Source organism: Ochotona curzoniae, unplaced genomic scaffold (assembly GCF_017591425.1).
Source record: "Ochotona curzoniae isolate NIBS_2020 unplaced genomic scaffold, NIBS_Ocur_1.0 patch374, whole genome shotgun sequence".
NCBI lineage: Eukaryota > Metazoa > Chordata > Mammalia > Lagomorpha > Ochotonidae > Ochotona > Ochotona curzoniae.
Genome location: NW_024466944.1, coordinates 110332 through 254510, shown reverse-complemented (window position 1 = coordinate 254510; position 144179 = coordinate 110332). Strand labels below are relative to the sequence as shown.

At 37.4% G+C, this 144179-nt stretch overlaps 4 protein-coding genes across 9 annotated transcripts; all 4 read left to right on the top strand.

Annotated features, from left to right (window-relative positions):
- Window positions 1–31481: 31481 nt before the first annotated feature.
- Window positions 31482–97156, top strand: LOC121167472 (prostaglandin-E(2) 9-reductase-like). Of its 5 annotated transcripts, none has more exons than XM_040996896.1 (9): window positions 31482–31613; window positions 33854–34021; window positions 34498–34614; window positions 35509–35586; window positions 36281–36403; window positions 38609–38718; window positions 92960–93125; window positions 94986–95068; window positions 96917–97156. In XM_040996896.1, exons 1-9 carry the CDS (start codon window positions 31527–31529, stop codon window positions 96957–96959), a joined length of 975 nt encoding a protein of 324 aa, XP_040852830.1. In that variant the 5' UTR covers window positions 31482–31526; the 3' UTR covers window positions 96960–97156. The 5 variants fall into 5 exon arrangements, with proteins under 5 accessions (XP_040852830.1, XP_040852831.1, XP_040852829.1 ...); XM_040996897.1 differs by lacking the exons at window positions 92960–93125; window positions 94986–95068; window positions 96917–97156 and adding exons at window positions 39526–39691; window positions 41575–41648; window positions 42970–43197; XM_040996895.1 differs by lacking the exons at window positions 92960–93125; window positions 94986–95068; window positions 96917–97156 and adding exons at window positions 39526–39691; window positions 41575–41657; window positions 42994–43197.
- LOC121167482 (prostaglandin-E(2) 9-reductase-like) lies at window positions 65206–77153 on the top strand. Of its 2 annotated transcripts, XM_040996921.1 has the most exons (10): window positions 65206–65289; window positions 67216–67383; window positions 69942–70062; window positions 70276–70296; window positions 70807–70859; window positions 71133–71255; window positions 73277–73386; window positions 73653–73818; window positions 75868–75950; window positions 76648–77153. In XM_040996921.1, exons 1-10 carry the CDS (start codon window positions 65206–65208, stop codon window positions 76688–76690), a joined length of 972 nt encoding a protein of 323 aa, XP_040852855.1. In that variant the 3' UTR covers window positions 76691–77153. The 2 variants fall into 2 exon arrangements, with proteins under 2 accessions (XP_040852855.1, XP_040852854.1); XM_040996920.1 differs by lacking the exon at window positions 70276–70296 and having other exon boundaries at window positions 69942–70058; window positions 70782–70859.
- An 11807-nt stretch (window positions 97157–108963) lies between the features above and the next one.
- LOC121167479 (prostaglandin-E(2) 9-reductase-like) lies at window positions 108964–122663 on the top strand. Its single transcript, XM_040996917.1, has 9 exons — window positions 108964–109126; window positions 111805–111972; window positions 113936–114052; window positions 114815–114892; window positions 115616–115738; window positions 116313–116422; window positions 116700–116865; window positions 120227–120309; window positions 122418–122663. The coding sequence occupies exons 1-9, from the start codon at window positions 109043–109045 to the stop codon at window positions 122458–122460; spliced, it is 972 nt and encodes a 323-aa protein (XP_040852851.1). The 5' UTR covers window positions 108964–109042; the 3' UTR covers window positions 122461–122663.
- A 7862-nt stretch (window positions 122664–130525) lies between these two features.
- Window positions 130526–143730, top strand: LOC121167476 (prostaglandin-E(2) 9-reductase-like). The gene is made up of 9 exons (XM_040996912.1): window positions 130526–130644; window positions 134672–134839; window positions 135891–136007; window positions 136816–136893; window positions 137298–137420; window positions 140082–140191; window positions 140477–140642; window positions 141682–141764; window positions 143572–143730. The coding sequence occupies exons 1-9, from the start codon at window positions 130561–130563 to the stop codon at window positions 143612–143614; spliced, it is 972 nt and encodes a 323-aa protein (XP_040852846.1). The 5' UTR covers window positions 130526–130560; the 3' UTR covers window positions 143615–143730.
- The last annotated feature ends 449 nt before the right edge of the window (window positions 143731–144179 follow it).

Sequence of the window (144179 nt, the reverse complement as noted above, 5' to 3'; positions counted from 1 at the left end):
CATTCTCACCAACGTAAGTCAGAGTTCACTATCAGAGAGGACACACCTTTGCTATCCTTTGTTCTACAAATATTCTACAAATACTTCCTGCTTTAGTATTCTAGAATGTGATCACTTATGTAGATGGCCTTTCTCCCCTCATTTTAGTGCTGCTGGACATCAGAGTCACACATTTTGTATAAAGATTAATACAGAGGCATTTTTCACTTTTCCTTATTTTGTTGGAAATGCTTCAACAGACCTGCTTTCTAGATTAGACATTTTTAATTTGACTTTAGTTAGGTTATTGTTAATGCTTTACGTTTTAAAACTTGACGTGTTGAGTATAGCGTTTCCAATATTTCTTTTATGGTATTTTTTATTTTTTGTGTTCTGTGGAATTTCTAAACCATATCAAATATTTCCTGTTTCTTTTTTTTTTTAATTTATTAATTTATTTTTTTTTATTGTTGTTTACATTGTATTATGTAGTACAGTTTTATAGGCGCTGGGGATCCCCCCCACCCCTCCCATACCCCTCCCCCCATGGTGGATTCCTCCACCTTGTTGCATAACCATAGTTCAAGTTCAGTTGAGATTCATTGCTTGCAAACACATGCCTAGCATAAAGTTCAGCGTCTTATTGTCCAGATAAGTTCAGTGGCCTCTTGGGGAGACCTTCTATGGTCTGAAGATAGGTCTAACAGAGTAAAGATCCAGTCAGTTAAAAGCCCCAACAAGGCCTCAGTATCAATATACAACATTATGGAATTAATTGACATAGTATTGGGTAAACAATATGTTAAAAATAATGCAAGTTCCATTTTTCGAAACATCTGGGTTGGGACAGTATCAATGACAGGTTCAAAAATAACAAACAACCAAACAAAAAATTACAGGTTAAATCAAGGCAAACATGTGGTATCTAATCTTTTGGGATTTACTCATTTCCCTTAGCATTATAGTTTCCAGTTGTGCCCATTTAGCCACAAAGAACTGCATTTTGTTTTTTTTAATAGCTGAGTAGTATTCCATGGAGTAGATGAACCAAAGCTTTCTTATCCAATCTTCTGCTGATGGGCATTTCGGTTGCTTCCATGTTTTTGCAATTACTGATTGTGCTGCAATGAACATAGGGATGCATGTTGGTTTGTCGTAAAACAGGTGTTTTGGATATATTTCTAGGAGTGCTATTGCTGGGTCATATGGTATGCAGATTTTGAGTTGTTTGAGTGTTCTCCGGACTGATTTCCATAAAGGCTGTACCAATTTGCAGCTCCACCAGCAGTGGAGTAGGGTTCCCTTTTCCCCGCATCCTCGCCAGCAAGTGTCGTTGGTGTTCTTGTTTATGTGGGCCAATCTTACTGGTGTTAGGTGGTACCTCATCGATGTTTTAATTTGGATTTCCCTTATTGCTAGGGAGCTGGAACATTTTTTCATATGTTTGTTTGCCATTTGGACTTGTTCCTTTGTGAAATGTTTGCCATTTCCGTGCCCATTTCTTGAGTGGCTTGTTTGTTTTGGTTTTTTGGTTGTTTTGAAGTTCTTTGTATATCCTGGAAATTAGCCCCCTATCGCCTATATCGTGTGCAAAGATCTTCTCCCACTTGTGGGTTGCTTTTTTACTTTGTTGATTGTTTCCCTTGCTGTACAGAAGCTTCTTAGTTTGATGAGGTCCCATTTGTTTATTCTGTTCTCAACTGCTATTGCTTTTGGTGTCCTTCTTAGAAAGTCGGTACCTACTCCTAGGTCTTGCAGGGTATTTCCTACATTTTCTTGCAAGAGTTTGAAGGTTTCTGGATGTAGGTTTAGGTCTTTTATCCATGTAGATTGGATCTTAGTGTATGGTGATAGATGTGGGTCTATCTTTTTGTTTCTACAGGCTATCAGCCAGTTGTCCCAACAACATTTACTAAAGAGTCCTTCCCACTTGCTTAAGCTGTCAAATATTTCCTGTTTCAATGTAACTTTTACTAACTTTAAAGTCACTATTTGAATTCTATTTCTGCATTTTATCAATATCCCCTTCTTTATTGTCCATTATTAATACATTACTTTGTATTGCCCCATTGAAACTCATTGTGAGATTCTACTCAAATTCAGGAATCTGTTCCCCTGTAGTCAGATTGGACAAATATATTAAAATACAGCTTTATTTTTCATTTGTTTGTTAAAGATTCACTTATCTTTGTTTTAAAGACACGTGCACTCAGGGAGAAATAGAATCTTTTAACCACTATCCAAATGGTCGCAATGGCCTTAGCTGAGTCCATGTGAAGCCTTGAATCAGTATCCTCCTGTGGATCTCCCACGTAGTTGCCAAGGGCCCAGCTGGCACAGCACACCACCAGAGAACTGGGCTTGGGGATGTAGATGAGGGATGTAGGCAAGGATTGCTCAAGTAAGTGAGTCTGGAGATGTGTGGGAAGGAGGACTGCTGAGGCAGAACCTGACAATGAGGAGTGACTTCTGCAGACTTCCACCAATCTGGCTACTGACTTACAGGTAAATGAGGGGCTGAGACTGGGTGGTTTAGAGGAGGAAAACCAGAGGACCTTTTGGGGCCAAACCAATATACCCATCCACATGGGAGACCTGAGCTGGGATTGTTGGTATCAACCACCACCTACTGGCACACACAGAAACTACAGCTTACCCAGCAGTGAGTGTCAGGGCAGAGGGTATGGACCACGTTAGGCTGGGCCATGACACTAACCACCTCACAAAAGAGGGTCTGGGAGCACATTCTGTGGGGGATTTATTGTATTGACCCTTTGGTACTGCCATACCAACTGGTTTGCTCAAGGGCTGGAATGTTGATGGACTGAGATAGGCATGACTATGAAACTCAACAAAGCTCATGGGTACCGGAGTTGTGAACAGGCTGGCCTGGCCCAGGTTTTAACACTCACAAACATATACTACAATTGGATGTAAGGCAAGCAAGACAACACAATTCACCAGCACACACAAAAGCTGAGACTGGGAGACAGACTGACAGGTAAGAACCTAGTGCCCACTGGAACATATGAGATCTGGACCTGGAAATGGACATGGTGGGGGAACTTGTGGAATTCACCTGGGAGGTGGCATATATTGCTCCTGCTGGTTAATAACTGAGTCAGTGCTGGGTAGGGCTGCTCCTATGGTTGGCAACTGTGTGGGTTTTTTTCTGGGGATGGGTGGACTGGGCAGGGCCAGGCCAAACCATTGTACACTGGCATGTGTAGGAGCCAGGATGGGGTGTAAGTCACACCAAAATAGGCTAGGCTATCATATCTATCATTTTTTATGAAATCCAGGGATGAGGGAAGGCCAGGCAGGGCTAAATTGCAGCAACCACCAGCAAGAGTTGGGACTAGGGGCAGAGCAGGCCAGGCCATGCTGCGGCATCTGACAGCAAAGGCCAAGATTAGGGATGGGTTATGCCTGGCTGGGTCAGAGCAACCACTGGTATGTGCAAAATCTGTAGCTGAGAACCAGCTTGGTTAGGGAGCTAAGGGGGCACCCCTGCTGGGCTGTGGTTCCGACTGTGAGAGAGCCAAACGGGAATGGTGAACTGGCTAGACAAGGCTGCAGTATGCCTTGGCATGAGTGTGGATCGGTTTCAATGTGCCAGATTTTGCTAGGCCCCAGCACCTAATGGTACTCACAAGAGCCAGAGTGGATATAGGATAGCCTAGATTAAGTCTCTGCATTTGCTGAACCGTGTGAGAGCTGCGTTTGAGGGTGGGCCAGGCATGATGAGGTTTCTCTGGGGACTAGCCCCCCTACTTGGATTAATGGACTCAGAACTCCAACCATGGAGAAAATTACAAATTTATGATCTGACTGGAATGCATGTATCAGAACTGAATCTCCACAGTTGCTGAGCCCTGTGCAGTGTAGTGCTTGCCTAGGTGTTTAAGGGGGACATACGATCCGGTCATTGAGGCTTTCATAGGACGTCTAGTAATATGGAGGGCAGAACAAATTGGACAGCTCTCCCAGACAAGCTTTGACAGTGAGTATCTGTGTGAATTGAGACTAAGGTAGACTATGTCAGTCTATGGACTTTGTAAGGATTTCCTCAGTCTTGGAGCTACAACATCAATAGCACCTCAGACGTATCCTAACCACTTCAGTATCAAAACCACTTAAGCAATAGCCTCGGAAACCTCTCCACTTTGGGGACCCTGAGATTCTAAATGGTGGCCTTCCCCCATTCTTGGATATTAATGTGGCTGGGCTGCTGGGAGTGGCCCTGTCCCTTTCTCTCCCCACATTATCCAGATACAGGAATAAAAAAGAGGATTTCAGCCAGCTGTCTCATCCACTTTTCCCTATTACTTGACCCTGAATCCCTAACATGGATGTTGGTCACAGATGGAATTAGAGCACTAAGAACTGGTGTTGCCCAGACCTCTGTGGATCTGACTTTCCAATAAAAATAAAATCCATCTTTAAAAAAATGAAAAGAATAATGAAATGCTAATATGTACAATGAAAGCTCTGAAATTGACCATCATTAGGCTATGTTAAATAAGCCATGAAAAGAAAGAATATATCACAAATTTTCTGTCATTTTTGAAAGTTATTAATATATAAATATATATTATATTGAAATTGGTATGGAGCAGTTATTATTTGGCATGTGTTTATTTATAAATAGTCTGTACAATAGATTAAGGCCTTCCATAAAAAATATTTATTCTTTCCTCATCTTATGAGCTTTGTCATAAATCCCACACTATAGGACAAAAATGTAATGACACTGTTTGTTCTCAAAAATATCATGAATATATAGACATATATATAATATTTACAAATAGTGCAAACATGGCAGAATTTTAAAAACTGTTAAATCCAAGTTCATTAATGCTTCTTTACATTTTCCTTGTCATTTGAAATATACTAAAATGTGAAAAGAAATTAAAAAAAATAGGAACTACTTTTACCACATACAAATTTAGTTCAAAATGCATCAAAGACCCAAAAAACATGAGATTCACAGTTTATCCCAGCTGTCAGCAACTGCCTAGGTTGCATTGTACCTAGGCAAATTTTTCAATGCTGGGAGAAAAACAGCTAATAGTTGGTGTGTCTCCTGGGCTTGGTAAATACCAAATTTGTTTTAACAATACCAGTTTACCAGTACAGTTGCCTATCCTACATTTTTTTAAGCTATGTGGAGGTTAGACACCTGCACGCCATAGCCCTCTTCCCTGTACTTTTTCACCTTCTATATAAGTATTAATTTCATCATCTGCTAAAATCCAAAGGCAACGGGTTGTTACTTGAAATCTTCTCATGCAAAATTGTCTTCGATCTTTGAGTGCTTGCAGAAATGAACTTAACACTGCTAAATATGTGAATTGTTTTGTATTTCTGGCCATAGGCTTTTATGACCTCCCTTCCTCAAAATTGTTACAGTTCTTAGAAAACAAACACTTCACTTACATGTGGAAAAGACATAAAGCCTAATGTCAGAGGCCTTGAAGTTAGTAAACTTAAAAATTTACTAGTAGAAATATTTTTTTGGGGGAAACGTAATAGAAGAATGAGTGTTATCTCAATTTAGATGTATCATTATAAATAATGGGCTCACATAGAAAAGAAATACCCCAACACTCAAAGGGCTTTATGTAATTTATCTGTTTCAGATATATTGTAAGGAGTAGATAAAACAGCCCTTTTCTGGCACAGTATTTTACTTCATGAAGTATTATTATTATCATTATCATTACTATTATTATTTAGAGTCCTATGACATTACCAGTCTATTAAATAATAAGGATAGAAAGCAGTATGTATGAGAAACTACTAAAAATGTGTAACTTGAAACATTCATAGGCAGAAATAATTATGAACTCCATATGGAATTCTTTTTTTGAGCCTTCAAAGTTGGTAATCAAAATTTTGAAATTCCCTCATTCCTTTCCATTTTGTTTGTTACAGTAAGTATTCAAATTTATCACTTTTTGTTTTGAATAGTTACGAAATAGAGATAAGCAAATTACCCAAGAAATATTTGGACAACCAACTATCTTATCAGTGACATTCTTTCTATTTCCTTGTTTAATGTTTATGCTTTATCATGGGTTAATAATTTAAAAAGTAAAAATAATCATATCAAATTGCAAGGTGCAGCCTATGATCCCTGAATGCTCTACACACTTTGTTCACAAGCAGACAAAGTAAATTTGTTTTATTGAAAACTTTGATCTAAGAAATCAGTGGTATTGCTTTGCAATGTTGAAAGGGGCGGCTAAGAATTACTAATTCTGCATGTTTCATATGTGAAGTTCCAGTCAAAACAATATCAGGCAATTTCTGTTATGTTTGCATTTATCATAAAGTTATGCTCGGCAATGTAAGTCAGAGTTCAATACCAGATGACAAAAAATTATTAACTTTTCTCTAAACATATCCACAGAAACCATGTTTTCTTTTTTTAATGTTCCAGAAAAATGTTCATTCAAAGTACACATTTTTCTCATTTTAGTGCTACTGGCCACTGTTTTACCCATTTGCCAAATTTCTTGATAAATATTACCATGGGAGCCTTTTTGCTGACTTCTACCATGAGCTGTTATTTTTTTTTTTAAGATTTATTCATTTTTATTGCAAAGTCAGTTTTACAGAAAGAAGGAGAGACAGAAAGGACAATCTTGTGTCTGATAATTCACTCTCCAAGCGGCTCAATGGCTGGAGCTGAGCCAATCCAAAGCCAGGAACCAGGAGCCTGTTTTGTGTCTCCCATGTGAGTGCACGGCCCCGAGGCTTTGAGCCGTCCTAGACTGCTTTCCTAGGCCATAAGCACAGAGCTGGGTGGAAAGCAGGGCCAGTAGGGTTAGAACCGGCTCCCAAATGGGATCCCAGCACTTTCAAGGCGAGGACTTTAGCGCTAGGTCATGGCGCCTGGACCCAGAAGCTGTTATTAATGAATGATAATGCAGGAACCGCTCAGATGATAATGTCTGGGAACCACTGTTCTGATTAGTCTATTACCTATTATAAAAATTTGTTATAGGATATGACTTCCTCTTTAAATGTTATCACTTAATAGATTATTCACAGAAAAAGAAATCTGGCTAACCAAGTAACCAAGTTACATTATCAGTTATGGAAAATTCCTTCTTGCCTCTTTTGTTTCTTTTCTATTTCCTTTAATTTTCACAATAACATGCCTTTAACTTACGTTATGATCACTGGCAAATGTACCCATAGCCACAACTTTCAACAGAGAGTAGAAAGATCACAGTGTCACACAGATACAGACAAGAACAACAATATAGTACTATGAAGACAATTTCATTCTTATACATTATCATATCCTACAATAACCACCACATATTGGAGAAAATTATATATATTTTTTCAGTTGGCTTATTTCACTGAATATAATGGCCTATGGCTACATTCAATTTGTTGCAAAAACAGGATTTTATTCTTTCTGTGCCCTAGTAAAATTTCCCATGTTTATTTCTGACATTTTCTTTATCTAAGCATCCTTACAAACAGACACAACAAAGGACTGCTTATGCGTTTCCATGCACCAGCTCTGGCAATGGACTCTACTGTTACACAAAATGTGTTCAACAGTAGTAGAGAACAAGTAGAAATCTGGCAGCAGTATGAGAACACGATAGCAAGAAAACAAACGTGTGAAGGGGCTCACCTTCAGAAGGGCTTGTATGCAAAAAAGTTCTGGCTTGTTCAGAATCTTCTCCAGCTGCCTGTAGTTGATGTTGGTTGCCCCATTGGCTTAGCATGTTTGCATTTTCCCATGGCCTGAAAGGAAACATTGTGAAGAAATACTTTCACAATTGTTTCAAGTTAATATGGATTCATGATAACACAATTAAAAAAAACAGTGCCAAGCTTTTGGTCACTAACTTACCAAAAGCAAAATAAATAAATATCAATAAAATAATAAAATAAAATAAAATAAATCTACAAAATAAAATAAAGTAAAATAAAAAACAAAAACCCTTTAAGAAAATAAGGGAAGACAATGGCAGAAAAAAATAATCTTGTGTCCTCCTTAAGATACCAGAGACAGCGTTGAATATGGAAAAATGAGATAGGTCTGAAACGACTGCGTATAGCTTTCTCTCTGTTACGTGCCAGAAATGCCATCCTCCCTCTCCCACCCAGATCACCAGCACTTGTCACTGACATAAATTTCTAGGTCCAAGATTACATATTCAAATTCAAGTATGAGTTCATGCTTCCACTTTTGTATTCTTCTGTAGGGTTTCCTGGGAGTACTCACCTCCCAAATGACATAGATATCCACTGTCAAATAGTACCTTTGCATGTTCATATTTTGAAATAAACTCCTCTCCACGCTGGAAAAGCAGCAGTTATTTTATGACTTCATCAAATTCAGATATCCACCCATGGAGAGACATTGAGCTATATTTATGGTTGGAACAAAAAGCTCTCACGAAATAAGTGTAAAAACCTTTCACATAATTAAATATGTTACACATACTGCATATGGATTTGTAAGGAATGTCACAATACAATGGACTTCCTTTCTTCTTTTATATGTACCAAATAATAAATAAATGCAATCCACCAGATCTTAATAGGATCAATAGAATTTTGTTAATTTGTATTTCTCTGTTATTTCCTCCAGAGGTATGGCTGTCATTCAGCAGAAAAGTAACTAGTTATGTGGCTTTGATCTCTATCAATACTGGGTTGTAATCTTGGCCCAAGCTGAACAGTCAATGTTTCCCATCTGCCCAAAGTTTTTTGAGTCATAGTAGGCTCTAGAATCACAATTGTTCAATCAAGGTTTAATTAGATGCAGAAAAATTTTCAAATATTAAAGACTATGAGAAAATAATTTCCTGTGGTCATAAATGCCTTGAATGAAAAGGCCCAAACACTTCCTAACCAGCTCCCTGTTATTATGACTGGGAAGCCAGAAGAAGATGATCTTGGACTGCTGTCACCAGTGTTGAGGACTCTGATAGAGTCCCTGGATCCTAAATTCAGTTTGTCCTTGTCCTAAACTTCACAGCAATTTGAGGAAAGTACAAGATGAAAGATTTGTCTTTCTGTCTTTATCTCCATCACACTGACTGAATGAAAGAAATCTTTCAAAAGAAAAACATGTGTATAAGTGCTATGTAACCATCCATTAAAATGATGGTATTGCTGGCAGCTAAAGTAAAATACTATTGATGATATTAGTTGCCTACCTTCAGAGCTAATGAGCAATGAATAGCGACCAACATAGACCAACTGAAGCATTTTCAATGACGTTCTCAAGGTTGGTTAGACAAGCTCTGATAATAGGAAAGTACACCAAAGCTGCAGAGTTAAGCATAGTCTGAGCAGCTGCACAGGTGTCTGGATCCCACAGTAGCTGTGTCAGCCCAGGCTTCCTGCTGGGGTTCCTGGCTCCCCATCTACCACTGCTAGGCAGTGGGGAGGCTGCCGGGCTTCTGCAAGCCCTAGGTCCAAGAATCTCCTCTCTCCACAGCGACCATCTTGGGGATGGCAGACAACTTTGGGTATGCTCAGGATCATGGCTCTGCCCACTACTGCCATGTTGGTGGGTGGAATTCAGGTAAGTTTGAACAGCGGGGTGGGTGTCTGGATCCCCTAGACATGTGAGGCTTTCTGCTGAAGATCCTTGCTCCCCATCCACTGCTGCTAGGCAGGGAGAGGGAACTGGGCTTTTGGGAAGCCAAAGCACCAACTGACACCAGGCTCCGCTCCCTGACCAGCCAGCAGTGAGCTCTGGGGTCTTGGGGGGTGTGGAATTACTGCCTAGGCACATCTATGGATAAGGCCACAGTACATGTAGGTGAGGGATGAATCCTGAGGGACACCCAACACATGGCTTCTGCACTTGCAGATAAGCAAGGGGACTGAGACCTAGTGGTTTGGATGGGAAAGATCTAAAGATATTTATGGGTCAGACTTAAGCACAAACCACGTGAAAGTCCTGAGTTAGGCTTGTTAGCATGGAACATGGTTAACTACCACATGCCAGCACACATGCAAGCTATGGCTAAGGGCCTGTTTGGCAGGACTGGATCCCAGTACCTAATAGCGAGTATTGAATCAGGAGATGGGTCACATTAGACTGGGCCATGACACCAACCAGCACACAAGAGAACCAGGTCTGGGGTTGGATTCTGTGGGAAATATGTGGGCCCAACCTTATTTAACCACAACTCCCACTGGTTAGCTTGAGGGTTGGAATGGTGGTGTGCTGAGCTAGGCATTACCATGAATGGAACTCAGCAATGCTCACTGGAGCTTGTAACAAGTGAGGCAGGTCCAAGCTGCAACACTCTAAAATAGGGTACAGGGTGGGCCAGGCTGTACCAGCTAATACAAAGGCTGAAACGGATGGGGCAGGTCATGTTGGGTAAGGGCCAAGAACCCGCTGGCATGCATGAGACCTAGTTCTGGAAGTGGGCCTAACAGGGGAACTTGGGCAACTCCCCTAGTGGGTCATAGCTTCTGCTGATGAGCTCATGGTCCAGGCCTAGGTGTTGGGCAGGCTGAGCAGGGTAGCTCCATCCATCAGCAAGTGTATGAGTTGGTTTTGGAAGGGGGCGAACTAGCAGGACAGAGCAAACCATAACCCATTGGCAAGTGCAGAAACTAGGATGTAGTAGAAGTCATGCTGGGCTAGGCTGCCGTACCTACTGGTTTGCATGAACCAAGGATGAGAGCAGAATGAGCAGAGCCAGTTTGCAGCACCTGCCAGCGAGAGTTGGGCCTGGGGCCAGCTGGGTCAGGCCAGACTGCAGCATCCAAAGGCAAAGGCCAAGACAGGGGAGGGGCTGTGCCAAGCTGGGTCAGAGCAACCACTGGCACTCGGGAGATCTGTGGCTGAGATCAGGCCTGGTTGGGGGGCTAGGGGAGCACTCTGGCTGAGTTGTGTGTTCGCACTGGCCAGAGAGGGGGCTACTGTCTCGTCTGGACATGAATCCTGTCTTACTCAGCATGGAAGTGGACTCTGTCTGGGGAGTAAAAACTGGGCTAGACTCCAGCACTCATCAGAGCTCATGAGAACCAGGATGAGTGTAGGATAGGTTGGGCTAGATTTCTGTCCCTGTTGAGCCATGTGTAAGCTGTGTCTGGGCATAGACCAGGCTTGGCTGGGCTGTTGCAACCAACAGTAAGAAGTGGAATGGGGGCCAGAAAGGAGAGGCCACTGTTCTGGCCAGGCCAGGAGATGGACTAAGTAAGGCTGGCCCATGGGCCCACTGGTGTGTGTGAGATTTTGCATTGGGAGAGGTTCTGAAGGAAGAACTTGGCAACTCTGGCAGGACACAGTTCCTGCATGTGAGCACATGAACAAAGAAAGGGAACAGCACAGACCAGGCCAGGTTATGGTATCCATGGGCATACCTTTGGCTCAGGTCTGGGGCAAGCCAGGCTGGGCCAGTTCATATTACCCTCTGGCAAATCTAAGAGTCAGAATGGTATGTGGGTCATGCCAGGTTGGGCTGCAATACCAGCCAGTCCACATTAAGACCGGAACCAGAACCTGACTATGCTGACTAGTCTGTAGTCTCCACTAGCATGAGCTGGAACTGGGGGCAGCTTAGGCTGGGCCAGGCTTCAACATCCACTGGTAAATGCTAAAGTGAGGCGGGCCATGCCAAACTGGGCTGCAGCACCAACCACACATGTGAGACCTGGGCGAGAGTGGGCAAACCCTGTAGGGGCATTACAAGGAGTTCCTGCTGGGCCACTATTCCCACTGGTGAGTGTGAGAGCTGGGATTGAGGCCATACCTGGCTGGGCAGGACTACAACATTGTTGGCCTGTATGTAAACTGGATTGGAGACAATCCAGTGTGGGGAGCCATGCAGTTGGGTCGGATGGCATGGGTATGTGATGAGCACCGCTCCTCAGTTAGCAAGGCTGCGAGGAGTTTCTAGCTGCGAGGCAAGGCCCAGCAGAATGTCTCTGGTCACCTCATTGCTGCCTCACCCATTGTATGGAACTCAATCACCTCTCTGATGTTTCATAGAATTCTTCTGAGGGTGTTGTTGTTGTTTTTCTGCTAATGTGAAGTGATTCCTGTAACTGGTATGACACCTCAAATTGATCTATCATGTTATGATAAAAACACCTATAGTAACGTAAGGCTATGACACACAGTTGAAAGTATACAATAGTACAATTGAGCCCACTATGTTTCCAAACATCCTGTTATGTGCCCACTTTTGTCCTAAAGTTTGCCCTAGTACAAGTAATGTTTTCCTTAAGAAATGGTTTGATAACATCTTGCAACAGATGGCAATCATGGAGGTACAAAGAGTTTGTTTACCATGCACCTCGAACTGTTACAACACATGATATGACACATTTTAGTTTCTTACCACAGAAAGCAAAAGTATATGGGGCATCTTTTATAAGGAAATAAATGTGAACCCCCTCAAAATGGTTTAAAATCTTTATCTTATATTGGCACTTATATTTAGGGAAAGAAAACAGTTTATATAGATGAAAGAAAGTTTCTTGTAAAGGCCCTCTGTTTGTAGATTGGCTGAGCTGCCTTGATCCCTTTCACTGCCCTTTAACAAAAGAATGAAAAACAATTGAATCAGCACTAGGTGAAGGTGATGGTAATTAATGCATGATTTGATTATAAGAATTAGCAAAGAATCTGTTATATACTTTTATAAAATCCTTTCATTTATGATCTTTTAATTCTGTACTCTTAATATTTTAGCAATATTAGTTTGATTGTGTTTAGTAAAAATTGATTTTGAGTATAAGTAAACTACTTGTCACTATGTAACTGCATGTGCTGCCAACCGTGGAGTTCCTGGCTTCAGCCAGGTGACTGCAGGTTTCAATGAGTAATGGTTTGTTGAAAATATTTTCCTTAGGATTGTTTTTTGTATTCTCTTAACCATGAAGTAAAAATGAAACAATTGGATATTGTGCAAAAGCTTGTGATGATTTGTGTATAAAGAAGGCAACTTTTCTGAGTTGTCCATTATGAGCATCAAGTCATAGTGGTCCGTGTCTTATCTCTTCCTATCATCTCGCCGATCCACGCATCCTTTGCAAGCTCTCAGTCAGCCGGAGCTGGTCCCCAGCAATCCAGGCTGGGTGGATTGTACCTACTGGTACATACATAAGCCAGAGGGGGTGAAGGTTGGTGGGTTTTGCCACAGCATCAGCTAGCAGACATTGGTACTGGAAGAAAACTATTGTACTTCACTGCAGTAACACATGGAGAGTACAAAATCTGGGAGTGGGAGTGGGCCCAGTAGGGAAAGAGTGGGCACCTCCTTCTTGGGTTGCCACTCTGACTGGTGAGCATGAGAACCAGGACTAGGACAGGCATGGCTAGACAGAGTGTGGCACCCACCAGCACATGTGTGGGCTGGATAGTGAGGCTGATTGGATTGAACTAGGCTTCAATGCCCATTGACACATAAAAGAGGTTAATGAGATATGGGATAGACAGAACCAATCTGCTGTACATATTGGCAAGCACGGGAACCAGGGTAGGTAGGAGGAGGGCCTGGTGGGGGTTATTGAAGGTTGCTCCGTTTAGACTTCAGCTCCCACAAGTTTGTGTGAGGGCTGAGTGTGCAGTAGGCAGGATCGGTCTGGACTGCAACACCCATTAGTTTGCGTAGAAGACAGGGCTGGAGACAACTGACCTAGCAATTGCAACTAACAGTGTATGCATAGGCCAATTTGGGCAACAGACTGTGCTGGACCCTGTATTCGGGAGGCACACCAAAGAATCAGGTCTGGGATCTCCTCAGATGAAGTTGGTGGAAACCCTGCAATTGAACCGCTGGATTCAGAACTGCAACCATGGAGGCAATTGTAGGTTCCATAGTCTGATCATGGAATGCATGTATCAGAACTGGATCTCCTCAGTAGCTTTGATGGAGCCATGGACAGCATATCCAAATGCACATGGAGGATATGGCAGTACATGGAGCCCGCAGAGGACAACTGGTACCATAGAAGAGAAGGAGGACAGAACAAATCTATCAACTACCCCAGCCACTTGTTCACAGGGAATGCCTGGGCAAAAAGAGACTCTAAGGTGGATTATGTCAGCCAGTGGAGTCTGGAGAGATTTCATCGTGATTGGAGTGGCGAGATTGGCAGCAATACAGAACTATTGAAGGAGCAGAACCCTCAGCATGTCCCACATCGGGGACCGTGGGATGGTTGGGAGGCTGGGTGTGGCTTCTCCCTTCATCTCTCTCCTAACCCAGACACAGGAAGGAAAAAGAGAATGTCAAAACAACGGTCTCACTCACTTTCCTCTAGCCCTTGACCCTTTACACCCTAATCAAATATGTAAAAATTATTAAAAATAAAATTTACACAATTAAAAAAAGTTGCCCTGATTAGAATAACCAAGTATCTTGATTTCCTTCTTTCAGTGCTGACACAGTTTTCTCTTGGTTAGAAGCTGACAAATGCTAAAGGAAAATACCCTTTTCACCTTGGATCTGCTGTGATCTCTCAAATGAAAGCAAACACTCATATATTTGTCGGCACAGCCAGTTTAACTACAGACACCATCCTTCTTAGTTACAAAATGGGAAAGCATGTAAGTTTTCTGAAGCCAACCAGGAGATATGCTTGAAAACAAACAGAAAACTAAATTTCAGCAGTAAAGATATATATCAATTTGCAAAGATTTGTATGACAAGTTAACTTTGTAGTTTAAGGGAATATCTTGGATTATTCCAAAATAGAGGCATTTAGTGTATTACATAAAATTATTGGCTTTGTCAAAGTAGATGATTTGAAACTGTATTTGTTAAAGATCAAGATGTGAAATCTAAGGGAATTTACTTATTTTTAATAATGCAGAGGCTGATCATTTAAAAAAATGATGATGAAGTAAATGTTACATCCATTTCCCTTTTCCTTACACCAATTCTCCACATTTCTTAAGTATGAAGGCAATCAGATTTGCCGCTACTCCTTCATTTCACTTTGTAAGGAAAATCAAATCCTTCTTATGTCATTAAAACTCTTTCAATGATTTGCTTAAGTCTTACACAAGAATCAAGTGAGAGTTCAAGGATGAAGAAAATTTCCTTTTTATACAATTAAGAGTTGCATCAGTGCACAAAATTTCCTCCACTCTGCTCATTTTCATTTTGTAGGACCATCTCTGCATTTCCTTTAGCATTTGTTATCAATGCTCAATAATTTAGCCCCATCCTTATTACATTCCAGTTCGCTTCTAAACTGATGTTATATTTTCCCAGAAAAATGTCATCATTTGGAGACTGATACATAGGAAAATTACTGTAGAGAAAGCAGGCCAACTGCAACAGGACACCAGGCAAAATGTTGAGCTGCAGCCTTCATGAGTCCAAACACTAATCCCTCCACCCAAGTGAAAAAACAGATGGAAACAGAATGCAAAATCAGTATTTAGTATAAGCAGATCAAGGGACTGTCATGAAGAACAAAGTGAAAATAACTTCAGTCTTATGTTTGGAATTGTTCTAGTCCAGTGAATGGGGAAAAAAAAAAAAACAGGTGAAACCTGTATAGTCACTCTGGAGCTGGCTGACTTCACAGTCTAGGTCACATTCCAAGTCTCTTTCTTTTGCTCGCTGAACCATAGAGCTAGTTTAATTGCCTCATCAAGTACTTAGCAGCCAAATCCAAGTGCTGGAATGAAGTGACCACAACTTAATGTCACATGCTGCCGTTTGGAATACATTGCCTTGCCAATGTGCTCTGGCCAAGCACATTCTGTTTCTTCTGGCTTTAAGGGGGTAAACAAATAACAGGAAATCTACACCCAAATTCCTGTATAATTTTAGTAACAAATTGGAGGAATCAATTTAAAGCAATATTACACATTTAAGAAGAAACTTTCACCTAGTTCACTTATTTTAAATAGTACTTTTAAGTCAATTTATTTTAAAAATGAAAATTTTAGTATGTTAATTATTAGAATAAATCATTTAACATTTATCTATTATGTTGCAATCCTTCAGACATCTAGTATCTTATTTTTTAATGTTTTATGATGAAGTCTGTTCTTGATAACACTTTATTTGATAAAATTATTTTTCTCACACTGTGTACACATACATGCAAAATAAAAACAATAATTATTGAACACTTGTTCATACATCAAAGCTCCAAAAAGTTTCAGAAGTTAAAGAAAAATCAGCATTTTTAACTTCCTATTTGGCAAACTATTTTCTTTAGTTCTGTCAACAATCCTGAACCATATACAGGAAAAACTGAAACATACCATACCACTAAGTGATGAGTAACTGTTATATAACATTTTTTGGCGTGTCCATGTAATATGCAACTAGGGGTTTGGAATTCATGACAACTTTCACTTGTTACCTTTTTTTTTTAATTTTATACATAATGCTTTTTTTTTTTTCTGTATAGATTGTGCTCTCCCAAAGTAGCAACCCTCTCTTTCTCTCTGATTTTGGGGTGACAATTATGCATGTACCTGCAGAACCTGAACAGAACTAAACACTTGTGACCATGAATAAAGCAGCAGAAATACCAGAAGCACGTACTGTGATTGTCCAGAGCGTCTGAATTCAGCATCTATGAGAGAGTCCTCTCAGCAGGCTTAAACTGCACCCAACATCAATTTCAGAAGCTAACAGATGTTTCTTCCTTTTTTACGTGAGTTTTTGCATGGACTTCAGGTGACTTTCACAGGTGATCGACTGAGGCCAGTCATGGGGGATGAATGCACGCATAATAGCAGTCGAACAGCATGGGTAGAATTAGGTTTATTAATTGTGCTGCAAGTGAGCAGTGAGCAGATCAGAGAGCAAGAAGTTAAGTGCTGCAGCTACAAGAGGTAATATCCAAGTTATCCTTGTAGCAATATGCTCTTCTTAGGATGAGTTTTCCCATGGTCTACCAGGTTTTCACAGCTGGGAAATTTATCGCACTGAGGATTGCATTTCTGGGGAATTCTGTCAGGTAGTGGGCATATGTAGTGGGCATAGGTAGTGGGCATAGCTAGTGGGAATAGGTAGTGGGCACACAGTTCAAAACAAAAATGTATAACAAAACCAACAACAACATAACAAATTGAGTTTGCATCTTAAAAGCAAGGCAAGCCCGTACTCTAAGAGTAACTGTGCTATAATTTGTTAACTGATTACTGATTTGTAACAAAAGTTGATTTATCATATTTGGGCAAGTCTCAAATTTAAGAAGCCATTCCAAAGCAAGCTTTGATTTTTTTTTTTGTTACTTTACTATCTAATCATTTGACATATCAGAGCATAACAAGTAATAGCAACTCAATTTATTCATTGTGAGGCTGGAAATTTTCAAAAATAAGCCTTCTTTACATGATTTTTAAACATGCCAATGTTTACAAGTATAGTGTGTTGTGACAAAGGCAGATTCTTGCTGAAATCATGGCATCTTAAACTTTGGAGATTTAGTAAGGCAGAAAGGAAACATTTTCATCTCCTTTTGGAACACTGAACTTCATCAAATATTGTAAACCACAGAGATTGAAGGAAAAAAAAATTCTGGAACTAGGAGATAAAGCAAGTGGATTCAGAATCTTCAATATTTTAAATAAAAGTCAATATCAATAAAAATAAATGTGATTAATTCATTTATTTTCATTCAATTTTTGCTTATCTCCATTAGCCATTTTGTTGATTTTTGTCTGTGTTTTCCCCTCAGAGTTCTGGAAATTCTTACCATTGATATTAAAACTCTCAAAAACCTGTTATTCTCCATGAGTATGGTTACAAACTATTTTCGAAAAAGAATCAGGACTGTAGATGACAACAAAACTTGAAATAGTCATGATTAAAATATAAACCTCAGCAACTGAGTAGGAAAGCCAATTACCTTCATTACATATAGCATTTAGAATACTCCCCCAAAAATTAAAAAAAAATTCTGATTCTTTTTGGCTTAGAACTTGCTTTAAGTTAGCAATTTTAACTGCTTCAGACACACTGTTCTTAGGCAATCAAACCTTTACGAAGACAGTAGTGAACACAAGAATTCACATGGTATGTGCCTATAAGAAATACCAAAGTGAAGGACAGGTCTGCTAAGATAGAACTGCTAAGGGTTCCATTGAAGAACCAGACCTGTCATTCTGGAAGTTGATATTGATATTAGATGCTTCTTTACCAAGTAACACAACATGACCTGACAAGCACACAACAAACATGTGTCCACTTCAGTGTCCTGCGCACACTACCAGCTTCAGCTAGGAGAAGGTCCAAGGTTTATCCCTCTTTAAGAATGGCTCTAATGCTGGATATCTCATCTTAGCCTAGAAGGAAGGGGCAGAAAGTTGTGGTCATTCTTGAAGGGTGAAGCGCTTAAACCCCAGGTAACATCAGACAGGCTAGAAATCCACAAAGGATGACGAGTAGACTTACATCCGTGATGAACTAAGGGGGAATGAGAGATCTGCAGTCCTTACCGCTGAGATCTGTGAGTTCTGAATGTCTGGGAGTGAGGGTTTGCAGGTTCCTCCAGGGATCTGCCTTGGCAAGACATGATCAGGTGTCCTTGTGTGGGGCACATTTTTCCCTAAGGAGCGGAGATAGGGAAGAAAGAAGGTACGAGAGAACCAGGAAACGAGCAGCGTGTCAGTTCACCTGCATCAGATGCTGTGCCTGATGTACCTCATGTTCCAGGCTTGTTCCCACTGATGAGAGGAAAACCCACTATAACCAAAATGTTACAGTCAGCAGCTGACTAGGGTTAATACCACAGATAGTGAAAGAATTCGCCAGAGAAATCAAACAGCATGAGCAGAGTGAGAATTTGTGAAAACACTGCAAGAAAGGGCAGGCAAACAGTCAGCCAGAGGCTGGGAGCTGCTAAGACGCAATCCAAAGTACGTATGTGTATGCTAGCAGTCCCTTGTTGGTTGGGGTGGATTTTCCTATGGCTCATCAGATTTTCCCAGCCATGAGATCTTCATTTTAAATGGAGCTGGGCATCCTGAACCCTCCTTAGCTTAGGGAACTGTGCAGTATACCAAGTGTTCTATGGCAATCTTTCATTTGAACTATATAAAGAATATTGTTCTAGTTCATAGGTCAATAAACGATAGAGACATTTGCTCCTTTAGACAATGAATTTACTCTCACTGGATACAGATTGGATAAATCCCAAGCAGATGATAAGAATACATATTTGTAGAGGAAAAACATGATTTAGCTTTTTTGTTTTGTTATAAGAATTGGAGGAAGTTTCTTTTAGATTATCCTAAAATTTCATGATTAAGGTTTTATGTTTTTTACTTCACAAAATTTCTTCAAAATGTATTATGCCATCTACAGGAAATTTGAGGCAAAACAAGAAACAGGCCATTATACTGATATTGAATTGTTCAGTATGAGATGGAGGAATCAATATCAACATTTCTTAATGTGAGGACCATTTTAGGAAACATTTTGGCAAAATCAAGTGTTTCAAAGTGTTTCATCATATAGACACAAGACAAAAGTTTGTAGAAAAAACTCACAATTCAGGAGAGCAGAAGGTTATTGGACTATAGGAATTAGCTAAGTTACAGTTGAAATATAGAATCAGTAAAGAAAATTTAACTAGGATAAAATAAACAAATACCCCTGATGAAAGTAAGCTTTCTAAAGTTACTGTATTAGATACTATATTAGATACTATATTAGAAATCATGGCTAACAAAATCATGCAATTTTTCTGCTGAACTTTTCAGTTAAGAGTTTCATGCCTTTAGCTCTATGTATAAATCTGATGTTTCTTTATTCTGTGCTATTTCATTACATGACATAAAGTAGTAAGACTCTTAGAAAAATTCAATAGTGATTTCCAGGTGAGGAAGATAACGGGGATTGCTATTCAATGAGTATATTCAATTATGCAATATGAAATGTTCTGAAGATGTATGGTAGACTTATAATAAACAATATTGTTCAATGTGCTGTTGAACAGTTGTTGTACAGTTAATGTTGCATAGATTAAATAGGTTATATTTTGCCACAATAATACAGAGTGAAAGGATGATGCAAGGAAGGCACGCAGGCAAGAAAATAAGGTAGCAAAAAAAGAAGGAAGGATGGGAATTGAGGAAGAAGAGGAAGTGGAGGGAAAGGTAGTTATGGTCAATAGCGGAAAAGTATGCTATACGTACTTTCTAATAGTATGCAGTGAATCCCTAGAAAGGGCTACCTGACAAAAATAATAACTTTCAAACTTACATTAGAGTTAAAAGTTATCTGACATATTGAGCAAGTTTCTCCCAATTGGTCAGCTGTTCCATGTTAGAGAAATTTTATGGCCTAGAATAACTGGGACTTCTAATAATCTGTAAGTGCGACTTCCAGGAGCATCCACATTTGATGCATCACTGGCACTAAACATTTAAACACACAGGTTTAGGATAAGTGAGCTAATAGAATTTTTAAAATGTTTATGACTCCAGCAATTTCAAAGTGACGTTATCTAATTGCGTAAAACCTTTGTCTTCTCTACATGTATGTTTTAATGACATAGCAAAGAATGATAGTCACAGGAATTTGAAGGGCACAGGGGAATGTTTGTAAGTAGTGTCATGAATTCTAAAAGTCTAAAGCGTATTTGCTCAGCATTTCAGCCCTGGATTTAGAAAGAATGTTGTTACTAGCCTTTATAACATAGCTGAGAAACAGGCACACCCTTGAGATGATGAAACACACACATAAAAAAAGGGTAGGTGACACAGGGCTGGCTGGTATTACCTAACAAATTGCATTCTTATGTTTTCTGTGAATTTTTCAAAGTTCTTTGAACTATTGGACCTTTTAGTTTTGAAATAGTACAAGACGTATTTTCAGCATAACTTGATATTTTCTAGATATTAAAGATATTTAGATAGATAAAATATGTAAATAAAGATTTTAACCCAAAAAGTTAGAAAACAGAATCCTTGCAAAGGTAATAGCAGCATAGTTAGTTAGTTTGACAATAGATAAGTACATTTCAGTATCTACCAAACACTTAATAAAAGATGACTTCATCACTAGTTGAATTACATTATTTATTATTCAATGCATTCTTACTATGTTGTTTAGACTGCATAATTTCACATTGCATATTTATTTTAATGTATGCATTGAATTTAGGCTGTCTGTTTTCTTGGAGTATGATTTTTCATGGCATTTTCTTAGAAACCCTGCATTTTAATGTTTAAAATTCACAAGAGATGTTTTTTCCTTTTCTTTTTTATTTTATTTGCTAACTATGTATTATAATTACTCAGAATTGTGTGAAATCTTTCCAATAAATCAATATGTTAGTAAGTTCAATGCTTAATAAACTATAGTGGACATTACAAAGAAAATAATTATTAAAAAAAGGATGTAATGTTATCTATCATGAGACATGCTTTTCTATGGAGGGAATCTATAATAAACCAATGTATACACAGAAAAAAATCCAAGAAATTGTCTCAGGATTTCCCAATATTCACATCCTTTAATTTAAAGTTTGATTGAGTCAGCTGAGAGATAACTGTAATTGTACATCATAGATAGAAATGTCTCAGATGACAGGCTTGATTTGAGAAGGTCTCTGATGGGACAAAGGTAAGCAGAAGAATCAAAACCCTAAGTTTAGTGACTGGAGCATGCGGAAAAATGAACGCAGACCAAATACAGAAATAATAAAAATTCAACAAATTCTTTTCTAGTGAATTCACACAAAGATCACTAAGTTCCTCAGAAATAAATTTTGTAAACTAACGGAAGTATTACCTACCAGCAATACTTATGAGAACTGGGATTGTGAGTAAGCTGGGATGGCCAAGGCTGCAACACATAGGAATCCCCAAGAATTGGGTTTGGGTGTGGACCAGAACACAGCATCCACCAGCACTCACAATGGCTGAGACTGGGGGTTGGACTATGTACCCACTGACGTGTGAGATCCAGGTCTGCTAGTGTGCCTTGTGGGGAAACTTGGGGAACCCATATATTAGGTTGTAGCTCCAGCTGGTGTGCACTGGAGTTGGGGCTGGGTTTGGGCTGGACCAGGCAAGGCTGCAACACTTATTGGCACATGTTCAGGCTTGCTCAGGGGTGGACAAGGCAAAGCTGGGCCAAATCATAGCACGCATTGGCATGAGTCGGAGCCAGGATGGGGAGCTAAGATCTGTGGCTGGGAGTGGGTCTAGTTGGGGAGGTAAGGGGACTGACTCCCTTGCCAGGCTGTGGTGCTCATTAGTGAGTTCAAGAGCTGGAAAGGGGAGAGCAGACTAGGCTGGACCTAGCTAAAGCATTTCTCAGTGAGTATGTGGGCTGGGCCTGGAGGTGTGCAGCATTCAGCTTATCACTAGAATCCACTTGTGTTCACAATGGCTGGAGTGGATCTGAGACAGGCTGGGCTGGGTTACATCACCCTCTGAAAGACATGAGAGCTGGATCTGGGGGGATGGGCAAGGTAGGTTTGGGCTGTAACACTCACCAATAAAAGACAAAAAAAGACAAAATGTTGGACAAGCCCTCTGTACCTGCTGGTGAATGCTGGGACAGGAGACTAGGCCAAGCACCCGCCAGTGCACATAAGATCTAGGTGGCCCAAAGGATCTTAGGTTAATGCAAGAGCCAGGCATCACAAACCAGGCAGGTTAAAGTACATTTTGTCATGCACATGGATCACATCTGGGGCAGGCTGAATTAAGCAGTTCACAGCACCTGCCAGAAAAGTATGAGAACTAAAACAGTACAGGTGAGGTTGGGTTGGGATATGGCACCCTCATTGAGGCTGAGACAGGGGGATAACCATGCTGGTCTAGGTTGTAGCACCTGCCAGCATGAACTGGAACTGGGGACAGGCTAAGTGGAGCCATGCTGCAGCACCTGCAGGTGAATGCCAAGGCAATACATGATGTCAAACCAGGCCACAGTACCCCCTGCACGTGCAAAACCCTAGATTGGTGGCAAGCTTAAAAGGGGACTTTGAGGGCTTGCTCCCCTGCTGGGCCATTGCTCCTGCTGGTGAGCATGAGCGGTGGACTGGGGGAGGACCAAACTGAGCGTGGTTCCAAAACCCATCAGCCTGCATGTTAGCTGGGTTTTGCAGACAGCATGGCTGGTCTAGGCCACCACATCAGCTGGCCTAGAATAAGCAAGAGCCAGAATAAGTGCCAGCTGATTTTGCTCTGTCACAGCATCCATTGGCAAGTACCAAAACTGGGTGCAAGTTGTGTTTTATTGGACCACAGTTCCACCTGGAAAGTACAAGATACAGGGCTAGGAGTGGACCTTGCAGGGAAACTCTGAGAAATCCTCTGAAGGGCTGCAGTTCTACCAGTGAGCATGAGAACCAGGGTTGTGGGTGGTTCTGACTGGACAAGGAGGCAGTACCTGCTGGCATATGTGCAGGTTGGATAGTAGGGTCAGTTGGTATGGGTTAGTTTGCAATACCCATGGGTATGTATGAAAGCTGGATGGAATGAGGGATGGATTGGACAACACTGCCCATACAGGCATGTGCAGGAACCAGAGCTGGGTGTGAACCTGGTGGGAGTCATTAGGGGTCACTCTGACTAGGTTAAAGTTCCTGCTGGAGTATGTAAGGGCTGAGTGTGGGATGAGCAGGATCAGGTTGGGCCTGGGCTGCATATGATCATGCATATGAAGGGCTTGTATATGATCATGAGACCGAAACCACCAGTATACTTGTAGGCTGATGTGAGTGACAGACTTAGCTGGACCAGACACTGGCTGGCGCACCCAGGACTCAGGCCTTGTATCACCTCAGGAAAGATTTCTTGGGGAATCCCAACCCCCAACTGTACTGCTAGACTCAGAATTCCAACCAAAGGGAAAATAAAAAACTTTTTGTCTGACCTTGGAATGCATGTATTGGGACTGGATCTCCCCAGTTCCTGATGCCTGTGCAGTGGACAGCATGCCCAGATGCATGTGTGAGACATGACACCAGCTCATGGAGGCCTGTGGAGGACATTGAGTATTGTGTCAGAGGATAGGGGGGCAGGGCAGAATAAATTGGGCAACTCCCCTGGCCAAACTTGACAGCAAATACCTATATGAATAGATTTTCTAAGGTGAACTACATCAGCCAGCTGACCTTGGAAAGATTCAATCAACCTTGGAACAATGAAACCAAGATTGTCTCAGAAGTATCAAAATCAGTTCATCAATACCCTCAGAACGCCTCCACATTAGGGATCCTAGGTTGGTGTTTAGTGGCTGCCCCCTATTCCTTGGTATTGATGTGGCTTTACTACTAGGAGCATCCAGTTCCCATATCTTCCTCCCTCCCACAGATACAGCAGGAAAAATAGAAGCAATTGTCTCATCTAATTTTCCCTATAGCTTGACCTTCCCAACTCCAATCAGTGCTCCGCATGGACATACATCCTTCTCAACCATGTAAACAACATCAAAATAAAATAAGACAACATTTTTTTAAAAGAGTGAAAATGAATGTTCTAAAGATTCAGAACAATAGATCAAACAATATATAGTAATAACTTCCTCCTGGAAGGGATAAGTAAACTAATTATAAGAACCAAAGGCGAGAATGCAAGACTGTACCCAGAGGCAGTGAGAACCAGGAAATTCTCTTGCATCAGGGGCGGTGGCGGTCGGTACCTTTTTCCATGTTTTATAAAATGTGGTGACGTTTCTAACCGGGAGAAGGTGAGTTGAAAGTTGCCATGGTGACCTCAGTGATACATTTTCTTCCTTCTGCAGTGACTTATTCAGTTCCACTGCTGTCCTCTCACAGTAATACTAGCTTCCTTAGTTTGTGTGAAAGTGAACGTATGTGTATATGTCTTGTGACACTCCACACAATAAAAAAAAAAATGCTGACAGTTAGGCTAAATCTCTGGAATCATTTCTGGGATGTGTTCATTACAGTTGGTTCTCAGAAAGATCTGGGTTCTTGAAAAGTCCCAGGAATGTGAGAGTACTTATCACAAGAAATTATCTCATTCCAGGATCAGATCTTGTTTTTCTTTGATACCTCGTGCAGAAGCTGATTACTACAAATTGGTTTCTGTACATGGAATTGGAAGGACCTGTTTGCCTGGTTTAGTTAATCTCTACTAGATAGGATATGGCTGTTTCTGACTGGACAGTATAGAGTGCACGATGCTTAAACTGTTTGGGTGTCAGTGTTTCACCCCACAATAGTTGACTGGATAATTTGTTTTGTGCACTAATGTAAGTGTGATTAATTAAATTATTTGCACAGTGTTCTAGTGCTCTTTGAGTTGACTGGATGATAATTAGTTAGATATCCCTGAACATGGCTGGTTGGGGTTGCTCCTCTCTTCCACTTGCAGTGGTACTGGACAGAACACAGGCCAGTGCTGGCTGGTGAATAAAGACTCCTGAGCTTCCAAGAGTCTGTCTCCAATGTATTTTGGGGATAGATGTAGTCAGCTCACATCAGTCTATCCAATAGACTGATGTCTCAGGGATAAAATCACTGGAGTCACAATCTTTCTATAATTTCCACAATTATAGTTTCCAATCTTTCAATAAGGGTCAATGTTTAAAATTTTTTTCAGGCCTGGCACAATAGCCTAGGTTAAGGTTAAGGTCCTCGCCTTATACACCTGGATCCCATATGGGCACCAGTTCTAATCCTGACAGCCATGCTTCCCATCCAGCTCCATGCTTGTGGTCTGGGAAAGCAGTGGAGGATGGCCCAAAGCTTTGGGACCCTGCACCTGTGTGGGAGACCTGGGAGAAGCTCCTGCCTCCTGGCTTTGGATTGGCTCAGCTGAAGTCATTGCAGACGCTTGGGAAGTGAATCATTGGATGGAAGATCTTCCTCTTTGTCTCTTCTCTTTGTATATCTGGCTTCCCAATAAAAATAAACAAATCTTACATTTTTTTTCAATAATCATTTTCTTAATTAACCTTATATGTGTTTCTGTGAGTGGTCTTAGAGAGCTAATTATTATTTAAAAAAAGTCTGATTGGGAAAGATTTAACCATGACTAAAATAAAATCAAGAAAATAGATTCTAATTTGAAGTCTAATTAAATCAATATAATATTTGAAAAATGTTATGTAACCCTTTACAATTATGTTTGAGAGATTATAAAGTTAATAATCATACAAATTTGATAATATCCTCTTTATCACTAAGAACATCAAAACATCTGTCATTTACAGTGGTGAACTGGTTGCCAGATTCTTCTTAATGGTGGAATACGTGGAATACTTTGTTAACTGAACTCCTCTCAAAGTTTTAGACATTAAGACAGGCGGTTTGACTATTGATTTCCCATTTTCCCCATGAAGATGAAAGAATTACAGTGTGTTTGGGCAAAGTGTTGCAGAGATTTCACTTGAAAGGATGGAGGTGACTTTAGTCTTGTCTTAATTACAAAAGAATTTTTATATGAAAAATTTCAACAGTAATGTTTACCTGAGATATTAAAGACAGAAACTTCCTGCCATGGCAGCAGGGGGATTTTTTTTTTCCAAAATTAATTTCCTTTTTTTTTTTAATTGTTGAGTTGGTGCTGGGATGTTCCTTCCCCTTCTCCCAACTTTGTTCCCCTCCTCTCGGTTTTCCCCTCCTGTTTCACAATGGATGTCTGGTGAATTTTCCCCAAGTCTATCATGCTGAGGTTGGAGTGTCTCCCATCCCTGGATGCTGATTGCTCCATATGAGTTCAGGCAGAATTTCAGAGTTCTGTTCTCTTGTCCCTGTTGAACTTTCACCGTATCATGCAGTATTTTTTGCTATTCAGACTTGTAGAAATACAGTTCTTCATTCTCTGAATGAGCGAAACAATTCTGAGTGTTAGGAATGTGTTTCAACAGCTGAATGCAAAATTTGGCTTGGATAATCCATTCGTTTTGCATTCACCAGAAGTCGGGTACCCTGGGATGCTTTCTGTTTCTCCTTCCTGTTTCTTCTCTGTGTGGGGATTTCCTGCAGCAACAGACAGAGTGCACTATGACCCATGGCACAGTCTCTGTGGTACTTTGCTTTGTTTTACTTTCTTCCTTTCTTGCTTTCTTGCTTTCTTGCTTTCTCTCTTACTTTCTTGCTTTCTTTTTCAGATGTCTTTATTTTTACTGGTCAGTCAAATTTTACAGAGATAAGAGACAGAGAGAAAGATCTACCCACTGCTTCACTCCCTAAATGGCTGCAATGCACAGAGCTGAACTGATCTGAAGCCAGAAGCCAGGAGTTTCTTCCTGGTTTCCCACACAGACATAGGGTCCCAAAGCTTTGGGCCATCCACCACTGCTTTCCCAGGCCAGGTGCAGGGAGTTGGTTAGGAAGGAAATGGGAACAGCTGGGACATGAACTGCTGCCTATGTGGGATCCTGTCACTTGGAAGGAAAAATCAACCAGTTGAGTCATTGTGCCAGGTCTTGTATATTGTCTTTTGAGCTCCAACATGTGTAAGGTTTCAAAAAGAAATAGTGATGTTCAGTTGAACTGTTTAGCGTTCAGAGTAGGTTTCAGTGTAGGGCACTGATAAACAGTCCTGCATGTGCAACTATTCAAAAAGGGACAGTGAGGTTCAGTGTAGGGTTCAGTGTAGAGCATCGTTAAACAGTTCTCTTGCAAGTACAAGGATTCAAAAAGAGGTAGTGAGGTTCAGATAAACTATTTAGGGTTCAATGTAGGGCATTGATAAATAGTTTACCTGCATGTGCAACTATTCAAAAAGGGTTAGTTAGGTTCAGATGAACTATTTAGGGTTCAGTGATGGGGTCAGTGTAGGGCACTAATAAACAGTTGTGCCGCATGTACAAGGGTTCAAAAAGAGATGGTGAAGTTCAGATGAACTATTCAGAGTTCAGTGTAGGGCATTAGTAAACAGTTGTCCTGTTTATCAATGCCAATCATCAAGAAGTAACAGCTAGTATGTTCCACTGTCAATTACATAATTAAAAACTTGGGCACTGTGAACAGCAAATTCTTTCTGTTTGGCTCAGTGATTTTGGGGACCTAAGAAAAGGCAGACCCCATCCCCTGGATGCAGAGAAATGATGGGAGCGTTATCTGAGTTGAAGGGAAGGAAAAAGCCGCTTTCATTCTGCCCTCTCTAACTTTGTTGGCAGAAGCCCTGTAATTATGGGAAACAAAAGACAAATTGTCTAACAAGGAAAGCTTACTAACTTGCTCTTAGTACATTCGCATAAGATGAGGAATCCAAAGGGATGACTAGAATTTAGGATTGACTTGCCTAACTTGGGGGAGAAAAAAGGAAGAAATAGGAAACACTTATGTGTAAGCAAAAGTGTTTTGGAAAGAGAAGTAGTTTCTCAGGGAGTGTGTGATGAGTTGGCGACATTCTCTGCTTTGGAGTGGTGCCAATTTTTCTTCTAGAAGATTCCACTTGCTATAAAGATAAGACTGAATTCCTCATGAGACTCAGCTTTTAGGAAGATAAAGAAATTTAGAAACTTTTTTAGCTCTGCATATTCCTTATATTAAAATGGCATTTCCCAGGTGAAATATCTTGATCTCTTTCAGAAGAAAATCCATTTCGTTGCTATAGCCAAGTTGACCACAAAACCCAGTATGTGTCAGACTTTCTTAACATACTACTAGCTTGTTTTCAAGGACAGACGGGGACTGTGTGTACTCTGGAGCTCCGTGAAGGAGAGTTCAGATAAAGTATTAGAACTATTTGTAGAGGTTGCTATGAAAACTTTCTTCAAGGGCATTGTTCCTTTACTTCACCTCTCCTTCTAACACTCTAGCTTACCAAATGTGACCATCTCAACTTGTTTCTACATTGCCAACTGGAACCTTCGTAAAGCATTGTTGACTAACTGTCACAGAAGTCTTTGCTGAAACCTCATGCGACTTGCTATGCTTACTTTGGATTGTACATTTATTTTTTTTCCGTTTGAGTGTTTAGTCAGTGAAAAGAGGCTTATCTAAGTATTGCTGAGGCTGGGATCTTGCTTGGGGGCTGTTGTGGGGGCCATTCTGCTAATCAAACAGAACTGATGTTTTTGAGGCACAGAAACTGGAGAAGTAAAGGGGAAGTACAATTTATAATACTAGAAGTAAAAGAACCTTAATTAAAAAATGTAAGGCAAGAGTGAATTATCTACCCAAAAATATCGGGTCAATTTAGGGCCACACTAATAAGTATCTTTTCTTCCTTCCCTTTCCTTTCATATCTCCAGCTACAGACAGCTGGACATGGAGAAAGGTTTAATAAGGACTGCTAATTAAAGAAAGTAGTTTAAAAATTCCTTTAGTATGAATGTGTATATGTGTAATAATATTATGTTTATCAAAATCTTTTCCTGTGAAAATGTAATGATTTGTACAGTCATTAGTTTTATTCGTTTATTATTGATTTTTTTTATCAATGGCTGGTGCTGGGATTGAATGAAACTAGGACCTGGCTCTCTGATACAGGATGACTTTTTTTTTTTTTAAAGATTTATTTTTATTATTTTGTTATTGGAAAGGCGGATGTACAGAGAGGAGAGACAGAGAGGAAGATCTTCCATCCGATGATTCACTCCCCAAGTGAGCGCAACGGGTCAATACTACGCCGATCCAAAGCCAGGAGCCTCTTCCGGGTCTCCCACACGGGTGCAGGTTCCCAAAGCTTTGGGACTGCTTTCCCAGGCCACAGGCAGGGAGCTGGAAGGGAAGCGGGGCTGCCGGGATTAGAACCGGCGCCCATATGGGATCCTGGGCTTGCAAGGCGAGGACCTTTAACCACTTGCGCCACCGCGCCGGGCCCCAGGATGACTTTTTTAACTGCTAGGCCAAACATCCATAAGCACTTTATATTTTAACTGTAAGCATTCTTAGAATCTATTGGTGAATGAGTATTGAATTGAATGAATAGTTGAATAGTCTCTAAAGGATAATTCTCTAAAAGAAAAATTCTGTGTCTCTTTATTTTTTTTTCTTAGAATTAGTTAACTGTGTTACTGAAGCTTAACATTAAAAAAATGCTATAGAACACCTTAAAACTTGGTTGGAAGAGAAGCTATGGGACTCCCAATCTGATAAACACACAATGTATATTGAGGCAATCACTGGCAGCTGGGAATTGGAAAGGAACTGTTTATTGCTAAGCTGGGAGCATAGGGGTCAAGCAGCTAATGTTTAATTTTCTGAACTCTCTAAGGGGTCGAAGAACAATCCCAACTGATTGGAGGAGTTAATATAGAACCTCTCAAACGGAATCTACTAAACTGACATGCAGAAAATTAATCACTGACATCAGTATAGAAGAAAAATGAGGCGTTTATTGAAAAACACACAGTGAGGAATTGAGTAGTTATTGCATAACTCCCTCCTTTCAAGTGCATTGTGGGTACAAGTCATTAAAGATTAAAGTGGGGGGCAGAGAGATGCATGTTCATTTTGTGTCCAAGTTCCTGGTTGGCCCTCGGTGTCTATGGCCTGCCTTCGGTGGGCCAGTAATAACATGTCTTTTTATGAATCTTGGAGAGGGTAAAGTGAGCTCCAGTCAAGTGGGTGGTAAAGGGCTACTATTAACCTACTTTTTGTACTGGATTTGGGCTTGCTGGTAAAGAAACCTCTTGCAATAAGACTGAAGATCATGCTGTCATCTGTTGGAATACAAAACGCCTCACAAATCCAGAGATCAGAATGTTCTAGGGCAATCTGTAACACTTGGCTTTAGTAAGGGGTTAAAAGATGAACTCTGAATGAAACTGTTACATATATCTTAACAATAGGATGCTAGAATCTCCCATTGTCCATACCTACGATGTCAGGATACATTTAAATAGCACAATGATGAACTTATGACTGCTAATGAAGGACTATGCTATTGCAATAATATAGGGGAAATCAGTCAGGGAAAGGGTTTGGGGAGAGGGAAGGGGAAATCCCAGAGCCTATGGAATGTATCATACGTTTATTTAATTAATTATTAAAAAATAAGGGTTTGATTAGCAATCACCCACTCTGAGTAACACTGAACTATGGGAGGGAGATTTAGGACATGATTAGCCTAGTATTTTATTATCTTTTCCTCAATAAGATAATAGTTGAAACAGAAGTGACTATGCAGAAAGTTGTCAATAATTTCAGACAACTTTTCCTTGCTAAAACAATCAAGGAAGTAATTTAGTTAGAATCAATGATTAACATGAGATACTGATACAGAAGTATAAGATAGTTTATATTATGGTGCTATACATGATAAGACAAAGAGTCAGGAATTTAACTGAAATCCTGTAGCAAAATAAATGCATGTAAACGGTTAGTCTAAACATAACTTTCAGTCTTGTAAAGTAAATATGCTCTGACTTTGAAGTCTGTAATGAAAACGTTTTGTTTAACTGATAAGAGTCGATAGTGAATAATTCTGAACATGAAATTCAAACCCCACTCACATTCACATTTCTATTTACATTTCCCTACAGAAATAACTGCAGGGACAACCACAGAAGCAACCACAAGAGAGCTAATGACTTGATCCCAGCTGGAATTTTCTGCTATTGTGATTGTGGCCCCACCCATCTTCTGCTGGGTACTAATAACAACACTGGAGGCTTGTTTCTGCTCGCCCCACAGAAGGACAGTAGCAGATCAGCTGGGTGTGGAGCAGGATGGATCCCAAACACAGTCACTCCGTGAAGCTGAACGATGGAAACTTCATGCCACGGCTTGGATTTGGTACTTTTGCTCCTTCCGAAGTAAGTGTTTCCTGGGGGGACTAAGGGAATGAATGTTTACAGCCCTGGAATGATTGTCAGCAGACAGGAACCTTCGCCTGTGGACAGTTTGTAGTTTGGAAAAAGTCATCTGGGTTTATGTTTTTGTTTCTAACATGCTTTTTTCTAGGTCACAGGGGTCTGTTTCTGCATTTACAAACAGGACATGCTGTTCCCTCTGGGAATTCAGAGGTGTAGAATTTTGTGTGTGGATTTATTATTATTGCCTATCATGTTAAATTTTTATCAGGAGTTTTAAGTATTGTGCATATATTGTATCAGTTAAGTCCTCAATAACTCACCCGGGTGAGCACTCACTGCCATTATTTGTTATGTTCCCAAAATCGGAAGTTCAAATTTGCCTTTCTGTGTGCTTCTGCTGCTGAGTCAGTCACTTGGCTCTGTTAGGAATTCTGAGAGTGAAAGAGCACAGGAAGTCTGCTTTAAGGCAGAAAGAGTTTTATTGTGTGTGTTGGGCCCGGAAGTTTCACAGAATTTCAAGCATCAAATGTTTTGTCATGGGACACTGTTATTCCAGATTTAGAAACAAAGACTTATGAGGCAAAAACAAATGAATCCGTTTAAAAGTCAGAACAGTGGAAAGAAAAGGAAGCATAGAGAGGGAGAAATGTACTCACTAGTTCACTGAGAGCTCCCAAAATGACTTTCTGCCAAAACAGAGCCAGCAAACTCAACCCATGACTTCTGTATTGGCGACAGGAAGCCAAGTATTTGGGCTATCCTTGTTACCTTCCAGGTGTATCAACAGAAACCTGGATCTTTTATAGAGGAGCAGATTGTTCTACTGTCAGGTATGAATTTAACTTAAGCCAGGCTTGAAATCAGGAACAGACATTTCTGTGACTTGGGATATCAATTCAAGTAGAAAGGTCGTGCTGAAGACAGAGGGACAGCATCTGTCTGTGCAGAGTGCAGAATTTAGGAGAGAAATTCCTGTGTTTCGCTGTAAGAACAGGGGGATTAATTTGGAGGCTCCTTTTAAAAAAATAACATGGAATTTTAGAGTCATTCATGATGTTTCCATTCCATTCAAATGCACAGATTATCTCAACGTCTTCTTAAAGGTTTGCTTTAGAGGAAAACAAAGAAAGACACAAAGGAAATCTTTTCATGACTTTTTATTTTTTCCTGAGCAAAATGGGAGAATACTAAGGCCAAATTAGAAAGGTTATCACTGAAGTCATGGCAAATGGTATTCAGGATGACGCACTGAGGATAGCAGCGAAAAACAAGTGGAGATCCTGAAAGGCATTTTGAAAAGTAAACAATAAGATTTTATTTACTTTTGCTTGTAGCATCCGTGTCGCGCTGACCTTAGAACTGAACCAGGGTGTTCTCAGTCAGCTTTGTCTTTCAGCTCCAGCAGTACCCTACCTGTGCTCCATGTTCCCTTCACAGGCCCCTGGCCTTGTCTTCAAAGGCAGCTTTCTAATGCATTTTTCTTTGCAGCCTCTTGCTTTGGCATCCTTTTTTACACCAAGTTTCTCAGATGGAAAATTGAGTAACTGTTTTCTCAGCTGCCTCTTACATATCTTTCCATTTTGAGACAGGTCATTTTTTTTTTTTTGCATCTTTTTTTTGCCATGAATTCCTATTGTTTTACTTATTTAATAGTTGTTTCCTTGTTTAATGACCATCTTTACAAAACCCCTCAGAAGAGAAGACAAGGTTTTTCTTTTGTTTATGGGTAAATCTGAAGCAATTCTGTGTCTAGCATATTGCTTAGCACATAGGAAGAACTCAATAAATGCATGTTGAATAAATGTTGAATGAGAACTTGAGGATTAAAGGATAGAGAAAAATCATGAACAACTTGAAGAATTCAGTTGGTTGGAACCTGGGAGGGATGTGTTTAAGAACTATTTCCACTATTCAGGCAATAACAGATGCTATAATATATATGAGTGCAAATGGGTCTTTCTAAGTTAACATTTTTTCCCCAAGTATATGATGCTTTTCTCTATCCCATTTTCTTATAATTGATTCTTGTTACTTGAAACTGCATTTTCTATCTTCTGTGGTGAAGCCTATTTCACCAAAGATAACATGGAAACCTTGTTGATGTTTCTAGAACACTGATTTGTTACTACCCTCAAACAAGGGTGGGGGAGGGGAGTCAGCATCAACAAATATGTCCGAGGAAGTGTAATTCTTCTACTGAATTGGGCTGCTCAACAGCTCTCCTTGTTTCTGTTTATTAGGTGCCAAAAAGCAAAGCATTCGAGTTCACCAAAGTGGCCATTGAGGCTGGTTTCCGTCACATAGATGCAGCATTCGTATATGAAAATGAGGAGCAGGTTGGGGCAGCTATTCGTGAGAAGATTGCTGATGGGACTGTGAAGAGAGAGGACATATTCTATACTACCAAGGTACAGGCTCTACAGGACACTGTCAGTTCCGATACAGTAGTATGAAAAGGGAATTGCTCTTCATTTGAGTCCTTTATTTCCTATAATTGTAAAGTCAAACAGGAAAGGTTTGCTTTGGACAGGTGTTGCACATCGAGTTTAGTCACATTTCTTTTTGAGATGCTGATCCAAGTTCCCAAAGTCCAATTGCAACTCACATTTCTAGGATACTGCAGAAAGGCAAGATATGATGACCCAATTCCTTGACTTAATCCTGACTTTTACTTCATTCTGTTCTACAGCAGTTGAGTCAATTTTGTTAAGGTCCTGGTTTATAATGAATAACATAAATGTCGTCCCAGCTCTTCTTATTAGATAATTGTAATGCACACACTATTACTCATAACTTAATATTTGAACTATAATGTCAATTTTTATTCCCCAAAGTATGAGAAATAAGTCAATTTCTTGTCTTTTAAAAAGTGTTATTATTGCAGCTTTGGGCTACATACTTTCGACCAGAATTGGTTCGTCCAGCCCTGGAAAAATCACTGAAGAAACTTCAAATGGACTATGTTGATCTTTTCATTATACATTTTCCAGTTGCTATGAGGGTAAGCTTTTGATTTTCTTTGTTATACCCCAAATGGTTCATCAACATTATTATCAGTATGTTCTACCAGCTTCAGAGCTAAATTACCTGAGTTCTTGAAAGCAATAAATCTGAAATAGGGGAATAAAATACTTGACATTCCTTAATAGTTTAGTCACACCACCACTAAAGCTTTTTCAGATTTATCTCCCACATTTCAGAACGATTGAGGTTCTATCATCTCATTCCTTCCTGCCCCTCTCCACCTTCCTCAGGCAACTAAGGCCGAAACCCTATGTGTTAAGTTAATTAAACTGCTGCTTGTGGAGCCTTTCACCACTAAAATCCTCAATAGTGTGAGTGATTATGATTTCAGAGATACAGTGAGAAATTCTAACCTCTGAAGGTGAAGATTTCTTTGCTTGTCTTGTCTCAAAGTGTGGATGGTAACCTCGATGATCTGCATTGCATAGCCTGTCTCCCTTGGACTTTACTGCTTTGACTTCTTCTCACAGGGGTGCTAGCTGAACACCTCTGATAGCCTGGCCCTTTTAGAGCTGGGTAATTATCCAGTGGAAATAAAACTCATTGATTTTAGGTACTATTTAGTATATATTTACAAGCAGACTGCCCTTCGAAATTGAATCCACCTAAAACACAGGAAATATTGAATTTTGTGAACTTAACAGTGTCTGGGAGTAGCAGATGGATGTAATGGGGTAGTCTATAGTCTATAGACTTTCATTTGATTCAGTTTTTCTTTTTCTCCCATATCTTATCCCTTCCATTAACATGCAAACAAATGTACACTCATGACACTGCAATTAATCACAGCTTCCTAAAGATTGTGTGACCAAGCTTCATAGGAATCAGAAAGGTCATTCTGAAAGAAAACTTCATTCTTTCTATTTTCCAGCCTGGGGATGAACTTCTACCAATGGATGACAAAGGACAATTTATGTTAGAATCGGTGGACCTTCGGGACACATGGGAGGTATGTGTTGCTACAATGACAGACACCAAATGGGAATGTAGGGAACAGGGCATGGGGAAGAAGAAAAGATTTTGTTTTCTACAATAGATGTCTAATCTCGGAACTGGTATGAAGCCACTGTGTAGTCCTTTGTTACTATCTGTAAATGTAGGGAGATGTATGAGATGATCTCTGAGGATTACTACCTTTTTATTCTTTCTGTGTCATTTTGTTGATCGGAAAGGCAGAGTGGCATAATGAATGAGAGGGAGAGTGACATACCTTCTCTCTATTGGTTCACACTCAAAATGCCCACTATGACTGAAGCCAGTCAGGCTGAAATCAGGATCTTGAAAGTTTGATGAGATCATCCACATGAAGGACAGGGGCCAAGTGCTTGTGCCGTCTTCTGCTGCTTTCCCAGTTGCAACAGCAGGGTGCTGGTTCTGACGCAGAGCATCCAGGATTATTAAAAAAAAAAAGTGCTCTAATATGAGATAGTGCTTTTCTGTTTTGTGGCTTAATCTGCTACACCACCTACCTGGCCCCAATCTCAACTTCACTAAAATACATTAGAAAATATTACACTCAGTTCACAAAATTACTTGTTTTGGCAAAATTGTTAAGCATGTTAAAGACAGATATCCAACTCAAGTGACCAATGAAATAAACAGAGTACACTGAAGACATAACCACACATTTCCAACCTCCCCAGGCTCTGGAGAAGTGCAAAGATGCAGGATTAACCAAGTCCATCGGGGTGTCCAATTTCAACCGCAAGCAGTTGGAGATGATACTGAACAAGCCTGGACTCAAGTACAAGCCCACCTGTAACCAGGTGAGTCCTTAGCCCAGAGCCTCCTCTACATTCTACTTTTCACATTCTTCTTTTATCAGTTGTACTGTTGATTTAATTCACTGCAATAAGGAAAAATAGAGAAAGAAGTGAGAGAAGCATAATTTTGTTACCCAAAGCTAAATTTTAGGCTCCTGTAGAGTATTCAAAAATGGTTTTTGACTTGACAGCTGTCAGTGTTGGGCCAGAGATCAGGAGGGTGGTCTGGGATGGAGAGACAGACTGTTGGAGCATTACTTTGTAGAAGATAAACTACAGACGCAAAGAAAAAAAATGGGCTAGATCTTCCGGAAAAAATGAAAGAATGAAAAGTAAGAAGAGAGGAAAAGTTTACTATGAATAGTGAAAGAGGAATAAGGAAGGAGACAGGAGTTGGCAGACCGGTAGAGGATAAGTGAGGAGAAATGAGAAGAGTGTGATATTAAGCTGAGATATCCATCTTGGTAAAAATGGAATTAAGTCAGATTTAGTGCATGGAGTTTGTGGGAAATCTAAGTTGTTACAGAGTAAGGAAAGGAAACACCAAAGTAAAACAGTGGAGCAGAAAGTGAAAAAACACAGAAATAATTAAAACAGATGTATTTGAAGGAATACCCTCGTCATCAGTCCTCAAATATTTTTTTGACATAATAATTTTGAGCTTTTAAAGAACTTGATTGATTACATAAAAAATGTATCTCATTGTTAGTACTCCTTGTCTTAGCTATCTACTTGCACAAAATCAGAATAGGTTAAAATAATACAAGTGCTGTAATAAATTCCTTTCTATTATATGACAATAAGATTTTAATTATGCAATAATATGGAAACAATGAAATTTCAACAGATTCATAGAGAAAAGCTTATAACATTGCCTATAAAGCACAACTCACAATTGGGTGGTGCTCTAACAGACTGCTTTTAGCTATAATGAGAACTCGATTCTGGAGAATAACATGTAAAGAAGTGTATTCACTTACAGCAGACTTAGACTTTATTGTTTTAGAGGTAAAACATGCTGTCCTAAAATGAATCTCTTTTTTATTCTCCGTCATCTATAGTTACAAGATAGCTTCCTACAATCAAGTGAATGTAAGTCTCATTGTTTACATAGGGAGGAAGTTAGGGTTTTCTATGCTGTTGCTAAAGATTTGGGAAATGTTCACAGAGTTTTCAAAACATTTTATTTTCTCAATTGTTATTTACTTAGCCACAGAGAGGGCCCTTCTTAAACAGTACAACGGAAAGAAAGATGATTCCAGAAAAGCATGAATCAACAGCTTTGGGGATACAGACTCCAAACAGGGGGAGAAGAGGAAATGCATATTAGGGTGCCTTTCAGAAGCAATGACGCTGACAACATTCACCATGCTTGCTGTACTTAACATGACATGAAATCATAGAAACGAAGCAGTGATAAATATTAAGCATAGTAAAACAGAAATACAAAATTTTGCAAGATTTACTTATTTTAATTTGAAAGTCAGACATGCAGAGTGGAAGAGAGACAGAGAGAAAGATCCCCCAAGTGGCCACAATGACTGGAGCTGAGCTGCTGATCCGAAACCAGAAGCCAGGAGCCTCTTCAGGGTTTCCCATGTGCATGCAGGGCCTCAAGGCTTTGGGCTGTCCTCAACTGCTGTGCCTAGGCCACAGGCAGGGAGCTGGATGGGAAGTGGGGCCCGCAGGATTAGAACCAGTGCCCACATGGGATGCTGGCATATGTAAGGCTAGGACTCTAGCCACTAAGGTACTGCACCGGGCCCTCAGCCTAAATTTTTAAAAATGACCTTTTTCTTGGCACTGCTAAATCTCATTATGTTAACTTAAATATTCCTACCAGATCTGGATTTAGACATTAAAGCATTTTGTATTTCTTTTAGTAAAATAATCACATTTACAGACTATAAGTTGAGATTAAGGAATTTAAATCATTTCAAAACATTAATAAAACAAAATAATCAGAAGAAAATTTTTTTTTCACCCATTTGACAGCTGGTGGGATTTGGAGGTGTTTCTGAAGGTGCATAGGGAAAATGTCCTATTTAAATAATGTAGTAAATAAATTAATACAATATTACAATTAAAGGTGAGACTTGAACTGAGACACTGGGCACTGGGTTGTAGGGGCCTCACATCGTTACTTAAATGTTGCATGAAATTATCGGCTCATGTATTCTGATGCCTTTGAGTCTTGGCACATTTCAGGTGGAATGTCATGCTTACCTGAACCAAAGCAAACTTCTGGAGTACTGCAAGTCCAAGGACATCGTTCTGGTTGCTTACAGTGCCTTGGGATCACACAGGGATCCAAACTGGTAATGAGTGTGATGAAAGAGACAGCTTGTGCCAGCAACTCTATGGAAAATGAAATATTTAAAATAAGGTTGAACACTTTATTGTGAAAAATGCTAGGACATTAAAATATGTTGTAGTGGGAGGAAAATCACACTATGTAATATAGTGTGATAATTCCCCATGTAGCAACACTAAGTTTCAGTGCCTAGAGCGTTTTCTCACTCTGCCCTCATGTATATATCGACCATTCACAACCTCATTCTGTGTGTGTGTGTGTGTGTGTGTGTGTAAATGTAGAGTGACATGAAAAGAGAGAGAGAAACAAAGAGAGATTGAGACAATAATTGATATGCTGAAATTGCCAGGTTCTGTAAGAATATTCTGTGAAGCAAAATTAACTTTAAAATTATTTTGCTGGTAAACTGAAACCTGTAAAATCTGTAGTTATAGTGCATGGCGAGGCTTAGTTAAGATGAAATAGAGACTAAATTTTTGTATGTGTATGCAGAAAAACTATATATATCATTGAGTCATATTTGTGATTTCTAATACCCATTGGCGATCTTAGAGCTTACACGTCTCAGAACAGCCCCAATACAGATGTTAGGGATAAATGTGTTCTTTAGCTATTCTATTATATAAAATATAATGAAATGTTTCCAGTTGCTACTTTTATAAATGAATCTTATAATTATTCATGAAATGGTGTTTTAACCTAAATGTACTTATTTCTTTTAATTGCCTTGGGGGAAATTTGTGTTAAAAGGTGAGCCTATGATAGGTTTTGCATCTTACACATTTGATATCTGTGCATATTTTCACCCTAGGGTTGATCCAAATAGTCCACGTCTGTTGGAAGACCCAGTATTGAATGCCATTGCCAAGAAACGGAATCGTGGTGCAGGTCAGATTGCCCTGCGCTACCTTCTGCAGCGAGGGGTGGTGGTTCTGGCCAAAAGCTTCAATGAGAAGAGAATCAAAGAGAATCTTCAGGTAAAGATCAAGCAGCACCTATTGAGAGTGATGCGTGAGAACTGAACTGGGAATCCATTCCTGCATGAGAATTTCTGCAATGTCACATTTTACACAGACAACTCTCCCCAGGATACACTGGAATCAGAGTCTGAAGTTTTGGCCACCTCACACATACGTTGACAATTTACTAGTTCTGTGACATCAACTTCATTTCAACATTTTTTTTTATGAGACTTTTCATGTACTAAAGGACCCTGATTCCTCCCATTTCAATGCCTACTTGAACTTTATGCTCAAACTTCTACAACTTTAATTATTTATTTAACAAGTGCTGTTTGGATATGAGTTGCTAAAGGAAGTAACTTCCTCTGGGGTAATTTTTATCAGCTTTGCCTTGGCAGATATCCAGATACATGCTTATGAATCAATTTATAACATTATTGCCTATATAGTCCCTTATGCACAGCCAAAGCTTAGATCAACCAAATCTATTAATTTTGTTTTGAATCCATGAGAAATTTTGAAAGCTCTTTCACACTTTAAGGTGACAAGAAAGTTTCAATAAGAGCTCAATATTTTAAAAACATTACACTTGGAACAAATTATTCATAAGATTAAAAAATCGTATAGGTCTAGATTAAGCTAATACATTGAAAAGACACAGCAGCATTTTATGGTAAAACCATTCAGAACACAATAACTCTATTATAGTTTTAACTCAGCATTATAAATATGTTCATATGACAGTCTTAATACTTTTGGAATATATTTATGTTGCAAAGCCAATCACTGAATGAATTGGTACATGGACAGATTATATAGTTGGATATAAGACATAAATATGGGAAACATAATAATATGGATAGAGAAGGCACAAAGAATGGATACATACAGATACAGTGTTGAGTTTTCTGTGATGTTATTTCCTGGTTGCAATAGTGATTTTAATCTTTTACCCGCAACCTCTCTTCTTTGTTATTGAGGTGGTCCAAAGTGAAATAAAAATATAATTATACTTCAATGAGACAGATTAGTTCCAAAGGGATAATTCTTGAACATAAGATTCTATTATCTGTAAGATGAGCAAGAACAATATTTATGAAGGAAGAGCCAACTGCCTGTGAATGGACAGTGGCCGGATGTACGAAAGGAGGAAATGGTGTGGTTGCTAGTTGAATCAGAAAATGCTCTTCATGGGTCAATAGTTTCTTAGGGAGAGGTTATTTTATATTCCAAGGATGTTTCAGTTTATGACCAGGTCAGGTTGAAGAGATGGTAAAGAAGCAGACTTCTTTGACCAAATCAAGAACAAAGGTTTATTCAAAAGTCCACTTAGTAAGACTCAGAATTGATCAATTTTACATGTCAAAAAATGTGGTACATGTACACTAGGTAATAACCATTTGACTTTGAAAAATATATAATGAAGTCTTTTGCAACTAGACTGATGCAATTGAAAACTATTATGCTCAGCGAAAAAAGCCAGACCCTAAAATACAAGTATATATATTTTCACTAAGCTGTGGAAACTCTTACAAAGCATTCAAAGGTTCAAGGGTGACATTCTGGGATACAAATATTGTATACAGCCTTTGTTTATACTCCTGAGATACAATACAACTTCTTTGTTTATTTGCTTAGGTTTTTAAAAATCTTGACTGTCATTTTGTACTAGCATGTATTTATATCATCAGCTAATGAAATACTAACTTGAGAAAAATATAGAAAGAATAAAAACAATGTAAGTAGCAGATTTCAGGCATAACTGTTCTCAGGATGAGTTTGCTTGGAAGGTGATGACAGTGAAAATGCTTCCGTTTATGCCACCTGGAAAATTTCACATTCCTGTGCAGAAGGATGTTTCCATGCACAAGCTTCAGTGGATCTCCCATCTCTTTCAGATTTTTGAGTTTGAATTGACTGCAGAGGAAATGAAAGAAATCGACGCCATCAACAGCAATTTGCGATATTCTAAGTTTCTGTAGTAAGTGACCCATGTAGATCATTTCATAGGTTATTCTTTGTTTCACAAAGACTTAAATATGAATAATTCTTTCTAAACTAGGAAACAGATGTATCTCAAAACAGGATCATCTCTGTAGACTCCACAAGAGAAATTTCATCTCTGAGCCAGCTGAGTTGCTTCAGAACTCAGATTAAAAAGACAGCTGAAAGAGCTTGCATCACTGTGAATGCACTTGTTACTTACTATCTGTCCTAAAGACACTGTGTTCAGGCAATATGTATCCATTAGACAATGAAGATACATTGTAGATGAATCTGAGTATGTTTAATATTGTTAAACATGAGTTCTCTTTAACATATGTTAAACATGAAGCCAATGAACTTATGATATTAAATAATGAAACTGCATCCTGAACTTCCTTCTGTCTGTGGAAATGTTCAAAGCACAGTTTTATTATAATGAGGGTGGACCCTCAAAGGCGAGTGTTTATGGATGCCAGTGATGTTAAAGGGTGCACTGTTTCTGCATCCAGTGGCACTTCTCTAGGATACAGCACTCCCTTTCCAACCACTTTTTCCACTCTGATGTCTCTTTTGCCTTTTTATCCTGAGTCAAAACTTTCGTTTCATATTACTTCATATTATCAAGGTGAATTGTTAGTACATCACACAACGAATTGGTTCCCTAGTACCTACGTTAAGAAAACATCCTCTGGTATTTCTTTGGATCCTCAAAGCAAGTGTTTGCTACTAAAGTGTAATTTTTGCCCATGAGCCTCTGGTGAGACTCTGCTCCCTTTGACTTTTCATCTTCTCAGAAACAGAATATCCTTTTAGCTACTGTAGGAATTCAATATTGAGGAGGAAGAGGATTAATCAAACAGAAGAGTGTGGAATGGAATTTTTAACTAAGAAAAGAGAAATCAGCTTCATAGATTTCTTATTAGAGTTATGTCTTGTCTCCTTACGTTGAAAATTCCTTAAGCATGATTTGAAGGAATGAATGGAAATCAACAGCGCAACCCTTCTTGCAAGCATTCTCATGACCTAAGCACAAAAGCTGTCCCTGAGGCTCAGTGGACTACAACACTCTTAATCTATTCTTATACCCTCTTAGAGTTTGTAATCTCCATCAAATGGTATGCCTTTTGATTTTATATTCCTGTGAGTATTAGAATTGGGCATGAAAGAATATTTTGCAAATCAATACAGAATTTGGATGTGTGTTTTGGGGTGAAAGTCAGAACTTACTTACTAATTCAGTTTTAGTCAATTCTTAGTTACAGATGTTTAGTAATTCTCCTTTTCAGTATGGAGAAAGAGTTAATAAGTGAATGTTACTTTTCTTCTTTCAGTGCTGTGAATCACCCTAATTATCCATTTTCTGATGAATACTGACCATGAAGTATGGAGCATTATTACCGGGACATCCTCTTTCTCGTCATTGTAAGCAGCATTTGTCTTTGGTAGATGTGACAAATAAAGAAATAAACAGTGTAAACAGTGTCTCTATTTCAGTTAGATTGCCTTGTGATACCATGAAATATTAAAGATTTTAACATAAATGTCATTGTCTCCTCTTATCATTAAAGTCATACCTAAAAGCTTTTGAAACTTCTGAAAGCAAAATGGAAAGAGTGGAGTATAAAGATAAACCATAATCACCCATTCAAAAAAACATTATAGGCTTTGATGAATACATGATTTTTTTCTATAAAAATAGGTGCATTTGTTTTGTTTGTGTTTTAATTTACAAAATTAAGCAGATATCCAACTTACAAATTCTATGCATTCCTTCAATTTAGCATATGTATTTTCCAAGCTAGCAAATCTTATTTAGAAATTCAGCTATTAACATTTATTGTAAAGCAATGCAAATTATTTATTTAATTTCTTATGAAACTTTTGTTAATTTTATTCTAGAAGCAAAGAAACAGAAATGGATAGGTAGATAGATTGATATATAAATAGATAAACAGAGATTTCCCATGTGCTGATTCACTCTCAAATGCCTCGGACCCAGGAGCTCAACCCAGGTCTCAACTGAGGTGTCTGCACTACCTAACCCCACATATGCTTCCTCCAAGATTGCACATTGACCATGGCTGCATTGGCCACAGAGACCATGTGGCTAATAGACATATAAAGCAATGCTCAGGTTCTCTAGTATCAGGGAAGTGCAAATAAAAACCACAATAGGTTTCTCCCTAACCCCAGTGAGAATGGCAGTCATACAGAAATCAAAACATGATACATGTTAGTAAGAATGCAAGGAAATAGGTACCCTGTTCCACTGTAAGTAGGAATATAAACTAGTACAACAATTATGGAAGATAGTATGAAGCATCTTATATCTAAAAATGGATCTACTATATGACAAAGCCATGCCACTACTGGGAATATATACAAAAGCAATGGAATCTGTCTCTGAGAGTTAATTATAATGTCACATTTAAAACAGTTGAAATCACAAGATATGGAAGCAACCCAGTTGCCTTGAACTGATAAATGGATTTTAAAAAAAGTCCCACAAAAATACTTTGGAGTACTACCTAGCCATAAAACAGAATGTTGGATTTGTGACTGTTTAAGACCGTAGTATAATGATAATATGAAGGAAACAGCAGGAGAGAATGAGAAAGGAAAAAGGAGGTAGAGGGGGAATTCCCCATACCTACAAAGCATCATGGAAAATAATAATAAAAAGAGAAATTAAAAAAAACCCACACCCCACACAGTTACCCAGCTCCCAACTACTATATTTACTGAAATAAACCATTCTTCAAAAGACAACTATCATGTATTTTCTGTAATTACTGACAAGAAATACACAGATCACAGAAACATTTCATTTGAATTAGTGAGGTGAATGAACTGGAATTAATCTACATATGTAGCATGCATCAATAGCTCCAAGTAACTGTAGGATTTCTATTTTTCTACTTTATATTGCTTTATCATTTTATTTTTCATATACTTGCTGTGGCATGATTTTTTTTTAATTGGAAATGTAAGCATCTCAACGTGAAACGAATAAGAAATGAAAAAGGAAAGGACGAGAGAGAGAGTAGAAGGGGCTGCTTCTACATCTGTAGTGTGAAAAATGTGAAATCTTCTCATTTCCTATAAATCAAGAAGATAATTATGCATGAAATATCACATACATACATATTTGAAAACCAGAGATTGCTTCTGTCCTTCATTTAACACTACTTTTTCAGCAAGTTGTATGACAAACGACTTCTCAAATAAAGATATTAACCTCCTCCAATGAATAAAAATAATATAACTGTCTTGTTGTATAAACAAAATATTTCTCTCCAGTCAAAAACTTTCTATGTTTATTACCTAAAACAAATATTGTGATTTCTCCAAAACTCAAGGCTTTTTTGCTGAACCTCAACCACCTGCCTGGACAGGCACTATTGGCTTGTATTTCATCCTCCATGAAATTGGATGCAAGAAACCAGCAAACAGATTCTTGTTGCTTTAGTTTTTGATGTTGCTGTGAATAATAAACTGTTGTTTTATCACCCTCAAAGTTTCATGATTTCTTCCAGCATTAGTGAAGTTCACAGGATAATCTGTTAGCTTGTAAATCAGATTAAGACAAGACAGTTCAGACAATTCCTGAGCATTAACTGAGATCTGGATGGTAATAAAAGAAGTAAGATGAGGATGTAATTGTGCGAAGGGAGAGTAAAAGTGATTTTGAACATAATGATAAGAGAAATTCACTAAGAAATTTACTCCTGAGCAATAGTGTGAAAGACAATATGGCTATAGGGAGGGGAAAGAAGATTCCTAACATTATTTGTGAGTGAAAAGGGCTCTTCCAGACAATGATGAACTAAAAGAACTTTTCTCTCAGTCAGTGTAGGATCTAACACATATTAAACAAAAGACAATGTAAGAAGATAACATACGTCTATATCCCTGACGTCCAAACCAAATCCTCGTGGAATTGGAAAATGATATCTTAGAAAGCACTTTCCAATTACTGGCCTCTTTAGGGAATTTAACTGATTGTTGATCGTGCCATCTGAAAGACTTCTCTCTGACTACCGCAACCATTAAGTTATCCCTGATACTGATTTTTTTCCAAGAATTTGGCAGGACAAAGTCATTCTGTTATAGGACCATGCAGTATGTCTATAGAGACTCCATTCAGAGGTAGAATTCCTGCTAAAGATGCTGGATTTGGAAGGAAAGCTTAGAGGAACCTGTAGGCTTGGCTGAAATGGGGATTGGGCCAAACAAACAGCAGTGAATAGCTATAGAATATTGGTTGCTTATTCAGGATGAAGGGCCTGTATGGGTCCAGGACAAGGAACTGAGTGTTAATGTTCCTTCCAAATCCATTTGAAATTCTAGTCCCAATGGTGATGGCACTAAGAAGCATGGCTTTTGATTGTACTGAAGTCATGAGGCGGGGCCATCATGAATGTAGTTAGTGCCCCAAAATGCACTCTTGCCCTTTCTGTAAGGAAAAACATACAATCTATGGACTGGAAAGTGGTCCTTCCACAAACATGAATCTACTGATGCCTGATCATGGATTTTAAGCCCACAGAACCACTAAAAACTTCTGTTTACTCTGAGCCATTCAAACAATCTGTTAATTTATTGCCACCTGAATGAACAAGATGCCAAATAAGAAGGAGTCATGGGCTTAACCCGACTTTATATGGAGCATATTAATAACAAGGAAAGGTCATTGCTTTATTTGCTGTTTCTGTGGGATGATGAAGCAAGGGTAGGATAGATTATCTCAGCTGATATGACACTGTTTCTCCGTAATGCTTTATAATCACCATTCCTACTTAGAAAACATGGAAGGAGTGAACAACGTTCCTAGGACTGGGCTTTTGGTATTCAACTTCTGGTTCATTTCTTTGATGCTTCTTTTTTGTAATTTTTCATTCATTAACTCCAGACACTGCTGTTTACTTTTAGATCCCTACCCACAGTGGACAGAGTTGGAATTGTCTCCGTTTTTCTTCCTTACCACTAGTTCCCACTGAGGTCATTTCTGTGCACATTGTCATAGCCCCACTGTGCTTTTCAAGTGATATGTACAATTTCAGCAATGAATAAGCACAGTTTTCTTTAAGATGATCCTCAATAACCACAGACTAATCTAGGAGTAGACAATTGCTTCTGAACTAGTTTCTGTTAGAGGAATTTGAAATCTGCCAAGAATTCTGCAGTTTGCAAAGGGACATGTTTTTAATACAGTTTTGCAGAGAAAGACGACTCATAAGTTGCTGTGGGTTGACATGTCCTTTTCCTGCTTCCAGGGCATCCTGTACTCTAGCTGATTATTTACTCCCTGTGTCATCCTGTATCCTTCCAATAACCAGTGTATGCTTGAATTATCATCTTAGGGCAATGATGTCACTCTAAGAAACAGTTCAAATGTAAATAGTATAATGTAACAGTGTTAAATGAAACAATACTTTGGGTAATTTTGTCTCTAGAAATCAAGTCTTCTGCTACTTATTCTAGAAAAGTTCATATTTTTATGATTATTTCACTTGATTCCTGCTTTAGAGTGAATTTCTCCTTTTATTGTCACTAATAGTGTAACCCCCAGTTGTTCTTTGTTCTTTGTTCATTCCATATGCTTTCTCAGTATATCCCAGTCTTGCAAAAGTTTCTTCTGATATGTTTCTTGACCAGGAATAATGACATAATTTAGTTGCCTTTAGTCTCTTTAGCAAATTACCTGTGATATACATCATCGTTTTGTTCAATCATTTAAATGCTTTATTTGAATTTGACATATGTACTATAATACCAATCATTTTTCTAACTTAGAAAGTTATTTTTTATACAATAAGAAACATTTATGATAATTTACTGTTAAAATTAGTTTTGAGTTCTTTCTCCCAAAAGTAATTTTCTTGGGTTAGTTTAAGGAGTATCTGCCTGATCATTTACAGCCCTCCTTCGAGGCCCTCTAGCATTCGCACGGAGTTGTTTCTTGGAGATGAGATAGTCTTGGACTGCCTGGACATGGGATTTATTTCTTCTCGGCAGCCAGGGCAGAAGTGCCAGTAAACAGATAAGGAAAAAGAACATTTCTCAGCCGAAAATAATGGGTCATGTGGTTTCATTTCCTTCCATTGCTTGTTACAATGCTGTTCTGGAGAAACGCTTAGTATCTGAATCTAAATTCCCCTATTCTTCTTGACTTTTTACCTAAATAAACACCGTCTTCTTGAGACAAGCATTTGATTGCTCTGTACTGTGTTGAAAATGCAATGTCGATTATGACGGATTTCTGAAAGCAAAAGTAACACATTAAAGTTTTTGTTACCATAGTTGTGAATTTGCTTGGGGGGTATGAATTTGATGTTTTCATAAAACTTTGTATACTAAAACGTCATTTGTTAATGATATAACAAATTAAGCAAAAACTTAAATTTGAAAAAAAATCAATTTTTAAAGTTTTCTAAAATGTTAATCGTTTATTTAAGGGGCAGAATTACAGAAACAGGGACAGATGGAGAGTGAGCAGAGAGAGAGAGAGCTCTTCCATCACCGGTTTACTCTCCAAATAGCTGCAACACACGATGAAACTACCAGCTGGGAACATCATCTCGGGCTCTTACATGGGTGGCAGAAAATTACTCGGGCTATCTTCTACTTTTCAGTCATATTTGGAGGGATTTGGAAGTCTGAACATGGAATATCTAGGATCTATAATTGCCACGTGTTTCAATGCCAGTCAGCAAGACACATATGTTCAAACAGTAAGTACCATGATCCGGACTTGTTCAGCTCTGTGTTATGTAATCAAGATCTTCCTGGACACTAAGTACTTCCTGTGTATTCAGTAGTTACTGAGGACCTAACAGGCAAACCCCAGCAACTAGATGAAGAGGCATAAGATTTGAGTTCTCTGATATGGAAATACAAAGCTTTTTCCACCTACCGACCTTAAATTAATTTTTGTGGCCTGTTTAGTATAAAAGAAAATAAATATTATTGGATAAACATAAGTTTATTAAATTATACACTGTACATTTGTCCTAGATGATTAATTTGGGGTTGATTTATCTAACTAATGAGGGGAGAAGGAGGGGGAAGAGGAAGCATTTATAGGAAAGCAACCTTCCTTTGGAAAGAGAATTGCTTTCTTGGGGAGCAGGGGTCAGTGTGTAACAGTATCTGTCAAGAAGTGCTTCTGACTTTTCTCCTAGAAGATTTGAGTTGCTACAGGGAGAAGACTAAAAATAACTGGCTACATTCTTTCAGGAGACTCGGCTTTTAGACAAATAAAACTTTTAGAAAATTTAGCTCAAAATATTCCGTATGAAAAATGACAGATTTGAAGTGGCATATTTTCTGGAAAGTCCATGCAGTTGTTATAAGTCAGCTTGAACATAAACCAAATACATGACTGCTTAACATATTGTCAACTCACCTTTAAGGACAGATGGGTGCTGTTTATGCTATGGTGATTTATTAAAGGAGAATGGTGATAAAATATTAACATTATTCCAAAAAGCTGGGATGAAAAGTCACTTTAAGGACCTTTCTCCTGGGCCCAGCACCATGGCCTAGTGGTTGAAGTCCTCACTTTGAACGTGCCAGGATCCGATATGGGCACCAGTTCTAATCCCAGCTGCCCTGCTTCCCATCCAGCTCCCCTGCCTGTGGCCTGGGAAAGTATAGGGATGGCCCAAGACCTTGGGTTGCTGTGCCTGCATGGGAGACTCAGAAGAGTTCCAGGCTCCTGGCTTCGGATGGCACAGCTCCAGCTATTGAGGCCACTATGGGAGTGAACCATCGGACAGAAGATCTTCTCTGTATATCTGCCTTTCCAATAAAATAAATAAATCTTAAAAAAAAAAAAGACCTTTCTCCTGCAGTCCACCTTCTTGTTTCAACACCCCAGCTTACAAATGTGATCATCTAAACTTATTTCTGTGCTTTTGACTGGGACTTTTGGAAAATATTACTGACAGTCGCAGAAGTATTTCTTGTATATAGTTAAATATCCTAAAAAATCACATGTGATTTTCTGTATTTGCTCTGAATTGCAGAATCTCTGTTTTGCTTCTAGATTATTGAAAAGAGGCTCATAATATGTGGCTGCTGTTTTTGTTGTTGTTAGATTGCATTTCTTGCAGCTCTCATTCATTGTTACTGGGGCTGGTACTTTGCTTCCCCCAAAAGCTGTTAGGGTGCCGTTGACTTGGGATCAAGCAGTACACTGCCATTTTCAACGCATGAAAATTGTGAAAAGTGAAGGAAAATCAAAGGTTGAGCCCTAGACGTAGAAAACATTCAGTTAAAATATTGAAAGGGAATAATGAATTATCTACAGTAAAATATTTGCACAACTGAGTGGCACACTGATAAGCATACTTCCTTTCCTCGCGTATCTACACCTCAAGACAGCCTCGTGGTCAAAGGTTAATAAAGGCTCCTGATCAAAGAGAACAGTTGGAAAACTCTTAGAACATGAATGTGCGTGCATACCAGAAAATTAATTGAGCAAAATTTTTCCCTGTCAAAATATAATGATTTGTATACTCACTATTTTATTTTATTTATTTATGGATTTTTATTTTCAGTGACCAGTGTGGGGTGGCATGAGACCAGCATGAGGCATTAGACAAGTCACAGTGATACACGATATTGGTGATTTAACTTCTAGAAGAAACACACACACATACTTTCTACTTTTAAGTGTAGAATCTGCAGTTAATGTGTATTTTTCCATGACCTGTGCAGCACGAACCAGGGTAAACACGGAGGAGGGCGGAGAGAGAGGAAAAGGAGGAAGCCCTAAATCTACAAAGCAATGAAGCATAAAATAAGATTTTAAAAAAAGGAGAGAGTATACAACTAGATTTAAGAGTCCAACAGAATAATTATAGACTAATAAAAGTATGGGGCCATGCTTTTCCCCTCTTTGCAAAAGGAGAGGAACCCTATGGTGCTATGCCCAGCTATTTCCATTTTCTTAATCAGGGTATCACCACCTTTCTACTAAGATGGTAACAGTCCAAGGTCATACTCCCATTCTCCTGCTGACTAGAATCTGAGACTAACAGGAGGTTATCACATACCAGAGGGAAGAGAACAGGATTCCTCCCTGAATACACAAGATCCTTATTTTAGAACACTGTGTTCGGCCTACTATGGCTTCTCGTGTTAAACGCCCTAGAAAAGTTTCCAGAATGCTCAGTTCAGAATTGTCTCACTTGTGTTCAGATATTTGATGTCTACCCTGAAGTTCCAGACATCTGTCTTTTTCTGTTTTTCTGGATGACTAAGGGTGTTGTAATTGATAAGTTGCCAATCTAAATGACTTGGTGTTGTAACTGATAAGCCACCTGTCATTACTTTCTCCTTCAGCGGACTAAAAGCAAACACAATTCAGACTGGTAATAGTGTGGTCTAGTCACACACACACACACACACACACACACAAACACACACACACACAGAAAGAATGTTAAATTAGCTGAAAAGGTTAGCAAATGAAAAAAGTTAATTTTATAATACTCCATGATTTTGCAGCTTAAGATCACGAAGATATAAAAATTTGCTTTAAGTTAAGTTATGGAGGAGAGCATTGTGAGAATTCCACACCCCATTCCATGAGCTTCAATTTGCTCCTTGGAATGAACATTAAATAACACAAACCACAGATAAAGCATAATGACGATTCAACTTCATTTTTAAATCTATGGGGTGCAGTGGATCTCTACCACAAAACTATGTCTTTAAAAGGTTATAATTCTCATTGATTTTCTCTGTTCTTTTAATGTTTTGGTGGCGTTATCTTGATAGTGATTTACAAAATGAGAGGCTTGAATGAATACTGGAGACTTTGGCAACATGCATGAAGCTATCACAGTGACCACAGTCACCACGCCAGATATCAACAAGCCCCAACACTATTTACAATGTGACTGAAAAATCTCAGTAATTTCTTTTATGATTTGGTAATTTGTCAAGACTTCCATGGTTCTGTGACATTAATAGGCAGTCAAACATTGCCCTGGGCACCAAATGATAATAATTCAACTTGAGGGTTAGAATATTTAAGGATGCACCATGTATACTTACATTTTAAGATGGAGATTTATCTGAAGAAATATTTGAAGATGTGATTAAATTTAAGTTTATACTATCAGTTGATTACTGTTTTCATGACTGTTTTCATTACTGTTTTCATGTGTAGTTAGCTGGGGGGAGTGGCATTAGAATGGTCAGTCTAGAAGCCCTGTGCCCATCAATGGTGGTCAGAATGAACTGAAAAATGAAGTAGTGAAGCTTGTAGGCCATTTTGTGTCATCCTGATTTTTTTTTTGGCAGTGATCCACTGAGGCTTCTGAGCATGCTTTGAGAAAATATAAGTGAGATGTCAAGCAAATGTTGCATATTGTATTAGGGCCATGTCATAACCTACTTATCAGGGTTCTTTCAATACAACTTTCAATGATGTTCTACTCCAGGATCTTACAACACGAAAAGCATGAACCAGGGTGAAGATGGAGATGACAAGTAACTAGAAAGAAGAAAGAGACATAGCTACAACTTAGATTTATAAAAGCCGGGGCCAGAGGGTGTCCTGTACAAAAGAGGGAGGAAGTACATTGAGACATTTTGCATTTTATTCAGCTGCTATCCAGTTTCTCTACTGCCATAGTCACAGTCTAAGGTCACATGCCCATTGTCACTGCTAAGTAGTGCTTTAGATCCTTGGAGATCATCATGTGCTGGAGGGAAGAGGGAAGTAATTGCTATTTTAGAAAGCCACCTGCATCTGAGGACTTTGGCCTTTAGTCCACTGCTATTTTGAATGCAAAACACCCTAGCAGAGTTTGTTCCCAGACCATTTAGTTTGGAAATGTCTCAGTCCTTCCCGGACTGTTGATGTGTATTCTGAATGGTCCCCAGCACACTGAGTTGAGTGAGTAGCTGAAAAGTCTTTAAAGTACCACACTCAAATGGAAAATATATCTCATTTTCTCCATAGAGTTAGGCTAACTGTACTACTGAAACTTAACATTACAAATCTATGCTATAGAACACCATGGAAACTGATTGTAGGAGTAGCTGTAAACTGGTCCACAAATACAGCACACTTCCAGCTGATCATGGACACCAGGGTTGGGGTGGAGAAAAGGAACAATTATAGATGTAAGGTAAGGCCTTGAAGGAAGGGAAGTTAATTTCCACCTATTTTATAGCTGGAGGCATCCTGTTCAGTTGGCTCCTAAGAAAGGAAGGTTTTTAGCTAGATCAGATGAAGATGGTGTTTTGCATTCAAAATAGCAGTGGACTAAAGGCCAAAGTCCTCAGATGCAGGTGGCTTTCTAAAATAGCAATTACTTCCCTCTTCCCTCCAGCACATGATGATTCTGTGAAACTGAATGATGGACACTTCATTCCAGGGCTAGATCGTCTGTGTTCCTGTTGAGGCAGAGTTGAATGAAAGATAAATGACTTGACTTTCCTTCATAGATGAGTCATATGACCACTATGGCTTTTCTAGTTTAAATGCACATGCCTCAAGGGATTGAATTTTATGGCTCTCAATGTTTCCACCTTGCGGGAGTTGAAGTCACCTCCTGATGTGTTAAGTGATAAGATTGCTGCTTAATGACCCATTAGCAATTAGAGCCCTCAAGCATGTTGTGTTACTATTGATTCAGAGATAGAAGGAGAAAGTCTTATCTAGAGATAAACACCAGTTGTACTTCTTATCTCAAAGTAGTGGGAAGCAACTTAGAACAGCTACATTGTACAGCCAAGCTTCCTGGGGCTTTGCTTGTTGACCTCTCCTCACAGGGGTTGTGACCGAGCACTTCTAATAACCTGGCCTTGTCAAAGCTGGGAAATTATCAACTGGAATTAAAACTCATTGATTTGAATACTAAACAGTATATACTCCCAACCAGACTGTCCCTGGGAATGAATTCACCCAAACCAAAGGAGACCTAGAATTTTGTGAACATTACGGATATATAAGGTGGTAGCAGGTGATATAATGGGGTGCTCTATAGGCTATCCCATAGAGTGTATCTTTGCCCTTGGCTCTTGATATATTTGTTAAAATGACTGCAAACGTAAACACACAATAGGCACATTGAAGGGGTAAGGGCAATTAAAGGACTTTAAAAACAATTTAAATTTTATATTTTCCAGGCCTAGCACAATGACTGAGTAGCCAAATCCTCACCTTCATACTGGGATCCCACGTGGGCACTGATTCATGAACCGGTTGCTCCACTTCCCATCCAGCCTTCTTCTTGTGTCATGGGAAAGCACCAGAAAATGTCCCAAAGCCTTGGGACCCTGCACATGTTCAAGAGACCCGGAAGAAACTTCTGGCTTTGGATCAGCTCAGCAACAGTTCTTGAAGCTGTTTGGTATGTGAACCAGCAAAAGGAAGCCCTTTCTCTCCCTCTTCTCTGTCAATCTTTCCAGCAAAAATAAATAAATATTTTTAATTATCTTCCTCTGTGCCTCTCCTTTTCTCCATATGTTGCAATAAGAATACATCTTAAAAAAATTGCCAAATGACTCAAAAGTATCAGCAGATTATGAACCTACCTTGTGTGACTTATCTGGAGATTTCTATGCACACACAGTTATTTGGTTTTGCTTTTGTCTTCTTTTCTTAGGGTAGGGGGTGAGATTACAAAGAAATACTCTGCAGCTAAAATATCCTGATAGTGTCTACTTTGGGGGAAATTTGTCTGCTGAGATATTGGGTTGTCCCTTTTGGTTTACACTTGGTGAAAACAGACACTGGACTATTTCCTTCAAGTTATTCTGTGTATAATCCATGAAGTTCTTGTAGTAACACTGGATGAGGAAGCATATATTATCCATTTCCCCAGTTATCCAGTCATCCCGTTGGTAAAACTGAGCTCGCTCACACCTAGCAAATGTGAAGGGTTGATATCAGGAGAGGGCAGTAAGATCTAGTCTAGTTTAATGTAGTTTCTTGCATTAAAATCATCCTTCACCAAATACTTTTAAATCTTAGTTTAATTTTGGAAATTGTTTATGTACACTGAGACCATTGATTTGTGTGGGCTAATTTTGTGTCCTGTTACCTTGTCAAACTCTTAGGAGTTCCAATAGTCTCTAACAGTGTTCCTTTTAAATGTGTTTTTATATGTTTATAATATGCTAGCCAGTCATGGAAACATTTGCTCATAGTCTTTCTTTCACACACATGGAAATATGCAAGATGCAGAATTGGCCAAATCCTTCAGGCATCCAAATTCACTTGCAGTCAAGGCAGTTGAAAATGACAGAATGAGCCAGGCTTTGTGAACAAACCTGCGCAAACCAGATGAGAAGCCAGCATCCTGTCACTCTGCTTTTTCTTTCTCTTCTTCCAATACTGCTGGCAGGTGACCATTTGTCTTCCAGTTCTATTGTATTTGTTTTGTGAAATAAAGATTTCATAACCCTGCCCTAGGTATGAAGGGTCAATGATCATCTCAATCGTATCTATGCTTATTAAGGCTTTGGTAAAAAGGTGAGGCTATTTCAGTGCTGGAATATGTGTAAATCAGCAGCTAATCTTTAATGGGATGACAGTTTTTTTCCCATATTAAACATTGGAGGACTGCCTTTAATGTTGGTGCTGAAAGGGAAGTGGAAGGCATTGCTTATGTACCAGACTTCATGGAAACATCCAATGGGAAGTAAATAAAGACCAAATGAGAAGATTTGTTCAGATATATGAGTCTTTTCCTCTTTCAGCATTTTGAATAGACGGCTAGCTAAACAAAAAAATTTATCTGGAGACTGATAATCTGAGAAGGCTGGAAAAGATTATTTGTTTATGGAGATAGCAGGGTGAAATAATAGCACTCAGGAAATCTTAACAAATTTTAAACAATTTATGTACCTTAGCCTGTTTCAGTCCCAGTCTTCCCCTTGCTTTCTGCTAGCAAATCAACTGTTTCAGCACACATATTTTATTCCTTGTTCAATGTTTTATTTAATAATTTGATGTTAACCACTAAAGACTTTTACTAGGAGATAAAGCATAGAATTTATTATTTGGTAGATGGTATTGTGGTGTAGTAGATTAGCTGCCACTTGAGTGGCTGGATACACGTGTCTGCACCAGTTAGATTCCCAGTTACTCAGATTCTGATCAGCTTCTTGCTAATGCCCTGGGAAAAACAGTACAAGATAGGCATGTTTGGGAAATGAGCCATGTCTGGGCCTCTGTCAGCTGTGTTGGAAGCCTAGATGATAGGTTTTACAGCCTTAATGAATAGACTATTAATCACTGAATTAAACTAAATAAAGCTAGGTATCTTTCTTTTTTGCACATATAATCATCCATTAGAATCATTACTAAACTATCGATATTTATCAAAGGGTACTGCAGAAGGGCATTCAGAATCTTTGCTATTGAGGGAGACAGAGCCAGTTGAATCTCCTCTGAAAGGCCTGGGAAGGAGATGAATAAACAGGAAACCTTCTGGCTCCCAGGTTTAGATAAAGGACCTGCTAGAGGAACAAGTTGTGTATTGGGAGACTGTCCCTTGCTGTTGAAATGTAAATGGCTCAAGCCCTGAGTCATTACTGACAACCTTTTAAAAGTCGGATGCTGTTAATAAAATTTGGCTATTGAGCATCAGTCAGTAGTCCATGCGTGTTATTATTGGCTCCAAGCACCAAGTCCATCGCTGTAGGACAGAGAACAAGGTAGTATTCTTTAACAAGTTTTACATAATATTTATCGATGGTTTTTTTCATAAACTGTTATTAATTTGTACTTGTACAATTTTGTTATTAAATTATGATTTGCATTTAACTATTATTTAAAAATTTTATTCCTGATATTTGCACCTTAAGTTAACATGAACTATAATTATTACTAAAAGACATGGTTAATAATACTAACCCCTTTACTGTAATAATCCCCCTCAGCAAAGGAAACATATTTTACCCCTTTTTTCCTTTTTTATATATTCTTAACTATGGAGCAATGGGTTTCTATTTATGTGTTAGAAGTAATTTTAATAATTACCAGTTAAATGCTGAAATAGACTCAAAACAGTAAGATTTCTTCCATAGTAATTTCTCATTCGATCAGAATTTCCCTGATGGTTTTGAAATAAATTTTTTTTCAGGTACATTCAATATCCAAGACTGAAAAAATGTTTTTCTTGTGGATGTGATATTTGTCATGTCTCCTTAATACAGCAGAAGTTATTCAGCGACCAAGATCTGATCACTTATTTTTTCCCCCTCAGGAACACCATTTAGTCATCTCGTCAGGGCTCAGACTAAGCGACAGTTGTGTTCTGGTCCCTGGAGGAGTTACCTTTTAAAACACCAAATCTTGCTTCTCCCCATTTCTTACTCTTTCACAGGCAAGTTCTTCCCAGCTTCATCCTCCCCCTCCCCCGCTAGCACACACACACACACACACACACACACACACACCCCAAGTCAAAGAGCGAAGTCAAGAACGAAGAGAATCAACTTGATCAATTCCCATCTCTTAGAGTCGTTGGCTATGGAGACACAGCCTAAAGCAACCCTGATCTCTGAGTTACTGTCAAGGAGATGGTATCTGAGATTTCAGCTTATCAGCCTGGGAAGAGGAATCCACCAGCCGTACCTTTATGATGTACAGTCTGTCCTGAGCGCATTCTGAGTGACTCCTTTTATTCCCCCTCCCCCTGAGCTGTTGCATAAAAACATGGTGCACTTCACCATTTGCTGAGTTTTTTTCTTTCCTCGCATCCCTGTCCTGTCACTAGGGCTGGAGACCTCTCTCTCACTCTTTCATAAATCTTGCTTTGTACACTGAAATTGTCCGCGTGGAAAGTCTTCCATGTGAGACTAGAAAGGAGATTGCTGTTGTTTTGATGTTTTGGTGCTGTGACGTAGATAAACTCCAGCGTTACTGGGATCAACTCCAACATCACTGCGAGCCCTTGAATTTGACTCCAGCCAGTACCTTAGTATCTCATTGGATGGTAAGCAAGTACACTGTGTTCTCTATCTTCTGTTTTTTGGAGACCCTTGTTCTCCACCATTTAACTCTCTCAAAAACACTGAGTTTTAGCATATGGTTAGCAGAGCCGCTGGTATTAACACTCAAGGCTCAGGCTTGTTAATTAGGCTGCACTAATTTCCTGGCGCTGAGGCACTGTTCTAATGCTTTCGTGCGTGTATCACTCCTTGCGAGGAGCAATGAGGAGGCTCCTGGTGATTAAAGACTCTTGCCCGGCTTTCCCTAGAGTTTCCTGAAACTCTCAGCTGGACCCCCGTTCCCAACAAGCCCGCATGGGTGTAGGGCTGTTAAGCCCACCTTCTACAGGGATGGGGACTCGAGTCTTGGATTCTGGGTACATAGTACCTGCACTTTGGAATCTACACGAAAGTAAAGGTTCCTCCATACCTCTCATCCCAGCTCCAGGAATGTCGGTCCTGTTCAAACTCAGTTTCTTTTCCTGGATGAGGCTCAACCTGGGAGACTAAGGGAAGGTTTTGGACTCTTTTAGAAATTCAGATCAGGGCTACTCTCTGATATTTTTTGGAAGACTTCTGTCAGGATGCTGGGCTGAAATCTGCCCCTGTCCTTCCTTCTGTGGAGATCACTTGTAGGTAATATTGTGAGCAGTTTGCAGTGATTATATGAACCCTGTGCTGTGTGCCTCAGTGAATCCCCAATCTGCTTCAGACCCTAACAGGTCTTGTATCTCTCTCTCTGCTGGTCATTTCTATAAGTTGTCTCTCATTGCTAGAAAAATCTCCTCAATTCTTAAAGACTCATATTCCAGGTTTTGCTAGACAGTATTTGTTAAGTATCCCATTAGGTCTGTGGCAGAATTTAAATAACCCTCTTGCTGAAGACGGTCTCTTGGACTAGGAAAGGTCCTCAGGTGGCCTGAACCTACTGAGATAAGTGTTCCTGCAGAGTTCTTAGAGATCCAGTCCCTCCTTTGTGAAATTCTTCTTAGGCAGCCTAGAGGAAGATTACTAAGAGGTTTTGTTGTTGTTGTAGTTCTCTTAACTATGGCTCTTAATCCCTGGATAAAAGGGGAATGCCACTGTCACAGCTTGGCCAGACAGTTCTCCCCATCCCAGCTGTGGAGAGACCTGAATGGATTAACCTTTTGTAAACTGGGAGATGTTTCCTGTCCCTTCTCTGCAGTTTATGCAACCTTTTTCATCTGGCTCCTGACCACAGGAGTATGCTATTCTCTGCTGTTTTGTCTCATGATGTAGCTTACTGTTGTAAATAATGTGGTGACATGCTAAATGCTATGCTATCTTATTGTAACTGACTTCAGTAATGGGAGTTTTCATGTGTCTGAAAGACTCTGCACTTGCTGCTATTGAGTCTTGAAGTTTCTTAGCTGTTATTAACAGTTACCTTAACTCTGCTCGGAACTGGCCCATAACGTTTGTTAAAATGCTCAGTTAAATGTATTTTAATTGATCCAATTACTTGAATCTGACCATTCTTCACAGTTCTAAAACAAATCTCCTGATTTTGGGGCTTCTAATAGAATCTCTGGAACTCTCACAGACTGAGACTCAACTTGGATGAAATAATGGTCGTGTGAGTTAATTTAGATCATGCAAAAACACATTATAAGGCTAAAAATAAATAAATCTTTAAAAAATTATGTCAAATGAATGTACAAGTGTCACTGTTTATACTTAGAACTGTTTTATTAAGAGAATTCTGCATATAAGCATATATGTTCTACTGTCTATGTTTATCGGTCCAGATATCCTCTAACTTTGGGTGTTTCAGTTAAGAGTATGGTTCTAAATCATAACTTTAAGTTGCAATTGCAAATGCTTGGCAATTTAAAAAATTACTTAAAGATTTTTAAAATTCTAATACTAAAAGTGCTTTATTTTTTGAAACTGTTTTTTTTGGTCCTGTAACGTGTGTTGCCTGCTTTGCATGTACATGTAAGTGGTGTATTCTAATTGACTTACATAAGTTACATAGATAAGAATGGTAAATAGATAATTCACAGGCAAAAATGTATTTTTATTCTCCTATTGTGCTCTCAGGTTATAGAATCTAAGAGAAAAAAAATTCTAAGTTGAGAGCATTATGGTTTATATAGTCCTGCTACCTGTGAGCTTTCAAATTCATGATAGCCATAATCATTATAATGTACTAGAGATTAATATGATGCAAAATTGCATAAATTTAGAATTTGCAGATATGCTATAATTATTAGTGTTTTCTTAGTATATATAAAATGAATAGAGAAAAAATCATGCAAAATCACCAGGAGCCAGGAAATGGATAATTCCTGCTGTCATTACATAATGCACTAAGAATCCATTGTTGTCATTCTATTTTCAGTTATTATGAAATGCAGAAATAAACAAACTAGACGGGAAACATTTGACTATTGAACTCCATCTTATTAATGACTTTTTTTTTCTCTCTTGGTAAAATAATCTTACATTTTGTAATGGGTTAACAATTGAAGAGTTAGTAGCAATCATTAAATTGCCAGGAATAACCTATGCCCTTTAAATTCTGCTTTAGTATGAATAATGTATGAATATATTCTAGTCAAACTAAACATATTCCTATTTTCCCCAAAAACTTTGTTGTAAGAGCACTATTCGTCACTTTGCGTTATTGAAAGGTGTAGCTAAGTAAGAGAACTATGTTCAAATTTTTAATTCTGTGTGTTCTGTATAAAAGAACTATAACTTGACAAATTTCAACAAATTATGCCTATTTATTAGAGGCACAAAAAAGACACAAATTATAAAAAGTTTAAAAATTATAGTCACAAGAATTATAATGCTCACAAATATTAGTCAGAATTTACTACCACAAAGGAAGCAAATTAACCTTTACTCTATAAATAGCATTAAAAAATCTCAAATTTAGTATTCTAGAAATATAGTCACTCATATTCATGGCACATTTCTCTTGTTTGAATATTGCGGGACACCAAAATCCACCCCCTCACCTTTCTTAGTGAATGTTGACAGTGGAGTCCTTTTTTATGACTTCCAGCACAAAAGTGCATTATAATGCAAGAAGCAGTAAGGGGCTGGTGACTGAGTGCTCTCTTCCAGCTAATCCATGCTCCTTAGCAACATAATCTCAACTAGAGGTGTATATGAACAAACTTCTCAAAAGGTGAGACTATGCCAAGGAACTGTGCCACTGACATTAATCATGATCCAAGTATGCCTCCAAACATCTAAACCTAATGCTAATTTTGTTATGGTTACCTTACCCTGCAGAATAGGTTCTTTTCATGTCATTCTCTTTAGCTAAGACATATACAACGAAATATATAACTGTTAGCTTTTATGCAACTGTTCAATGCTTTAAAGTATAAAAAATGATGAGGTTGATGTATCCTAAGACATCTGCAAATTCTTTCTGATATTCATCACTCACTTTAATAATCATAGGTATCCTGAACTCCTAAAATGCCATCAACAGTTTCTAAATCTAAATCAACAGTTTCTAAATTAGTACCTCCAGCTTAGCTTTTCAAATAAGACTCCAGGGACCAATACAGCAGGATGTGGCTCCTGTAAATGTATATACGCTAAAGCTTGTGAAGCCAGTTAAATTTGAAAAACAAGAAATAGATCTAAAGCAAAAGATAAACTCCAACATGTAGCACCGGGTGACTTGAGCATCTCACTATCATTAGTCATCAGGTCCACTGGACAAGAAAATTCAGTGTGCAAAGCCCAGAGCTAACCTACACTGCAACAGACTGAACCTAATAGACATCTAACTCATTACACTCCATGGCACGAGAAAAAACAGTGTTTTTTTCATCTTGCTTTACTGATCCCTTTACTATTTACAAGTGAATTTCTCATCTCTTTCAAGATTTTGATTAAAATCTATTTTGTTTTATACTGGGATGGCATTCGCTTCTCATTTTTGAATTTCATTAGCATGTAATACCTTTTTCATCCTTTTCATTTCACTTCGTTTGTATCTTTGCTGGTGAGGTGTTTCTTGTAGACAGCGTGTATTTACATTGCGGTTTTGTTGTCAATTCATTCAACTAGTGTGTATCATTTAATTGGGGAATTTGGTCCACTTACATTCAAGGTTATTATTGAGCAATAATACTTAATCTTGAATTTTTCCAAAAATGCTTCTATTGTTTGTTTTGAATCTATGCTGTTTATTTGGGAGGAGATTTTCTGCATTCTCATCCTTTTACAATGTTTGATGCTATCCTGTTTCTGCATGTAGTGCATCCCTAAATGTCATTTGTAAGATACGCCTGATGGTGACAAATGCTTTAAAATTTGACTTCCTTAGAGGTTTTTAGCTCACTTTTATTACAAATGAGACCTCTGTTGCATAATTTGGGGCAGTAGATCTTGGACCTTTTATCTGTATTGTTTATTGGTTTGTATGGCTTGTTTGCTTAAAAGTATCTTCAGAAATGATTTGTCCTTCCTTTCACAAAATTTAAGATACGCATTGTGCATTTTTTTGAATATTTGACCATATGTATCAAGCTGTAGATATTTTCTGATCAGTTATTTTTGGGTTTCTATATGCTTCAGATATTTAGGTTTCCATAACTTACCAAATAATGGAAAATTCTTGCTGTTATTTTTTTGACTGGATTTTCTATGGCTTATTTTTTTATATTCTTTCATTTATTCCTAATGTTTGGGTATTTGGGTATTTGTGGGTATCACATAAATGCTGAAAATTATTTCATTCTTTATTATTTTGTCTTCTTTGTTGTATGATTAGAACACTTCCAAAGGCCTTGTCTTCCAGATCAGATATGTTTTAATTTTATTTCTGGGATTTCATCAACATCCATCTATTTACAGTCCTTTTTTTTAAGATTTATTTTTATTGGAAAGTCAGATAGACAGAGAGGAGGAGAGACAGAGAGGAAGATCTTCCATCTGATGATTCACTCCTCAAGCGGCTGCAATGGCTGAAGCTGAGCCAATCTGAAGCCAGGAGCCAGGGGCTTCTTCCAGGTCTCCCACATGGGTGCAGAGTCCCAAGGCTTTGGGTCATCCTCGATGGCTTTCCCAGGCCACAAGCAGGGAGCTGGATAAGAAGTGGGGCTGCTGAGATTAGAACCAGCTTCCACATAGGATCCTGGTGCATGCAAGGAGAGGACTTTAGCTGCTAGGCTACTGCTCTGGCCCTACAGTCCAATATTAATGCATTATTATGTTTCTTTGTGGGAGTCATATTGGCTTCCTTGTTGTATTTTTTTATGTTCCTACACTGCTTTTTCAAGTTGTGATATAACCTGATTTTGTCACTTCTAAAGGATGACTCTTATTGAAGAAGGTATTATTCTTGAGCTATACCTCTAGGTTTCAGTTCCAGTTAGTATAGTATTCTTCCTACCAGTTGAATTCAAGAGCTAAGAGTAATATTCATGCATGCATGAACTTTCCTTTAGTTGTTGGTAGCTATAATAGGGATTCTGGCTGTTCATGTGCCTCTGGGTAGTCACTCAGATAGCTGTCATTTAGGGTTCCATTTTTGTTTGTTTGCTTTTTTTTTGTTTTTTAAGAGAGAGAGATAATGGGGGACTGGTATGACGCACTTCTCAAGTGTTTGGATGATATCATACTGATGTTGTGATTGTGCCTGGCTCATATATTAAAAGTCAGTCCCTTGTCAGGTACCAGAGTTGTAAGTAAGTGAAGTGCTGAACCTCAGGCTGGGTGGATTTAAAGACTTCTAGGGGTTGTCTAGACCTAAATATTCATTACTTCCTTCGACATTTGGTAGAGGATGTGGGACCCACAGATGCACTTCACGACGGTGAGTGGATTTGTGAGGAAGAATTTTCTTCTGTAACAGCAGGACAAGCAGCTTTTGGTCCCGTTAGATGTTTAGATTCAGCACCAAGAGCCAACCTGGGATTTCCAATGAGGAAGGCCAGTTGGATTCAAGGAGTAAAGTTCATGTCTGCAGCTAGAGTCCAGTGTGATATGGCAGATGGAGGTGGTAAAGCACCTCTGTCTACTGTGGACAGAAGGCGTAGATGTTGGAGCCTACAGTTCTGTACCTTTACTGACCAGAGCACCGACTTACTATGTATTTTGCCATTCAAACCCACTGTGAGATAGATCCTCAGATCAGGAAACTGTTCCTTTGTGGTGAGACTGAATGAGTACATGGGAACACAGCTTCAATGTGCATTTTTTTTCTTATTTTAAAGATTTATTTTAATTTGAAAGGCAGACATACAGAGAGGAGAGAGAAGAGAGGAGAGGGTAGGGAAATAGAGAGAATCTGATATTCAATATCCACTAGTTCATTCCCAAAATTGACACCATGGCCAGGATAAACTGATCTAAAGCAAGGTACCAGAAGCCTCCTCTGGGTCTCCTGCATGAGTACAGAGGCCTGAGAACCTGAACCGTCCTCCTTTGTTTTTCCATATCTTAAGCAGGGAGCTGGATCAGAAGTGGAGTAGTTAAGGTATGAACTAGCAACCATATGGATGCCAGCGCTCTAGGTGGAGAATTAGAGTTTTATGCCACATCAGTTGCCCCTGAGATTTTCAGCAGGTTGGAAGAAGGGGGAGATTAAGGGAAAAGAATCTGATTGCTGATTGTGACTGCAAAGGCCTCCTTATTTTCGGAGACCTAGGAAAAGTCTATCTCAACCGTTTATCACCAAAGTCTATGTGGTAGAGAGTCCTGTGTTGCCCCAAACTCCATGGCACCACTGCTGTGACTCTCTAGACTGGTGTACCTTTCCGAGAATGTTTGATGCCTTTCTCAGTGGACTTAAAGCCAGGGCAGACAGATTTTCCCACAGTCTGAGCTTCAGGTCTGCAATGCTGGCAGTTGTGGAGGAACCTCTGACCATTGTCAGTGAAGCTAGACTTCGCAGTTTGCAGCAAGGAAGGAAGGAGCAGGGGCAGCCATGGCTGTGTACCTGCCTCCTGCCCTCCTGCCCTCCTGCCTAGTTGGTTTATGGGATTTCCATTTTGTTCAGTAGCTAAACATACTACTGGCTTGTTCAGCTCTTCCGAAGGTGGACTGCTTGAGGAAGTAGCTGATCGTATTTGTATCCTTGCAGACAATCACTTGAACATGCTTCTCAGCACCATCTCACTGCAGCATTCTGTTTTCATTTCTGCTTTTTGAGGGGCAATGTTTGAAAAAGCTTGAGCTTGACAAGTTTTGGTATTTGTGCCCATTTGTAAGGAAATTGTTTCAAATGATGTGTAAACAGAGATATCATTCTGAAAAATAAAGCAATGAGAATAGACATCTGAAGATTTGTATTGTACAAAGTAAATAATTAATCAATTTTTTTAATTGCTTAAAGTAACATTTGATTCTAAAGGGACCGTGTCATGTTTCTTGTTTTAACCGATTTAAAAAAGTCTCTTTCATCCAATACAATGAATTGATTTTATGAATTTCTTCAAGTGTGAAATAGCACTTTGATTTTACTCCTCCTTCCAAAGGTCATGGACCTTTAGACAGGCGCTTGGGACATCGGCTTCTTTTTATTCCTGTGGAGGCAGAAGAAAAAAGCAGAAGGTGTTTTGTCAGAGGAAACAAAAGTAATGGATCCCAAACACCAGCACATGGCGTTAAATGATGGTCACTTTATTCCTGTACTGGGCTTTGGCACCTATGCAGCTGAAGAGGTAAGCCTTGTTGCTTTGCGATTGAGATGACAGAGGAAGATAGATTTAGAAAGGGTGGAAAGTTATCTGAGCTGTGAAGTCACCCAGCTGCTGCATGATTATTCAAGTTTCATTTTATTCTCCATTTCTCCTAGTCTGAACTCAGTCACACTATTTGTTGCTTGGCAAATACCATGGGTCACAGCTGATAATAAAGCCACTACTCAACAAAACTGTTACTTAGCTTGCTCACCTGGCTTCATTTCAAATAGAGTGGTTCCCTGCTTCTTCCTATAATTTAAAACATGCTTTTTTCCAATAAAGTATGATCTAGAGATTGAATTTTTGTTAGTAGAAAGGAAGCACAAAGGTTATGAAGACAATAATACTGTCTTGATGTTGTTTAAATTTAACCACCATTCAGTAATTCCCGGATCTGATCCATGTAGAATTTTCCATGTTTAATTCTTATTTCTGGGAAACATACCTGAAAGAAAATGCAGTGATACCTTAGGGAAATAGAGACCTAATCAGAGCGAAGGTATGTTGTTGGTCCTTGTTAACCAGTGTTGCAGTTAAAGGGGAATGATGTTTGGTCTTATGAAATAAAAGTCGAGCATCATGGAGGGGATTCTGCACACTGATACCGTGGCTTGATGGATGATTGAATGACACCAGATTATAGGATTTCCATTTTATTCTTGTGAAACATTATTGAATTACTGGGGATATTCTGAAGACATGTGGCAGGACTTCGTAGTTCTTCAAAGAGAAGTGGGATGAAGGGGAGAGAAGGATCAAGTACACCAAATCAAGAAACAGTACTGATAAATTTCTGAGTTCCCACACATTATTTGCTTCATCACTGTTTCACTGAATAAAGCAAACCTGTTAAATCCTTAAAATAACTGAAAAAAGGGTTTGCGTCATTTATCTGTTTGTTCTTTAACCAACATTTTCAAGTCTTTGTTCAAATTTGGAAAGCCAGGATTTGTGTTCTCATTCTATCTTGCTTATGGAAGTTGCCTCATTGTGTTTCTTTTATAGATGTGTGATCTCATTGTATCCTGTTTATAGAAATGTTACAAACTTTCATATGATATGGCTGATCTCTTGTGTGAAAATGCGAATCCCATTAGTAGGCATTCATACTCCTCTCTTTGTTAGTTTTATGTTTTTGTTTGGGGGAGGTGGGAGCAGACAGAATGTCTGTAGCAAGTATTTGCATAGTTACTGCTTGCATATTTAACTATCTGTGTTCAATATAAGCTCTAATTTTCAGCAGGAAGCCTACATTCTTTCACACTTCAAGTTTATTAGGATGGTGGCTGTAGCTAAAATGCCTGTACAGACAATGTAGTGTGGTTGTTTTTGCTTGTGATATGCTTATAGGGTAGCGGAGGATATCTATCTCAGCGTGTCTGGATGGAAAATCAGGAGTGGAAAATCTATATAAATAGCTGTCATTACTGATACTTTTGCAAATGATTGCAAATTCAATTATGACAGAATTAAAGATATTCATTTTATTTCACTGGGAGAGAATTCACTAAGGATCCCGTTGAATTCATTTAGTATATGGTTTCATTTTGCTTTCCCTGATGTTAGCTTTCATTAGAAAGCACAGTACATAAATAAAAAGCAAGATATTAACTTTCGTTGTGTCCTGTAAATCCATCCATCAGATCAGTAAACCTGGCATCATTCCTGAGCACATTTGATGGCAATAATCAATGTACTTGACTGGGATGAAGAGATTGCTGAGCTGCCTACCGCTTGCTATTAATTGGGGAAGATACAGGCTAACTGAGATGAATGGATCCCCTTAAAATAGAGAATTATTCTAACACATGAGAGGAAAAAACAAAATTGTGAAGGTCACTGATGATGCTTAAATTGATTCTAATCACCTGCACCCCAAAATAGTATTCTTGTCTGCTTCTCTAGGTTCCTAAGAGTGAGGCTGGGGTGGCCACCAAAATAGCTATAGATGCTGGGTTCCGCCATATCGATGCTGCTTACGCGTATCAAAATGAAGAAGAAGTAGGTCAGGCCATCCGCAGCAAGATTGCTGATGGTACTGTGAAGAGAGAAGACATATTCTTAACTTCCAAGGTATGGTGTTTGATATGTAGTGTGCTAATTAAAGCAATATGGGCACAAGGTAATAGCTTAGTGGTTAAATCCTTATCTTGCATATGCTGGGATCCCATATGGGTGCTGATTCATGTCCCAGCTGCTCAATTTCCCATCCAGCCTTCTGCTTGTGGCCTGGGAAAGCAGTAGAGAATGACCCAATGTCTTGGGATCCTGCATCCCTGTGAGAGACACAGAAGAGGCTCCTGGATCCTGGTTTCAGACTGGCTCGGTTCTGGCTATTGTTGCCACTAGAGGGAGTAAACCAGTGAACCAGTAAGACAGAAGTCTTTCTGCTTCTCTTTCTCTCTGTAAATCTGACTTTCCAATAAAAATAAAATAAATGTGATGTGTGGGGTAACTATGTAATTATGTAATATAATTGCATAATTTTGTATACAATTGTTGATTACTTTTCTTTTTTCACACCTGATTTGCACATTCTTTTTATTAACTTTTAAATTGATTTAAGAATTAGCAATTTTAAACGCATTTCTACATAAACCTCATAGTGTATACATACACAAATGAACCATCTTTTTCTTTGAGAAAAGGGTATAAATATCACAAAATAGGGGCTCATGGCAATGATTCTAGAGTGATGAAGCAGGGCATATTATCACAGATATCACGGTTCAGTAATGATAATATTTTACCCATGCACTATCAAATAGTAGGTCATTCACACAATTTTTATATTCTATTCATAATAAATGAAAACACGTGCTGTTTGTCTTTTCTAGTCTGACTTATTTTGTTTAGTATAAGGATATTCCATTTCATTCGTTTTGTTGCAAATAACAATATTTCACTCTTTTTATATATAATATTCCACCATTTACACGTACTACATTTGCTTCTTCTAGTAATTAGTTCATGTATATATATATTTTTCCATGGTGAATTGGGATGCTCTAAGTTTGGGAGTGCAAATATCTCTTTTGTAGTCTGGTTTTGATTCCTTTGGATACATTTTCAGTTAACTGGATCACTTGGTATATACATTTTTGCATTTTCATGAGTGTACAAATTATTTTTCGCAACATTTATGGTAATTTCACTTCTATGGTATATTAGGATACACGGTATGTTGTCACAGTTGAGTTCTTTCTACTCAATCTGGTAATTATTTGTATGTTGCTATTATTACTGATAACGGTCATTCTCACTGAAGTGAGAAAATACCTTATTGTGGCTTTTGTTTTCATGTCCTTAATTGCTAAACATTTTTTATGTATCAGTTCAACATTTTTTTTCTTTTCTCCAATTGATATGGCTTGCTTATTTCTTAATTGTATTGTTTATTGTTAAGTATATTGATTTCCTGATAGATTTTTGTATTATTTTTAAATCAGATGTATAGCTTCAAAAAAACTTCTGTTTTGCTGATTTTCTTTTTACTTTTTATTTCTTCTTTGCTGTGCAGAAGCTTGTTAGCTTGATAAAATCCCACTTGTCTATTTTTGCCTTCATTTAATTGTGTTTTTGGAGTCTTATCTATGCAGTTATACCTAGGCCATTGTCTTACAGTATTTCCACCAGCAGTTGTCATGTCCAGATCTGTAGATTTTTACTTCATTATGAGTTGAATTGGGTATGGTCTTTAAGCAATGCAAGTGTCTTTTCTATGGAATGATTTTTTAAAAAAGGATTTTAAAACTTTTAAAATCTTTTTGTAAAATCAGTTGATTTTGGACTTATGGATTTGTTTTCAAGTTTTAAATTTTGATAGAACTCAGTAATGAAACATCTAGCTCTGGTCTTTCCTTTTTTGGGAGAATTTTTATTACTGATTCCGTCTCAATCTTAATTATTGGTCTACATAGATTTTTTATGTCATTGTGATTCAAGATATGTTATATTTTATATATGCACATATAAAATATATTATATATAACATATATATATATATTTATACTTACACATGTATATTAAAATATGTGTATCCAGAAATGTATCTACTTTTTCTGGATTTTCTGATTTGAACATACTTTTATGTAGGCAATTATTGGTATAACATTTCTCGTTAACACTAGTTTTTCTGTATCCCAAAAGTTTTGATTGGTAGTTTTTTCATTAGAGGGAAATGTTTCAATGTTGCTTTTGACTTCCTCATATATTCCTTTTTCTGTCTTTTCAGTCCTTTAGGGGCTTCTCCAGTGTACTTTTAATTGGCATCACTAAAGATATTTTAAAATTTTTCATATTTCTCTGTAGTTCTTTTCCAATGTCCCTAAATATTTTCTCTTTGAAGCTATTTTACATATAACACAAACAACTGTTATTATCATTGCTTTATGACATATTTATCTCTGGTGGAATATCCAGCATGGGTTGGTGTGTTTGTGAGTATTAGCAAAGAAACAACAGAGGTTTCGGTCATAGATAAGAAAATAGAAAACTGAAAAAGGAAAATCATTTTCCTTCAGCATTCAGCATTTCTAAACTCGCAAGAAAGACTCCACATTAGATGAAGGGAACCAACAAATATGGCTAACAAATTTGTTTTCTCTACCCTCCACTGTTAACTTCTATAGCTTTGGTGTACTTTCCATCGACCAGAGCTGGTCCAGTCAGGCTTGGAATGGTCACTCAAAAAACTTCAAATGGACTATGTTGATCTCTATATTATTCATTTCCCACTGTCTCTGAAGGTAGGTGATTATCAAATGTTTTCTCTCTAACTACCAACGTGACCATAATTATCATGGATGAGTAAATGATTCTGGTGAAGTTATAAAAGTTCTATAGATGAAATTTATAGACATAGTTCAAACTAGTTTATCAATGTATGTTACTCTGTGGTGTAAATGGAGGATTCCCAGCTATGAGTAGATACACTCATTTGATATGGCCTTAGGGAATATTCAGGTCCCAATGAATTTCCCTGCAGTATCACATTTATATTACTATTTTTTGAGCCTGTTCATTAGTGGCACATGTGACTGTGGAGCAATTCTAAACTAAAGGTTGCTAATATTTGATAGGCTTCCTGTATCTTCTAATATTTTTCTGAAACAGAACCTTGATTTAACTTCTACCTTATAAGTGCATGCTGTTTGACCACCAAGGTTAAAATTAGTAAATGGTGATTAAGACCATGTAACTATTATTGAACCTAATGAAACATATATTTCTCTAGAGGAAAGACATAAGAATACACAGTAACATATAACTGTGTCACCATTAAAATCTGGGAACTTGTATTGGTTAATACACAGCAGGTATGAACAGAACATTATTTACTACTTTGTATTGAAATTTAAGCATGTGAAGACTATGCCACATATTTCAAGCCTAAATATGTCTGGATATATTGTTCTGGACTGGAGACCTGAGTATACTGACACTGTGAAAAATGACTGCTTCTGTTCCAGCCTGGTGAGGACTTAATTCCAACAGATGAGAATGGAAAAGTGATATTTGACACAGTGGATCTCTGTGCCATTTGGGAGGTGAGTACAGAGGAAGCAACAAGAGGAAGTAAAAACTCCCAATTCAACTTTGAAAAATAGGATACTGTGGTTTGGATGCAGATATTCTTGCCACTATGTTAAAAGTTGTAGTGCAGGAAAGATGGGGGGAAAACAGCATACTTTGATGTAACAGAGAGCAACAGAGAAGAATTTGAAGCAATAAAAGCAGGCAGTCTTCTGTTCTTGTACATTCATCTCTCTGCTTTTCCAAGTAGAACATAAGAATTCATTCCTCACTATCTTTCTTTCTAGGCCATGGAAAAGTGCAAGGATGCGGGACTGGCCAAGTCCATCGGGGTATCCAACTTCAACCGCAGGCAGGTGGAGATGATTCTGAACAAGCCAGGACTCAAGTACAAGCCTGTGTGCAACCAGGTGTGAATTCTCAGACTTCCCTCCTTCAATTTTTCATTTCTTTCCTCCAATTCTGCTGTCACATATCCATTTTATTCCCCCATTTCTGTTTCACTTACTTGGATTAACGGAAGTTTTTGCAGCCAGAACCTTTAAAAAAAGAGAAATGTAGCTTCCATTTTCTATCTATTAATGTTATAGTGAAACGTTTAGGAAACTACTGTTGAAATATATAGGAATCTGCAAAAGTAAAATGACAAAAATGCTAGTATACTAGAGGATCAAACCTTGGGAGAAGACAATGAATTTATCCAAGATCAATGAAGAAATCCAATGGAGGATCACCAGAAGCATTGATTATTGAAGGTGTTGTGGAAGACATTGTGTTTAGGAAGGAAGGCCATGAAAACACTTAGGGAGCAATTAATAAATTCAGAGTGAATGTACTAGCAGATAAGTGGTAAGGGTTTGTTTGGCATTTAGAGATTTCAATGGTTCCTCTTGTTCATTGTTCCTTCATGTGTTTTGGAAAGACATATACAGGGAAGATAACTGTAGCGTATTAATATAAGGGAAAGGGGAGACATTATTTGGGGGACAATAGGGTAGCTAACATCAGCACTCATGGAATTTTACCAAAACTTAAGCTGATCCTTCAGCTTGTTTTAATCTTTGTCTCTTCCTGGTTTCTGTCATCAAATCAGAGGTTTAATTTCATTTATTATATGCATCGTTACATGTCATCACATATTATCTAACAATAATATTTGAAAAACATATAGAATCAATGACTGATATAATGATGCACAACTCTTATTTTCAGTAAGATATCATAAAACTAATATGACTTTATATTAGTTTCATTCCAATTATTTAGGAACTTTCATATACTCTGATAGTTTGATAATACAGATATTCCATATATTCCCCTGAAATAAAAAAAATGCTTGGTTTTTGATGTCAAGTTGATAGCCATGTGCATTAATTTTTTAGTACATAAATGCAATATTTTGTTGAAACTCTTAACACTATTTAGCAAAAAGATGTTGTAATATAAATAGGAAATCTTCATGATAGTTTTCATAGTTTATGGTTAGCAGTTTTTTTGTGTGATTTAGTCAGATTTTGGCAAAGGTTCTGAATTTCTCAGCTTACTGTTTTGTTATAATATAAATTTGTCAGTTCCAATATTCTGTGAATTTGGAGGTGAAATAATATTGCATTAATGGTCATTCATTAATATTGCATTAATGGTCATGATCTTAGAATGGATCATTCATTAAATTTTATCCCCATGGAAGGGGAAAAATAAGTAAACAAGCAGCAAACTAAATAAATAATTAAATAAATAGTATCCCTAGAAAAAGCATGGAAATAGAGCTTGTCACATGTTTAGTGATGTGTTCTTTGGTCACTTTGTTAAGGAGGTCATAGACAGAGCTCCTTGATATGAGTATATATTTTTAACCGCTGCATTGTCAAGTTATCTAACGCATGATTTGTTTCTTCTGAGGAATGCCATGTTTTTACAGTTTCAGCATAAAATATCCAATATGTTGCTTTCAAAATGTCACAGTAAATTTTCTCTTTAATTGAAAAAAGTTATCCTTACTTGGATGCTAGCATTATGATACAGTATGCTGGACACTAGTTTTGGTGCCTGTATCCCATATGGGTGTCAATTCAGCTTTTGCCTGCTCCATTTTCAACACCACTTCTTATTAATGTGCATAAGATGTCTTCTATGATGGTTCAAGTGTATGAGTCCCTGACACTAATGTGGGTGAAACATACGAATTTGGGGGCTCTAGGAATCAGCAGGCTTCAGCCCTGGCAGTTGTGGTTATTTGGGCAAGTGAATCAGAAGTTAAAAAAAAAAAATCTCGGTCTCTCCTTTCCTTTCAAATATTGTGCTTGAATCAAATAAAAAGTCCTAGTAGATGTTAACTTTCATTTTTATTAAAATTCAGCTACTATTACTTTTTAATGTTTCCCTTTGTGTTTCATGAAATTTGATAGTTTTTAATATCATGTCTCTACAGGTAGAATGTCATCCTTATCTCAACCAGAGAAAATTACTGGATTTCTGCAAGTCCAAAGAAATAGTTCTGGTCGCTTATGGTGCTCTGGGGTCCAATCGAAATCCAAAATGGTAGGAAACAAAACAAAACATACAACAAAGACAGCAATCTACCTCAAATGCCTCTGTTGAAATATAATTTGTTGTACAATACTTTTTTTAATAATTAATTATTTCCTACCTCAGGGGAGGAAAGAATTCGCATTTCAAGAAACATTTCAGATAAGGACCAATCTTAAAAATTACTGGTATAGATTGGATGGTTTAGTATTTTCAGAGCCTCATATGGAACTAAATACTCAGCTCAACAAGTTCAGCTTTCCTATTTCTCTTTCCAGGGTGGATCAGAATTCTCCAATTCTCCTGAATGATCCGATGATTTGTTCTATGGCAAAAAAGTACCAGCGAACTCCAGCCCAGATTGTCCTTCGCTACCAGCTGCAGCGTGGGGTTGTGGTCTTGGCCAAGAGCTTCAGTGAGAAGCGGATCAAACAGAATGCTCAGGTAATGAGGGCATGGGGCTGTAGGTATCAGTAATCCTGCAATTTACCATTGCTTCTTTGCAAGATATCAAGACCTTTGGACCAAGTCTATTCTCTGATTTTACTCATGCATTTCAATTTTCTGTGTATTTTTGATACATCATGATAAGAGAATCAAGATAATACAGAAAACGGAAAATAAGGTTTCAGCATTACATTTTGCAATACACTTCATGGTCTTGTGCAATGATATTTTTCTTTATTTTCTGAATTATAATATTAGATAGGGTGACTTTTGCTTTTTAAATTATTATTATTTTAGTTTGTGCTGCATAAATATTTATGTGGTTACATATTCATCGGTTGTTTTCATTTTAATTTCCCTGCCTTATGAAGCACCTGTTTAAATCTTTGCCCATTTTAACCCATTGCCAGTGTCTCTGTTTTCAATCAAGACATCTTTGTTTTATGATTAGGATAACTAGTTTTATGGCAAAGCACATTCCATGTAGAATATTATATGACAAGGATTATTTTTTTCATCTCACGATCATTTAGCTTGAAAATTAGCCTAGGTTAATGAATGAAGTATTCAGAATTATTTCCCTAATTATGCTATAGCATTTATATAGTCTGGACTTAGTTTCCGACTTGGATGCATCTGTTCAAGCATTTTCTCATGAATTATATCAAAGTTTTAATTCTCTTCCTGATGTATTTTAGTCATCAAATGCTCCTACTCTTCATTTACTTAAACTTTGATTGTAACTGATTCATGAAAGGTCTTTTCCTAACAGGAAGACATGCTGGTACTCCACTGCATTTTCCAGGAAAGTGTTAAAGTCCTTTTTTCTAAATCGGTTCATCAAGCTAATGGATGTTTGTTAATATTACCTGCAGTACATCCAAGAATCCATTGTCATGTATGCTGTACTTAAAGAAAATAAAGGATAAAATGGGATACACAAAACACATATTGAAACACCTGAGCTTGAGATTCGGTCTTGCTTCAGATGTAGGTTTCCTGGATGCTCTAGAAGGCATCATGCTGTGAGCCACATGCTTGGATGCTTGTGACCCTTGTGAAATATTCAGAATAAGTTGTAGGGTCCTGGCTTCCTTGCACCCCAGGACTGTTCTTGCAGACATTTCTTAAATGAACTGCTGGATGGGAGAGCTCTGATCCTCTGTCTCATTGTCACTGTGGTTCTCATACACTGACACATCAGATCATCCTACCAAATAGAGTTCCACAGGCACTCTCTTCAAGGTTTTTGTTTTCTTTGTTTTCCTCATTACATTCAAAATAAAGTCAAATTTCCTAGAGGCTAAACACTTTGAATTGAAACTCTCCATTGTTTTTGAGACAGTTTTCTAAGTAATGTTTTTTTTTTCAAATTGTTAACTTTTTAAATTCCTTTCTCTTTCTTTCTTTATTGGTGAACTGAATCAAAGAACATTACTATATTATTCATTTATTCCAAAATTTTCCTTTACATTCTCCTGAAAGAATATTGCTTTAAATAATATCAAATTTAGCTTTTATATTATTCATTTCCAAATTAATAATCCAGATTCCTTTTAATATGTAGTGTTGCGAAATTTCTATATACTTCATGATTTATTTTCTTTACTAATACCCAATGTTTATTTAATTGTTAACAATTGTATTCATTCATTTGAAATTTCCAACAGAATGGAAAGACACAGAGATCGATTCATTTTTTCAAATGACCTCAACGGCTACAGCATTTTCAGGCTAAATTGAGGAGTTTCTGGTTTCATTAGGGACTACAACATGCATAACAGGGAGCCAAGTATGTAGGCCAGCCTCTGCTGCTTTCCCAGATACGTTAGCAGGGAACTGTGTTGGAAAGTTGCAGCCAGACTTGAACTGATGTAAATATGGGATACTGGAGCTGCAGGCAGTGGCACATCTCGCTGGACCACAATCAATGTTTCTGATGAGCCGTTTGTTCGATCTCTCAAAATGTTTGAGGGTTTTTCAGGATTTTCCAGATCGACAGATATGCAACAGAAAAATAATTTAATAAAACTGCTTGTTTAACAGGTATTTGATTTTCAATTGTCGTCGGATGACATGAACGTGTTAGAAGGCCTGAACAGGAATCTCCGATATTTTTCAGCTGAATTGTAAGTAGTTTTGCTAAGTGTATCACCTCCATTTAATTAATAAGGGGCTGTAGCATTGGTATTAGCCAGTGATTTCCAACTGTTTTGGATATGACTTATGGAGACTAGCATTACAGTTAAAATAAATGCTAACAAAATTTTTACTTTCTTTTTTCCCAAAACGTTATCAATTTATATATAAACGAGGGCATTTCTACTATACCAGTGATTCTAGGGAGAAATTCTGTTTTGTTTTGTTTCCATTGTATTTTGGTGTAATTTTTTGTGTAATTTTTATAAGAGTAATTTGCCTTCTAAGATATTACAGATCGATTATTGCTTCAATAATTTCAGTAATTTTAAAACGTAAATTGATTCTTCAGCTTGCAGACAAGATAAATTTCTCTTTAACTTGAGAATCTGATGTACCATATTGTCAGGTAGTGCTTTGCATTACTGAAAAATGCAGCTCAGTCAGAGGAATATGGTTGAATTTCTTATACATGTTCTTTATTTAAACATCAAGTTATGTAGTATGAAAAATGAGTATGATTAAATATATTAACCATAAGGTCAGGCTCTTGAATGTAAGTCAGATTTTAAAACCAGGAAGCAAACAAAATTAATTTTTACTGTAATAGCAGTTCACAAAATCCACATCTTAAATATGCTGGAAATGTATTTACTGAGTTTGGGTTGTATATTTTTCTCATTCTAGTCTTCTCGAGCATCCAAATTACCCATTTGCTGATGAATATTAACATGGGAGACTTTTATGACTTCTTCCTGAAGAGCTTGCAAATGGATCATAATGTAGGAGACATCTCAGATACTGGTGACCACGCACCTCACTTCTGGTTGATCTTTGCCACCTAGCGGTTCTGAGCTATAGCCGTATCCACAGCGCATATAACCACCATGACAGTAGATTCTTATCACTGTGAGAAAAATGAAAGTGGTAATTTGTTAAAGATTCTTACTTGATGCTGTTTGTATTACAGACCTGCTTTGTTGCATTCAGAATGGTCAGTCCCTAACACTGATTTGCATAGAAGCTTGCAGAACTTTGGTGACAGACGACAGCAGCTGGTCCATGAATGCACCAGGAGAGGGGTGGGAACCATGAGCTTGTAAGGCGCTTTGTGACGAGTTTTCAGTCTTTGTTTTTCCAGTGCATCCAGGAAGCTGAAGTCTCACAACACAGAGTTCAAAACGTGAGGCACTACTCCACGGATACAGTCTAGGATCTGTGTTCCAGCTGCTTATGGGTCAGAACTGCACCCATTTCAGTATCGTGTATCTTTGGAGGAGGATTAGTCTCTGTTGAGGGGATTTAATCTGGAAGAGAAGTTAGAAGTCAGATTTAACAGACTAAAAAGTGGAGGCTTAACCCAACTCTACCTTGGAATTAGAGAATGTTCTACAGTAATAATAACTTCAGATAAAGGATAACTTTCCACTTATTTATCTCAGTGACAAAGTTGAGTCTTAGGGATTTTTACTTGGTAATCAAGAGAAACACTAAAGTTCTTGGTGATGTAGTGAAACATAAAGACAACAAAGCAATGTAATGATAAAATAGAGCTAAATGTTAGCACCCATATTTTCCATTTTTTGAGGTTTTGATTTTTGTCTCTTAAAATTCTTAAACATAAAAGTAGGCAGGCCCAACAATGCAAAATGCATTGTATCTCAAAAAACAATGGCTATCAAATAGGCTTTTCGAAAGCATTTCTTCAGCTGAGAAAAACCATACAAAATTGGCAAGCCATGATGCTCTCCAAGTGATTCACCCATGAAAGTGTAAAGCCTATGGATTTGGGACACTATTTTGTCTTCATCAATCCCTTAAGGAGCACAGATAATCTCAATAACTTAAATTTCATCAATGGTATGATAAACCTCAAATCTGGAGGTTAAATAATTTAATTAATTTTTTTTTCTGTTTACCTTCCAAGCCTGGTTAACAATTTCACTGTTTGAAAGTGACAACGGTTTTAGTGACTGAAGCATTTAATTTTTTTTTTAGTCATGTGCATTTCCCCCCTGATTTGGAACTAACAACTCCAGAGAAAAAGATCCCCTTTTGTCTTGTGAATCTTTTTATTTCTGAGGTATCCATATAGTGTAGTCTCTCATTCATGGTGGATATGTTCCAAGACAGTCAGTGCATCCTGGCTAAATACAGATACATGCTTTCTATCCAGGTATACAACTTTACTATGTGCAGATAGGAGCTACATGGAACTATGTTTCTTTTACCAATGTACAAAAAGAAAACTTCTAAAAGAGGGAGGGAGAGAGAGAGATAGAGAAAGATAGCTACAGCAGGAGAGTAATAAGAATGCCTAATAATAATGATGTAGGAAATATAAACACATGCTGTGCAAAGAATTATTTGAAAATATATCATTCTCTCAAAGTATCTAAGAATACCAAAACACTTTAAATTACGGTTGTAAACTTGGATACTTAAATGATAAAATAGTTTCTGTGTTTTGATTCTACATATGTCACATGGGTATATGTCAGTAAATGTACCAATAAGGATAAGTCATCAACATACACATATTAGGTTATATTACAATCATAATCATATAATCACATTAAAATAAAATGCAAAAAAATCACGCCTTGTGTATAGTAAATTTAAAGTGTGGAATGTGTTTTTTGTCTTTACTGTTCTAGCTACTGTCTTGCTTCAGTTGAACGATTTGTTTTTCTCCTCTCTTTGTTCCAAAGCAGAGTCAATAAGGTGGAGTTCAGCCATTTATTGCTGGATTTTAGCCTCATACTCATTTTCTTAGGACTTGAGAGGACTGACACATAGCTGACTTCAAAGTCCTTTTATGCCACATAGTTTAGAAAGGAATAACAGCAATTCTTTTTTAAAATATCTTCCCCACCCAATCCCACAATTAAAAACAAAATTGAAAACACATGCCATAAAACCCATATTGATATATGTTTCAAATAATGTTTAATGAAAAAACAGGGGTTGAGTGCTATAGCTCAGAGGCTAAATCCTTCCCTTGCACACACTGGGATCCCATATGAATGCTGGTTTGTGTTCCAAGTGCTCTACTCCCCATCAAACTCCTTGCTTGTTGCTTGGGGAAGCAGTGGAGGATGCTCAAAAGCCTTGGGACTCTGCATCCATGTGGAAGAATGGAAGAACTCCTGGATCCTGCTTCATTTCTGGCCATCAGGCCACTTGAGGTGTGAACCTCAAGATCTTTCTGTCTCTCCTCTGTAAAATAAATCTTTAAAAAAGTAAAAAAATGGTAGACATATGTCTCGCATCTACACAGAGGCAAACAATTCTGAAAAATATTTGCATTCTGAATCTGACAACAAAGTAACAGCAGCAACTACAAAAATGTAATTCTTTTGCTCAACTGGAATTAGAGATGAAGAAATGATTCAGCAAATAAAAATGTACGCTGTATAGCGTAACAGAATTGATGATAAATCAACTAATCATATTAATAAACTAAAATAAATTAATAAAATATAGCACTGACTCATGAAATTAAAAAGTAATAAAAAATCATGGATAGAAGAATGTTAACTATACACAAAAAGTCTCATTATTACATGACAAGCACAGATTCATACCGTGTGATTGGGGAAAAAGCCATAAGCACTTTCAGTAAATATGGAACAAAACAAGGGTATCTACTCTTAGCAATCTTATTCAGTATAGTCTTAGATGTTTAAGACCAATATTACAAAAGAGGAAGAAATAAAATGTGTACAAACAGAAATGAGTGCGACAGATTATCTCTGGAGATGACAATTCCACATAGATTCAATCATTTTACTAAAAATTCCAACAAAATATGTTCAGAATTGGTAGGTGAATTCAGCCAAGTTGTAAGAAAAATAAAAAACAAACACCAAAAGTGTAGCATTTTTAAAGATTCATATATTTCGTATTGAAAAGGCAGATTTACAGAGAGAAGAAAAGACAGAGAAAAAGATCTTCAATCTGCTGATTCACTCCTCAAAAGCCCACAATAGCCAGAATTGAGCTGATCCCAGGTCAGGAGCCAGGAGCTACTTCTGTGTCTCCCACATGGGTACAGGGGCCAAAGACATTGAGCCATCCTCTGCTGCTTTCCCAGGTCATAAACAGGAAGCTTGATTGAAAGTGGAGAGGCTGGGACATGAACAGGCACCCATATGGAATCATGACACTTGAAGGAAGATTAGCTATTTGAGCCATTGTGCGAGCACCAGCAGTAGCATTTTTAAACATCTGGGTTTCAAGGGGAGCATCTTCTATTTATCCTCAGATTACTATTCAAGCAATTACAAATGTTACCATGGCAAGTGGTTCAAAACACATGTTTTCCATATGTACATATTCATCCTAATCCAGCAATGGTCACTTCAGAACATGGAGGTTCGCAAGCAACCTCCATTTGGTTGCCAAGGGTATCCTTGAGACAGTTACATATTGACTTCTGTACATTTGTCACACTGTTGCTTCCTGATCATTAAGCACTGGCTGGGTCTTAGCAATAATGTTTGTGCCACAACAAACCCTGTAATTTGACTCCCCAAGCAATTTCATAAAAGATTGAGGCACTGAGCCTTCTAAGTAGAAGGCTCTTTCTTCAGAAAGTGGAAGAGGTTCCCTCTGGTCATTCACTTCTATAGTTTCATTTTGTATTTCTTAGTTTCTCATTTGCATGTTGCTCCTTCTCCAAACATGTTTATGTTGCTCTGGTCGTGGCAAAGAATGCTTAATTTTTAAAAAGATTTATTTATTTTTATTGGAAAGTCAGATATACAGAGAAGAGGAGAGACAGAAAGAACTTCTGTCCGTTGATTCACTCCCCATGTGGCCAAGATGGTGGAAACAGAGCTGATGCGAAGCAAGGAGCTTCTTAAAAATTAGGGCTTCCAAAATTAGAATCGGTGCCCTTATGGGATCCTGGCACATAAACAGCAAGGATTTTAGCCACTAGGTTATTGCGCCTGGCCCAGAATGTTTAATTTTGAAAAGGCAGGAAGAAGCCTCATACCTGCTTGCCACACACCATGGTTACTTAATTCTTAGGCTTAACTGTGATCCAGCTTATGCTATCTACAGAGCATAGCCAACGTTGCACATTCACAGGAAAATCTCTAAGTTTAATGATTTGGTGTAAAGATTCACAGGAAAAGTCATAGTAATAACCATTTCTGTAGTTAACTTAGTAAAGATACAAAATAAAAGCAGGACAAAGAAAATGAATACAGATCCAAATATAGATGAAATCTGGCATATATTCAACACACTCGCCCTGCAATTAAATGTTATGAGAAAATGCTTTGAGAAGCAAATGTTTGGAGAAGCAAAGCTCCTGTACATTTCAGCAGAGGCACATGCTGCAGACAGCCTCTGGTAGCATACGGTGCTATGTGTACACAACGGCCACTGCATGTACAGCAGTCAGCATAGTCACAATCATTCTGATTCAGAAACTGAATATCAGAAATGTAAAGCAACCAGATTTTCAAGTTAAAGAACACTTAGAAACCACTGAGCTGCCTGAACAAAATAACTACCAGCATGACTTGTCTAAATACGAATCAAACTTTCATTCTCCATAGACAATGAACTAGACCAAGAATAGAAAATCAGCAACCTTTCAAAGAGTGATCACAATTCAGGAAGAAGTCCTCCCAAACTTCAATGAAAGTTTTAGAAACTTTTTGATAATACTTCTTTCCCATTTCTATCAGATATCTTTTTCTTTCTTGCCAATTATGGTTCCATATACAGCATAATTCCTCTACATTACTAACTTCATTTGCCTATAGATTGTAAGGCCAGGTGTCTTCCTCATGACACTGGTACATCTGAATAAAGTCCTAATTTAACTATCTAAGTCAAGTTTACATTAACCCACTTTCCCTTTCTTTGGCATGGTGTGCCCCTTGGTGGGAAATCTTTTATTACCAAAGGACAGATATCTCTCATAAAGCATATTACAGAATTTGGATTATTGTTTCACTGAGTGCATCATTTAATAAATAAAGTTATTGCTCCATTTTGATGTGTCTTTTTTATTTAGTCTTTCATTCTTCAATCTATATATTGATCACCTGTACATTCCTACATCAGCACATCTATTAATGCCTATCATCTGTGAAAAATTATATGCCCTTAATGACATGATTGTGACAATGGTACGATGATATCCTAGTATTATAAACACTCCCTAATGCCTACAACTCAAACACATTATCTTGGAAAAAATAATTCCAGACAATTAATATATTCTATTTTTAAATTTATCTTATGTATTTGAGAGAGAGAGTGAGAGAGAGAGAGAGAGATTTCGCATTTGTTGCTTCACTTCTCAAGTGGCTGCATGGCTAAAGATAGGCAAGACTTGTTGTGAGGATCTAGGCGCTCCTTCCAGCTCTTCCACATGAGTGCACAAAGCATCTTCCACTGCTTTCCTAAGAACAAGAACAAGGATTTGTATTAGAAAGGAACAGCAAGTTCTTAAGTCAGCATTCATATGGGATTCCAGTTTCTCAGGCAGCAGTTTACTGCCTATGCCGCAATGCCAGCCCCTAATTAAGACTGTTCTGATGAAGAGGTTACCAGCTTACATACAGAAGTTCCAAATCCAATGAACACATTTTTTTGTAAATGTTTATTTTTATTTGCAGTATTTATTGAGAGGGAAGAGGGAGACAGGGAAACAAGGGAAGAAAGAGACTCAGAAAATCTTCCTTATGCTGGTCAGCATCCAATTAAAGATTTTCAGGGCACTTTCCAAGGTTCATTGGATCAACTATTGTCAGTGGGAAGTGGAGCAGATGTGAAAGAATTAGAAAATTGAATCAGGGATAAGTATGTCATCCAATTTTGTTGGTTTTCTTCACCTGATGTGCATTTTAAAAAAATGTTAGAAACTGGTGAATCTAGGTGAAAAATATCAACTTCCATCTGAGTGTCTTTTGACCTGATTGGTGCTACACTATTACAAGATCTCCAATGAATGAGTGAACCCATGGATAGTACTGGATTCAGTCTAAGCTATATGTGCTCCCAAATATGCTGTGCTAGTCAGTTTGTCATTGCTATAAAATAACTCAAAGGAGCTAATTCAAGAGGTTTATTTTGCCTTTCGGTTCAATATTGGATAACTAACCCAATTTGTTAAGATATTATGGCAAAATACATTTTGGTGTGATCATAGTACAGCTGACAGTAGAGAGGGACCAAAATCTTTCTCAAGTACATCTGTATCTTTTAATTCATTGTGACTTGATTATTCCGGGGTATGTGTGGAAATTCCAGGAAACTAGGCAAATTTAATCAATTCCGAAATACCTCCCCTACAACTCCATTATTGGATTACAGCCTCAGTTTATCCCAACAGCCATGAGCATTAATTCAATATCCTTTACATAAGGCATCAGGATTTAAACATAGATGCAAAGTTAGATCAAGTAAGAATATTAATGACAATAGTAAAGTAGAATAATCATCATAATTCATCTTAGAGGCATTAGGAAATGAGCAAATATAAAAATCAGCATCCAATTAAAGATTTTCAGGGCACTTTTCAAGGTTCGTTGGATCACTATTATCCGTGGGAAACAAAACGCTCCAATGCAGGAATGTCTTTCTAGCCCAGCCAAAGAAGAGGACTGTGGAATTTTCCCACAGCCAAAGCTGCTACTAGTTATTGGGGTGAAGTATCTTCTTTTTCTTTTCTTTTAAAAGATTTTATTATTATAATTGGAAAGTCAGATATACAGAGAGGAAGAGACAGAGAGAAAGATCTTATGTTGGATTATTTACTCCCCAAGTGGCTGCCACTGCCAGAGCTGCACTGATCCGACATCAGGGTGTGGTTAGAAACTTGCATTTTCTAACATATTGGTCACTCAATACCATGCCAATTAGCTCCATAATGTTAGAAATTGTTGTGGATATTATGTTATGGTTTTTCACTGGACTGATGATATTCTGCCAGCTCTGTTTTCAGACCAGGAATGGTCTCCCCAAGAAACCATTGAATTTATCTGGACAATAAGATGCTGGACTCTATGCATGGTACATGCTTGCAATGAAGGAATTATGACTGGATTTGAACTGTAATACTGCAACAAGGTGGAGGAATCCACCATGGGGGGAGGGCATGCAGAAGGGTTGGGGGAATCCCAGAAACCATGAAACTGTGTCACAAAATGAAAAAAAAAAAAAAGAAGGAAAGACATAAAAATAACACACACAACATCGGGATAGAAATGATTAAATCATAACAAAAAATTAATCAGGAAGATAGGTGTCTGAAGATTTAAAATCTGACAAAAACAATAAGTATTTGTAAAAGGTCACATAAGTCTTTGTAATAATGTGTACAATGCTTTAGCAGAGAAAATCTTGTAAATGTTTCTCTCATCAGTAACAGGAATCCTTTTATATTTTAAATAGTAGTTGGTTTCCAGATTCCTCTCACATGTGGAATTTGAGAAATATTTCTTTAACTTCACCCCTTTCAGTATCATAGACTTTGGACAGGCAATTTGAATATTGAGTTCCTTTTACTCTTGTGAAAGCAGAAGGAGTAAATAGAGTGTGCCTGGCCTCAGCAATGAAAGCAATGTATCCCGACCTTCAGCGTGTGGCACTAAATGACGGTCAATTCATGCCAGCACTGGGCTTTGGAACCTATGCATCGGATGAGGTAATCTGTATTGTTTGTGCTTGAGGGGACAAAAGAAAGCAGATCTAGGGTAGGTGGAAAGAGGCGTGGATTTTGAAGTTATTCAGTTTCTGAGTAACACTGCATATTTTACTTGGTTTTCCAATTCACCAGGGGAGAACTTTTTCATGCCTAAGATTCTGCTTAGTCATAATTTATTTTACTTGACCAGATAACACTGTGTTATGTAACTGTTTGATCAAAGTTTAAACTTACTGTACCCTGTGCAAGACTTAGGTAAATCATTTATCAGGATGTGGGTCCTTTTGAGTGGAACAGCATGAAGGAGAAAAAAAGATACAAGAATGCCAGGTAAAAGTTAAGCTGTGATAAGTACCTAAGCAACATTAAACCTATGAAACATGTAAGGCTGATATTAAGAGAGGGTGTTAGGATCTAATATCTGACTTGATATGATTTCATTAAATAATATCAGCCTCTCAAATTCTTTAAATAAATTGAAAAAAAAAAGATTTGCTTAATTTTCTTTTTTGTTCTTTAACAAACATGGATCATTAAAGATTATTTTGTTGTTCCTCTAGATTCCTAAGAGTAAGGCATTGGAAGCAACCAAAATTGCTTTAGACGCTGGCTTCCGCCATATTGATTCTGCTTACATGTACAAAAATGAAGAGGAGGTAGGTCAGGCCATCCGTAGCAAGATTGCAGATGGTACTGTGAAGAGAGAAGACATATTCTATACTTCCAAGGTACAATAGATTTTAATTATGAAGTGTTTATTAGCAAAATGCCAAGTATATGAATGGAAATTATGTGAAATTGTAAGTAGCTTATGAGGAATGTTTCTTATGTATACACTGTTATTGCTTGCTTTACTTTCTTTTTTTTAGTATTTACTATTTGTTTTTAAATTAAGCAATTTCTGATCTTTTATCCTATTCATAGAGATAAAATAGGGATAAAATAAAAGATGAAGATAAAATAAAAGATCAGAAATTGCTTAATACACACACACACACACACACACACACACACATATGTACTGTTATATCCTGAAAACAGGGCTATGACATTTACACAAGGCAGGATTTTCACAATGGTCATGGAGTGGGGAAATTAAGATATTTTTACAAATATGATAAAACTGAATGAAGGCAGGTTTTTAACTAGTTGGATACATATTAACATGACATCAACACAATTTTAATGATGAACATAGTAACTACCCCGTGTAAGGGGAAAATGTAACGTTTGTCTGTGTGGCTTTTCACTCAGTGCAAAGATCTTCAGTTCCATCAGTTTTATCACAAATACTGACATTTCATTTTTACAGCTAAGAAATATATAGTACGTTAAAGTTGACTTATTTTTGCTATTGTGAGTTGGGCTGCTGTAAATATGGGAGCACAGCTATATTTGTCATGTGATGATTGCACTTTTATTGCATATCTCCCAAAAGTGAATAAGCTAGTCACACAGTGGACTCAGTTTTAGTTTTTCTGAGGAATCTCTATATTGTTTTACATAATATGTGCATAAATTTCACCCCAAGAGCGTATCAAATTTCATTGTCTACAATTCGTTCTGCTTTTCATTAGTGTTAATATTTGATACTAGCAATTTAAACTGGAGTGAAATATCTCACCATGATATTTATTCTCATGTTCCTGAGCACTTTTTGTCATATGATTTGGTCATTTGTTTTTGCAAAGTATCTAGTCATATCTTTTGTCAATTTCTTGTTTGTTCTTCAATTTCTGTTGGTTCTTTTGTTGGCATTATTAATCTTATTTACTTGGTGTATTATTTTTATTATCAGATGTGTGCTTTTAATAGCTAAAAAGCAATTAATGAGGTGAACAAACAACTTTCAGAATGGGAAAAATATTTGTAAAACATACATCTGATATATTATATCCAATAATGGGTGTCAAAGTTGCAGCTAGTGGTGCTTCAGTTTCACAAAGCCACCCCAACCATATGAATTCTAAGAATTATTTAAAGATATATTTATTTACTTGAAAGGAAAACTGATAGAAACAGAAAGAAGGGGGACACAGAAAGAGAGAGAGGAGGAGATAGGGGAGAGTCTCCATCTCCTGGCTCATATCCCCAAAAGTGGTAAAAACCTGTGCTGATCAAAAACCAGAAGCCAGGAACTGCTTCAGGGTCTCCTACATAGATGCAAAGGACTTGGGTAATATTCTTCTGCATTTCCAGGTGCATTTTCAGGGAACTGGATTAGAAGTGGAACAGCCAAACCAGAAAGTGGTGCACATACGGGCTGAGGGTGCTGTAGGCAGCCCCTTTTCAAGAATGTGCTTAAATTTTGATGGAGATTGCTTTAAATATATGCCTTTCTTGGTATATTATGGACACGTTGACAACATTTATTCTTTAAGTATAAGAATCCTGGGGATTTCTCCAGTTGTTTCTTCTGTTTCTTTCATATGGTTTTGACATTTTCTTTGTAGTGAGCTTTCATAGACTTGGTTAAATGTACTCAAAAGTATTTAACTTTTTAAAACTCCTGTAAATAGGTTTGATGTTATATGTTCTTTCTCAGACAGATCATTTTTGGTATATTTAAGAATGCTACAGAGTTTTTATCCTGAAGCTTTCATGACATACTTATTAGTTACAATAGTCTCCTGTTAGACTCTCTCAGGTACATTTTGTATAGAACGATGAAATCTTCAAACAGGGACTATTTAACTTCTTCCTTTCCAATTTGGATCACCCAGTGTCTTTTTCATATATAATGATTTGGCTATCTTCCAGAATAATACTGAATAAAAATTGTGAGAGTAGACATTCTTGTCTTGTCTCAGATCTTAGTAGAAATGCTTTCAGATTTTAACCATTTAGTATGATACATGTGATAGTGTACAAGAAATCTCAGACCATTAGCATTCATTTTAATTTTTTGTCTTTATTTTGAGATATTTCAAATGAACTGACTTCTAGATCTTTTATTGTTTCTCCTGTTTCTTCTGTTCTCTTATTAATACTTTTCATTCCATTTTAATGTGATTTCTTTGAGTTCTTCATTTCTAATATTTCAGTCTGGTTCTCTTCTGACATCTTGGAATTTTCTCTGTATCCTCTATCAAATGTAATTCAAACAGTGATAATTATCATTACTTGATAAAATATTTATCTCAGACATAACATCACCCATGGTTCAATATATTTATGAATAGTATCCAAATAAGTGAAATAGATTATGGGAATATATCTGGACACATGAAGCACAAAAAGAATGTATTTTCCTTCAGTATTTGTCACTTTTTTTACTAGTTTAAAAGTCTCTATATTAATTTATAGAATCAAAAAGTTTAGCTATTTTATTCATCAGCGCAACTTCTACTGTTTAATCATTATAGCTTGCATCTATGTTTCATCGACCAGAACTGGTTCGACCAAGTCTGGAAGAATCACTGAAAAAACTTCAACTGGATTATGTTGACCTCTACATTATACATTTCCCAGCAGCTCTGAAGGTAGGCAGTGAGCATCTTTAGATTTATTTCATTCTAGCTGTCAGCATGATCACCATTTCCATGGAAGATCGGTACTGGTAAACATAGAAGCCTACTTTGTACAAGTTCTATAAACTACTCAAGCTTGTGTAAGTACTAGAATTTATTAGGTTGTATGGCTGGAGAGCTTAAGCTATGAGTAGTCTTACTGATCTGAAGTAACCTAAGATTTTTTAAAAAATTTTATCAGTAATTACCACTTATACTATTATATATTTACTTACTTTTTGACTGAGTTTTTTTTTATTAGAGCAATATATGCTTGTTGGGAATTATTAAATTATAGTGATTAACATTTGATAGCTTCTCTGTACCTTGCAACATTAAAATTATTAACCAACAGAATGTTGATACATTTGACCAAATGCTCACCACAGGATCCTGATGTTTTTAGGGAAAGGAGGTAAATTGAATGTTTAACCTAGGTCAAAATTGCAATCTATTATTGGTGCAGATAAAGGGAACTTAAGTATGGACACTCAAAGTGAATGAGAGGCATTTCTCTGAAGTAGAACACAATACAACATAATTCATGGTACCCAATTGAGACCTACAAAAGAGCATTTCGAAATTCACATCATATAAATGAGAAACAAAGGAAGTCTGTAGCATAATGGCTTTCTTTACTGCTTCATGCACAGTATACATTGCAAATATAAGCATATTAATATTGCTGCATGTACTTTCTGGGAATTTAATTCGCCAACACTGAATTCATGGGGATGTTTCACAATGAAGTGAGTTCTTGAACTTGGTGATATAATGAAAAATGATTGTTTCTATTCCAGCCTGGAGGAGATAGTTTTCCAATAGATGAACATGGAAAATTAATATTTGACATGGTGAATCTGTGTGACACATGGGAGGTAAGTATTGAAAATAATGGGGATACATGTATCAGGGAGAGGGTGGTGTATCATGTCACAATTCAGAACAGGATTTTCATTGTTTGATGTAGAAATTAATGCCTTTGGTGGTGATGATATGCTGGAGTATTGATGGAGGAAGGTAATACTGGGATATAACAGAGAAAACAAATAAGATTTAGTAGCAATGAAAGCAAATCCGTTTTTTTGCGATTACATATGGTATTTTTTTCTGATTTCGTAAGCTGGACACAGGAATTACTGTTTTTTTTTTTCTTACTGTCACCATTTTCTCCATTTCTGTACTAGCTTTTCACTTTGGACCAATTACTTTTAGTTTCATTGAAACGTGACAGTGTTTGACCTTATATTATTTTAGCCAATTGTGGAAATATCTCTTTATTATCTTTCCTTTTAGGCCATGGAAAAGTGCAAAGATGCTGGATTGGCTAAGTCCATTGGGGTTTCCAATTTTAACCGCAGGCAATTGGAGATGATTCTTAATAAACCAGGCCTCAAGTACAAGCCTGTTTGCAACCAGGTAAACACTCTAATTCTCCAATCCTGCTTTTCGTTCTCTTCTTCCTATCCATTTGAACAAGAGGCTCTGCTTCTCAATCTACTGTGTAGACAGAAGAGTCTATAGGCAGACCCTTCAAATGAAGGGGTGATTGCATTCTCCATTGCCTTTGCAAGCGGTAATGTCTTGGTGAAAAACTGAGATTTTAATGCTAAAATATTGGCAAAAATATGAGCTAAAGCATGATAAATAATCAAACCTCACTTTGGCACTGGGTTTTTCCCATATTAATGAAGGATACATTGGACAATACCTGATTTACCAACTGTTGGAATAAAATAGAAGGCACGGAATATAAGAAACAATGTCACAAAAACATGGTATGGATAGTTAATAAAAACTTAGTCAAAAATGGGAGAAAACAGATGACAAAAGTTGGTGTGATTCTCAGATAACTGAATTATTTTTATTTTATTTATTTAAAAGGCAAAGTTACAGAGATAGGGAAACACGCATACACACACTCACTCACACACCACATACACATGAAGAGAGAGAGGTCTTTCATCGTTTCTGGTTCATTCCCAAATGGTGTCACTGAGCCAGGACAAAGCCAGGAGACACAAACTGCATCCAGGTCTCTCACATGGAAGCAAGGACTCTTGGTCTTGACCCGTCGTTCACTGCATTTCTATGCACTCATGAGCAGAGATCTGGGTCAGAAGTGAATCAGCAGGGACTCCAACTGGAATTCATATAAGTTGCTGACATTACAGATGGAGGCTTAGCCTACTCTATTACAGTGTCACCACCCAGATAACTAAAGGCCTGCTTCCATGTGTCTTGAAAAGCTGCCTAGCTACAGGAAAAGTCAGCTGGAGACTATGATAATGATCTAGGGAAGCAGGAGGAAGTTACCCATAACTATTTTGTGCCTGGTGATATGATGTAACTTAATATCTGATAACTTCCTATCACCAACTTTCAAAAATTTAGAATATTTGAAAGACTAATGCAAATCCTCAATGCTTCTCCATCAGTACTCAAAATTGTTTACATCATTTCATGTGTTCAAACTTGGTGGGCATATTCAACTGTATCTTCATACATATGTGCATTTTTTTCCTGAAGTTCTTGTAAGTATATGATGAATATGACTATTTACCCTTTACAGTAATTGGCAAGGAATGTTTTATGGCTGAATTTATTGTCCTGGAACTTTAAATTTAATTATTGTATCTAAAAGCATTAACAATTCTCTTCTATTGTTTAGCATTAGTCCTTTTTGTAATTTTCATAGATGCTCCCAAGTGTCTTGTATGTTAAATGTGAATAAGATATTAGTTAAAATATAGAATATTGTCCTGTTCCTCCTAATGTATTTTTTTTTCTAAAATCATCACTAATCATTTTTCCTATGCTATTTGAACAGATTTTGTAAGATGTTCTGGATTTGTCAGTCTGTTATCTTATTGATCACTGTTTTTCTAATTCAACGTCATGCAAGATATCATTTATATTTGAATGCTAGACAGCATTAAAGTTAAAGGATTTTGCCAACAACATGTCCTTAGAATGCCGTGCTAACCAATTTGTTCCCTATTGTGTAGCACAGAGTGACAGTGACAATGTGACTTGATCATTGCCACTAAATTATTAAAAGCAAGATCTCTTTTTGGTGCACTTGTTTTTTTAATTCATTGCAATTATTCATAAATTGTTAAAATGCAATGTCCAATCAAGGATGCAATACTCCTTAACAAGCTATACTATTCTTGGATGATTTTTGTCTTTAATGGTTTTTGCTTTGTGATTTGTAAATAATTGTTTGCACTACAATCTTTTTACCTTATCTACATGATATTTTCATCTTAGTTCAACATAAATTATAATTATTACCATGAGACAGAAACAATAGAGTCCCACCTCTTAAAGCAGAAAGAAAGTGATGATTGTGATAATCACTATCCACAGGACAAAAGGCTTTCTCTCTCTCTTTCTCTCCCCTCTTCTCCCTCCTCTCTCTCCTGCCCATTCTGCCTAACTATGTTCTCTTTATTCATAATTATGATCTCGAAGTTATTATACACACCATATGTTAAAATTGATTTTAATAGTTTTTTAAATGTTCAGTTCTGATTTCTATCTAAGTTTAATCAGGGATTTTTTTTTTTTAAGTTTTCCCATTTTCCCCCAATGATTTTTGGAAAACTTTTTGCTTTCAGGCACATTTAAAATTCTAGGCCCAGAAGATGCCTTTCTTGTCTCCTTTGTGCTGTGTGTCCTCTACTTTAACAGAAAGCTATTTACCAACAAAGGTCTGGTCACAGAACTGATTTTTTGACAGAAATGCTACTTATTCACCCATCGGTGGGACAAAATATTAAATTCACTGCTTTAAACAGTCCTTATGTGGGTTGGTGTGATGATGTAGCATGTTATGTTGCTTAAGGGGACCACACCATATTGCAGAGCTAGTTCTAATATATCCCCTGGCTAAATGTGCCCCTGCCATTGCCTTTAAAATAATTAAAAGGACAGGTAAATAAAAATAAGCAATGAAGCAAACTATAAAATCTACTAGATGATGGTATTTTTGGTTTGAATTTCATATTTCCTTTAAAATTTAGCTGGTTTTACTGTTTAAAATTTCCCTTTATGTTACTATTTCAGATAAACTGATAATTTTCTATTTTATCTGTTCACAGGTAGAATGTCATCCTTATCTCAATCAGAGCAAACTGCTGGATTTCTGCAAGTCCAAGGACATTGTTGTGGTTGCTTATAGTGCCTTGGTAAATGAAAAATGTAAAGCTAACATAATATAACCTTGATGATGAAATATTTTTTATTATTGCATTCTGAATTTTACAGTTAACTGCCAATTACCCAGGGAAAGGGGCAGGACTTGAATTGTTAGCAAAACATTGGACGTTATTAGTTTTGCTCTCCTAGGGCAATGATTGAGGTACACTTGCTAGAGTCTATCTCCTATTCTTTTTTTGTGTGTTAATTAATTTATTTTTATTGGAAAGTCAGGTAAACAAAAAGGAGGAAAGACAGTGAGGAAGATCTTTTGTTTGCTGATTCACTCTCGAACTGGCCATAAAAGCTTAGAGCTGAGACATCTGAAACCAGGAGCCAGAAGCTTCTTCTGGGTCTCCCATGTGCTGCAGCGTCCCAAGGCTTTAGGGCTGTCCTTAACTGCTTCCTCAGGCCATAAACAGGGAGCTGGATGAAAGTGGAGCTGCCAGGACACTAGCCAACTCCCATATGCTCCCATATGGAATCCCAGTGCATGCAAGGCAAGAACATTCGCCTCTGGGCTACCACATGGGGCCCTTATCTCCAATTTTGTTTTGGAAATCAATAAAACTGAACAGTCAGCCATGCTCTGCTTTTCTACCTTTTCTTCCAGGGTGGACCAAAGCTCCCCAGTTCTTTTGGATGACCCAGTGATTTCTTCCTTGGCAGAAAAACACAAGCGAACTCCAGCCCAGATTGCCCTTCGCTACCAGCTGCAGCGTGGGGTGGTGGTCCTGGCCAAGAGCTTCAATGAGAAGCGGATCAAAGAAAATATTCAGGTGATGGCTGGGCTATTACTAACATAACTCCTATAATAGGTAATTCTTTGCAGTCTCAAGATAGTGCTAAGCAAGCCTATTTCTGGTTTTGCCCATCCATTCAAGATTTGTGTGAATTTCTGAATCATAAGCAGAAAACAGAGAATAGGGTTTCAATATTAAATTGGTATTATAATTAATGGCCTTATACAAGTGACATCTTCTCTTATTAGCTGAGCTGCGGATGTTAGATTATCTGACTTTTTAAAACTAATAAAGTTTTAGTAATCCTATTTTTCACTTGAGTTTTGTGTGTTGTGAAGCACATAGTCAAGTCTTTGTTAAATTGATAATGCTTATGTTTTCGAGCAAGGACAATTATTCTACCACTTATTGGAATTCTAAAACAAAAGCCTGCCACATAGATTAACAAATAATGGAAAGCCTTATTTAATCTCAGGATATAATCCAAGGGCAATAAGTAGAAAAGTGCAAACATTCACAGAATTGGAATATTAATGTTTCTGGCAAATTCTGTTGATCACTTATTAGGCTAGGCCATATAAAACAATGGAGCAATGTGGAAAAGGTGGGGCAATAGGTGTTAGATTCAAAGGACATGGAGGGGAGAGGAGTGAACTATCATGAGGAATTCTAATAGATGTGTAATATGGAGGGTGTCTATTCTAGAACTTGACTTTTAGATGAACACATCTTTGAAATCTAATATCAGATTTTGTATCAGTATTCTAATTCTTTTCGTGATGTATTTTCATGACCGGAAGTCCTACTCTTCATGGAGTTAGATCTTCTGTGTTCACTTGCGACTGATGCAGGTTATATATTTTGGAAAATATGGCCTTATTCTACTGTATCATCTACGAAGCGTTATAGTAGCTTAATCAACATGGTCACTAACTCGACTGACATTAAATACTATGTGAAATACACATATGCATTTTTACTTTTTCTTATTTTAAATTATTTTATTTATGTAAAGTAAGTAAATTCCACAATACAGATTTAACAGCATAGGAATACTTTCCACACTGCCTCCTGCCTGTGTTCCTCACTTACCCTCCTCCTTCCAGAGTTAACCTTTACAAAAATTTTTACAATGACATACTTCGAAGTCACTTCACAATTATAGGCTTACTACTCCAGCAGGTAAAGAATTAAAAAACAAAAATACGAAGTAGAACAAAACCCACTATTTTTCCAGAGAATAGACAAAGGCTGTAAACAATAATCAGATTTCAAAATGTCAATCTTGCTTGCTATAGAAGGAGGGCGTTCCTCACAGGCTTTGGTGGGCACCCCAACCCCTGCCAAAGCTCCAGACCATTCTCCAGGTCAGCAGGGTCATAGATTGCCCTCTCAGCTCAAATCCCCTAGTCACAATTGGGAAAGGCAGATAATATGGTGGCTTAAGATGGTGCTTCCTCCCCACTATTGACCTGGGAGCTGGAAGGTAGGTCTGTGTGGCTCCTGATTATTGCATTGACATTTTTCATTTTCCTTGAGAGTATTATTATTATTACTATTATTAATTTTATTCTTTTATCAAATATCTTCCTCCCTTCCTCCAATTTTTCCTCTCTTCCTTCCTTACTCCCTTCTTTGTATGAACCTCCCCTCAATATCTATAGATAAGATGAATTTGGTTCTCCAGTTTACATTGAAATTTCTTTTAACTATAATGTTCTACAGGTTCAATATATCTTATTTAGCAATGCTCCTATTTTTATTTTTATTCAACATTTATGGATGGCTTATGTATTTTATTTGATGTTGTAAAGTATTTGGAAACTTTCAGAAGTTTCCAATTTGATAAACATACAGTATAAAATAATTTTTAAAACATTTCTATTTCTCAAATAGGTTTTTGACTTTCAGTTGTCTTCAGAGGACATGAAAGCTCTAGATGGCCTGAACAGAAATCTTCGCTATACCATTGCTGATATGTAAGTGACTTTGTAAGATATCTTTTTTTTGAAAAATTTTTTTATTATTTTTTTTTATTGGAAAGGCGGATATACAGAGAGGAGAGACAGAGAGGAAGATCTCCCGTCCGATGATCCACTCCCCAAGTGAGCGCAACGGCCGATACTATGCCAGTCCGAAGCCAGGAGCCTCTTCTGAGTCTCCCACATGGGAGTAAACAGTGAAAGTCAAATATATGTTTAGAATAGTCAATAGTATTTTGGCAAAAGTTAGAAAACATTTTTCATACTAGTGACAAAGATTCTTTGCTAAGTTTAATCAGGCCTAAAATCTGGTGTTAGCAAATAGCCTCATTAAATCAGTTCAGCAGCCCCTACTCCTTTCCTTGATAGCCAATTATATTCATTACCTTCCACCATACCCTAGGAGATGGTTGATCTCCAGGCCTATATTCAGCAATAATCCTGCTTACCTCAGTTTACCAAGAAGCTCATTTACCCTTGGTGTTTCCTAGAAGAGGAGTTCTTAAAGGTAGATTTTAAACCAAAGGTGGGGTCCCAGCACAATACCCTGGTGGCTAAATTCTTCGCCTTGCATGTGCTGGCATCCCATGTGGATGCTGGTTCTTATCCCAGTGTCTCCATTTGCAATTTAATACGAAACAAAGATAAGCAAAAGTTAAGCAAAATCATTCTAGAAAAGAGAGTAACAAGGATTACATATTTCAACTACATGTGAGAATTTTAATTCATGAAAGAATAAATTAGGTATTTTAAGAAAGATTCGTTCATGCAAAATGATATGTGCTAAGAATTTTAGTAGATAGTTTGTAATGGTTAATATTTTATAAGTTTAGATCAAATGAGGAATGCAACAGAGACACTATAAAGAAGCACATTGTCAAGCAATAAATAATTCCTACAACATTTAAATATTTTAATATCACTGTATTTTCCATGGTTATTAAAATAAGACATAAGGAAATTATATAGAATGTGCTTTGACATTGTACTATACTGTGGTACCTTAAAAATGCCATTCTTTTAAAAAAAATTTAAAGGTTTATTTCCTTTTTGGAAAGTCAGATATATAGAGAGAGGAGAGACAGAGAAGAAGCTCTTTCATCTGATGATTCACTCCCCAAGTGGTCACAATGGCCGGAGATGAGCCAATCCAAAACCAGGATCCAGGAGCCTCTTCCAGGTCTCCCATGCAGGTGCAGGATTCCAATGCTTTGGGCCATCCTCGACTGCTTTCCCAGGCCACAAGTAGGGAGCTGGATGGGAAGCAGGCATGCTGGAATTCAAACCAGTGCCTATATGGAATCCTGACGTGTGCAAGGAGAGGATGTTAGCCACTAGGCTAATGTGCCAGGCCATGTTTTTTCCCTTTTTAAATGTAATATATTATGCTATGAATGAGATGGGCTGAGGCCAAGAAATTAAAAACTATAAAAGATATCAAGTTGCTAACAGTAACATAATATTTTATATTGTTAGACAGTATGAACATGTGTTGTTGGACAAAAACAAACAAAATAAATTTCTACTTCCATAGAAAAGTTGATATAAGACAGCATTGGGTACTGCTTTGCATTACTGAAAGATGAAGCTAGCTAGAAGAATATGCTTGAGTTACATAATTTGCACATTCTTTATGTTAATATCCTAACAATGGGATATAATTGACCAATTTGAATATGATTAATATATTTGCTGCAAAATAATGTCCAATAACATAGTTACGGTGTTGAATCTAGAAAAAAAATGGTTATTAACTTGAACCCTAATGGTACATGGAAAAATCCCTTCTTCTGCATTTAGAAATGTGGTGACTAAGATTCGATGGGGGCATTTTTCTCATTTCAGTTTTGCTGGACACCCAAATTATCCATTTTCTGATGAATATTAACATGAAGGTTCTTCTACTGACTTCTATCACAAGCTCCTGCCTGTGGGTGGTGATTCAGGAGAGCTCTCGGAGGCCTGGGCACCTCGCTTCTGGATGAGCTGTGCTGCTAACCTAGAGCTGCTAGAGCACAAGGCCTTGGCAATACCTTTTTGCTGTTTACTGAAAATAAAACAGTGCTGTACAATAAAACCTCAATACCAGATCTCTGCCTAATACTTTTGTATTTTGTTTCACTTTGATTCCTTAGTCCCTCAAGCTGATTTGCCTACAAGTTTGCAGATCTGTAGGCAGCTAGTCCAATGAGGTGGCTGGGAATGAGTGTGAAGAATTTTCTATCTTTATGGAAAATAGCTGAGAGATTTTTAGTCCCAATTTCTCCACTGCTTCCAAGAACAAGAAACACACTTTTAGAAGCTAGAGATGATGTGATACAAAAAGGATAATCAATGGTCCAGTTTGTGAATTATAGCTAAAGAAAGTAACATGTTTGGTATCCTTAGGTAGGAGTGGTTAAAGGATTCATCCAGAGGGATTAGATACCACATACGGGGGAGATTGAGGAAGAGGAGTTGAATGTGTCTCTGCTTGGGAATATTACCAATGGTCTTTTGATGATACTATACATAAAAAGTACCTTCCACATATTTTTACTAGGAGCCACATTTGAGGTTGAGAAATGTACTTTATTTGTTCTTGGAAAGAAGTAATAAAATTGCTACAACATGCAGTTCTATAGAAAATCAAAGAAAAAATTCTGATGATAACATACACTACTAAATCTGTATTCCTGAAAGATTTTCATGATATAAAATATATTTGAATTCATTGTACTTGAGGGCTTTAAGTGTCTTATTAAAAAACAGACCAAAAATATTCAACAAAAAATACCCCAAAGTCATTAAATACTAATATCATGACTATTACAATGTTAAATTATACATAAAATTATCCATGTTGTCCAAATTTCCATAAGTCTTTTCAAAATGTTGTATGGAATACAGTACAATATTTTAAAATGTGTTCACATTTTGGAACAACTGTTACTAACATGTAGCTCTGTTTTGAGTAACTGTTGATAATATAATAATAGGGAGGATATAAAAAGATTTCAAAAAACATTGCTTAACCAAGAATGTCAAAGAGCTCTACAATGATGCTTAGAAAACAATAATTAAAGAAATTGAAAAAGACACACAAAAATATGGGAAATTCATCTTTCTGGGATTGGTAGAAATATTATTAACTACTCTATTATTATTAACTACTTTTGAATTAACTAACATTGAATGTACAAATTCAATGCAAATCCCATGGAAACAGAGTGAAAATCTTCACAGACAAAACAAAAGAAAAATTTTTAAATGTTTAAACAAATACCAAAGATATTTAATACCCGGAGAGATATTTAACGATGAAAACAAAGCCAGAGACATAACAGGGATTTTAAAACATCTATGAACTCTTGTAATCCAAACAGCATGATGCTAGCATAGAAACAGATAGATGAATCAAGGGAACAGAACAAAAACAGTTATCTTTGACAAAGTTTGAAAACATGCTCATTGGAGGAACAATATTTTCTTTAAAGGAAACTGCAAATAAATATTCTACTTTATGCTTCATACAAAACATAACCCCAAATGCATCACATATATAAATATAGGATTCAAAATACTCAAGAAAACCTTACAGAAAATGCTACATGTCTTTGTCACAAATGACATTTTTGTTGTTGTTTTTAAATCCTTAAGATCACAGATAGCAAAAGTAAAAATAGACAAAAGAGTTATATCAAACTAATAGATTTATTCAAGGCAAATGAAATAATCAGAGTTGAAGTGGTTCTCAACAAATGAATAAAATAGCTAGATACTATACATCGATTAAATATTAAAATATGTAAGTTCAGCAAATTCAGCAACTATAAAGCAAATAATCAAGAAAGTAAATATGAAAGTATTTCAAACAGACTTTTTCATAAAAATACAATGAACAAATTTAGGAAGAAATGCTCATCATGGAGATAACAAACAAACAAAAAGATGTATCTCATTCCAATTAGGTGGGTATAATAATAAAGGCATTCTTCCGAGGTGACTGAATAAGAAACATACCTGTGAATTTTGGCTAGGGAAAGCTGGTGGAACAGGAAAAGAAAAAGTGTGCTCCCAGAGCAAAATTGGAGAGAATCCTGCAGAAGAAACATTGGAGACAGCAAGGGGAGATCACATAGTCGTCTTAACAGAGCTGTTACACAGTGAGCATTAGAAACATCATGAGCACATCCTATGACCAGGGGCTAAAGAAGCAAGAGCTTAAAGGAGCAGGCTGCTACCACCAGGGTTATTGGTGATATCTTCTAGAACACAGTCTAGACTGCTACTAGAGCGAGAGCTTTCCAGGTGGAAGAGCACAACTCTTTCTTTCCTGCCCAGCTGGGAGAGAGGGTGTGATATTCTTGAAGCTGAAGAGAGGAAGGTAGAAGGGGAAATCCCTAAGCCTAAGGAACTGTATCATGAAAAAGAACAAATAAAGTGGGGCAGAATTAAGTTTGGAAGACATTAGCTTCTTCACTTTGTTTTCAGTAGTTTTTATTATTATTGTTTTCAGTAGTCTTTATTATTATGAATTGTCCCTTAATTATTGATCTGCCAGTATTTCCATGTTGTCACAGTACTATTTTTTACACTACATATTTCTTGGTATTTATCAATTTTGTTTTAATTGCCTATAATGTTGGCATATATTTTTCATGTCTGTCTTTTAGAATTATTTGTATTTCCATGGATGGTGTCATTTGTCAAGACTGTAGTTTCATTTTTATCTTATTTATTTTAGTGATTGTTTTGTGAAACATTCAGAAGTACGTGAAAGTGCATTTTGTTCACCAAACAATTATTTTGAGTAAGTGAAACATTAAAAACACCAAGGTAGACACTTAGAATAAAAAGATAATTAAAAAGGGGCATCTTCCATCATGGTACTGGTTTTCCAGGTCACAGAAAGTATAATAAACCAATAAACATATAGATCTCAGAAAACAACACAAAACATTTTTCTGCAGGGCTCTCCAAAGCACGAGGCATTTTAAAATATAAATATGTTATTTATTGTACCTGAAGAGTCAGAGCTATAGATAGAGGCAGAAGCAGATAGAGAATTTTTTTTTAGTTTGTTAATCCTCTCCTCAATGGCTAGAGCTGGAATGGTCTGAATCCAGAAACCAGGAACTTTCTCCCTTCCTATGCCACAAGCAAGGAGCTGATTTGAGAAGTGTAGCAGCTGGAACACAAAAAGTTGCTTATATGGGATGCCACAGCCAGCAGGTGGCAGATTAGCATGTTACATCATTGTACCAGCCCCAATTCATGACACTTAGCTTCAGTGACGAATAATCTGAGAAAAATTGTATTTATGCATCTTGGTTGCATATGTCTCAGATGAATTACATGTTTTGAGAAAGCCTGTCTGATGGGGATAATGTCATAAACATAAAAGTAGTACAAGATTTATACATTAGAAAGCCCTAAACTATCCATCTCTGAAAATTAGATTTGAGATCTTCAACATTGAGCCAATATAGACTACTCAAAATAGTTACAGACATTTTTAGTACTTGTCCCTGAAAGTTAATAAAGTTTGAAGCAATTTTATTTTGCACGCTTTTTAAAATATTTTCAAAGCAACAGATTTAGCTGATTCATTATATTCTGTATGATTGTACTATAATTTCATTATGAATTTGACAACAATATCTGGAAGTTTGGGGGTATTTAGTGTCTTCATATGCACAATTTCCCAGTTGTGTTTGAAGTATTTACGAGGGTGGGGTATAAAATATTTAATTAATTTTTAAAATCTAATAAAATATAATGAATATATGGTTGAAATTCAGAGGATGGATCAGTGAATTACTCCTTTGAGTTCCTGGCTCAGTGATGCTAGCAAGATCATTGTGTTTCTTGGAAAAACTTGAACAGTCTCAGTTTCATCCTAATGTTAAGTTTGGTGAGTAAAATCTCAGGAAAATATTCTGATGATCTGGAGGATATCTTTATCAAAATGGCATTTATTAATATTTTTCTTATTGGCGTGCACTCAATCATCTCCCCTTAAACACTCCTAGTATCTCATTCCTAATTGCTTTCAGAATAATCCTGCACACATTCATGGCCAATCCTCCTGAAAGGAAGCATCGTTCCTCAGGCTTCTGCAGTCCTTTTCTTTGAGCTGTGGGTAAGATGTCTCTGGAGCACTGTCTGTCCTTGAAACATTTGTTAACTAAATGCAACTAATTTCCTGCTCTTCAATGGCTAGACAGAAAAGTTGATAGGTAAGCACTTCCTATCCCTCTTACTAAAAATATCAATGGCATGGTTATTTATCATTTTCCACCATCAATGTCCACATTTCTAAGAAAATAATTTTTCATATTAATGAGTCAGAAGGAAACGAACTATAACATATATACATTGGTAAGTAAAGATATTGAGGAAAGCAAATAATCTATTGTTTGTCAGAAAACTGAAAACTTAACTAGGTTTTCTTCCTGTCCTGTAGAAATACACGTAAGTGAATATGACTTGCTAAGCAGTATCACAGATTAGAAGAGAGATCTCCTATCAGCAGCAAGTGAAATCTATGCCCCACTAAGATGCATGCGGAACAGAATCTGCTAAGGATCATGAAAAAGGTCTTCATGTCAATACTGATCAGATAATAGTTTCTAGAAACACAAAAATTAAGATGAAAGATACACAATCCTGGTTCCATGTCTCCATATCTACTGTAGTAAAGAAGTGATTTCTATGCAGCTGCTAGAAAAATAAAAGTTATCCCTATAGGACCCCTGCACAGTGACTAGAGGCTAAAGTCCTCACCTTGAATGCATGGAATCCCATATGGGTGCAGGTTCTAATCCCTGCTGCCCTGCTTTGCATCAACTGTCTGCTTGTGGCCTGGGAAAGCAGTGGAGGAGGGCCTAAAGCCTTGGGACCCTGTGCCCGCATGAGAGACCTGGAAGAAGTTCCTGGCTCCTGGTTTTGGACTGGCTCAGCTCGAGCCATTGAGGTTACTGGGAAAGTGAATAATCAGACTGAAGATCTTCCTCTCTGTCTCTCCTCTTCTTTGTATATCTGACATTGCAATAAAAATAAATAAATCTTTTTTTTTTTAAAAGTTACTCCTAAATTTTCCTATTAGTTGTACAGTCTGCCTTGTTCAGTTTCATGAATAAATATTTATAATATGTAGTTATTAATGATTAAATAATTCAGATTTCATTTCATTGCATATCATTTACACAATTCATGAATAGCTACTGATTCCATTATAATCCACCCTTCAGCTAAAACTATGAACAAAGTAACACAAATTTAAAATTGTCAATGAAAGCAGAAACTAATCCTGCCTTGTTGAGAACTAGACTCATAGAGCGATTATCAGGTGCACTTATGTTTTACTAATTAATTATTCATTTACTCACTACTCTTCACACACAACTAAGTGTGCTAGATTCAGAAACAAAAAGTGAATCCCTTTTATATGACAATGTTCCATGTTGAAGGAACTGTCCATAAAAGTTGAAGGTATATAAATTAATAATAACACAAAATACAGAGCAATAACCCTGAAACCTTTAATAGGTATTAAGAATTACTGTTGCTTGCCAATTTCATAAGTAATACAAACACATTATTCTTAACTTTTACACAGAAATAACAATATTATCAGTGACAACTTTGCAGGAGTTTTATAGTTTGATCTGTTTGGATTTGTGTCTCAAACCAAGAAAGTTCAGGAGCACCAATTTTGGAAATTAATGGTGAAAAAAATGTGTATAAAAACAAAAATAGATTATTGCAGCAAAGGAAAGCATCCGTGATGGAAAGGGTTACTGAGCATTAATCCAACAGAGAAGATTACACTGGACTTTACACTAAGGAAAGTTTGCAGAGTTTTGTGTGTAACTTGGTCAGTGATGACCTTCTGCTGGCTGGGAAATAGTTATCTAGAACTGAATGCAATATCTATAACTGCACTCTGTGCTGCTTTCAGCTTTTCTACAGTGGGGCATTTTATTCCAGGCATTCCTGTGTGTTAGCCTCAAGTCTCCATATGAATATAAAGACTTGAGTTTCCCTTTGCATATTGGACTTGAATCCCTTGCGTCCTGGGTCTCTGGCTACCTACGTCAGATCTCAGCAAATGTTTCCTGTCTCTATCAGTAACAGCATACCTACCATCTTTTGTGCACAAGATATTGTTACTGTCTTAGAATTTTTCAAGTGTTCATATTAATTACTACTATCAATTAATGACCATAATTATTTACATGTCACTGTACCGTATTAATTCTATTATTAATTAATTACCACATTTATTTACATGTTACTTATACTTACTATATTTTTACAATCAGCCAAAATGTTCATGGCCAGAAGGAATATATATGCACATATATACGCACACATCTACTTTTCAGTATTTCTAACTTACACATCCTCTAAACACACTATAACCTGCAGAGCACCGTGTGTCCATTTTTTCCAACAAGGAGAATTGGCTCTACACTCTTCTCCCTCCCTTTTTTTTTAATCTCTTATGTTTCCAAACATTTGTCATCCTGAGAATTGAGCTTTCCATATTTCAGAAAAATTCCAGAAAGACTGTCAAGTCATACAGATTCCAAATTTAGAACAATCCAAAGATCCTAAATTTCCCTCTATGTTAAAGGGTAAAACCTATTGAAATACTAAGATAAGGGAAAGCAAGAATTATTACGATAATATATCTCTGAAGAAATCGTTATTTAGGATTTTATTACAGTATATTAATCCCTTCCACCTCCCAAGGAAAATCACAGTTTTATTATGCAAATAAGAGTGTCGTCATGCTGACAACAGCTGTCAAATTGTTTTGATAACACATATTGCTTAACTTTAGAGGCATTGCAAAATGAGTAAATATAGATATCAACATCCAATACAAATCTTTCAGTGATTTTTTCAAGGCAGATTGGTTCAACTAAAGGTAATGGGTGATAGTACAGCGTCAGATATTAGAGAATGAAACTAGAGGTGAAATTTTCAAGCTTTTTTTTAAAACTTTCTAGAGCAAGATTTCTGTAAAGTGTGCGAACTAAGGCTGTTGCCATAGCATCATGGCATAGCAGGCTAAACCTCTACTTATGGCACTGGCTTCCCACTCAAATGACAGTTCAAGTGTCAGTGCTCCACTTCCAATCCAGCTCACTATTTATGGCCCAGAAAGGCAGCAGAGAATTGCGAAAGTCATTGCGCTCCTACACCTATGTGGGAGGTCTGGAAGAAGTTTTTGGTTTCTGACTTTAATTTGGTTTGATCAATTGTGATCCTTGTGACCATTCAGCAAAAGATTTAGTGAATGAAAGATCTCTCTCTCTCTCCACACTTCTCTTCTCTCCCTGCCTCTCCTTCAATCTATATAGCTCTGCAATTCAAATAAAAAGAAAAAAAACTTTAAACTTTGGGAACTACTAATACATTATAAAATGCTACGCTTTTTTTTTGTTTGTTTCCTTTGGCCCAACTTATCCATGGAGCGTATATCACCCCAAGATCTCAAGTGAATGAGTGAATCCATTGATAGTGCTGAATTGTATGTACGGTATCTTCTCTATGTGTACTAAGGTGGAATTTCGTTAATATAACTAAAATGCCTAACAAAAAGTAATGTGCAAAGTTGCCTTATTTTCTTATAGCTTTGGGGTTCATATACTGAAAACTACTGTGCCCATATTTTAAAGATTTATTTTTAAAATTTTTTTTTTATTGGAAAGGCAGATATACAGAGAGGAGAGACAGAGAGGAAGTTCTTCTGTCCAATGATTCACTCCCCAAGTGAGCACAACGGCCGATGCTATGCCGATCCGAAGCCAGGAGCCTCTTCCGGGTCTCCCACGCGGGTGCAGGGTCCCAAAGCTTTGGGCCGTCCTCGACTGCTTTCCGGGGCCACAGGCAGGGAGCTGGAAGGGAAGCGGGGCTGCTGGGATAGAACCGGCGCCCATATGAGATCCCGGGCGTGCAAGGCGAGGACCTTAACCACTGCGCCACCACGCCAGGCTCTGTGCCCATATTTTAGTGTCTGATGGCAGATCCCATATGGGGTCATGGCAGATACAAGGTGAGGATTTAGCTACTGAGTCATCACATCGGCCCCAAAACAAATAAATCTTGTTTTAAAATGTACAAATATAGGTTGTCCTAAAAGCACAATTAAAATGTAGCTTATTGAGTCATACAATTGTCATCTCCACATAATTGTATTAAATAAATATGCTCCTAAATAGTATATATTTGGTGATTTTGGGATTTCAGTGAGTCAACTGCAATCTTTTTTTAGAAACCCAGAGTAATCTCTTTAATATGTTATGGATAAGCAGAATTGACATGAGAGAACTCAGCTTAATTGCTGATTTAATGAGGGCCTTTGCCTCTCTCAAGGAACATAAAGAGTAATGATGAGCAGAATTTGGAGATTCATATGATTGAGAAGCAGTTCACACAAGCACAACAATTTGATGATAATCACCATTTTCCCATGTCTTGAATTAATATTGCATATGTGGAGACCGGCCTCAGTTTCCCAGTTTTTCAAAGTTAATAATGAATCTTGAAGTTCAGTGATTGGTTGGAAGGTTTTGCAGGATGAGGCATGTAGTATAGCCTATGACACACTAAAACTATGAAGAATAATTAATAAATGTTAATAATAATTAATACTTAATCAATTGATATACATGCCCCATAGAAGCTCCCATACCCAGAACTCAACAAATCACACCCTTGGGAACTTTGCCTGGTAAATGGGAGTCTGTTTATCAACAAAACCTACTTGTATCTCGCCCTGATTTTTTCTTTCAACAAGAACTCAAAGAACTGATTCCAAACTACTATAAATAAGTTGATTTACAGAGACACAAATATAGTCAGTATTAGCAATGGTCTACCTTGGCACCACAGACATTTCTTTGGATCAGGAATTGAACTAGAGGAAATAAACCTAGTTTTTAGTCTACAGGGAAGCTCCTGTTTGACTATACATTTGATTATACACTTCCACCTACAACCAAGCCTGTATTCCTCATTAGGCAATCTTGGTTAGCATGTGAACCTTCTTGTTGCAGAGTATGTATAATTAGGCTACAAATCAGTTCATATTCCACTTAGGTATACTAAAAAGGAAAAATAAAAACACCTTCTGTTGAGGATTTTATTGCTTTATCATTTTCCTTGGCAGTCAACTAAAAGTCCAAAACCCAAAAGGGATTTAATTGCCAAGTACAACACTGCCTAGTGGTTTCCATCAGAGAATATGAAGACACGATAGGGTGAAAAAGTCAATAAAGAGATTAAGGAAAAACCTTTGTCATCATCGCCCAGTTGTACTTTGTCTGAGAATGCTTATCTTCTGCTTTTATATAATGTATATGACATTTACATCAATAAAATTTCTGTTATCATAGTTTAAAGTTTAGCATAATTTCATATCTTGACAATACTTTTCATAGAATCCAAAAGGTCAAGCTGGTTATTACCTTTACAGTAGAAAGATAGAGCCCAACAGGTATTCTTTTGATTTTGAGACCTCTGGGGTCCACCTGACAATCTCAAAATCAGAAGAATTAAACTTATCCAATATGTCAAGAGGTCTTAAAATATTTCAAATATGTACATATTCAAAAACATCCTTTACTCTTAAAACTCAGCTATTTCCAAACAATGAGAACTTAACCTAGAACTTGCCTTACTAAGGCACAAAATGTATGTTTTCTTGGTGAGTCAGCAACAATAAATAAAAATCTCAAGAGAATTAGCACCTACAATTATTTCATAACTTTCGATGATTTAACAAATTCAGAATCAGGACCAGCCCAGAGTTACTGAGGCTGGCAACAAAACCAGCAGTCACCAACTAGCAGAGACTATCGAAAGTATATGTTTCAGTTTTTTTTTTTTTAATTTCAGATTCAGGAATCTACCATTTTCAGATGCTTACTAGCATATTTCTATATATGCATTTCAAAATACATTGTTGCAAACAAATTTCAAAATTAAACATCAACTAGTTCAGATATATGCTTACATGGTGATATATGAGTATTTCAAATACTTTGTGGCTATAATAGAGGGCTAGATTCCAATTCCATGTCAATATTCATCAGATATTAACATTAAATTATTAGAAAATGCTATGAAACACTTTAAGAATTATAGACAATTATATCACACATAAATCTTACAAAATTTATTCCTCTCAAATCATCTGTGACTTTCTTATGAATTCTTCAACATACTTAAACCCTTAAGTATTTTGTTATTTTCCTTTCTGGTTTAGGATAATATAGCCATTTTCCTGTACAACAAAATATTCAATGCTCTCCTTTGCACGGCCGGGTCTCCCAAGGGTTAACTCCACAGCACAGCTTGGGGTACGTGGCGACGCGGGCGTTGCCAACAGTCCTTTAATCTAAGATTCCTCTTTCTTTGGAACCTTCCTCACTGATAACACATTAACATATTTGTATTCACTTTCCACCTGCCAATTTTTCTGACTTATTTTTTGAAATAATCCTTTAAAATTCTCTAAATATGACATTTGCTAAATAAACGGACATACCAAATTTCAAACTTAACTGATTTTATAGTCTTGAATCTTTCGTTATATGCAATTTATAAAAACATAATTCTTTTTTTAAAGGTTTATTTATTTATTGGAAAGTCAGATATAGAGAGGAGAAGAGACAGAGAGGAAGATCTTCCGTCCGATGATTCACTCCCAAGTGAGCGCAAAGGCCAATGCTTTGCCGATCCGAAGCCAGGATCCAGGAACTTCTTCCGGGTCTCCCACACGGGTGCAGGGTACCAAAGCCTTGGGCCGTCCTCCACTGCTTTCCCAGGCCACAAGCAAGGAGGTGGGTGGGATGTGGAGCTGCTGGGATTAGAACCGGCACCCATATGGGATCCCGGAGCATTCAAGGCGAGGATTTTAGCTGCTAGGCCACGCCGCCGGGCCCAAAAAACATAATTCTTAACAAACACAAATAATCTCTTTAATAGAAGTTGAAAGGTTAGAAATTCTTACCTTTACATTTAGAAACATTTACTTCCTTTGTCTTGCTCAATTTGTACTTAGCAACATAGATGACCTAGAAAACATACATGAGACATGAGACAAAACCCCTGCTGGAGACAGTTGGATTGCCAAGGATCATTTGATTCTATAGAAGTGCAGGGATGAGTTTTGGTCTGGTTGTGAGGACTCTGGTACTCTTGATAGCCATGGATGCTGGTCCCTTTTGCTTCTGAGGGGTGCAGTGCCTTCTTATGTTTCCCTCAATAATATGATGTCAGAGCCTAGAGCAGGCGAGGCAGAAGCTGCAGCTTGTTGTGACAGCAGCTTTGGAAGTGTGTCTGCGCTCCCTCCCCTGGAATGTAGATGTTCTGTGCAGCTTCCCCGGGCTTTGCTACCTCTTTGGAAGTTTGGCTTTTGTGGAGATAACTAATGGGTAGATAATCACTAGAACTTCCCACTCAGATAATACCTTGCTGTGACAGGCTCAGCTTTAAGTGCTGATGCTTCATTAAGGGCCAGTCTTGGAAATTTGTGCAATGATTAAACTTCTGTATGTATGTATTTGTGTGTACTACGAGACAGCTAATTGTTTAGAAACTGTGTTATTGGAATGGAATTCTCACAACAAAAATAAAACAAAGTCATAGATATCACATGTATTGTAGTCTAACAAAGTCATTTCTTCATTTGATCAACATTTTGCAACTTGTTTATGACACGTGAAAGAGTCTAAAGTGAACACTTTTCTAGATGTGCTTGTTTCTTTTTTTGTCTGTAACAACAAAAAAAATCTGATAAGAAGCAGTAAATTGTTTCCAAGTAACTGATTAAATGTGGAATACTGCTTTAAATTCACTCCTCCCAGCTGCTATAAAATAAGGGACAGGCAGCTGGGGCGCTGACTTCCGGCTGTTTCTGTGAACACAGCGCAAAGAAGCAGACTGCTCTTGGCCAGCAGAGTGAAAGCAATGGATTCCAAGTTTCAGCGTGTGGCACTAAGTGATGGTCGCTTCATTCCCGCACTGGGACTTGGCACCTATGCACCTGATGCGGTAATTAACTTGCTTTGTGCTTGATGGAACAAAAGAAGACAGACCCAGGATAGGAGTTTTGTGACTTAGATCTTGAAGTGCACAAGTTCCTGTGTGGTTGCCAATTTCATTTCATTCCTCAATTCCCTAGGCTAGAGTTATTTCATGCTGAAAGTTGAACTTGGAAACACTTTGTGCTGCCTGATAGTCAGATCCCCCGTGGGTGTGTCCGGAAACTTGTTTTGCTTCGTGTTTCAGTCTATTCACTTTGGTAAAGAGAGTCCATTGTAAGCTTACATATCTGGTATTCGAATGTAGATGAAGCAGTTTCTCTTCTTTTTTCTCAATTCAAGAAATATTTGCACCTCCCAATAAATAATGACACAGCAATCAGCAATAATTTGCTCAAGGGTTAGCGCAGTACTGCACAGTAATTACTGCACTTGGGTAAAGTAGACTTCTCCTTCTGCTATAGTCTCACCTATGAGACGTTTGGCTGAATGAAAACACACTATTGTGTTAGGAACTAGTGGGAACTTGTTAGTAGCAAGATTTTAATTGTTGATTCATGGTAACGAATGCAAAACTCAGTGCAATATGGTATACAAACGTAATAAACAAAACTGAGCACCATAAAGCAGTTTCAGAACTGTTGTCCATTGATTACATAATTGTATGACTTTGGACTCAAATTTGAACTTTAGTTTATTCTTCTGTAAGACTGAAGGAAATGAATGAAGAGTATTGTGAAGACAAGTGTGAATAGCTACTTTTCAAAGTGAGATGACCGGAAGAAGAGGGAAGGATTAAGGGCACCAGGTGAAATCTTGGCCTTTGTTGTTGTTGTTGTTGTTGTTGTTGTTGTTTTGCTTCATTGCCCTCAAAGCTATGACAATTGAGGTCCGGTGACAGGGGAGGACAGCAGGATCTAGTTTCTGCTTCATTGTTATTAGGTTGAATAATGTCAAACCATCCAATCAATGGAAAATAATTTGTTTCAATAAGCTGTTTGTCTGTAACAAATATTTTCATATCCTTATCTAATTTTGGAAAGCTAATGATTTGTTAATTTGTGCTGTTTATCCCTTGAGTAAAAGAAATGGCCTGTTTTTAGGGGATGTTGATGAATGGGATAAGCCTTACATGCCACAGTCAATTTCTCATGTGAAAATATATATCCTTTGAGTACACTTTTTAATTATTTAGAAAAGTTTGAAGTTTTTAAACATTTATTTTATTTTTATTGGAAAGGAAGATATACAGAGAGGGGGAGAAACAGAGAGGAAGATCTTCCCTCTATTGCTTCACTCCCCAAGTGGCACTGAGTGACTGCAAAGGCTGGAGCTGCACCAATTTGAAGCCAGGAACCAAGAGCCTCTTCTGTGTCTCCTACGTGGGTGCTGGGTCCCAACTCTTTGGGCCATCCTGGTCTGCTTTCCAAGGCTGCAAGTAGGAAGCTGGACAGGAAGCAGTGTTGCTGGAATTGCAACCTGTTCCCATACAGAATCCTGACATATGCAAGGAGATTTTAGCCATGTCTGGCCCTGCATTTTGCGTGTGTGTGTGTGTGTGTGTGAGAAACAGTTACAGGAAGATAGGCAAGGACTGATGGAGCACTTTTATGTATTGGTATATTGCCCAAATGGCTACAGCAGCTAGAACTGGGTCACATTAAACCCAGGGCCTCTTCCTTCATTTGGGTCTTCCATGTATTTGTAGGAATTCAAGAGCTTGGTTTATCTCATGCTGTTGGTTTAGGCACATTGTCAGAGAACTGGATCAGTAGTGGAGCCCAGCTATGCTACCAGGGAGCTGGATCAGAAGGAGTGAAGCTGGAATTCAAACTGATGTCCATATGGGATGCTAGTGTCCTAGGTGACAGCTTTACCTGCTGCAGCACGATTTGGTCTATTGGGTATACAGGTGTACGGTTATTGCATTGGTGAGAGGGAGGAGGGCTGACAGAAAGCCTCTAAAGAAAAGAATGAATGTAACAGTTACTGTTTATTTAACTGTCTGTTTTCGATCTTGCCCTGATTAGCCTCACATACTCCCCATCTTCTAGCTTATTCAGATGTGGTAGTAACAACGTGGCCTGTGGAAAGAGTAGTACATATACTTACCTGTTTTCCTTGAGGAACTGAAACATGTGCAGGTTAAAAGAGGATACAAACCAAGCAATCTCAATGAAAAAGCTGAGGAAAGGAGACTCTAAATCAAATTCCTTCTTTAGGGATATGTGTTAAAAAAAATATTCAAGTTCAATTTCTATGGTATAGAATGCATTCTCTTTATTTCACTGAGTGAAAACAGACAGAAGCTTACACAGCATTTTAAGAATATTTTATTTATTTTCTCACTGTTATCTTTTCTTTGTGAAGTTATTACATAAATTGCAACCATCATATGAATATTTTGCTGCATCCTTGTATTCCTCCATCACGTCAATATACCTGGCATAGTTCCTGAGGAACTTTAACACAAGTGATTTGCCCAGGGAGAGGAAATTCCTGAGCTAAACTATCTCCAATTGTTCTAATTAGGGAAGATACAGACAAACTGGTATGCTTGCATTTCCCAAAGAATACAGACTTATTCTAAGGCATGAGAAAAAATGATCATCGTGAAAGCCACTGATGATGTCTAAACTAATTCTAGTCACATTGACCTCCAAATATCATTTGTGACTGCTTTTCTAGGTTCCTAAGAGTGAGGCTGGCGATGCCACGAAAATAGCTATAGATATTGGATTCCGGCATGTTGATACTGCTTGTGCTTACCAAAATGAAAAGGAAGTCGGTCAGGCCATCCGAAGCAAGATTGCAGATGGCACTGTGAAGAGAGAAGACATATTCTTAACTTCAAAGGTACTGCATATTTGATGTGTAAGTGTGCTAAAAAATGTAATTTATGGGTATGAGAATTACATGACTTCGTTGTTGAGAAGTTGATCTTACTTCCACACTCAAAAGATGCATTACCATGAAGCCCTTGCATTCTGTTACTACTAGTCTGTTTTCAATAAGATCATATTAAATTAAAATATATTAAAAAATAAAAGATATATGATATGATTTCATTAAAAGAGTGTTGAGACTTTTTTATTGCCTAGTATTTGATCTTTCCTTAGGAGTGTTCTACATTCTGAAGAAGTTAGAAAGTGGGTTCCCTAGCTGTGGGATGGGGTGTTCCTCATTAGCCTACTTATCCATTAGTTCACTCATTATATAGAGTACATCATCTCTGTTGCTTCCTAGTTGGGTTTTTTTCCCATTTAATACACCCACTCATGTAAATTAGATGTTAATATCCCCTGCAATATTAAATTGGAGCTTATGTCCTTCTTTAGCTTTATAAGCATTTTTAAATGAAAATGGATGCCCCAATGCTGCCTCTGTGTACTTCGGCCATAGTCATATTTTCTTGTGGAACAGATCCCTTGATCAGTCCATATTGACTTTCTCTGTCTCTGAGCGGTTGTCCTCTTACAGTTTAGTTTGTCTGAGATAGATTTAGCTTTTTCTGCTGTACTTACTTTCCTTCTGCATGGAATAACTTTTCCCATTCAGTCATTTTTATTGTCTTCATTTCTTAACTGGTACAGTTGTTTCTTGTACTCAGAATATAATTGAGTCTTGTTTTCTCATCCTTTCAGCCATATTATTCCTCCCCCTCCCCCCCCAGGGGAACTCAGCCTATTGACATTCAAGCTTATTGATAATTTCCTGGTCCTATCTTTTTTTATTTTTCCATAATATTTTGGGTTTTATGTTTGATTTTGTTTTGTTTTGCTTTTGATATTCTTTGCTTTTTCATTAGTCGATTTTCTACTTCACATTGTTTTATGATGTTGACTGTCTTACTCTGCTTCTGTTTCCTTAAGACTCATTTGTAGTGCTGGTTAGTCAGTGATAAATTCTTTAAATTTCAAAGACAATTTCTTGGAAGGTGTTTATTTTGCCTTCATTAATGAATGAACTTTTCCCTGGATAACATATTGTGAGTCAGCAGTTTTTTTTTTTTTTTAACTTAGACTGCATTCTCTCACTTGACCTGGCCATTAGCGCCTTGTTAAAATCTATCAGTCTCATCAGATTTCCTTTAAAAGTGATCTCATGTTTTTCTCTTACAATTTTAAAAATTTTTCAAGGAAAATATGTGTTTTCCTTTCAATGTTTGAGAATAATATGATGTGTTGATGATGTTTTCTGATTATTCCTGTTTGGGATTTTATGAGCTACATGTTTTAGATGTCCAAGACTTTCTAGAAATAAAGGAAGCTTTCTGATAATATGTAATTGATGAGGTTTATTTAGACATTCTTTTCCTCTATTATTTAAAGAATTTTGAAGATTCAGATAATGGCATTCCATAGATTAATGATATTTTTTATTTAAAATTTCTTTATTATCTCATACAATTTAAAAAAATTTCTTCATTAATATCATATATACTTTCTTTTGCTTTCCAAATTTGTTATTAAGGTTTTTTCATTGTGCTTTTTGCTTATTGAATTTTTCATGTAAATTTGTTTGTTTCTTTCCAACATCATTAACTCTTTGACTTGCAAAATTTCACCAAACATGCTGAAAGAAATGACCATTACTATTAATTGGTGGCATACTTATTTCTGTTGTAATATCCACCATGGGTGTTAGGTGTACTATTATTATCTTCTGTTAGCACACAGGAAACCAAAGAAGAAGCAATAAGTGCTCTCTGTGTTCATTAATGTCTAATCATTAAAGGAAGGGTCAATATTAGATGAAGGAAACCAAGATATTTGGTTAATGTGTTCATTCAGCACAATTTCCTTTGTTTACCCTGAAGCTTTGGTGCACTTTCTTTCGACCAGAGCTGGTCCGGAAAGGTTTGGAAGAGTCACTGAAAAGACTTCAACTGGACTATATTGATCTGTACCTTATGCATTACCCAATAGGAATGAAGGTAGGCAGCTATCAAGATTAAATTTGTTCCACTTATCTGTTAATGTGACTATCATGTTAATGAAAGAAGAAAATGATACTGACATACTTGCAGAAGTTTAATGTATATAAGGTGAAGAAACACTCTCAAACTGGCTTAAGCAATATCATCTATTGTGTTATATAAATGGGGAGACCAAGCATGGATGATTTTCCATAGCCCTACCACAGTTTTATTACTTCTTTTCTGAGTCTTCTCACTTCTAAACTAATGTGTACTAACATTTGATAGTTGATCTGCATATTACAGTACTACAATTATTGTAAATAGAACACTGATTCTTCTTCTGTAGTACAATTGCATGTTGTTTTATGTGCATATTATAGCCTCCGTGAACATTGTAAATCATTGTTGCCTGAGATCAAGGTTATGTAAATTGATTTTAAAATTTTGTTTATTATTTATTTTTACAGTGAAAGAGATATAGATTTTCTCTAAAGATCAGAGTACACAAAGTAAGAGCAGTAAATGAAACGCCGTTAGGAATTTGAAAATTGTATTTAGTACCACACACAAAATACATAATGCAAAGAAAGGAATCTGTCTGTAATCACGTTATTCACAACTTCATAAACACACAATGCAAATATGTGTCTGTGGAATGTTGCTTCTTATATTTCATTGAAGTTTATTGTTCTCACGTTAAATGCATCTGCGTGTATTGCTATGGTGTGCATATGTGAAATTGATTGTATAGTTAAAAATGACTGGTTTCTATTCTAGCCTGGGGAGGAAATATTCCCTGCTGATGAAAAAGGAAAAATAATACTTGAGTCTGTGGATATCTGTGCCACTTGGGAGGTAAGTATTTGGAAGAATTAGTAAAAAGAAAGCAGAAAGAGTTGACATCAGGTGACTTAAACTTAAAAGAATAGATCATACATACTATTAAGAATTAGTGTGCTATAATGAGAAATAAGGTAAAACTAAGATACCACAGAGAGAAATGGAGATGAATTTGAAAAAAAGTTTCCTCTAGATGAAACAGGAATTTGTTTTACTTTTTAAAAGATTGTTTTATTTACTTTAAAGTCAGAGTTACAGATTAAAAGAGACAAAGAGAGAGGGAGAAAGTTTTTTCATCCACTGGTTCATTCCCCTACAGCTATAGCTGCTGTGGACAGGGCCTGCCCAAAGCCAGGAGCCAGGAGCCAGGAGCCAGGAGCCGGATGCTTCACTGGGTCTTTCATGTGGATGCAGGGACCAAGAAGTTGACTGATCTCCTGCTGCCCTCACAGCCACATCAGGAGGGGATTGAAGGTGCAGCAACCAGAGTCAACCTGTGTCCATGTAGAATACCAGAACCAAGGCAGAAGCTCAACTGACGCTACCACAGTGTTCACCTTAGGGATTTTTCTTAATGTGATCATCCCCCTATCCCAAGTTTTTACTTAGTTTTCTCTTTCATCAGCCCATTAGCTTCATTATAATCTTTTGATGGCGCTTTTTAAAAAAACATATCACCTTGCCTTTGTATTACTCTAGCCAATTATGGAAATATTGTTTCACAATCTTTCCTCTCAGGTTTTGGAAAAGTGCAAGGATGCAGGACTAGTCAAGTCGATTGGTGTATCTAACTTCAACCGCAGGCAGTTGGAGAAGATTCTGAATAAGCCAGGTCTTAAGTACAAGCCTGTGTGCAACCAGGTGAGGACTCAGCCATCTCCTATCCTGTTGCCCTTTATTCCCTTGTTTCTGTACCAGCGGCAGGAGTCCATTTACCCTCCACTCCTATCCCACATATGCTTTGGAAGAGAGATTCTATAGGCAAATCTGCAGTTTGTTTAGGAGCAAGTACTGCCATGCATTGTCTCTGTGCTTGGTAATGTCTTATCAAGCAGTGAGAAGATTTTAGTGCCGATATATGTGTAATAATAAGGGATGCAAAGATGATCAAGGAAGGTTACAGTCAACATCAAGCTCTCTCTCTCTCTCTTACTCTCATTCTCTCTTTCACCCTATTTATTTCTCAATCTCTCTTTCTCTATATATGCCTTTCAAATTATATACACAAATAAGTCTTTAAAGCAAAGTTAAGAATTCTTATATGACAACATGTTTGTTTCGATTTTGCATTTTATTTCTAATCTTTGCTTTTGTTTTAAATTTTTTATTAACATCAGGAGAACAAATTCCATGCATTTCACTTTTTATAGTTCCTCTTTATTTTAATATTAGTGTTGCAGATGCTCTGAGACCTTTCTATCCGTTTTCTCTACAGGTAGAATGTCACCCCTATCTCAACCAGAGAAAACTGCTGGATTTCTGCAAGTCCAAAGACGTTGTTCTGGTGGCTTATTGTGCTCTGGGATCAAGTCGAGATCCAAAATGGTAAACCAAACCAACCAACCAACAAACAAACCCAGAAATCTTATGTGAAAGAGCACTATTAATTTAACACTATTGACATACAACAGTTAGATTTATACTCGCTTGGCTCAAGGAGAGGGAATAATATGTGCTTGTAGCAATGACTCAGATGATACTGGAGCAGCTGCTCAGGGCCCACTATTCAGAAGCACTACTCCAGAGTGTGTCCCTGGTTTATTTGTCAAACCTCTAACAAATTGAATACTCATTAGTTAAGTCTTTCTACCTTCCATTTAAGGGTGGACCAGAGCTCCCCAGTTCTCTTGGAAGATCCAGTGATTTGTTCCTTGGCCAAAAAGCACAAGCGAAGTCCAGCCCTGATTGCCCTTCGCTACCAGTTGCAACGTGGAGTTGTGGTCCTGGCCAAGAGCTTCATTGAGAGAGAGCTCAAGGAGAATATTCAGGTGATGAACACGTGGGAGGGGAGGAATGTAAGATCCTAAAATAGTGCCCTTCACATCTGTTCTTTCAAGATGTGAAGTCATCTTTGGACCTAATATTCATTCAGTCATTCAAGGTTTCTTTCTGTTTATTTTTGAGAAATAATGCATAGAAATAAATATGAATTAATAGAACACAAAGAATCAATATGCAGCATTGACTTGTCTATTTACTGTTTAGATATATGTAAAACACTTCTTCATTTTTGAAATTAGGGCATTTTATTATGCAGCTTTTTGTCTATATTTTTACAAACTTAAAATTCATGTAGTATAATACTTCTAAGATTTTTTCACTTTGTTTTTTTTTTAATGTAGTATAGTATGTATTCATTTTTGGTCCATTTGAATAGATTGATTGTGTTTCTGTTTCGAAGTAAGACTCCATTATTTTACCATTAGCTATTACAGTTGTTGAAAAAAAAACACCCTTCACACGTGTAAATGAGGTAGTTTTCTTCTAAGTTGTGTGCGTTTCCTCAGCCCTTCTCAATATAGTTTCTCATCCCCGACTCTGGTACCTCAGCCTTACCTCACTATATAGCACACTCCAAAAGCAATGATTGGAAACAGGCAAAACTTTCTCAAATAATTACTGAAAATAATTACTTCTGGCAAATTCTATGACCATAATACAGACTAGGCCACACTGAAGTCATAGGGTAATAGATAATGGATCCAAAAAGTCATAGGGCCTAAATGAGTGAAGTATTGGGGAATATTTTTTCTAATTCATCTACTACATTTACATATACTGGTCTTTACTTTTTTATTGAGATTCAGTTGTTAAAATATGTTCTTGCATCTGGCATCTGGTGGAGCAAGTTAAGTTATTGCTTGCAACACCAGTATTGAATATAGAAGCAGATTTGAATTCCTTGGAGAAGCTGTTTTACTTCTTATCCAGCTCCCTTCTAAAACGCCAAAAAGAGAAATAGAGGATGGCCTAACTAGATGGCTCTCATCCACATGTGCACTGTGATAGAACCGTCTGGCTCATAACCTCAGCTTCACCAAGCCCTGGCCATTGTGGCTGTTTGTGGAATGAACTAGCAGATGGAAGACTGATTCATTCTCTTTCTCTCTGGCCTTGTATTTCAAATTAACAAAAATTAGAAACTTGAAAAAAACTATTCTCACAGATCCTTTCCTTATTTTTTTTTCTCTTCACAATGTATTTTCATGATCAAAAATTCCTACATTTGCTGAATGTTTGCATGTTAGTGACTGACACATGTCATATTTCTCTATATGGAGAAAATTATATTATTTCCCATTACATGTGAAATGATTATTTTCTTTCTTCCTAAATTAGGTTATTAATACAAATGATGTGTCTGGCAATACTGTGTTAAATCCTTATAAGAATACATTGACATGCATATGTGCTTTAATATTAAGTAAAAGGATTTGAGCCACTCTTGAGATGCCCATTATCCATACTCAAATGCCTGGATTTGAGCTCCAGTCAACCTTTTGATCCAGTTGGTGTTTGTACACTCTGTGGGAAGCAATAAATTACTCCCCAAGTTCTTGGTTTCATGCAACCCTTGTGAGTGCTCCAGATTGACCCCGGGTCCCTAGATTCTGCATTTCTCAGCATCAATTCTTACAGATATTTGGCAAGTGAACTGGTAAATAAGGATTCTCTGTCTTTCACTTATTCTGCAATAGCATCTGTGTAATATTTTTACACAACAAAGATTACTCACCCTCAAATGCCATGTGTTCATACATTCCTCTCTTCAATGGATTGTTTTCTTTTCTACAATGTCTTCATGTCATTGGAAAATAAACTTGTTTCCAGTAAGATAACACATTTACTAACTCCTCATATTCAAAAAAATCTTGGTTGCTCTTTACTAAATTATCTTTTATATAAAATTTATAATCACTTTTCGATTTTCATATAGAATACTATATTTAATACTATATTTAAGCAGTTGCTTGATATTTTGCGGATACTCTCCATTAATTTCAAGAAAAATTTTAAAACACTTGTTTTCTTTTTCAAATTGGCAATGTTTTCTTTTCTTTCTCTACATAATTGTGGGGTATAAACTTTACTGAATTATGTCACATTTCTAAGTTTGCCTTTAGTTTCTTCTAGGTCTTGTAAATAAATAATTCTATCCTCTTTAAATAGTTTCAGCTATTTTTCACATCTGATATTGAGATCTCCTTTTGTAGTGTTGTGAGACTCTAATATACTATATTGAGTAGTGCTCTTTTATTTGTTATTCATCTAGTGGTTATTTTTTAAGATTCTTAGATATTTATTTCATAGGCAGAGCTACAGAAAAAGAGTGAGTAACAGAGAGAGAGAGAGAGAGAGAGAGAGAGAGAGAGAAAGAAAGATGGCTAGTTTAATTCTTCAATCCCTAAATGATTGAAATGGATGGCAGTGAAACAGGCCAAAGCCAGTAGCCTAAAAAAACATCTGGAACAGCCACACAGGTGGAGAGGCCCAAGCACTTAGGCCATCCTGTCCTAATTTTCAAGGAACATTTCCAGGGGCCTGGACCAGAATTATAACAGCTGGGTTTCTAACTGTTGTCCATATGGGATGACTGATGAGATTACAGGTGATAGATTCATCCTCTGTGCCAAAATGCCTACTTCACACTTAGTGTTTATTTTTCATTATCAATATAAAGAGAACACATTTCATCTGTTTCATTATACAATTGTAACAGCATGATGATACTTCCCTCCTTGATTCCAGCCTTCTCTCCCTCTTTCCTCCTTTTTTATTAGTTTTTCTTTGAACTTTTACTATAATTTTCTTGGACTGTATTTTATAAGCATGAACTTTTATATTCAGTTTTTTTAAAAAGTCTATGTTTTAGCTACCACAAACCAGAGAAACATGTAATACTTGTCTTGTTAGGGTCTGGCTAATTTCACTAAGCATAATGTTATCCTGTTAGTTCTACTTTGATGGAAAACACAAGGTTTCTTTCTTCGTTATGGCTGCATAGTATTATATTGAGTATTAAAACATGCAGTGATCAGTTGATGGATATCTGGGTAGATTTCATATCTGACTATTGTGAATTGAGCTACAATAACAGTAAGGTACTGCTGATTTCATTTTCTTTGGACAGACCCCAGAATTGGGATGGTTGGGTCAGTGGTTGACATATTTTCAGATATCTGAGGAATCTCTATACTGTCCTCCATAATGATCATTCAAGTTAACATTCTCACAAACATTAAAAATATGTTGATGGATGTTTGGCTTGATGCCTCAAATTATTTGAGATTTTCCCAGATTGATAAATATTCACCATAAAAGTAATAACATATTATACTTCTCAAACAGGTATTTGACTTTCAGTTGTCTTCAGAAGACATGAATGCTCTAGAAGGCTTGGACAAAAATCTTCGATACGCTCCTGCTGATTTGTAAGTGTTTTTGGTAAACACATTACATTCGTTTATTTTCTGAGGTGAAATATGGGATATCTACTAACCCATATTTTCCTATTGTCTGTGTAAACGAAGTATGGAAACCAATGGTGATGCCTAATTCAGCATTTGTAAAATGATATTATCTTACTCTTCCAGCAAAGTTTCTCACTCATTCTTTTGAATTACTCAGTTCTTACCAGTTATGTTATTTCCAACTGCCATGTTGTTTTAGGCAATCCCTTTCTTTCATCTGCATGTTTCCCTAAGTCTTAAGCCATTAAGAAAATTAACCTTGCAAGATTTTACATTAAGACTTATTACTAAACAATATCACTATCTTTAATACCAAAATTCACTGGTATGAATTATTGCTTTGTTTGTGGTAGACTTTGTGCAAAATAATCTCAAATAGCTTCTACTGTAAAATGTACCAATGGGCTTCTACCTATGTTAGTAGACTTATTTGCCATCACTCTCTTCCCCAACTTGAATATTTAAGAATGAAGGAATTAAATGAAGTTTCAACTATATTTTTGGAACAAATCAATATTAATTCTAGAAGTTACAAAAGTTTATTCACAGAAACAATTTCCTGAGGAAAGAAAACAGATGAATGTGCACTACGTCAACAAAATAGAACTATTTTATAGATAAATTTTAATGGTGACATCATAAGTTAACACCCGCTGTTACTCAGGTATCTTTGGTGATGCCAAGAGTTCCAAAATGTTGATTACTGTCAACGATCTTTAAGTGTTAATATTATTTTAAAGAAAACTTCATGAATAGATCAAGATAACTATTATTTAAGACAAGACTGCTTCACAAAATAGCACTTTACATTCAGAAAAATCTTTGTAACATTTCTGTTTTCTTTAACATAAATATATAACTAATGAAAAGTGTAGAAAGCAATACATATGCAAAACTTTAAAATTCATCTTGGGAAGCGATACGGAGAAATGTTCTCTATATGAACTTGTCCCTTAGATCCTTGAAAATTCATGTTTTAATAGTTTGAAACTCTGCCTTTATTTTCAGCGTTTGTTTATTACAGACTCTTCCTAAATTTTTCTTCAGAGTAGTTGGCCAGAAAAAGTCAATGGAAATATAAGATTATGATATCAGTGCAAAGGTTGAAGCTGTAAGCATAGGCTTCCCACTAAAGGAGAATGCAGTAAAAAAATCCCATAGTAGAAGAGAATTTATAGTCAATAAAACCTTTGCTTTCTTTTTGTCTTATAAGGCTACAGAAGCTCAGCAAAATGTACTACAAATGTGGTTTTCAAGCATTAAAACTTTATTCTACCCATGGGGTTTCTAAATTGTGATGCAAATAAATTTGATAATGTATAAAAGAGATTAGTGTAATACAAAATTGTGTGTATTCAAAATTGATAGAAGAGTAATAAATGCTAATGTTTGATTATAATAGAGTAAAATGAGGACTGCCATAGACAGTGCAAATATATAAAGTGGTAAATGGTGATCAATTCCCACTAGCTTCAAAACATATTGATTGTTATCACTTGTTATCTTCCCTAGTTAGGAAAATATAAAAATACATCACTTATACAGGAAATGTTTAGACTGGACTCTTATAAATGAGATTAAGTTTATAACACAGCATTCTATGCCAAGTATGATGGGCAGTGTAGTGCATAGATAATTGAAGACGTCATAAAATTATCTCCAATTCCTACTAGTAACTTATGCACCCTATTTTGCTTTACCATTGACAAGTACATGGATATGTTCTTGTTCAAAAGCAGTCAAAATACATCTGTTATCCTTGAGAATATGATATGAGACACTATCAGGTGTTGGTTTGCATAATGACAAACGCAGTTAAGTGAAAGGAATAATTCTTGAATTCTTACTCTGCAAGTTCTGTAGGTTTAGGTAAAGAAATATAATTTGAAAAACATTGAGTATAATTAAATACATTTAACATAAATTCTTGGTCATAAATATGTCAGATTTTAAAGCCAGAAAGTAAACAAACTTACTACATTTTTTCTAATGGATGCTCAATAAAATCACAGCTATAGTTTTCTAGAAATGTGATAATTTAATTTACATTGCACACTATTTTTTTTTAGCTCTATGGGACATCCAGATTACCCATTTGATGATGAATATTAAAACCGAGGCTGTTTTCACGGTTTCTACTACAAGTTCCTGCAAGTGGACCACAGTACAGGGAACATCTCATATGCTGCTGACAGGGCACCAATCTTTTGCTTAATTGATCTACCCTGTTTAGAGTTGGAGCTCTCACATTGTCCTGTATCCGAGGACATGGAATTTAAAAACTTATTAAAGATTTTTACCTACCACTGATTATACTGGTTGTCTACTTTGTTTCATGCTCACCTCTTTGTCACTTGAACTGATTTTCCTAAACATTTGGAGAGATGACAACAGATACTGAATTTGTGGTGTACGATTATAGGCAGTCCACAGATGCTTCTGGGATATAGAATAGGAGGACTCGTCAGCATGTAGACCAGTTAGCAAAGATGTTTCAGTGGTCTTTGCTTCTCCACTGCTTCTGGGAAGAAGAAAACTCATTATGTAAAGCACAATACTGCAGGGACAATCAACAGTCTAAGAGCTCAATTCCAGCAGCTTCTGGATCAGAGTTGCAGATAGTAGGGTTTGTATCTTTTGTGGTCATTAAGTCACAGTTGGTAAAGAGTCTAGGGCATTTAACCAGAAAGAATGATTAGGTCAAGGAGACCAAGGGGCAGGGGTTCTGGCAGGAACTGATAGTACTCTGGTCAGGTCAAGGAAGCACCACCTGAAGGTGCATCCCAAAATAGGTTGTGGGGTGGGCCAAGCTGCAACTGGAAGGAGGTGTACCAGACAGGACCGAATAAACCTTAACTCACAAGGAAGTACTGAAATCAGGTTGGAGCACAGGTCATACTGAGCTAGACTCTTATACCAACTGGTCTGCATGAGCCAGGGATATTAGGCCACAGCATCAAAGGCAAAGGTGAGGGGCTAAGCCAACTGGGTCAGAGCAACAACTGACATGCACAAAATCTAATGCTAGGAATAAGCCTGGTTGGAGAGCTATGGGATACACACATGTTGGGTTGGAGTTCCCACTAGTGAGTGTGGGGGCTGGACTGGGGGATGAATTCTAGTCTGAATATGACGGCAGTCTCCCTTGGCACAAGTGTGAACTGGGGTGGGCTGGGAACACCCAACTGGGCTAGACTCCAGCAACATCTGGTGCTCTGGAAAACCAGGGTAGATGTAGGACGGACTAGGCTAGATCTCTACCCCTAATGAGTCATGTGTGAGCAGTGTCCGGGTATTGACAAGCCATGGCTGGGCTGAAACATCCAACAGATAGAACCGGAATGAGTTGAAGGTCAATCAGGAGAGGCCACTGTTACTGCCAGGACAGGAGGTGGACTAAGTAGGACTGGCCCATAGACCCACTGGTATGCATAAGATCTGGCATTAGGGAGAGAATCTGATGGAAGAGCTTGGGAAACTCCTCTATCGGGACACAGTCCCTGCAGGTGAGCACAAGAATCATGATAGGGAGCAACCCAGACCAGGCCAGAGAAAGATACCCACTGGCATACATTTGGCATAGGTCGGGGGCAAACCAGGCTGAATCAGTTCACATCACTCGCTGGTGAATCCAAGCACCAGAACAGTGTGGGTCGGGCCAGGTATGGTCGCAACACATACCAGTGCACATTATGGCTGGGATTGGATGCCTGCTGGACTGGACTAGGCTGTAACCCTCACCAGCATCAGCTGGAATTGGGGATGGGCCGGGCCGGACCAGGCTACAATACCCACTAGCAAATGCCAAGGTGAGGTGGGCCATACCAGACTTGGCCGCAGTGCCTAACCAGCACACGTGAGAATCAGGGAAGGAGGGGGTAAAGCTGGGTAAGAGGAATGTGGAGGACTCTTCCTGCTCGACAGCCACTCCCACTAGAGAGTGTGAATTGGGATGGGAGCAGACCAGACCAGGCAGGGCTACAATACCTGTGGGCCTCATGTGAACTAGATCAGGGAAAAGCCAGGCTGGGATGACTGTTCCTACTGGTGCAAGCATAAATTAGAGTGGATGAGGGTTGGTTGGGCTTAGCTGCAACATCAGCTGGCAGAGGCTGGCACTGGGGGCTAATTCTGTCAAGTTAAATTCCAGAACCACCTGAAGAGTGCATAATCTGGGAGTGGTCTAGAAGGGAAATAATGGGCACCTCCCTCTTGGGTTACCACTCCCACTGGAGAGCATGAAAACTAGGACTAGAGCAGGGGTGGATAGACAGAACAGCACCTGTCAGTATGTGTGTGGGCTGGATGGCAGGGCTGGTTGGGTTGAACTAGGCTTCAATACTCATTGACATGTATGAGAGCTAAATGGGATGTGGGACAAACTGAACACATTTGTGGTATATACTGGCAAGCATGGGGACCAGGATAGGGGGCAGGCCTGGTGGAGGTTATGGGGAGTCACCCCGACTAGGCCACAGCTCCCACTTGTTTGCGTGAAGGCTGAATATGAAGTGCATAGGATCCGGCTCGACTACAACATCCATTGGTTCGCATGGAAGACAGGGCTGGGAACAGAACTGACCCAGCAATTGCAACCACCAACATGTACATAAGTTGACTGGGGCAACAGACTGTGCTGGACCCTGTACTGGCTAGCACACACAAGAATCAGGTCTGGGATCACCTCAGAAGAAGTTTCTTTGGGGATCCTTCCAACTGAACTGCTGATCTCAGAACCCCAATCATGAAGAAACTATGTCACCCAGTGGATTCTGAAGAGATTTCATTGTGCTTGGAATGGCAAAATTGGCAGCAATTCACAACTCTTGAACTATCAAAACTGCATGAGGAAGACCCTCAGAGCATGCTCCACATTGGGGACCTGGGATGGGTGAGACTCTGGGTGGGTCTTCTCCCTTTATCGCTCCCCTTACTCCAGAAACAGAAAAAAATAAAATAGTATTAATGTGGAAACAATGGGCGTACCCACTTTCCTGTAGCCCTTGACACTTTGTGCCCTAATCAACCATGTAAAGATTATCAAAATTTAAAAATGTATGTAAATTATAAAAAAATCTTTAAAAATGGATAAAAATGCAAGACATTGGGAAATACATGAAGGAAAGTATATGAAAAACATCCAAAACATTGACATAGGCATTCTTTACGGTGAAAGCTCCAATGTGCAGACAACAAAAATTAATATTCTCCAAGAGTATGATTGATTATCATACATTAAAAATATCATATTCTGATATTTTCTGACTTCTGAGTTCTGAGTTCTCACACTGCATGATGTAACTTCAACTATCAAATTACTTATAGATAAGGGAACTGACTTATCAAAGTTCACCCGAAACAGATTTTTCTGCCTCATTGCTGTCTCTGATTGCCAAAAAGTTATTTGCAGTTTGGGACCTTTGCTCACATTTTTTCCCTAGCTAATCCCGTAATCCAACAGCAGATTACTGTAGACAGAGAATTTTGGATGTTCACTACAGGAGAAATTTTCATGGGTTACTTTGGCTTTAATTAGGAATGGAGTAAGCACTAAAAATTAACATATCATTGGACCTCTAGCTTCCTATCTTTTAAATTTTTTTTGTCATATTTCCCAACTGTAAGCACACATATTGACTGCCACAGTCATGCAACAGAGCAGCTACAGTATGTTTTACATTTGGCATAATTCTTGGTGTAGCTCCTGTCTTGTTTCAATAGTACCCACACCAAAGTATAAAGAACTTTATGACAGCCACCAACTTGGATGTTGCAAGAACCATTTCATTGCTAGTATGGTGGTTGTATTGTATTTTATGACGTCAATGATTTCCTGGAATTGATAGTGAGCTGGCCTGGCCTCATTGATCTCAATGACACAGAACTAAATTAATGCAAGTGAGGTCATAATCAGGCAAGCTAGGATGCCAATGCACACATCTATAACACACTTTCTGAGTACTGAAACTTTAGAAATGTATCTGACTATTTTCTTCTAGAAGTGATTCTTCTTGTCTTCATGAATATTAAAATAACCTATTATTTTTGGTGAAATAAAATCCCTTAAGATAAATAGACGTGACTTTAGAGGAGCAAGGGGGAGCAAGGGGGAATCTCTATTCATCATCTAAGTTGTGAGGCCTAATGTCACATGTTCAAAATTTGCCAATGAAGAAAAACAAATACCAGATATAAATACATAGTATTACAGTGAAGTTTTCTTAATTGGTGTGTTTTGTGTCTCATCTGGAGTAACATGTTGCTTTCATGTTTCTTTCAGAAGATGATGATCAATATTTTGTAACCAAGAGACATATCTTAGAAAAAGATAGTTTTCAATAGGACAGAATTTCCATAGATTACATTCTTATAAAGAGACAAAAGTGTTACATTACTGACTTTTTTATGTCCTCCAAGAGAAATAATAACATTTTAAAGTAAAGTCTTTGAAAACTACTTCCAAATTATTATTATGAAATTACCATAATCAGACTAACTTTAATTATTTGTTCATCATTCTTATTTATTATAAAATTAGTTTATCAAGATAATAACTGCATTTTTCATCCTGTAAAATATAATGTGCTTATCTAGGGCTACACTGTAACAAAGCTTAATCATGAGGATTATATATCTTCATGAAACCTGCAATTTCTTCATTATAAGACACTAAAAATATACAAATTTTAAATATCAAAAAGTTACTTTCAGAAAACAGAGGGAATTAACCCAATTTAATATGTTATTTATCTTTTATATGAATTTGAGGCCTATCTACAGCTGCTTTCAGATATTTTGTGTTTATATTTAAATGTCTAATTATATTTTTTAGGTATTTTAAAAGATCAGATATAATTAGTTGTAATTTACCTGTAATTTAATTTGAAAAATTAATACAGAGTTGATATTCAGGGAGCATTAATCAACCAATTGTTTCTTCAAGTTCCTGGACAAATAGATCCCAGCAAGATCACTCCGATTCCCTGCTTATACAAGTACACACTGTGTTTCACTTTAATCTAACTCATGGATAAATATAAGCAAAGTTTCCCTCTGATCAGCATGGTATAAAATATAAAATGACCATTTGTCATTATTTACAAAGTGAATATCATTTCACATACCTTCTCGTAGGCCTCCCTGAATTTGCCACCTGACCTTTCATCCAAGCTGGTTCCCTGAGCATATTCTTGGTCAGCTCACTTGTAAAGATACTCCATTGCTTATTTTCTTGCAGTCCTCACATCTGTGCTGTTGGTTGGGAAACCCCGGGCTGTTGCTCGTTTTTGAAATACGTGCTTCTTTCAGACTAAACGCAGTGACTTCCCTGGTCTCCATGGACAGAGAGAACTACCGTCTGGCAAACATATCCTTTGAAATACTTATCTAAAATCTGAGAGCTTCAGGGATTTCCTCCCCTGAAATGTCAATGAAATGGTTGTTATCATTTCTCCCACCAATCTCCATCCTTCTGAGCAAATCTGCTTTTCTCCAAAAGAATTAGAAAAACACATCATACAAGTAGTAAGTTCTGTGTTAAGAAAGGGTCTTCATGGAAACCAAAAGCCCATTTCTTTTTTTCACAAACCTGCAAATTTAGTACCTGCTTTCTGCTCTGTGGAAATAGTGCAATTGGCGTGACTTACTAAGAAGCAATGTGAGTTAACCAGAAGAGAGATGTCCAGTCAACAACATCTGAGAAAATTCCTCCATTACTACCTGCTCACTACCAAGGTCTCTTTCTTAATAATCATGAGAAAATGGATGAATTGTTAATCAGAAAAAGCAAAGGTAGAAAGAAAACGCAAAACCGAGGTAAATGGCTCCATATCAAAAGTAGTAAATAATTCATTTTGGAAATACATTTGACTTTAAATTGACTTTAAATACACTGACTTTAAATTGTTAAGGAATATTGTTTCTATATCAATTTATTTAAGATGTGCTTTTTTAAATCATGAAAGGATGCTTTTTTTATCAAATACTTTCTCTGTGTCTAATGAGGTCATCAAATTATTTTTATCCTTCAGTTATTGATATGAAGCATCATTTTTTTTTTTTTTTTAAAGATTTATTTTTATTATTTTTTATTGGAAAGGCGGATATACAGAGAGGAGAGACAGAGAGGAAGATCTTCCATCCGATGATTCACTCCCCAAGTGAGCCGCAACGGCCGATACTATGCCGATCCGAAGCCAGGAGCCTCTTCCGGGTCTCCCACGCGGGTGCAGGTTCCCAAAGCTTTGGGCCGTCCTCAACTGCTTTCCAGGCCACAGGCAGGGAGCTGGAAGCGGGGCTGCCGGGATTAGAACCGGCGCCCATATGGGATCCCGGGCGTGCAAGGCGAGGACTTAACCACTTGCGCCACCGCGCCGGGCCCGAAGCATCATTTTTATCACTTGGCTTATGCTGAACCATCCTTCTTTTCCTGCAGTAAAACCCACTTAGCTATGTTGGATGGTTTTTGTGATGTGTTGCTGGATTTCCTTGGCTGCAATATGCACATTAATGCTTAACGGAAGGGTTAACTATGGGAAATAACTTAGGCCTGAAAACTGTTTTGTACTACTCTCAGAAAAAAAAGTCTCCAGGCGGGAATCACCATGAAGTGTGGGGGTTGGGGTTAGAAAGTTCCAGCCAGCAGTTACAAAGGAAACATTAGTTCTCCACACTACCTGATAAAGGAGTGGCAGGGCACCTCTGCTTACTGTCAGAGATGAAAGAAAATGTTGGAGCAGACTGATGTGCTTTGAGTACTTTCTTCAGCCCACATGGAAATCGTATCCAGATGACTGAGTTACTATTGTGTCATGTTGTGCCCTTTGAATCCACTGTGGGATCTATCCCCACAGTCAGGGCTGAGCAGGTACATGTGAAAGCAGCAACAACCTAGGATTTGTCAAATGTTTGGGCGTGGGGAACATATATCAGAAGTGTATGGTCCTGAATTATCATAGCGCCTACCTATTTTGAAGTGTTGTAAGATCCACATAAATCATCTGTTCTCCACCATCTGTCTACCCAAAATGGAGAGAGTTTTATGGGTTCCGACTCTGTGGCCACTACTGCCCTGTCAGACTTCATTGGACCCATGAAGCTCAGTTGACCTTGCTAGAATGCAGAAATGACATTTTAGACTGACATTAAAGTCTGTAAGTGTTGTAGAATTATTTTGTAGTTAGCCATGTTACTATTGATGCTGGACCATTAAAATGGCCTTCATATTCCAGAGCAGGTGAGGAAGTAGATGCATCAGCTTGTGGTAGAGGCATTGGTGTCTCTGCTGGATTTTGGAGGTTCAATGTTCTCTCTCAACTTCATCACCTACTTCCTTAGCTTTTGGGAAAGTGGATTGTTATATGAATACCTGTTTAAAATGATTGCACCTGTGGTACAATCATTGAAACTACCAAATTAATATAATTCTCAGAATTTTAACTGTTGCTATTTCATTGAAGGTTAATCTTTTAAAAATATATCAGAAATCAATGTTTTAATTGAAAAGTCAGATATACAGAGGAAGAGAGACAGAGAAGATCTTCCATCCCTTGATTCACTCCCCAAGTGGTCACAATGACTGGAGCTGAGCCAATCTGCAGCCAGAAATCCAGAACCTCTTCTGAGTCTCCTAAATGGGAGCAGGGTTCCAAGGCTTTGGGCTGTCCTCAATTGCCCTCCCAGGCCAGAAGCAGGGAGCTGGATGGGAAGCGGGGCTGCTGGGATTAGAACCAGCACCCATATGGGAACCCGAGCATGTGCAAGGCGAGGACTTTAGAAGCTAGGCTACTGCACTGGGCTCCCAGAAATCATTTCTTTAATTCTCTGTATCTATGTTTATATGTGCAGCACAGTTGTTTCAAACAATGTTTGGCTAGATGGGTTTTCATCCCAAAAATAAAACAAGAAAATGGATAGTTTATGGGGTATTAAAGTCAACAGTTGTTGGTTAAATGTTTTCAGTGTTTTTAAAATTTATGAGTATTTCTAAATAAAGAAATTTACAAATGTAATGATTTAATTTTATCTTTAATAAAAGTATCTTTCATATAACATAATGAGCTGTTTCAAAATGTTTGATTAAATGTGGAATACTGCTTTAACTTCATTCCTCCTGTGTCTTAGACTTTAGACAGACAGTTGAGCTATGGACTTCCTGTTATCACTGTGAAGGCAGAAGCAAGCAGAGTGCTCTCAGCCAGCAGAACTAAAGCAATGGATTTCAAGCATCAGCGTGTGGCATTAAACGACGGTCACTCCATTCCTGTACTGGGATTTGGCACTTATGCACCTGACGAGGTAATTACATTGCTTTTTGCTTGAGGGGACAAGAGAAAATAGAGCCGGAATTTGAGGAATGTGATCTAGCCTTCCAAGTCAGCAGGTTTCTGTGTGACTGTCAGTTTCACTGTGTTGTCTCAACCCTGTGTGTGCCAGAGTAATCTCATGCAGGAAATTGAACTTGGTGACCCTTTATTCAGCCTGACAGTCAGATTCCCCGCTGACAGCCTCCTGCTGATGATCTCAGACCTTTGTTTTGCTTCCTCCATCAGTATGCTGACTTTACTAATGAGAAAAATAGTCCACCCTCAACAGGACAGTTATGCTTTCTGTTTCAGTCTGCAGATTGTGGTAGCAAAGAAAAAAAAAATTTCAGCGTGACTACTTCCTAGCATGCTTGCCTGATATTTGATTGCACTTGGAGTGAGGGTTTTTTTTTTTCCCCAGAATTGTTTTCCTCCTCCCAAAACACGGAATGCTGAAGGAGAATGTTTGTAATTGTAACGAAAATGCATGCGGTATGAAATTTATCAGTAATGTTTTGGCAATGAGTTAACACAAACATCGCAGAGCAATTACTGGAGCTTGGCAGTGTAGATTTTCCCTTATCCTACTCTCACACTGAGAAATGGATGAATGGAATCACAACATTTTAGGCAGAAACAGAAAGAGCGATTCTAAGCGGTTTATTCCCATTAACCAATAAAGGACTCAGACAAGTGTATGGTGCAACCTGGACACCAAGGAAGGATTCTGCACACTGACATTGTCCTCTAATGAAGTAACTGTGGGACATGGGTCAGCTTACCTAAAATTTGAGCTTCTATTCCATCCTTGCATGTGACTTAAGAAATTAATGAAGAATATTTTCAGAACACTTGCCAAGTTAATTTTCAGCCTGAGGTACCATGTAGGAGAGGGAATGATCAAGGATATCCCTAGTGCTTCAGCTCTTGTAAATGTCTGAGGGCCCTCTCACCTGGAAACGGTAGAGCTGTCCTTGAGGAAAGGATAGCAGAACCCAGTTACGCTTCATTGTTCTAACACTGAGTGATGTGACTCTCAACTTATCAAATCAATGAAAAAACATTTGTTTCATTTATCTTTTGACCTTTAATAAACGTTTACAAATTTTTGTCCAGTTTTGGGAAATTTATAATTTTAAATTTTGCTCAATTTATAAAGTATCTGAAAATAGTAACCTGTTTTTAAGGGATAACAATGAAAATAATAATTCTGTAGAGGTAATTTATTATTTGAAGATATGCATCCATTGTATATACACTTTTGAATATTTATTAATTTTAAATGTAGAGTTTCAAAAACATTAGCAGTGACAGAAATGGAGACAGCTTTTCCATCCCTTGGTTCATTCTCCAGATACTTGATGCAAAGAGGTGATTCAGGTCAATGCCAGCAACCAGGAGCCTCATCTGGGTTGTCTACATGGGTGCTTAACACAGCACATTAACAGCATAATAATTCCAAAGTATAGCATGTGGGGTGTATCAAAATCTGTACGCAATGCTGGCATCACAGGTGGTGTTGTGCCGGTTTTTGAAATCCCCAGATAATCATCAAGTCTGAAGTCGGTGCTAAGGCATAAAGGTGGTTTATTCAGGTTAGCCTAGGTCTCCCAGCCACCTCCCCCAGCCCAGCATGGCTGGGCGGGGGAGGGGCAGCCGCAGCCGAGGCTGCAAGGATCCACAAGGAGGACCAAAGAAGCGCGAGCCAGAAGAGCGAGGGAAGGGGCCCGAGAGCCCAAGCCCCCCAGTTCTTATACATTTTAGGCTATTAATTATACAGTCATGATTTAGCAGGCTTCTATTGGTGGGTTTGAAACAAGCAACTTTCAAAAAGTACAAATTGATAAGCTATTGGGCTGTGAATCTTATCAAACACCAGGTACTTCCTTCCTGAGGAGTGGTCTGCCTACGTGACCTGCCAGGTGTCCTGCTGGGTGTCACGTAGACTATCAGGCCTGAGGTTCACACAGCCCCCAGCCAAGCCATTAAGGCAGAATCACAAAAGGCAGAAAACGCCTAGGTTCTTCAGTGGCACTACACAGCTCTTTGTTTTTAAATTTCATTTCATTTTATGACACAATTTCATAGGCTCTGGGATTCCCCCAACCCCTCCCCATACCCTCCCCCCATGGTGGATTCCTCCACCTTGTTGCAGTATTACAGTTCAAATCCAGTCATGATTCCTTCATTGCAAGCATGTACCATGCATAGAGTCCAGCATCTTATTGTCCAGATAAATTCAGCAGTTTCTTGGGGAGACCATCCCTGGTCTGAAAGCAGAGCTGGCGGAATATCACCCGTCTGATGAAAAGCCACAACATAACAACCACAATAATTTACAACACTATGGAGTTAATTGGCATGGTATTGAGTAACTAATATGTTAGAAAATGCAAGTTCTTAACCACATCCTGTGACTACTTCATTGACATTTCAATTTTAGTTTACATATGACTAGCTGCTATACACCTTAAAGTGACTATAGGGTACTATTCAGCTGTCTCTCACACAGCTCTTGACATAAACTTACTGTTGGCATTTATTTTTGTGTGCATGTGATTTGGGATGGGGCATACAGAACAGCTCTGTAGGAAAACATGAACATAATTTTCTTCAGTGCATTCAACTGGTTGCCTATTTTCAATCTTTATCTCGTTAGTATTAGGGAACCCACATTGTTTCTCATTCTCTAACGTATTGAGTTGGTGGCTGCAGCTACAATGCTTGTGCAGACTGTAGAGTGTATGCATTCCTGCTGTTTTGTCTGTTTTTGTGGTATGGTTATTATATGTATGGGCTAACACAGATCTGTTTACTTGAAATTTACTTGAAATTCAAAGCAAACTGATTTCTTTAAAGTTTTCAGGCCAGTGTGGTGTCATAACCATGTAATCCTTAACCCTGCAGTTCCAGCATCTTATAAAGGCACCTTTATGCCCCAGTTGTTCCACTTCTGATTCAGCTCCCCACTTATGGCCTAGGAAAGTAGCAGAAGATGGCAAAGGCCCTTGGGGCATTGCACCTATTTTATAGACCAAGAAAAAAATCCTGCCTCCTAACTCTGATCAGCTTAGTTCTGCCATTGCAGACAACTGGTAAGTGAAGCAGTGAATGGAAGATAATTATTTGTTTCTTTTGCTTTCTGCAAATCTTCCTTTGCAATAAAAATAAATCAATGTTAAAAAATAAAGTTTTTAAATACTGTAAATATACTTCTCACAGAATCGAACAACTTCTTTTTATTACTGTGGATGAGGATGAATAGTTCACATTACATTTTTTCCATATTTCTTTCCATTTAATTTTCACCTGTGTTAATTGTTCTTTATAAATACTCTGTATTAATATAATCATGGTACTAAGATAGTGCAGCATCCCTGTATTCTTACATTAAATAATAAAGCCAGCTTAGTTCAGAAACTTTGACACTAGTGATTAAAACAACAGTCCCAGGCCCCACACTGTAGCCCGATGGCTAAAGCTCTTGTTTTACATATGCCAGAATCCCACATGGGCACCAGTTTGTGTCTTGGCTGCTCTGCTTCCCATTTAGCTCCCTGCTTGTGGCCTGGGAAAGTGGTGGAGGATGACCAAAATCCTTGGGACCGTGGACTCACATGGGATACCCAGAAGAAGCTCACGGCTCCTGGATTCAGTTTGGCTCAGTTCCAGCCATTGTGGCTGCTTGGGGAGTGAATCAAAGGATTGAATATCTTCTTGTCTGTCTATCCTCTCTGTATATCTTACTTTCTAAAATAAATAAATAGATAGATAGAAAAATAAATAAATAAATAAATAAAATGTTTTAAATAATTGCCCCATGTGAAGAATTTCTTAACCAACCTACCTCTTGGTATTAATTAGGAAAGATTCAGGCAAATTGAAATTCATTCATTTCCCCGAAATGCAAACTTATTCAAGGACAAAAGAAATGAATGATTGCTGTGAAAGTCACTAATGATGCCTGAACCTACTTTAGTCACGTGGTTCTGCAAATAGTCTTGTGTCTTCTTTTCTAGGTTCCTAAGAGTGAGGCTTGTAAGGCCACCAAAATAGCCATAGATGTTGGGTTCCGCCATATAGATGCGTCTCATGTGTACCAAAATGAAAAGGAAGTAGGTCAGGCCATTCGAAGCAAGATTGCAGATGGCACTGTGAAGAGAGAAGACATATTCTACACCTCCAAGGTATTTCGTAGTTGATGCGTAAGAATACTCAATAATGAAATGGGATCTATAAGTATGATAAATATACGTGATATGCGTGTTTTCATTTTTTTTAAGTATGCAGGGACCTTTAATGTATCTTCTGACTTGTTTTATCACTCAATATTCTTTCATGAGCATGTTGACCAGTGTCATTTAGTCGTATAATTTCTTGAAGATCTTACTGTTACTTTTCAACTTTATTCCTTGTGGTCTTTAAAGACGCATGATAGACATGCAGGATAAATTCAAGTTAAATATCCACCTTGGAAGGTTCAGATTCCACCTACATTAAATGATAATTTCTCCAGGTAAGTGATGGTGAATTGGCAATTTTTCTCCTTCTTTCTTAGAACCTGGACTCCATCTGCACATTTTATTCTGGTACTAACATTTCCATTTCCATTGAAAAATCTCTGTCGGTATCATTGGATTTCCTTTAGTAATGACAGTGCTTTCCTCTTGAGAATGTAACAACACTGTTTTCCTTTTCAAAATTAAAGTGCAATGTGCAGAGTGTCTCAACTGATGGTACCTAGTTGGGGTTCCATGAACTTCATGCATACTGATATCCATAATTTTCTCTGATTAGGAAAAGTTTTCTACTGTTATTTCATTGACTGGGTTTTCTTACTCTTTATTCCCCCCCCCTTTAGGAATTCCAAAGCCTTAAATAATGATATGCAAGAAATTATGGACAATAATATTTTTTTATTTTGTTAATCTGAGATATTTGAAAACAAGTCTTTAAGATCATATATTATTCTTTATTCTACTTCTATGATTTGTTTTTAGGGTTTTAAAAGTATTTACACTTGATTTAATCACCATGGATTAGTGTGTTTACCATTAATAACTAAATCAGTGGCAACAGGTTCTGATGATATGCAGGACACAGGAATAACAAAGAAAGTATCATTTTCTTCCACATTTATAACTTTTAATTTAAAAAGTCTAAAAAATACATTAAGAAAACAGTGAAATTTCAATAATATAGCTATCCAGTACAACTTCTACTCTTTAAATCCTGCAGCTTTGGTGCACTTTTCTTCGACCAGAGCTAGTACGAACAGGCTTGGAACAGTCACTGAAAGCTCTTCAACTGGACTACGTAGATCTGTACATTATTCATTTCCCTGCAGCTATGAAGGCAAGTAGTTAACATCATCAAATTTATTTCATGTTAGCTGTCAGTGTGACTATCATATTTATGAATGAGTAAATGATACTGATACATTTGTAGAAGTTTCACATATGTGAGTTACAGAAACTTCTTAAACTGGTTTCAACAATACGGTTTATTGAAATATGTAAATAGGAAGCCCATGTCATGAGCAATGTACACATTTTAAGTAACTTTAGGATATATGTTTTTATCAGTATTTTTCCATAGTAGTATTACAGATTTAATTAGCTTTCATCTGAACGTTTTCCTTGATAGCACTTATGGCTCTGAAGCTGTTATCAAGTTATATCCATTAACATTTCATAGCTGATGCATCTTCTAGTGTTACACTATAACCTTGATCCATGTTCTATGGTGCAAGTACTTGCTCTTTGATACACATATTAACAGGGACATGAGGTACACTGCTTGTGTATTTTTTAGTGTGTGTGAAGATTACAATCCATTATTGGTAGAGATGAAAGTTATGTAAGTATTACTTTTTACAGTGAAAGAAAGTACAGAACACAGAAAATCTAAGAAACACCATTAGGATCCTGACAATAGGATTAATTAATACATACATAACAGTTAGAAGAACAATAACATGTAACATAATGCCAGTCTTTACCATTTGATATGCAAAACATGTTGCAAGTACATGTCTGTGGAATGATGCTCCACATATTTCACTGAGTCTCAGTATTCCCACCTTAAATGCATCTGGGTGTATTGCTGTTGTGTGGATACCTGAATTTGCTGATCTAATGAAACACGACTGCTACTATTCTAGCCTGGGGAGGAGCTGTTCCCGACAGATGAAAATGGAAAACCAGTACATGACAGAGTGGACCTCTGTGCCACATGGGAGGTGAGTACTCTCAGGAATGAATAAAAAATAAACAATAAAGGGAGACTGTAGGATGTAGGTTAATATAAAGAACAGGTTAGTCATACCTGGATGTATAAATGCACACAATTATTAATGGTTAATGTGTTGAATTGGGTGGAGGAGAAAGACAAAACTAGAATTCCATAAACAGAAATGCAGAAGAATTAAGAACAAAAGAGATGGGCTTATTTTTTCCATTCACACACAGTAATTTCTCCATTTTCTTTTGGAGGGCAATAAGATGTGTATCCTTAGTGTCATTGTATTTTCCCATTTTGAAACATTTTTTCTTGTTTTCACAGAATATTTTTTTAGATATGTCATCATATCTTTATATTATCCTCATTATCTCTGGAAATACTTATTCCAATCTTTCCTCTTAGGCCTTGGAAAAGTGCAAGGACGCAGGACTGGTCAAGTCCATCGGGGTTTCCAACTTCAACCGCAGGCAGTTGGAGATGATTCTGAACAAGCCAGGCCTCAAGTACAAGCCCGTGTGCAACCAGGTGAGAATTATCAGATTTCTCTCATGCTTTTCATTCTTTTCTTCTTGTACCACAGTCAGAAATCCATTTGTTCTCCACTCCCCTTCAGTACATGCTCTAGAACGCAAAATCTGCAGGCAGAGTGTCTGCCTGTTTGGAGGGCAAGAAGGGCCTTCCTTTGTCTCTATGTTTTGTAATGTCTTAGTGAAAAGGTAAGGCATTGTGAGGGCTGAAAAACTAAAGATGGTCAAGAAAGACAAAAGTCAATATTCAAACATGAATAAAATGGTGAATTTATATGAGATTAATGAGTAAGTAGATTAAGAGGACCATGGATTGCTGAAGAACATTTGGAAAGCACCGTACATCTGAAAAAGGGCCATGAAAACATATCATCTGCAGTATATAAAGATAGTGTAACTATAGGGGAAGATAGGTGTGAAGGGTTTGTTTGGCATTTGAATGTTTGCATATTTCCTATTGGTATCTGTTCCTTCTGTAACCAGAGACAGGGAAAGATAAATGGAATGTGTGAATGTACCGTGGGGAAGTTACTAATTTCTGGTCATATTGTTGTGGTCCACATCTACACTCAGGAAGTTTTTGGCACAATTTAATTTTATCTTATTTTTGAACCCATTTTAGTTTGTATCTTCTCTCCTTCCTGCTATTAGATCCACTGTAAGCACTATGCTGTGCTTGGTTTCATGTTGTAATTTAGTATCCAACAACCCACAGCCAACTAGTCAAGATCTTTGACTGAAAAGTATGGCCTGTCATGTAGTAGTATAGGCAACTGATTTCAAAATAAAAATATTATAAAATTAATATGCTTTTTAATATTGTGTATATTCCAATTTTTATTTGAAAAACTTTCACATATTTAGAAATTTAGATAATATGACTATTCCATATTTCACTTGTATAATCAAAACTCGTGATATTTTAATGTCAAGTTAATATGCATGAAAGTTTATCTTATGCATATATGCAACAGATAGCTGAATCTTGATACTATGTAGTAAACATATAGCTAATTCCTGCAAAATTCATTATCATCTATTGTAAAAGAAGACACTATTATTTAATTATAGCTTTCATAATTGGATCTAAAGTAATTAACAATTTTTCCTCCTATTATTTAGCATCAGTCCTCATTAATACCCCCAAATATCTTCTCTTTGAATAACAAAACAGTAGTAAATGACATGCCGAATTTTGACATGCTTCTCTTAGTATCCTCTTTTGAACATAGGAAATGTTTTTTCCCAGCCAGATTTGGAAACATTTTTCAGTTGAACTAACTTTTTAGATTACTGACATATAATAATAGATCAGTTGTTTCTCTACTTCATAATGATTTAAATGAGATGTTAAGGAACTGAGTGCATTAAGCTGAGTGCAAAAGGGAGCTATTCAAAAGCCAGGAACACCTGGACTTGTGTCTAACCTTGGAACACCAAGTGGCAGACCAAAATCCACAGTGCTATCTCTCCTTTGTGCCTCCCTCTGGTTAAAAATAACAGAAGAGAAAGTCCCTGGCCTCAATACTATCTCTTCTTATGCTTTCCTTGAGTTGCAATTAGCAGACCAAAGTATTCTAAGATGCTTTGTTAATGTCTTCTGCCTTACTTTTTTTTTTTAGTTTTACTAACATAAGAATAATTATTCTAAGAATTGCTAGCTTCACATAAGAATTAATGAAAGCCTTTGTGTGACATCTGCATTCTTTTGGGGTATAAAAGTCTCTGTATTCTCAAATAAAGTGCATCATCCTGAAAGTGTGGATGATGGCTGTAGTGTAGAATAATAAAATCATTTCTCCATTAAGCTTCTTCTTATTGTCTGTTTGATTCTATGTTTCAATGCTTTGTTATTTATAGATGTACATTTTTGTTGTGAAGAAATAATTTTCCCTTTTTATATATTCTATATAATTATGGTCTTATGGTTGTTTATTCACTCTGAAGTATAGAATAAGTTTTAATATTATCCCTTCCATCATTGTAATCTACTCAAAGGGGATCATGATATTCCTACTCTACTGCTTTTTTCTTCGATCGGAGTTTTTCTAATGAATGATAAAAACTTTTTGCTTTCTAGCATGCTTAAAGTTCAGGGTTAAAAGTGTGATTTACTTATCTTGATGTGGCATTTTTGATCTCTGTTTAACATTGAAAAAGTTGTTTAGCCATCAAGGTCTGGTCACAAAGTTGCTTCAACTTGGAAATGCTATATGTTCACATTTCCACTCTTAAAGTGGTTGCTTCTGAAAAAACAAACAAACAAACCTTACATCATTGTGGTTCAGCCTCTGGCAGACAATACCTGTGAAGCCTGCATCCTAAATTGAAGCACCAGTTCAAGTTACAGTTGCTGACTCATGTACTTGGCTCTGCCATCCACGTGGCAGACCAAGGTGGAGAATTTATATTAGCTTTGATGTGTCAAACCCAAAGCCATTATGGCCATTTGGGGAAGTGAATTGGAGGTACAAGATTCCCTTTCTCATGCTCCATTGCAAGAAAAATAAACATAATATAAAAATCTTGAAATAGAAAGTACTTATGATAATATTTTCATCATTAATCCCATCCTTTATTTCTAGATTCAGCTACTCTTTTTCTTTTTAAGATTGACATCCCATATAGTCTGATACATTTTAATTTCTTCTTTCTGCAGGTGGAATGTCATCCTTATCTCAACCAGAGCAAACTGCTGGATTTCTGCAAGTCCAAGGACATTGTTCTGGTGGCCTATGGAGCTCTGGGGTCAAGTCGAGATCCAAAATGGTAAAAGAAAAATGGAAAGGTTACCTAAAATACCTCTGCTAATGAGATACTATTCGTTGGACAGGGGTTAGTTTATGGTGTTAAATCTCAAGTGGCTCAGGGAAAGGGGATGATCTGCCTTCGTAGAAGATGATGGCAGTAGTGCAGATAATGTAGTGCAGCTGTCCCAGGGGCTACATTTGAGAAGCATTGGTCAAGAGTTGCTCCCTGCTTTGATTTTTTGGAAGCCTCTGAGGAACTGAATGCTTAGACTCAGGAGCTCAGCCTTTCTACCTTCCATTCAAGGGTGGACCAGAGCTTCCCTGTTCTCTTGGAAGATCCAGTGATTTGTTCCTTGCCTAAAGAGTACAAACAAAGTCCAGCTCTGATTGTTCTTCGCTACCAGTTGCAACGTGGAGTTGTGGTCCTGGCCAAGAGTTTCATTGAGAAGGAGATCAAAGAGAACATTCAGGTGAGGAACATGTGGGGATGCTGGGTTCAAAGATGGAGACAGTATAGGTCACTTTTTTTTCTCCTTTAGCTGTCAAGACATCTTAACTTTAAGTCTTTACCCAGGCATTCAAGTTTCTGTATAGTTCTCAGTCATATTTGTTGGATTGAATTGGTTGAAGAAAAAGCATAAAGTTTGTTTTCAGTGTTAAATTGGGAATTTAAAACATTATGAAAGTGATATCTTCAGTTCCTGAAATTAGGCCATTGGATTATGTGATTTTCTTTTATGAATTATGGCTTTTTTTCTTGAAAACTCCAAGTTCATAAATCTTTTTAGCTTTCTATGATGTAACTATTCTTCCTTTCTTCCATACACTTTCTTCTTTCCCTCCTCCTTCCTTCTTATTTTTTTTTTTCAATTTTTAAGAGAACATTTTTTTAATTTATTTTGCAACTACAATGTTCAACAAGTAAAAAGAAAGACACGGTTCCACTGAAATATGGACAAAGGATATAACAAACTCAAATCATAGGATATCAATTTCCCTTTATATTCCAACTTTTTTTCAATACTCTGTATTTTAGGTGCTACAAATCAATAAAAATATTTGTCTTTGGGGTTTTGGCTCATTTCACTAAGCATAATAGTCTCTTGTTGTTTCCACTTTTTGAAAAATGTATAATTTCTTTTTTTATGATTTTATAGCATCATGTATATAAAAATACATTTCTTTATGTAGTTTTTAGTTGGTTGGCATCTGGGTTGATTTCATATCAGAGCTATTTTGAATTCAGATACTATAACATGGGATATAGATAACACTTTTGTATGCCAATTCCATTTCCCTTGGTTAAAAACCCAAGGATGGGATGTTTGTGTTAGCAGTGGGTCTGTTGTTAGATTTCTGAGGAATCTGCCTAAGTGTAGCTTGAATTCCCACCAAACCTAGTGCTTAGGGTTTGTTGATTTGCTTGACATCTCAATATTTGGTAAATTTTAGTATTCTAAAATTGGCAGATAGTCTGTATGAAACTAATAAAATACTGTTCTCTAATAGGTATTTGGATTTCAGTTGTCTTCAGAGGATATGAATGTTTTAGATGGCCTGAACAGAAATTTTCGGTGCTACCGTAATGATTTGTAAGTGGTTCTATTTACTTTTCTGAGCAGAATGTAGGATACGTATTAGCTTCCATTCTTCTGTCTATGGACATGCACTTTAAGTATCATCCGTGTAGCCTGGTTTAATGTTTGTAAAATGATATTACTTCCTCTTTTCACAAGTCTATCAGTTCTTATCAGGTAAAATGCATTTCCCATAATCCCAATGTCTTAGCTAGCAATTCTGTTTCTTCACATTAGCATGTTTGTTTACATCACAAATTGTTAAGATCATTTGCCTTATAAGATTTTATAAACTTATACATAAACAAATAATTTCAGTAACTGTGATTTCAATGCCTACTTTTTAAGAAATGATTTCTTTGCTTATGGGAACTTGTCTTTAAAAAAGAGTCCTGAATTAAGAAAAATACCTTATAACACCATATTTGTGCTAGTAGGCCTGTTCAAAACAACTTTTTTCTCAAATAAGTTTTTCAGAATTATAATTAAAATTAAAAGTATCACCTATATGTCTGAAACAACCCAGGACTAATTTCAGAGAATGCGATATTTTAAACAGATGAATGAATAGTACCAAATTGAAGCAAAAATTTATTTGGTTATCAATTTCAATATCTCACAACGGTAAAGAAATCAAAGAATACAAAATCCACTGTCACTCAGGTGGCTTTGAGTATGAACAAATGAACAAGAGCTCAGTGGACTGGAAGTTTTGAAAATACCCATTTGAAAGAATATATGTGAGGGACCAGGGAGATGTTCCAGCGGCTAAATCCTTGCCTTGTATGCCTGGGATCCCATATGACTGCCTGCTTGTGTCGTGGTTGCTCCACTTCCCCTCCAGTTCCATGCTTTTGGCCTGGGAAAGCTGTAGAATATAGCTCAAACCCTGGCGACTCTGCATCTTTGTGACTGACTTTGGCTCCTGGCTTTGGGTCCGCTCAGCTCTGGCCTTGTGGCCACTTGAGGAATGAACCAGCAGATGAAAAATCTTGCTGACTCTTTTCCTCTCTGTAAATTTATCTTCCCAATATTTTTATATATATATTTTTTTTTTCCTGAAAATTAGATGTGGAAGAGACCAGATATCCTTATTTGAGATATCCTTATTGAGTGCTTTATTTCATAGTGTATGTCTTGTAAGAGTTATCATGGTGAAATAATTGGTCTTTTATGCATAAATATACACCAGTAATACATATACAAATCAATATATTTGCAAAACTATTAGAAGAATTACAAAACTGTTAACCTTTGGACATCGATACACAGAAATACACATCACTCCAAATGGCACTGTGCTTTAGATCCTTGCAACATAATATTTTAATATTTTGAAATCTCTATCTTTCTTTCCAATATGTTACTTAGGATTCATATACTACATTTACTTTGAAAAAAGTTGACCTTAGAATGCCAGACACTAATCATTATTTGAAAAACCTACACCCTCTAGAATCATTTTTATGTTGTATATGAATATGTCTTTGTTTAAGAATAAGCATAATATGCTATGTTGCGCTTGAATATCAGATGTTAGCACTGAATATTACTTAGTGTTATAGAAATGTGCAGTTAAATGGGATGTGATTGAATTTCTTATTCTGCATGTTCTGTATACTCAGTTGCAGTTTTAGTTATAATTATAAAGCTAAGTAAAATTAAATATATTTACAATTAACTCATGCTCATATAAAAATCAGATTTTAAAATCAGGAAAAAAGTCTTTTTTATTTTCTAGTGGTAAATCCATGGAAATTGTTTCACTGCTGTTCTTGAAATGTGGTCACTGAGTTAAGATTGTGTGTTATTTTCTTTTTAGTCTTGCTGACCACCCAGATTTCCCATTTTCTGATGAATATTAACATGGAGACTGTGTTCATGGCTTCTGCCCAAGCTCCTGCGAGTGAATGGTGATGCAGGAGACATCTCAGATGCTGGTGACTGGACTCTCTCTTCTTGGTATGAGCTGCTTAACAACTCACCCTCAACTGCTGCCACATATCCAGAGAATAACCCATGCCTGTCAACTCTGTCAATATATAGAATAAATAATCTGTTATTAAAGATTTTGGCCTGACACTATTTGTAACAGGTGTCTGCTCTGCTTCGCTCCGGCTCCTTAATTCCTCAAGTTGATTTGCTTAGGTGTTTTGAGACCTGCAAGGAAGGCAAATAATTAGCTGAGGATATTTTTCGGAGTAAGGTGGGAAGGATTTGCAGCCTGAACAGCGTTTACTGGGCTTTCTTCAGACATTGTTTCTTTAGTGCTTTCAGGAACAAGCCAAATCTGTGTAAATCTCAGCAGGCAAGGCAATGCTGCAGAATGAACAACAGTCCAATGATTCTCTTTCAGCATCTCATGAATTAGAGATACTGACCCTTTGGTATTTGGTACCCCTGGGCGGCTTACAGTCAACAACGGATGCA

Excerpts from the sequence above, each read along its gene's own strand:
- LOC121167482 (XM_040996920.1), top strand. The coding sequence starts at position 65,206 with ATGGATCCCAAACACCAGCACATGGCGTTAAATGATGGTCACTTTATT. Across the intron at positions 67,384-69,941 it reads ACATATTCTTAACTTCCAAG|CTTTGGTGTACTTTCCATCG; the intron begins GTATGGTGTTTG and ends TAACTTCTATAG. Across the intron at positions 73,387-73,652 it reads TCCAATCGAAATCCAAAATG|GGTGGATCAGAATTCTCCAA; the intron begins GTAGGAAACAAA and ends TTCTCTTTCCAG.
- LOC121167472 (XM_040996894.1), top strand. The coding sequence starts at position 84,542 with ATGAAAGCAATGTATCCCGACCTTCAGCGTGTGGCACTAAATGACGGT. Across the intron at positions 88,117-88,943 it reads ATTTCCCAGCAGCTCTGAAG|CCTGGAGGAGATAGTTTTCC; the intron begins GTAGGCAGTGAG and ends TTTCTATTCCAG. Across the intron at positions 93,126-94,985 it reads GGATCAAAGAAAATATTCAG|GTTTTTGACTTTCAGTTGTC; the intron begins GTGATGGCTGGG and ends TTTCTCAAATAG.
- LOC121167479 (XM_040996917.1), top strand. The coding sequence starts at position 109,043 with ATGGATTCCAAGTTTCAGCGTGTGGCACTAAGTGATGGTCGCTTCATT. Across the intron at positions 114,053-114,814 it reads ATTACCCAATAGGAATGAAG|CCTGGGGAGGAAATATTCCC; the intron begins GTAGGCAGCTAT and ends TTTCTATTCTAG. Across the intron at positions 116,866-120,226 it reads AGCTCAAGGAGAATATTCAG|GTATTTGACTTTCAGTTGTC; the intron begins GTGATGAACACG and ends CTTCTCAAACAG.
- LOC121167476 (XM_040996912.1), top strand. The coding sequence starts at position 130,561 with ATGGATTTCAAGCATCAGCGTGTGGCATTAAACGACGGTCACTCCATT. Across the intron at positions 130,645-134,671 it reads GCACTTATGCACCTGACGAG|GTTCCTAAGAGTGAGGCTTG; the intron begins GTAATTACATTG and ends CTTCTTTTCTAG. Across the intron at positions 140,643-141,681 it reads AGATCAAAGAGAACATTCAG|GTATTTGGATTTCAGTTGTC; the intron begins GTGAGGAACATG and ends GTTCTCTAATAG.